General features: G+C 52.2%; 6 protein-coding genes and 1 non-coding gene across 8 annotated transcripts; 5 read left to right on the forward strand and 2 right to left on the reverse strand.

Annotated features, from left to right (window-relative positions):
• Positions 1-4,585: 4,585 nt before the first annotated feature.
• On the forward strand, positions 4,586-12,046 carry LOC122701716. 2 transcript variants are annotated; one of them, XR_006343114.1, is made up of 2 exons: positions 4,586-4,764; positions 11,926-12,046. XR_006343114.1 is itself a non-coding variant. In XM_043914966.1 (2 exons), the coding sequence occupies exons 1-2, from the start codon at positions 4,672-4,674 to the stop codon at positions 6,788-6,790; spliced, it is 843 nt and encodes a 280-aa protein (XP_043770901.1). In that variant the 5' UTR covers positions 4,586-4,671; the 3' UTR covers positions 6,791-6,897. The 2 variants fall into 2 exon arrangements, 1 of the variants encoding a protein (XP_043770901.1); XM_043914966.1 differs by lacking the exon at positions 11,926-12,046 and adding an exon at positions 6,041-6,897.
• Positions 12,047-35,252: 23,206 nt separating this feature from the next.
• TMEM270 (transmembrane protein 270) lies at positions 35,253-36,940 on the reverse strand. Its single transcript, XM_043914968.1, has 3 exons — positions 36,841-36,940; positions 35,766-36,185; positions 35,253-35,563 (listed from the first exon to the last, which is right to left on the reverse strand). The coding sequence occupies exons 1-3, from the start codon at positions 36,910-36,912 to the stop codon at positions 35,267-35,269; spliced, it is 789 nt and encodes a 262-aa protein (XP_043770903.1). The 5' UTR covers positions 36,913-36,940; the 3' UTR covers positions 35,253-35,266.
• Positions 36,941-50,204: 13,264 nt separating this feature from the next.
• Positions 50,205-51,235, forward strand: LOC122702022 (cytochrome c oxidase subunit NDUFA4-like). The gene is made up of 2 exons (XM_043915541.1): positions 50,205-50,362; positions 51,151-51,235. The coding sequence occupies exons 1-2, from the start codon at positions 50,205-50,207 to the stop codon at positions 51,233-51,235; spliced, it is 243 nt and encodes an 80-aa protein (XP_043771476.1).
• A 7,122-nt stretch (positions 51,236-58,357) lies between these two features.
• METTL27 (methyltransferase like 27) lies at positions 58,358-62,816 on the forward strand. The gene is given in 7 exon segments (XM_043914967.1): positions 58,358-58,414; positions 58,714-58,834; positions 59,357-59,485; positions 59,699-59,834; positions 60,188-60,280; positions 62,423-62,552; positions 62,554-62,816. Coding segments are annotated over 6 exon segments (846 nt in total). The 5' UTR covers positions 58,358-58,414; positions 58,714-58,717; the 3' UTR covers positions 62,795-62,816.
• An 888-nt stretch (positions 62,817-63,704) lies between these two features.
• CLDN4 (claudin 4) lies at positions 63,705-65,427 on the reverse strand. Its single transcript, XM_043914969.1, has one exon. It carries the CDS (start codon positions 65,159-65,161, stop codon positions 64,532-64,534), a length of 630 nt encoding a protein of 209 aa, XP_043770904.1. The 5' UTR covers positions 65,162-65,427; the 3' UTR covers positions 63,705-64,531.
• Positions 65,428-83,951: 18,524 nt separating this feature from the next.
• TRNAC-GCA lies at positions 83,952-84,023 on the forward strand. The gene has a single exon. It is a non-coding gene; the product is annotated as a tRNA-Cys (tRNA).
• Positions 84,024-95,966: 11,943 nt separating this feature from the next.
• On the forward strand, positions 95,967-97,307 carry CLDN3 (claudin 3). The gene has a single exon (XM_043914970.1). The coding sequence runs from the start codon at positions 96,276-96,278 to the stop codon at positions 96,933-96,935; it is 660 nt and encodes a 219-aa protein (XP_043770905.1). The 5' UTR covers positions 95,967-96,275; the 3' UTR covers positions 96,936-97,307.
• The last annotated feature ends 20,290 nt before the right edge of the window (positions 97,308-117,597 follow it).

Here is a 117,597-nt window from a genome sequence, read left to right on the forward strand (position 1 = left end):
ATACACTTAAGACTTATCATTTCACTGTAAGTTAATTATACCACAATGAAAATGAAATTTTTTAAAAGACTTGCTAATACCAAGTGTCAATGAGTATTTAGAGCTTTCTTTCATCTGTTACAGATGAGAATGTAAAATGGTGCCGTTGCTTTGGAAAACAGTTTGGCAGTTTGAACAGATTCATGTTGATGTATGGCAGAAACCAACACAACATTGTAAAGCAATTATCCTCCAATTAAAAATAAAATTTTTAAAAAACTGAACATACCCTTACCATATGGCCCAGCGATCCCACATCTAAGCAGATTTCCAAGAGAAATGGAAACATGTGTTCACAAAAAGGATTGTACACCTACGTTTATAACATATTCTTTATTCAAACTAGTCAAACTCTGGAAATTTCCCTGATGTTCATCAACAAGTGAGCAGATAAACAAATGGTGTACCCAGTGGTATTCTGCTCAGCAAGGAAAGGGAATTAATTATTGATACACTCAGCAATGGGCTTCCCTGATGGCTGAGTGGTAAAGAACCTGCCTGGTGATGCAGGAGGTTCGATCCCTGGATGGGGAAGATCCCGGAAGGAGGGCCCAGCAACCCACTCCAGTATTCCTGCCTGGAGAATCCCATGGACAGAGGAACCTGGCAGGCAGGAACCTGGCACAAAGAGTTGGACATGACTTGAAGTGATTTAGCATGCACACACGCCCATGCAACTTGAAATGGATGCAGTTTATTGTGTGTTGATTAAACCTTAATAAAGTTGAGGTTTTTAAAAAATAAAAAATATTTTTAATAAACTAATTTAAAAAGAGAGACAGTCGACCAACAAGCTGGCACGTAGGTCGGAGTTCAGGCTATATGGGAAATCCATGTGTAAAATCCACGTTGGAGTTTGGGCCACATGTGAAGACTTCCCTGGGCTCACCATGACACACAGCTCCCCAGATCCTCTACCATGGCGCCTAGAGATGCCTGGGACCCTGAACCCCCATCTGCCACTACCAAGTGCTCACTGGGTGTGACGGTCTTGGCAACAAGAAATGGCATTTCCCATACATTCATTCATGTGTTTATTCAACAAAGATTTGTTGTCTACTGGATGCTAAGTCCCTTCTGGCACTTGGATCCTCTATTAAGTAAACAGAAACAGATCCTTCTTCCCCAAAAAGGAATATTAATAAAATAATTTTAAAACATGATTTGAAGGCGTTGAAACAGAATAATAATGGGGCGGATCAATCGGTTTTCCAAAGGTCTGAGGGCTCCTCTGAAGAGGTGACATTTACACCAACACCCACAGAAGAGAAGCGCCATTAGGGGACCTCCTCACGTCCGGTTCTGCGGGGCCCATCGCTGGTCTAGCCCAGAGCAGGTGCTGGATACATATTTAGGAGTACAAGGATGCCTTGCTTTGGACTTCGCTGGTGGTCCAGTGGTTACGAATCCGCCTGCCAATGCGGGGGACACAGGTTCGATCCCTGCTCCAGGAAGATTCCTCATGCCTTGGAGCAACTAAGACTGTGCGCCCGCACCCTAGAGCCTGAGAGCCATGGCTGCTGAGCCCACGCAGCCTAGAGCCTGTGCTCGGCAACAAGAGAAGCCACCACAATGAGATGCTCACGCACCACACAACTAGAAAGTAGCCCCCACTCACCGCAACTAGAGGAAAGCCCGTGCACAGCAACGAAGACCCAGCACAGCCAAAAAAAATTTTTTTTAATTTTAATTTTAAAAAAGCACAGAGATGCTTGCTTAATAAATGAACTTAGGCAATGGATCGGTCAGGGTTCCCCAGAGAAAAAAGACCAATAGAACAGAGAGAGACTGATTTTAAGAACTGGCTCACAGGGCACATAGTCTATGGGTCACCCTGGGGAGAATACAGCCATGGGAGGGGCAGAAAGCTGCCTTACTTGACTCAGCCACGGCAGTGGACCCCGTCAGCCCTGATGAGGGCCCCTCAGATGGAGCAGATCCCAGAGGAAAAGGACCTGCCCTCCCCCCTGCCCAGCAGACGCCCCAAGGCTGAAAGGAAGGGGGTGGGTCAGAGGCTGTAGCATCCTGGGTTGTCAGCAATCTGCCCATGAGATGTGTCCGTGGACGCCCTACCTAGACCCCTCAGCCCACCTGAGTTTATATGCTGCTGGTGTGTTTCTGGTATGAAGATGGCTTCAAGCTACTGCCTCTGTCTTTTTCCTGCTTTGCCTGAGGGCTCTCTGACACCAGGAAACTGGCTGGGCTGGGTGTTGCCAAGGGCTGTAGGGGATTGATGCCCCCTAAGAGCGGGTAAGTACCCCAGCCACCCCAGGAATGCCCTACAGTTGTCGTTCAGTCACTCAGTCGTGTCCAACTCTTTGCGACCCCATGGACTGTAGCCCGCCAGTCTCCATGGGATTCTCCAGGCAAGAATACTGGAGTGGGTTGCCGTTCCCTTCTCCAGGGGATCTTCCCAACGCAGGGATCGAAACTGGGTCTCCTGTGTTGCAGGCAGATGCTTTACCATCTGAGCCGGTGGACATACATTTCTTGAGTTGCACTGGTCGCATTTTAGCACCCAGTAGCTCTTGTGCGGCCGGCGGCGGCCATCCCTGTCAGGATACAGTTAGAACACGCCCAGCACACCGAGTCGGGCAGCGCCCTCAGAGGGGGCCCCGGGGGAACGGAGCCCTGGGCTGCCTGCTCATGCTGGCCTTTCTCCCTTCCCTGCCTGTCCTCCCACCACCTTACCTGTGGTTCCTGGGACCTTCTCCCAAATAAAAGACCTGCAGCCAACACCTTGTCTCAAGGTCTGCTTTCTGGAGATCCTAAATCAATGCACCTGTGACATCGCTATCACGGCAACCAGGGGTGACTCAGCCCCCATCACCCGAGAGCCCCAGAAGAAGCTGAGGGGCTGTGTTCCTGACCCCGGTGCTGCCCCCACCCCCCCTCCTCCAAAGGTGGCACATGGAGAGACACACAGAAATCAGCGTGCAGGGAGATCAACAGCCCTGAGATCTGGGGGTGAGCATCCCGGACCCTCATGCTCTAAGTGCCGGAAAGGGGGGTCAGAGCCCCTGGTAGTCCCACCCAAAGGTCCCCTGCCCTGCCTTCAGCCAGACACTCAGGCACCAGCACATTCCTAGTGAGGACCCGGAGGCTCAGAGAAAGGAGGTGACTCTGAGAAGGTCACACGGCTGCTAAAGAGCTGAGCTGGCTCTCAGAGCCAGGTCTCCTGAGACCCTGGCCCTCACTGTACCCTCCCCGCGGGTCTCATCAGAGTTTGGGTGATGCAGGCTCAAGGCAGAAGAGGCTTGCCCTTCCCAGCTGGGTGTCTTTATTAGAGCCCCAGGCCCACCCCTGGAAAGCACAGGCAGTGAGCAGCTGGTCTCCCCTTCCCTGGTGAGCCGGCTTCATTCGGCTTGAAGGCACATGGCTCTCAGAACCCTGAGGAGCCTGTTTCATGGAGGGAGGGGTCCACACAGTGACCAGGAGCAGGGGGACAGTCTGGGACGGGGAGTCCCGACCGTCTCACCCTTCACTGCCCACGTTCCCTCCCTGGAGCCTCCAGAGCAAGGCTGGACAGGGTGGCAGTCAGTGAGCTCTGAGCCATGAGCGCTATCCCCAGGGCACTGTCAAAATTAAATTAACATTTTTTCCATTTCCCTGTTATTGCAAACATATTGAAGGCTGTTGCACAAACTCCAGTTCTCCACTGGCTCCTCCACCCACGGGTCTTTCAGCCTGGACTTCCAGGGCAGGTCTGGAAAAGGGTGGGCGACAGGTCTCCTGCCCCCTCTCCAGCCAACTCCTCCAAGGATAAGGTCCCCCAGAGTCAGAGCCAAGTGCCAGCCCATGCATAAGCCCACCTGCTCCTCCCTCTCACTGCCGCCAGCCCTTGGGGTTCCCAGGCACCCACCCCACTCTGCCCCTCTCCGGTGGGATTAGAAATCTCAGAGGAGAATAAATCTCCAAACACCAGCCATCAGCCCGTGGCAAAAATGCTCAGAACTCAGACCTGAGTGCTCAGAACTCACAGCCGCAAGGGCAACTGGGGCCTCGGATTGCAACAGATCAGCAGGGTCCCCAAGGAGAGGACTGAGGCCTTGCTGGGCTCATTCATTCGTTCGTTTAGTACGTGTGCAGTGAGCACACCCGCTAGCTAGTCCAGGCCGTGGAGGGACCAGAAGGATGGGACGCAGCCCTGCCCCCGAGTTCACACGGGAGCGGGGGACACAGCCAGGCGGGGATGGCGTGCAGTGTGGTGAGTGGAGTGGATGCCGGACCATCGGAAACCTCCCAGAGGGGACTTTCAACTTGGCCAGTCTGTTGAGAAAGGGAAGAAATGGGAGGTAAGAGATTGGAAAGGAGAATCGGTACGGCCTCTTTGGAGGTGATGGGTCTTTGGAGGTAGATGGAACACAAGGTGGGGGTGTTGGGTCAGGCCGGAGGGGTGGCCAAAGACCGAGACGCGGAGGGCCCTGCGGGGCGGGGGGGCCGTGGGGAGCCAGGGAGGGGCGTTGCCCTGGGGGGCAGGGGCAGGTTTCCGTGGGAAGACGCGCCCTCTGGCTCCCCGTGGAAGGCCAGCTGGAGGGCCAGAGATGTGGATGTTGCAATAGTCCGAGCCAGATAAGATGAGCTCAGAACGAAGGCGACTACAGCAGGGGGAGAACCAAGTCATGGGATCGCATGGCTTGGCCTTGGTCGATCCCTGGCACCAGGGGTGGAGATGAGGGAGAGGGAGGAGTCTCAGGTGATGCCCGCATCTCCACCCGGAATCAGGTAAGTGGGGGTGGGGGGAGCTTCATGGAAAGGGGAGGGAGCCCTGGGGAAGAGCAGGGCAGGTGGGACCCCGGACAGCTGAGTGTGAGGGCCCGTGGGTCACCCAGGTGGGTATGTCAATTTGGTTCTGGATGTACTGGTCTGGAGCCTTGGGGAGATGGAGCTGGCCATCTGACCCAGGGACAGTGGGGACAGTCATCAACCCCAGTGTTTGATAATCAGACTGCCGGCCCGGGGAAGAGGATGGTGAGCAGAGGAGGGGATCTGGGCTGATCACCAGCACAAGGAGGCGCCCCAAGGGAGGGACTGGGGGAGACAGGAAGGACCAGCGTGGGCAGGGGGTTGTGACAGGTGAAGTTGAGGGCAGTCAGCAGGGCTGGGAGCAGTAGCACTAAGCCATGAGAGCTTCGGCATCCCCCTCTCCATCTGTAGAAGACTGGAGAGGGATCTGGAGAGGGATCCGGAGACGGTGGGCAGTGAGGATGGAGGGGATGGGAAGTGTAGACAACCCTCTAAAGAAACTTGACTATGGACAGATTGACGGAGAAAGCTCGAAGTGGGGGGGGGGGGGGGGCGAAAGGGTGGGGGTGAAGGTGAGGGTGGGCGGCACCCAGAGGGACTTTCCTTTAAGATGAGGGAGAAACTAAGTGTGGTGATGTGCCAAGAGCTAGGGAGCATTTGCAGACTCGGGAGAGCAGGGTGATTGCTCGGTGTCTCTGGCCAGAGGACGCCCAGCACTCGGTGGGCAGTTTTGGGACAAGGGAGTGAGCAAGTACAGACGGTGGGAGCAAGGTTGGGCCTCAGGCAGACTCCTTTCGTGATGGGGACAGAAGGGATGGGAAGGCCAGCTGGGCAGGGGAGTTGTTGCGGATAAGGCAGGGATGACTTGTGTGCTTGGAGTGAGCTGGAGGAGAAGGAGGTCCCCAATGTTCTCTCCTCTCTATCAGTCGGGAGCAGAGGGTTGTGTTGGGAGAGGAGCTAGAACAGACACTGCTTGCCATGGGACTAGAAAGGGCCTCAGATTGAAGGCAGGGGGCCGGGGTGCAGCCCAGCCCAACACTTGACTCCACACGTGACCTGGAGCAGAGCCTTCTGCCCTCTTGGAGCCTCTGCGCCCCACCTGCAGGACGGGGCCTTGGCATCCGCGCGCTGTCAGAGGGGTGCAATGTGACATTCCACGGGTCTCGCATTTCAGACCCGTGGAATTCCGAGAAGTCACTCCTGTAGGATTCCAGGCTCCTAAAATCCTATAACATAATTTCTGTGTTGCCACCAGGGATGGGTCCAGCAGACGTCTCTCCCCTCAAAACTGCTCTGTCTGCCCTCAGCTGCCAGCTCTCCTTCCCTCCCTTTTCCCCATCAGCTGTGGGCACGGCCAGCCTCGAACACGTCCCAAGTGAGCACTTGGCAGGCGGGGGCCGTGATTCATGCCCCTCCAGGAGGCTTCGTGGCTAGCCTGCCCGCCAGAGTATGCAAGACATTCTTGGCTCGGCCTGTGTGCTCGGGATTAGCAGGGCGGGGGCGGCTGGGGCTGGGGGAGGCAGACTGTGTTCTCTGTCCTCGCCGAGGCGGGGGGCATCCAGGCACGAGCGTGTCTGAAGTGGCCGCCAAGCTGGCCAGGGAGGGAACGTGGCCCCATAAGCCGAGGCCACGTCTGGAACCCAGACGGCGGGGCTGGGGCGGGGACATTCAAGGAAGGCCGCCACCTGCTCCATGTCCAGGGAATGAAGAAGAGCCAGGAGTCCGGGGCAAGCGAGGCTGCTCACCCCAACCCCCAGCCCCTGTATCTGTCCATGAGTCCCTACCCACCCCCACACCTACTCCTCCAGCCCAGAGCCTGGTCCACTCCATCCCACTGCCCGGATCCCACGCCTGGCTGAGAACCCAAAGCTTGCTCCTGGATGGTCAAGGAGCAGACACACTCAGCTGCCTCCTGTCTCTCTCCGAGTCGACTTCAGGTCTTCCTCCCCCGTGCCCCCTTCTAGGACCGTACCTCCACCCTCAGACTATCATTTCAGAAGACTAATTGTCCCTAAAAATAAACCTCCCAAGTCAAGGCTGTGTACACACACACACACACACACACACACACACACGGTGAGACCCACATCCTAGGAGAGGGCTTTGCTCTCATCAGGCCATCATCCCAGATCAGGGTTGTACTTCCCCCTTCTCCATCAGACCAGTATTCCCCGGTCTCATCTCTCTCTCAGCGGTGACAGGAGAGAGTGGGATTGGGGTCAATAGCTGCCCAGAGAAGAGAGATGAAGGAGGTTGCTAAGTCTCCAACCACCCTCAGGGTTTCCTGGTTCCTCGAGGAGTCTCTGTGCCAAGGACAGATATAGACAGTTCCCGACTCGGGGCAGGAAGGCTGGGCTGGACCGCTCAGGGAGGTGAGGGCTCCTGGCGAGGTGACTTTGAAGAAAGGTCTGAAAGGTGGAGTCGTGTAAGGGTGGCTCTAAGAGATAGATTCAAGTGGGTCTGACCCAAAGCTTGAGCTCTAGTCTCTGCCCCCCAGGGTCTCTGAGCCCCAGGTCAGGGATGAAGACTGCTCGGGGACAGCCCCAGTGAGCCCCGGAGAAGGATGAGGCAGAGTTTTCACTGCCCCGCCCCCCCACCCCACAGCTTGCAAGGGAGAGGGGCAGAGGGTTGCTGTGTTTTCCAGAGGCCATAACCCCTACCCTGGGGGTCCCGGTAGTCAGCAGGCAACATTTGCAAAGACTCCTGGCAAGCACACAGTTGGCCTGAAAACCACCGGACTTCTTTCCCCTCGTTGGCCTCAGGTAACCCCAGGTGACAACGTGGCCAAGACACAGGAAACAACGGATGTGAGTCCAGGCGCGGGTCCTCCAGGAAGCGGCTGAGACAAAGCAGAGTGGCGAGGCGGGGAGAGAGCTGGCTGGCCTTGGGAGGGACGGCTCAGGTCACCGAGGTGGGGGAAGGGCCCCCTCCAGCAGGAGCTGGAATCCCCAGCACCTTGGGGCTTCCTCAGGCATCCGTTCCCTCCCCAGTCTCCAGCTGAGCTCCTGGTCAAGGATTCCCTACACCAGGTAGCACCAGGGACCCAGGGGGACCAGACATGGTCCTCCCTCCTGGAGCCCTGGGACGAGGCTGGAGGCTGGATGTCAAACTCCAGAGTGCAATGGGGCAGGCCTGGGCAGTGGAAGGCCTGAAGGTCACATCTGGGAACCAGGGACCCAATCCTAGCCCAGGAAGGAAGAGGGCAGGGGAGGCCATTCCCAGCCTCTGGGGAAAGACTGGGCCTGTCGGGGATCGGGTGCAAGGCCCCAAGGATCACATCATGTTGGCCGCAGCCTCTGGGCCTAGGGGCCACAGCGTGGGGGCTCAGGATCTATGGGCCAAGCCCAAGGGTGGGAGGAATCACCCAAAACTGCACTGAAAAAGGAAAGATCACAGGGGACATAGAAACGGGTGTGGGGATATTGCTCTTCCTCTGCTTCATCTTCTGTCCCCCTAGACTGAAAGAGCAAAGACTGGGTCTAAATCCCGGCTGCACCATAGATCAGCCAGAAGGCATTGGACACTTGATGTGTCTGAGCCTCAATTCTCTCATCTAAGAAATGGGAGTGATGATAAAAACAGAGGGCCCGGCACTGGGAAATGGCAACTGGGGCTACAGGCACTGTCCTATTCCCCATCTCCAGGCCTCCTAAGAAGCACTCAGAGGCCCCAGCTCAGGTGGAAGCTCCAAACCAGGCCCGGAGCCCCTGCTAGTCAGGGGCAGCGGTTCCCGGCCCTCAGCACCGCCCAAGCGAGGATGAAGGAGGCACACAGGCCCAGCTAGAGCCGGCAGGCTTCCAAGCCCGGTCCATTCCTGATCTGAGCGCCGAGACCTCTCCCCACCAGGGCACCCGGCCAAGCCCCTCCAAGACGGGGCCAGATCCGAGGACAGCTCGGCCAGGCCAGGGACGCAGCTTGCTCCCCGTTCAGTCCTTAAAAGTCCACCGGCCGGAGCGCCTCTCCCCCGGCGGAGGGGGCGGTCAGTGCGGGGCGGCATTCCCAGCATGCCACCGGCGCGGGCGGCCCGAGGTCTCCCAAGGAAGCGCCTCGCTCCGGGCCAGACCCTGGGAAGAGGCCGCATCACCAGGACCCGGGGTGCCCGGAGACTTGCCCCCTGCCAGCTGGGGTTCCACCTGCCTGGCAAAGCTGGCTCGGCCCGGGGGTGGGAAGTGTGCAGTTAGGACCAGATCTAATAAGAGGGAGGGGGCAGGGCGGGGAGGGGGCTCAGACAGAGGAGAGGGGCTTCGAGATGGGAGAGGGGCCCCGGCCCTCCCAACCTCCCCCACAGCTATCACCGGGCCACGCGCCCTAGGTTGTACCTCTGTCCTCCGGCCTGCCTGGCTCTGACCACCCTGACACGTCCCTGCCCATCCGGGACCTCAGTGAATCCAGGACAGAACAGCCCGAGGTCTGGGGCCCCTCTGAGGACATCTCCGCAAAGGGGGCGGGGGGGCAGTCCAGGTGGGGAAGGATTCGCCCTCCAGGCCCTGCTCGGGCTCTGAGGCCATCGTGCCGAGGCAAAGGGACCCCTCCTTGGCTTGGCTTTGCAGTCGGAGGGCTGAGAACCAGCTCACCATACCCACGGAGACCCGAGCTACTGTGGGTCATGGCCAGGTGTGAGCTAGCCTGTGAGGCAGTGGTCAGCTCTCTCTGGCAGCCCAAGGAAGCCTGCCTGGAGGAGGAGGCATGACCCTCAAGCTGGGCTTGAAGGAGTAGGAAGCCAGATAAAGAGGCCTGGCTGCGAGGAGTAGAGGGGCCATCCAAGAGCATGGCAGGGGGAAGGGCAAGGTCAGGGCTTCAGAAGGGGACAGGCACTGCCACGCACAGCCTGCTAAGGGCTGCCACATGGGCAGGATTTCATCTTAGAAGTCGGGGGGCATACACAGGTGTGTAATCAGGGACTGCCGGGGAGAGGATCCCCTGAGGAGCAGGAGAAGGAAGAGGGGGCCCCAGGACTAGTCACTGCAGGGTTATTCCTCTGCCTCCCTAGGCTTAAGGAACTTCTGGACTCTGCCCATCCTTGCAGGATGCCCTATAGCGAAGGAATGAGTGTTTCACTCGGTCATCCTGGGGCTCCATCCAAGATCAACGGTGAAATGGTCTCCCAGGGTCCAAGTCTCCTAAACCCAGAGGGGCTGTGGGTAATGGGGGGTGGGGGCCGTCAGCACTGAACCGGTTCTTCCCCCACCCTCCTCACCCCCCCATCCCCTGGAAGGCAAGTTACCCTGGAAATACTGTTTAGGTACAAACACTTCTTCAGGAGCTCTCCTGGGGGGAAGGGAGGAGAAGCAAGCCAGCTGGGAAGAGGCCCTTCCTGGTCACCAAGTAACCCTGGTCCCTGGGGAAGGTGGGGCCAGGGCTGAAGTTCCTTTCCCAAGGCCCGGAGGGAAAGCTAGGGGGAAAGGAAAAATGACAGCAGAGGGAGGAGAACCCTGGAGCAGGGAGGGTCCCAAGGCCTGGATTTACACCCAGCTCTGCTACTGGCTCTGGACCTCAGTTTACCTTATCTGTGAAATGGACAGTTTGTCCTGATGCCTCCTTTGACCCTGGTTTCCCAACTTCCATATTCTTTGCTGCTGTCAGGACCTTCCCCGGGTAAAGGGGGGAGAGGTCCAGAGATGCTTCCTGCTCAGCCCCTCATAGAGCCCCTCTCTGCCACCCGCTGCCCTGCTGGGTGTGGCAAGAGTGAGCAGCTGGGTGGGTATTCGGGGATGCCACCAGGGGGTCAGAGCTGGGGAAGCAGCCTGGAAGGACAGGGTGGGGAGGAATTTGGAAATTTTTAGAACCTTGACAGCTGGAGCCCCGTGAGTCAGAGGGGCAGATGGAAGTGATTAGGCACTGGCGGGAGGTGCAGGGGGCGGAGATGGGAACCGAGCGTGAGGGCTCAGGGCTCAGAGCTCAGACCCCAGCGGGTGGCTTCTCCCAGCTGCACCATTGCCAGGGGCCTGGGGCTGCTGTGCCGGTTTGCAGGCAAGACTGTGCAGCCAGGCTCATGTGCTGCAGGACCAGAAGGCTGGAGGCAGGACAGCCCCCCAGGGAAGAGAGGACCCCAGGGCAGAAGAGAAGCATAGGACACAGGGTGGGGGGCCGCCTTGTGATCCGCTCCATAACACTTGCTGTCCAAAGGAAAGACGATTCCAGGTGCGGGTCCCGCATAGCCACTCCCCACCCCCAGAAGATCCTAGGACCTCCCCTAGTGGTAATGTAAACACCTTCACCCCAAATCCAATCATATACCCCCCCTTCCCCTCAGGAGGCTGCTCTTGTGCCCCTCAAATCGTATCTCATCTCTGGGCAAGGGGAAAGCAGAGAAGAAGGCATTTTTCAAAGAACTCCACGCTAAACCATTTATCAAGCCTTTCCTGAGCCAGACCTGTCGCTAGGTTCTGAGAAAACTCACTGAGTCCCTGCCTTTGAGAGCTGTCCGGTTAAGCAGGGGAGGCATATGGCTGTGGAGAAGCAGAGTGCCTGAGGACAGTCCATCAGGGCCTGCTGTGAGGTGGGGGTGGCGCGGGGCCAGGCCTGCTCCTGGAGAGATGCTGAGGATGAAGGAAACCAGGAGTTGGCGGGGGGCGGGGGGGGGGGGGGGCGCGGAGATTATATCCCGCTGTTCAGACCCTGAGATTAATGAGTGAAGAGGCCCCTGGTCTCCACGCTGCAGTAGAGTGGAGCCAAATTGGAGTAGATGGAGGGCTGAGGACAAGGAGAGGAAGTGGAAGTGATCAAAACCCAGCCTCGGGAGCAGGGGAGGTGCCTGACTGGCAGGGGGAGTCCTGAGGGGGAGGTGTTGGGAGGGTGGGGAGCACCCAGGCAAAGCCGCCCTGGGGACCCAGCGCCCAGAGCACCCCTGCAGAAGGGACCTCAGGACTGCCCCTTCCTCCTCGCCAGGCCTCAGTGGTCTCGTGAATCCAAAGGGGCAAAGAAAGCTGGCTCCAGCCCCACCCCACCCCACCGCCCACCCCCAGCCTGCAGACCCGCCAGCGACTCCACAGGTCATCATAGCGCTCAAACACGAGCTGTGGGCCGCCAGACCCAGCTTTTTTCCAAAGCATCTCGTGGCTCCATGTCTCCCCAAGCGCCCCCCAACTCCCGACCCTCTCAGTGTTCAGCGAACATGGGCTGATGGCTGCCATGTTCCAGGTCTGTGCCAGGCTCTGGGGTATGGACGAAAACCAAGCGTGGTCCTGGCCGGGGGAGGGAGACAGAAGGAGTGTCCTGGATGCCGTGACTGACTCCACCTGGGACGTGCGGATGCTGTGTTAAAGAGGCGAGTCTGGTGCAAGGGGCAGGAATTTGTCAGGCAGGCCTGGGTGAAGAGCTCTCAAGGGCATGGAGGTGGGGGGACGGCGGGGGGTCTGCATTGGAGCTTCACGGAGGGTGACAGCCAGGCCTGAGGAGAGGGTGGAGGTGAGCAAGGTCAGTACATCAACATCAGGCTCTGTCCCTAGAGGCCATGGGCCTCACTGTTGCCATGTGCCACAACTACTGAAGCTCGCATGCTCATGGGGGATTTATCAAAGGTTTGAAGGAGGGAGGACCAGTGTTTAGAAAGATCACTCTTATGGCTGAGACTTCCCTGGTGGGCCAGTGGCTAAGACTCTTCGCTCCCAATGCAGGGGGCCTGGGTTCAGTCCCTGGTCAGGGAGTTAAAAGATTCTGCACGATGCAACTAAGACCCCATGCAGCTAAATAAATGAATAAATTTAAAAGAAAGAAAGAAAGATCATTCTGATGCCTGTGAACAGGCCAGTGCATGCGTGCTAAGTTGCTTCAGTTATGTCCGACTCTTTGTGACTCCATGGACTGTAGCCCACCAGGCTCCTCTGTCCATGGAATTCTCCAGGCAAGAAGGCTGGAGTGGGTTGCCATGCCCTCCTCCAGGGGATCTTCCCAACCCAGGGATCAAACCCAAGTCTCTTATGTCTCCTGCATTGGCAGAGGGATTCTTTACCACTAGTGCCACCTGAGAAGACCCGAACAGGCCAGAATAAAGCCCAACTTTGATGGCCACGAAGAAGAGGGATGCAGAGCCTAGTAGGTAAAATCTATAGGATTTGGTAGCAGCAAGGAGGGAATTGAGGTGGGGGAGGAGGATGTGTCTGGGAAGTTGGGAGGATGGACAGGGTGCAGGTAGAGATGGAGACGGTGGAGGAACAGCTCTCCGGTAACATCCCCAAGCCTCCCTCGAACCTGATGGCTTCCGGCACCTGGGACATCTCAGTAGGGAAGACCCACAAGGGCTGTCAGCATCAGATTTAGGAGAATCATTCGGGCAGTTGGGAGAAGGCTGGCCTGGGCAGTGAGAAACCGAGGCAGGGAGACATAGGATGAGGATGAAATGTCCCCTGAGAGGCCAGGGCCCCATTGGTGGCTCCTAGAGCAGGCACTAGGGAGCCACTGACCTAGGCTTAAAAATCACAGGTAGATCTCACATTTTACATAAGTAAGTTCTTGACAAGTTGGGCGGTAAATGATGCTAAGGCTGATGCTTAATGTCAAATTCTATTTTAAATGACCTGATTCAAAAATGAAATTAAAAGGTCAGTGGGGAGGGAGAAAAAAAAATGAGATTGGAAAAAAACAATTTCAGGACCTCTCTGATGGTCCAGTGGTTAAGAGTCCACCTGCCCAGTGCAGTGGACACAGGTTTGATCCCTGGTCCGGGAAGACTCCACATCTGCGGGGCAACTAAGCCCATGAGCCACAACTGCTGAAACCCACATGCTCTAGAAATGGAGTGCTGCAAGAACTGAAGCTCACACACCCTGGAACCCGTGCGCTGCAGCAACAGAAGTTGCCGCAGTGAGACCATGCATCGCAGCTAGAGAGTAGCCCCCACGAGCCACAACTAGAGAAATCCCACGCACAGTGATGAAGACCCAGGGCAACCAAAAATAAATAAACAATTTTTTAAGTTAAAAAAAATCCATTTATAATAGCATGAAAAAGAATAAGATGTTTAAATATATTTAACAAAAGAAGAACAAGGCTTGTACACCCAAAACTACACAACATCATGGAAAGAAATTAAATATCTAAATAAATGAGAAGACATCTCATGCTTATGGATTGGAAGACTTGATATTGTTAAGATGACAAAGTTACCAAAAATAGATTCAATGCAAGCCCTCTTAAAAATCCCGATGGTGTTTTTTTGCACAAATGGAAAAACTCTTCCTAAATCCAAATGGAAATGCAATGAATCTCAAATAGTCAAAACAATCTTAAAAAAGAAGAGAAAGTCAGAAGACTCACACTTCCTGATTTCAGTAATCAAGACCTTGTAGTACTGCCATGAGGACAGACATAGAGACTGGTGCAAAAGAATTAAGAAATAAACCATTACGTTGATGGTTAATTGATTTTTGACAAGGATACCAAGACTTCATTCAGTGGGGGAAGGAACAGTCTTTTCAACAAATAGTACTAGAACAACTGGAGAGCCACAGCAAAAGAATGAAGTTGGACCCCCCTACCTCACACCATATATAAAAATTAACTCAAAATAGATTGAAGACCTAAATGTAAGAGCTAAAACTATCAGACTCACAGAAGAAAACATAGAGATAAATCTTCATGACCTTGATTTTGGCAATGGTTTCTTGGATATGACACCAAAAGCACAAGGGAAAAAAATAGGTAAATTGGACTTCACCGTGACGAATAACTTCTGTGGTTCAAAAATTACTATCAAGAAAGTGAAAAGACGACTCATAGAATGGGAGAAAATATTTGCAAATCATATTTCAAATGACTTAAGAGAGTATGTTGGATGAAGGACTTCTCTCTGGTGGGGGTGTTGAGGGGACATAACCCTGCTCCGAGGTACAGACCACAGGCAACCTACCCCGCCCTCCAGGGAGTGAGCTTGCTCCCACGGGGATTTGCCCATATAGGCAATCAGAGAAAGGAGAATTAGGGGAGGGTGGGAAGAAGCAGGGACCCTTGCCCCCAGGGCAACCACAGTTCTCTGGGAACTCGCTTGCAAATTCCCCGAATTCCCCCATATTAATTTTAGAACAGTCCTCGAAACCCGAGGAGGCTGGGGGACGGCCCGGCGCCAGGGCGGGCAGCTTTCAGAAAAGGGACAGCGTGAGGGAGAGGCTGTCTGGCCTGGACTCCCTCTCCCAGCCAGGCCTGGTCCATGGGAAGGTCACGAGAGGCACTGGCCGGGGCCAAGCCCCGTGCAGGGCGCGGGCCCAGGCAACAGGCCAGAAGGTCGCGGGGCCTGAGGTCTCAGTTCCCACTGACATCAGTGCAAGGTGTCAGGGGGCCTGAATCATCGGGGCCCTGGGCCAGCATCCCCCCCCCAAGGGGGAGGGAGAGAGCATAGCAGAGGTATGAGGCAGTCCTGGCCAGGCAGGCGGCCCCGGGCTGGGCTGAGCATGGTGACTGTTTTATAGAATTAGTGAGTGGGACCCGCCACAGGAGGGGGTGGAGATGTCATGGTCCTGGATTCCAACAGGCTGCCCCCCTACCCCCGCCCCCTTCTGATTCACAAAATTCATTCCAACGGCTAAGAGAGAGGAGCCGGTCGGCGGGGCCAGCGGGGTCATAAACACGGGGAATATTAATAGCTTCAGCCAGGCTGCCTGGGGGGCTCGGGGGCCTGCCAGAGGCACTGACTTATTTAGTCTCCTCATTAATGATGTGGAAAGAAGAGCGTTTACCCGAGCCTGGGGCGGGTGCTGACCTACATCAGGCCAGGGATTGCCCAAGCTGAGGACAGACTGCAGGGGTCCCTCTGGGGCTCTTTTCCTCCAGTGGGGATTCCTCTTGCACTACCGGGATGCTCCAACCCCACAACCCAGCCAGTGTGAGCTCCGCACACCAGGAGTATCCCGTGGCTAGGCAATGATGAATCTCCTTCCTGACCTGTGTATGCATGTGCATGTGTGTGAACACACACACACATATTTGCACATTTCTGACAACAGGATCAGCTGCACTTGTTCCTCTTTCCAGCCAGGTGGACCCAACCTGAGCATGTGGGCCCAAGTCGGGGTGCAGAGTGTCCAGCCACCCAGAGGCATCTGCTGTCCAGGAAAGGATGGACTCCTTCCTGAACTAGACCCCTGACCTCCCTAGCCCTTTACCCCACCCTCTTCCTGCAATGAATCAAGTCTAGGGATACATAAAACTAGGAATTCAAAAAGACTCCATGCACGTGCAAATTCACACACGCACGCACACACACACACATCTTTTCACTCTGTGCACAGCCTGTCCCCTGGGAACCAGAAATCAAAGCAGTTGGGCCCACTCTGCCCCTTCCTTAGGTCCTGAGAACATCATTTCAAACAGACCCCCAGGATCAGGGGCTCATGGGCAAAGAAGTCTGTGAAGAAAAGCAGCTGGAAAGGGTTTGCAGAGAGCCGTTCAAGGCATGCCCAGGGCCCACGGCAGACGGCCTGGGAGAACCGCTCCCCGATCCTTCCGGGAAGCCCCCCAGCTCCCAGCCGCACGGCTCCTGGCTGCCAGCGCTGGGACAGACACAGACAGAGCAGGACTGGCAGCAGCTGGGGCTGGGAGCCTGCCGAGTCCCAGGCTGGAATGAGCGAGAAACCTGTCCAGCGATGAGATCAAGGAGATGGCACCCATGTCTCCCCAGGGAGCCCAGCTCCTCGTCCCAGGACATTCCAAACTCTGCGAACAAAACATGGGGTGGGAGGCCGGCCAACCTGGGCTGGTGCCAGGTGGCTCCCCCCCATCTCCTCCCATCCGTGGGCGGGGGTGGTGGTGGGGAGGGGGGAGCTGCCCAGCAGTGGGACCAGCTGGGAACAGAGCATGAGCTGCCGGGAAGGCTGCCCGCACAAGTCGCCCGGGGACGCAGCATCCAGACACCTGCCACGTTCCCTCGGCAGGCTGCCACGTGGGGCTCATCTGCCCCGTCTCTCTAAGCCGGGCCCCCCGGGAGGAGTGCTGCAGACCGGGGGAGCCTGCTCGAGCCCCTGAGCACAGCTCTTTGATTCAGCAAACACCTTCAAAGCCCTGGTCGCACTTAATCACCCCTGCAGGAAGCCAAGCCTGGCAGGTTTCCCCGTTTCTTCGGAAACGAGGGCCCAGAGTGGAATTTGCTTGAGACCACACAGTGTCTGAGAGGTGAATGCACGTTCTCACCCAGGACTGCTGCCTCCCACTCCAAATTCTTCCCTGCCACACTTCGTCCCAACAGCAAGAGGCCACCAAGACCCTGGGCCCAGCCTGCCGGATCAACCCCTAGTTCCAACAGCAGAGCCTCAAAGATCAACAAGTTCAATGTCTTGGTTCTATAATGAGGTCAACTGGGGTTTCAGAAGAAAAAAAAAAGACAAAGGTTTGCCCACGGTCAGAGAGCAACAGAGGTGAAGGTGAGATTCCGATGAGGATGGTCCTGGGTACCACGCCAGGCAGCAGGCAGGGTCCAAGGCTTGGAAGGCTGGGGAGTTGTGGGAAGGCCTCCTGGGAGAGGTGCTTTCCCCAATAGTTGGGTTCTCTGTGAAGCCCAGTCAAGTGATCCCAGGTGGAGACAGCAATAGATCAACCAAAGGAAAATCACAAAGAAGAATCAGAGGGTGAGCTGTACCGCCCCTGTGACCTTGGGATGGTCACTTCCCCTCTCCAGGCCTCAGTGGTCTCACGAATGAATACAAGGGGGCAAAGGGTGCTGGCTCCAATGGGATCACACAGTGACTCCGCTTTGCTCTGAAGACCAGCCTGGGGCTCCCAGATCCTGACCACACTCAGGAGCCCTCCAGTTCTAGTGGGGTGCCTGGGGAGGGCAGGGGTATCGGTGATCCCTGTCTTAGCTGGGACATGAGGCCTGAGGAGGGGCCAGGTAAAGCCTCAGAGACATGAAGAGTCCTGGCAGGAGCCAAGGAGCAATGAATGGACAGGGAATAGAAAGTATGGGTGTGGGTGGCTGGCGTCAGCTGCTTGGATGATGTTCCATAAATGATAGGAGACCAAGGGGATTAAGTAAGGCAGGGTCATGGTCAGGTTGACCACGGAGCTGGGGCCATTGGCCCACGGAAGGAGTCATCATACAGCTGTCCGTGGCCTTGAGGCTGCAGCAGAAGTCAAGAAGGCTCTGAGCAAGAATTAGAGATTGAGTTTTTCTTCTCTCCCCGTACGTACATCCTGGACTGTGGGCCCCTCGATGTCAAGAGGGGGGCTCTGGTGCCCAGGGCTGGCATCAGGAGGCAGGCCTGGCCTGCTGACTATGTGCAGGCCGTGAGGGAGCCTGGCCATCAGAGCCCTCTGCACGGAGGGGCCACCCCTGGGCTGATCTGGGTCAGGTTGACCGAGGGCACAACAGCCATCTGGTTCCCCCAGCTCCTCCCAGCAGCCCTTGATTGGGGCACAGAATGGCTTCCAGAAATCAGTGGTTCAAATAGCCACATCAAATTGGGGTAAAGTATGAGAGAAGACGGAGGTTTCAGGAGGAATTCATCCAACCTGAGCCAGCAAAGTCTCACTGAACACCTACAATGTCCGGGCTTGAGGCTGGTGTAGGGGGTGTCAGGTACCCAGAGATCCATGAGCCAGGTAGCCCCCAGGAACACTGAGCAGTGGCCCCTTGGCATGGGAAGGGTCAGTGCCTTGGCAGGAAGAGGAGCTGGGGGCAAGGAGAAGGGGCAGTGAGGCCAGGGGGCAGGAGTTGCTGGGGACCACAGGGGAGCATGGGATGTCCAGGTCTGCAAGTGAGTGGGAGACAGGGGAGAGGGCTGGGGGGCTGGGGAGGGGACCTCAGAGAGGGGAAGGGGCTCACCAGTCCAACCCAACCCTGGTGTAGGACCAGGACCCCGGAGCCCCCCTTCCCCCAGACCGCCCATCCCCTGCCAGGCTTCGGTGGGGATGCAGAAGCAGGGCTAGGGGCCATTTTCACCTTTTAAAAACCACAGACATCCACACCGGTCACCGGAGCCAAATTTCTGGGAGAGACAGAGGCCCTGTGAACGCTTCGCCTGACGTCAATCGGGGCTTCTCTTTTGTGTCTGCGGCTTCGACAGAAGGAGGCCAGATTAGGGGCCCGAGCTGAAAAGGCAAGAGAAGGACCAGAGGCCGGGGGCAGCCCCGGTCTTCTGACCTGTCCTCCTGGGCCCAGAAAGCTTGTGGGGGCGGTGGGGGGCCCTGCTGATGAGCAGTGCAGGGGTCACCTACTGGGCAAGTGTCAGGGCATCAGGCGTCAGCAGCAGCATTGGGACCCCTTACTGACCCCACCACTGAGCCCTAACATTCAAGCCTAATTTGTTGTCTGGGAGGCTCCGTGTCCCCAGAGGAGGTGGCACCATTGGCCACTAAGGGACCCTAGATGCCTCCTGTGCTACAGACCCTCACTCAGTGGGGTCCCAGGAAGAACTGTCCTTGCCCACCCCCCTTTCCTCCCCTGCCCAGGCCAGCCCCCCTCCCTGCCCTGCTCCAGGACAGAGCTTTTGAAGTGGTCCCCCCACAACTGCCCCACCCTCCTTCCTCTAATCCCCTTGACATAGCTGCCCAAGGTGTCCAATTTCTGGAGCTCACCTCCCCAACACTGAGCCTCCGAGACAGTGAAACTGAGGCCCAGAGAGGCCCGAGGGGCTGTGTGATACCCTCTGTGTCCTCGGGTCCAGCCCAGGCATTGGGGGTACATTTTGCTAAAAGAAAACAAAAGAGCCAGACTGGACACTCTCCCCAGCCACCCAAACTGGGTTCCAGCCTTCATTCTGCCTCTGGACCCTTTAAGAGGCTTCAGAAGTCAGGAAACAGCTCTGCAGGGGTGGGCACTGGGGGGAGGGAGATGGTGGGGAGGGGCCAGGGGTCACCCTTAACAGGTACCTGCCTCAGTCAACTCCACACCCAGGTCCAGCCCTCACACTGAGGGCCCAGTCTGATGCCAGTCCAAGCCTTGACCCCAAACCCAGAGTGACCCCAATACCCACCCTAGACTAATCCCAGCCATGACCCCAGACTGAGCCTGGCATCCAATCAAACCCCAACTCCACTCTCAGACTGGACTCCAACCTGAAATACAGGCTGACACCTGAGCCCAGCTCAGACTGAGCTTTGGGGGATTTAATCTCAATTCCAAATTAAACCTTGATCTTGACCCTGACCCCAAAAGTGAACCTTGTACCTGGTCCCAAGGCAGAGGACTGGCGTGGCATAAACAGCCCAGGAAAGACTCCAGGGAGACCAGGACGTGAGCCCCCACCTCCTCTGCTGCTGGGCTGGACAGCGGGTCCCTCTGAATGGTTGGGATCACTTATGGAGAAGGCATGGAGAAGGGAGAGGCAATACAGGACTTGCAGGAATGGTGGCCTGCCCTGGGGAGGGCCTGTTCCAGAAGGGACGATTCCCCCACGCATTGAGCCTTCCTCCACGGGGAACAGACCATACCCGGGGCCAGCTGGATCAGGGCCACTCTCGACAGAGGGTGCCTATGCATGGGGCTCCCAGTGTCTGGTCCTCATCTAATAACAGGATACACAGGGTTGGGGAGGAAGGAGTCCAAGTTCCCCGGGCTGGCTGGGTCCTGGGGGACCCCTTTCTCCTCACCAGGTGCCTCCTGGTCTCTGAATGTGGGAACCAGGGCCCCAGGGAGGCCCGCCTGAGCCCCCTTCTGCCTCACCCCAGTCCCTGGCCACTCTCCTCGCCTCGCTGTGAGAACGTGCGCTTGCAGCCGCCGGGAAAAGATCAGCACGAAGGAATGTGTTGTCCAGGCTCCAGCGGACAGGATGGGCCCGCCGGAGAGAGAGCAGGCGAGGAGAGGATGGGGAGATGGGAGCTGGGAAGGAAAACAGAGATGTGCCAGGCAGCAGGCCAGGCAGCGCCGGGCCAGCCATTGTTCCCAGAGCCACAGGTCAGGTGCATTGGGCCGGGGCCGAATCCCAGCCTCTGCTCAGCAGGGCCCCAGGCTTCCTAGGCCTGCCTGCCTCCCTCTGTCCCCAGACCCTGAGCTCCGAGGCCCAGCCCGGCCAAGGAAAGAGAAAGACTCGTCCTCTGTGCCCCCAACCAGCTTTATGGGCCTCTGTCTGTCTTTTGCCTCATCTCCCCTCTCAGGTCCACAGCCTCGCTCCACCCAGCCCTCTCTTGGGGGAGCTTCTGGTTTCAATGGCTCGATAAGCTAGTCCACAGGTAGGCTTTGAGAGCTGACAACGACTCGGCCTGTCCTCACTGTGGTCCCCAGGCTCAGAGCATCAACATCACCTGGAAACTTGTTAGAAATACAAATGACTGGGCCGCACCCCAGATCTATGAAATCCACAGCCTGTTTTTTTTAATAAGTCCCATAGGCCTATACTGCCCACTCAAGCTTGAGCACCACTGACTTCAGAGTGTGACCTTGCTTAAGTCCACAAATGTTGACAGAAATGATACGTAACCAGATGAATGAACAAGAGAGTGGAGTGAGTCTCAAGAGGCCTGGTCTTATCCCCAGGCTTGAGTCAAATGATTCCTTTTTGCCCAGCTGGTGTCTGAGAGAACTGCAGACTGGAAGAAGAGAGGATGGGGACTCCCTCTGAGACGGAGTGGGCTCTGAAGCAACATTACCTGCAGAAAGCCCATCCAGAGGCCCTGGGGCCTGGGACTTGGGAGATGCAAAGGGGAGCCAGAGTTGATGGGAAGAAGGGGTCCAGCAGGTCCATGGGACTCAGCATCAGGAACCTGGGACCTGGGAACCAAGCAAGAGGGCAGAGCTGGGAACATCCAACAGCAGGCAAGAGAGTCCTCGGCATACAGCTGGGGTCCAAGTCTCTCATGCAAGGAAGAATTGATAAGAGGGGCCCTGGGAGCAAAGTTGAGCCTCTGTTTTTAGAACTAAGACACAAGGTTGGACATTGAACTTGGCTCCTTCTGAAATGCCCTAACCGAGGGCACATCCGGCCCCAGAGTTTGTGGCAGAGTTGAGCCTGCCCGTGGAGTCTAGGGACTCTAGCTGTCAGGAGGGGACAGGGAGATAAGATCCCTGTAACTTGGTAAGATCCCTGCTAACTTGTCCCCAAATCTGGTCTTGGAGTTGGATATATGCTGAAGTTGGGATTGCCCTTTCCAGAACTTCACACAAACTGGATGAGCGAAATCCTCCCGGCTTCCCAACTGCCTGGGTCTTGCCCAAACTTGGTCACAGTTGACCGAATCATGACTCATATTTTCAGAAGAAATTAGTGAGACAAACAAGGTCTGTCCCTACCTCCTTCTTCTGTCCACCTGCCAGCTCTTCTCCATTCAGCACCAAGGAAGAGCAGGCGATTCATGTGACCAGATCTCCACTTGCTTGACACCAGAGAACCTCCACGGCCAGCTTCCTCCAACGTTGACCATTTCCCACTCAACATGAAAAAAGAAGCATCCTTAGCCACAGCCACCATCTCTGCTGGGTCCCTTCTCCAGGGGATCTTCCTGATCCGAGGATTGAACCTGGGTCTCCAGCATGGCAGGCAGATTCCTTACTGTCTGAAACATCAGAGAAGACCAAGAAGCCCAGAGATGCCCTCAAAATCTGCATGGCCCAGAGCATGTCCCGCTTGTCCTAGGAAAGATTTCATGGAGAAAAAAGGCACTAATATCAAATAAGCGTGGGAAACACTGCATACCGGTGTATGCGTGTACTCGCTCAGTCATGTCCGACTCTGTGACTTCATGGACTGCAGCCCGCCAGGCTCCTCTGTTCATGGAACTTTCCAGGCAAGAATACTGGAATGGATTGCCATTTCCTCCTCCAGGGGATCTTCCCAACCCAGGGATCGAACCGCATCTCTTGCATCTCCTGAATTGACAGGTGAATTCTTTACCACTGAGCCACCTGGGAAGCCCCTTCTTAGTAGATCAAAATAGACTAAGGTTCTGAGAAGTCCCACGAGAGAGAAGTCTGTCTGACTTATCAAATCCAGTGTCTCTCCAGTTTATCGGGTCCAGAACCTTTTTTTCTCTCCCAAAAGAACATTCTGTGGAGCATTACTTGGGAACCACCCAAAATGCAAAGCGACGCTTCCCACTGCCATCTTGACACAGAGGAACTTCTTTCTGGAATTCCTGGGGGGCGAAAGCAGAAGCTGGGGGTGGGGGGAGAGGGGGCTTCTGATTAAAAGACCCCAAGACAGAGAGAGCAGGGATCCTGGAGGTCTGCAGGGGCAGATGGTGGGGCACTGGGACCTTGCAGTGGCAGGAGGCTCTAGGGTCTCCCCCTCCCAGCTACTAGCTGAACCCCAGCTTGCCCATCTGTAACTGGGGCATTTTTGAGACCTAAATAACATACTGCGTGGGCATCCCTGTCTCCGCCTCCAGAAGGCCCCACCTCCAGAGCCACTGACCCCAGAAAAGAGGTCAAAGAACAGAAGCCGCAGGAAGAGGGGGCAAGCTTAGCCGAGAGGGGAGGTTGGCCATCTGCTGCATCAGAAAAGAAAACCATGGCTAATCTGGAAAAGCCAGCCTGCAAGGGAGTGACCGCATCTCCCAGCATCCTCTGGGGCAGGTACAGTCTCATCGTTTGGTTGGACACAAATCAAAGACCAACCCACCTGCCTCCCTGTCCTGCCCAGCAGAGCCCCCTGTTCTGTCTCCTTGTTCCTCTGCATCCTCCAGGGCCTGAGACGACCTCCCAACCCCCACCTGTGAGCTTTTGAGGCTCCTGTCTTCTTAGGGGCAGAGGGGAGGAAAATTCTGCTATAGCTCCCTCCCTCCCGCCTAGACTTTTGGCTGCCTTCTGAAGCCGGACAATACAGGGAAATGTTTGCACCCAAACAACTCTGCTGCTTCAGGAACTGCCTGACCCTGCCCAGGAAAGCAAAATTCTCCAGCTCCACCCTGCGGCCCCCTCGGTCTGGGGATCAGAAACCAGCAGAGAGGTTATTACCAGAGCAGAGGGGGTCACGGGCATCCCCAAGGTGGCGAGAGGAGAGTTCAGGGGTCACCTCCCTCTAAAGACGGGAGCTTTTTCCTTCCTGCCCAAATCAGAAAGGGAGCTCTGGGGCGGGATGGGAGTGGGAGGGGGGTGGGTGGCGGGTGGGATAGAGGCTGGAAGGGGCGGGGTATATGTATACGGGAGTGGGGGTGTATGTATACATATAGCTGATTCACGTGGTTGTCCAGAAGAAACTAACACAACTATGTAAAGCAAGTATATTCCAATAAAAAGAAAATATAAAAAAAATAGTCAAATTTTAAAAAAAAAGAAAAAAAGAAAGGGACCTCTGTCCCCGACTGCAGGATACACAAAAGCCAGATTGTCAATATTTATCTGGAGAGTCCAGGCTCTGGATTAATCTGGCCTAAAAGATAATACAAATAGCACTTTGATGTGACTTCAGAAATGTATTAATTCATTCAACAAGCATGTGCTTGTTGGGTTCTGGGCCAAGCCCCAGGCTGGGCACTGGGGATCTGGGGTAGATCACCCCCGACTCTGCCCTGGAGAGGCCCACCGTCTAGGAAGAGAGAGAGGGAGGCCCCCCAGAATGCAATAAGATGGCAGGTGGGGGCCTGCTCCGTCCCAGCTGAAATTCCTCCTGAGAAAAGCCAGAATGGTGTCCGCTCAAATGAGGGCTCGAGGGACTGGCGAACGCGGGGGGTGGGACGGGCTAGGGAGGGCCACACGCACCCGTGGCCGTGGCCACCAGCTCAGGAAGCCAAGGGGTCAGGGCAGGGTGCGAAAGCAGAGGTCTCTGTCCGCAGTGTCTGATAAAACCCTGGAGGCACCTCCCCTCCAGAAAGCCCTTCCCATCCGGTCTGATTCTCCCCTCGCCCTGAGGAGCAGAACACCAGGTACAAGTCAACAAACATGCAAAGCAACAAGTAGATAAAGCAGATTGCAATCTCCTGTGTGGCTGGCCCAGATGCGTCTGCACGGGACACCGCCACGGGGTGACCCCCGCCCCAGTGGGGAAGTAGCAATTCCTGCCCACAGACCTGCAGGGCTCATCAGTTTCCTGTTTCCAGTACCGGGTGCATGGGGCAAAAAGAAGATGTCAGTGACCCCGGGCTCCCACCTGCCCCCCCCGACCCCCACCCCTCGTGTGCAGCCTGCCTTTGAGGAAGCCCAGGCCGAGATGGAAGGAGGCAGGAAGACGGAGGGGCCGGCCGCCTGCCTGGGGCAGCTCAGGTCAAGACAGCCAGTCTGCCTGTCGCAGCCCCTCGCGCCCACCTCCCCCCTCGGGCCAGAGACTGTGTGTTTTTGTCTTTCTTGGGAGGGGGGAGGGGTGCGGCTCAGAGCCCTGAGTGATGAGTTAAGTGACAATGAATTTGCGCCACATGGAGCCCTGGGCTTAAGGGGAAAGTGTTTTGGTGAAACGCAGCTGGGATTTCATCAGCCCCAACCCCCCAGACAGTACAAAAATAGTCCGGGCCAGGCCGGCTCTGACCCACAGGCCTGGCCCAATTTCACCGCCCCCTGTCCTGGAGAGAGGCTCCGAGTGGCCTCTTTCCCTGAATCTGGGTTTCGTAATCTCGCCTTGTTGTTTTGGTCGCCTGTTTGTGGACTGGCCTGGTTTGTCTTGTCTGGAGGATTCGGCTCCCTCACAAATTCCCTGCTGCTTGGCCCTGCAGAGAGAGGGAGGGGGTGAGGCAGGAAGATCCTCCCTCTCTCTGTCGGGGACCAGGCCCACACTGGGGACTAATCACAGGGCGCTCTGTGACCTGGGGAGTGTGGGTGGATGGGGGACCCTGGACACAAGGACGAGAGGCAGGTTTCACTCCAGCAAGAACTGGAGGGGCCTTGTCAACCTCTCAAGCCCAACCCCATTCCTCGGAGGGGAAAACTGAGGCCAGAAGCAGGAAGCGAGTGAGCTGAAGTGCCAGAAGCCGTTAACAGCATCACCAGGGTTCTCTCCACGTACCTGGCACCAAGGGCCTGCCGGGCACCCGGGAGTCCCCCAGAGGGTGCGTGGATTGCGAGTGGTCAAAGCCCTTCATCCCAAACCTCAGCTCAGAGGAAGGAAACAGAGAGGGAGCTGGGGGCAGAACAAGGAGGCGGGCAGGTCCCCCAGCGCCCTGAGCATCTGTATCTCCTTTCCCCCAGGTGTGAATGGTGAGAGCTGCTCCTCCCACCAGGGCTGGGAGCAGCTCCCAGGGGAGAGAGACACACCTGCAGTGAGGCCAGGGGATATTGGGATGGGGGGGCAAGACAGGGACACCCCCAAGTGAGACGGTAGAGACAGAGCCTCAGCATCCCTCAGACCAGCCGCTGGGGGCTGCTGACCAGACGGAGCAGAGTCGCAGGTGGGAACCTGGGCTCCACCTGGATGCCTGGACCAGGGCTGAACCCTGCCATCCTGGGGGTCAAGCCGAGGGTCCTGAGTGATTGAGGCTGCAGGGTCACAGCGGTCCGAGGCCACTTTGAGAACCAATCTCCTATCCCGAGCGCCGAGGCTAAGACAGACCCAGTCCTGGGCACCAGGACGGACACAGAGCCGGTGGTCAGGGCATTGGAAACTTGACAAGTGGCGGCAGAAGGAACCTGGTTTCTGGGATTCCCCTCATGGTCCAGTGGCTAAGACATTGCTCTCCCAACACAGGAGGCCAGGGTTTGATCCCTGGTCAGGGAACAGGATCCCGCATGCTGCAACCAAGTGTTTACATGCCTCAACTAAAAAAGCCTGCATGGCTCAACAAAGATCTGGCACAGTCTAATAAATTAAATTTAAAAAAAAAAGGGACCTGGGTTCAGGCTGACCTGGGCTCTCCCCCAAGTTAACATAAGGGATGCCAAAGTGCAGCACCCCAGGGTTTGGCGATGAGGGGCCAGGAGGGGCCACTGGAAGTCCACCTTGCGAGCGGGGGAAAGCTGGATCGGTTAGGGGTCCAGCAGCCTGAGCCCACCTCCCTTTCTTGCCATGCGCTCAGCCTGTTCAGAGGCAGAGGAGCTGCTGTCCAGGCTCAAGCAGCAGCTTGCTCCTCAGACCACAGGGTGGGACTCGCATGGGTCCTTCCTTCCTTCCTTCCTCGGTCTCCCCACGCAGGGTCTGGCCAGAACACCTCAAACGCACACAGGAAGCAGGGTCTGGGCACGCTGACCCCCACCACTGCCCCCTGCCCCAAGGACTCGGGAACCCAGCGTGTCCAAAATCCCTGCCGGCCTGGTTCTCTCCCCTCCCGCACCTCCAGAGCGTTTCCGCTCCTTTCTCTCCCATTGTTTTCCTTCTTGGCCCTCGGCCAGTCCCCAAAGGCCAGGCTAAGGCCTGTTGAAGCCAGCCCAGCTAGGGAATGGGGGGGGGGGGTGTGTCGGGCTGGAGCTCTGGGATGCCTGGCCCAACCCCAGGAGTCTGGGGGCTTGAGGGAGGTGTCTCCCCAGCCCTCTTGGTAGGGGTGGGAATTGGGAGCTTAGTGAGGGGTAGGGGGTCAGACAGGCCTTGATTTGAATCGCTTGTCAGTTATGTGGAGAAGGGATTTGCCTTCTCTGAGCCTCAGTTTCTCCGTCTGTAAAATGGGAGTGAGGATAACAGCCTGCTGCCAAAGTTGTGGCGATTAAGTGAAGTATTACATTATGGTCCGTGTCCTCACCGCAGTACCTGGAACAAAGGAGGTACCCAGTGAGGACGGCTGCCGTGTCCACGCCCAAACAGGGCAAAGGGCTCCAGGTGGGAGAGGTTGTTAGAAAGTATCAATGGAACAAGGCAGGTCAGTCTGGGCTGTCCAGCAATGACACCCCTGGCCCCAGAAAGTCCTCTCCTTCTCTCTGCTTTTTCCTCTGGCAGGTCAGATGGTGGCAGAGGCGGACTGAGGGAAGCCTCCCCACATGCACACACAGATGCACATCCATGGAGACCCCTAACCCGCAGCCCTGGAAGCTCCGGGTGACCCTCCAGACAGTGGCCCCCCATCGGGAGCAGGGGTACCCCGAGGACGCTGGCCACAGAGCAGGTCGGCTCAGGGCTGACCCTCACAGCCCCAGCAGCCTGATATTCCCGCCTTCTAGAAGAATCAGGGGAACCAGCTCCCACCCTCGAAAAGACTTGTCTCTGAGTCTGGAAGGCTTGACAAGGCCGGGGACCACCCTTGCATGCCTGACACCTCATCTGAAGGCCTGGGGCAGTTCTGGGGAACAGGCCGCTGTAAATCAGCTGGTCTGCTTCTCCTTCTGGGCTGGGCATGGCCGCAGCCCTTCTCCAGGCCTCAGAGACCCTAAGGCCCCACCCTCCCCCCAAGTTCCTTTCTACACCCGCTCTCTGTCTCCCCCACCCATCCCACTTGCAGAGCAGCAGTGAGAGTGGGGAAGGACACAGACTTGGACGGCAAACCACCAGGCTTGGATCCCACCTCTGCCATCCAATGGCTGAGTGGACCTTAAGCCTCGGGCTCCCCATCTGTAAAATGGATTAGTAATAACAACAATACCTCATCCCAGGGAGGCTGGAATGAGTTAATACCAGGAAAGGCCTCAGGGCGGTATCTGGCCCAGGGTGAACACTCAATAAATGCTAACCCTCATTATTTTTTATTTGTGTCTCTGTCTTGCATGTTTGTTGACTCAAATTTTCCGTGGGTAAGGAGGTGCGGAAGAAGGCTTGAAGTTCTGTGGTCTAAACTGCCCGCTGCTCCCAGGGCCTCCGGGCTGGAGGCTACGTACGGCTATAAAGGATTCCTTTCAATTGGGGCCAGTGATGCTCTGATAAAGCTTGACCACAGGATGCCGAATCGGCAGGCTGTGGGCTCACACCCCAGGCCTCAAAGGCTAGGCCAGCACCAGAGCTGAGGCCATTCAGGGCGGGGAGGCGGCAAAGCCCTCAGTCCTAGGGCACAGGCTGCCAACACTTCTCTGCGTTCCCAGCGCGTCTCTCCCCTGCTTCCCCCTGCCACCTTCCATGCCAAATATCTGGCCTCCACCCATGACTGTGCCTCATGTCATAGGTGGCTGAGTCTCAGAATCCTAGATGCCTGGAGTCACAGGGTTGGAGTATAGTGATGGAAAAGTATCTAACACAGCTTTGAACTCTTGGTGAGAACAGCCTCCGCCATCTTCCTGATGGTAAGCAGCCCTGCCAGCTTGGATCCCCTCCTGTGATGGGGAGCTCACTACCACAATCCCATGAGAATCCCATCTGCTTTCATTCCTTAGGGTACCACATCCCCAGTGAGGTCAGAAGCGTCATGCCCCACACTGAGGAGGAACAGTCCAGGCCACCGCTGGGCAGTTCCCACGGCTGGAAGGTTTCCTCCAACCCAGACCTGCCTTCCTCCCCTCACAGCCCCATGCCAGGTCTCTGCCCCACAAGCCCCTCACGCCAAGGTGGTCTTTCCTGCAGACTGGCGCCAATGCCCTCCGGCCACCTGCCTCTCCAGGCTCTCTTCTCTGAGTCGGGGGCCTCTGGGAGACGTCTAAGCGCATCCTGCCACGACAGGTACCGGCAGAGACGGGGTTAGAAAGGAAGTGACAGGTGGGCACATCGTGTGAGGTGTACTCCGTGACAGGGACCCAGTGAAGTTCCACCATCAGCTCGTGGGTGGCTCACCCTGCAGCACCCTAGGCTCCCCGGGAGGGGCTGGGCAGGCAGGCGAGCCGGGGGCCCCGGAGCCTCTTTCAAGCGATGCCAAGAGCCTGCAGGCCGAGTTGGTGCAGAGTGGCGGCTGTCACCACTCCTAGCGGGGGACGTGTGTCCACATTATGTCACAACTCGGCTATTCCCCAGGCAGCCCCCAGGAGAAGCTCTGGGAGCTGTGACATCCAGAAAGGAAGAGGTGGGGGTGGGGCGCCTCTGCACATAGGAAACCCCCCTCAGGGCAGGGCACCCCAGAGAGTGCTGACTCCAGACCCCGCCAGGCGTGGGGCGAGGGGATGGCCATGGGGCTCGGAACCTCCAGACTTGCAGCCTGCAGATGGGCCAGAGCGGCCGCCAGGGGCCAGATGGGCTGCATTAACCTGGGAGCAGGCTCCTCAGGGCCCAGATGCTCCATGTTGAGCTGGCGAGCCGGCTTTGGGTTCCAGATGTGGGCCTGGGGGGGGAGGGGGGATGGGACACAGCTCCAGATGTGTGCAGTCTGAGCAAAGGATGACTGTGGGACTCCGCGGCAGCACCCCGGGGGCCCAGGGGCCTAGAGCTTCGAGGGTTAGGCCAAGGGGCCTCTCTGCTCGCATCCGCTCCAGCCCACCCACCACTCCAGCCCTCGGGCCTCGGGGGATTCAGGGTTCACAGAACTCTGACCCAGCAACTACCAAGCCCAGAGGCTCCGGCCTCATTTCGGGAGCAAGGACAGAGCCCAGGGTCATGCAAGCCAGGGACAGGCGGGACCCCCGGTGGGAACAAAGGGTCTCAAGTCCCTCCGACCACAGGCAGCTGGGGGAGGGGGGTGGGTGACGTGGTTTCCAGGGCTGGAGGTCAGCCTCTCCCCAGACGCTGTCAGCCACACACTGGGCTGACCTGGGCATCCCTGGGGGAGCTGTAGGAGGAGACGTGGCCCTGACCTTCGAGGTGGGGTCCGCGGGGTGGGCAGGAACACAGTCCAGGCCTAGGAGACTCAGAGGACGCAGCCCTCCAGCCTCCTCCTGCCACAGATGGTGCTGCTCCCCAGGGGGTGACAGGGTTAGGGCTCAGTTCAGCAAAGGACCCTGGCCAACCCCAGGCACTCAGCCACCAAGCTGAAAGAGGCGCTCCTCTCCCTGGGCACCACCATATGCAAGTTGGGCACAGGCCCCTTACCAGCCAGGGCGGTTCCCCACAGCTCCGGTGCAGGGTGTGGGCTCCCCATCTCAGAGAAGGTCAGTCCCAGAGACCCCTGCGGCAGCCCCTCCTCGATGTCCAGAGCCGCCCCCTCCCCACCCCTTCCCATAGACCCTGCAGGTGGGCTGAGAGGGCAAGGACGGAGGCCAATGGTGGGCCCTGGGAAAGGCCCTCTAAGCTTCAGTCCTCGCGTCTGCACAGGGGCCCCGGCTCTGGCCTCTGAGCCAGGAAGGCATGGCGGCCCCAGTGGGTAGAGGTTAGAGGTCAGACCCACCGCCCGCACTGGCTTCTGGGAAGCTCAGCCTAGAGGCGGCCTCTGGGCCCGAGCGGAGGAGAGCGGGGTGGGCATGCACAGCGGCCCTGGATGGCTGCTGGTCACCCCGCAGATGCCTTCTAACCCTGCCCTGGTGAAGCAGCCCAGAGACGGTCAGCGGGGAGGCTGGCGGAGCGGGGAGAGCTGGCCGTGGCGAGAGGCGCTAACGGGGTGTCAGGCGAGCGCTCTGGGCAGGGGGCCGCACCTCTCTGCTCCAGCAGCCCCACCTGGGGCCCACGCCCAAGAGCTGGGGCCTGGGGGAGAGACACTGGCCTGATTATGCGTGCAGATGGAGGGCCGGGGAGGGGGCTGCCCGCCCTGAGCAGGGAAGCCTCCTGTAGCCAGGGTAGCCCAGGAGGCAAGGCCCGGGTGAGCCCCCACCCCGTTGGGCCTCCTTTGGGTGGCAAGCACGGGGACACCCCCTTGGGCGGCACAGTCTGTCCAAGCCTACAGGTAGCTCTGCCCGCTGGGCCGCAGAGTCCTGGGACAACTCCCAAGCCTCAGGAAGGGCCCTCTCGAGTCCCATCACTTCTTCCTCCGGTCAGACCCCTGCCCCGGGGCTCCAGCATCCCATCCCCAACTCAGGGGACCCTGGTTTCTCATATTCTCATTGTTCTGCCTGGGGCCTGCCCAGCACCGACACACATCGCCCCCCATCCTCGAAGACGCACCTTGACAGCCTTCCAACATCACTCTCCCTCCTGGGGACAAGGAGAAGCCTGAAAAGGAGCCCGACTCCCAGGGCAGTGGGCTCAGGGAGTCACTAGGAGCCCAAGGACCTAGATGGGCGCTCCGTGCAAGGGTCGGGGGTGGGGGTGGACGCAGGGTCAACGAAAGGCCAGGGACGGAGGCCTGGGACTGAGGAGGGGGCCCCTCACAATCATGGCTGGGCGGCCAGGGCCCTGTGTGTCTTGGCCGAGTGGGACCCCTGGGCCGCCAGGTATGTAACAATTCCAGCCATTTCCTGCCCTATTAATGAGAAAGGGGCTGATATAAATACACGCTCAGCATAAATAAATACAGGCCAGGCCCGGGACTGCATAGCAGACAGATTGCGTGGAGCTGCTGGCCAGCCCTGCAGCCAGCTCCCCCCACCCTGTTCGCACCCCACCGCCACCGCCCCCCAACTTGTTTTTCCTCCAGCAGGCCAGGGCCCCTCCACACTCTCAGGCCTGAGATAGACAGACCCGCCCACCGGCCCTCCGGACCTCAGAACAAGGCCCCCCGTGGCGCTGGGAAGGCCGCAGGCCCAAGAGAGAGAGAGAGAGATTGGGGTTTCCCAGCACCGTCCCTCCAGGCCTGGTGGGGTACAGTGTGTGTGCAGACTCAGCGCAGCCCTGTGAGGCCCGAGGCTACGGCTGTACCTGTTCACAGGTGGGGAGACTGAGGCTCATGGGGTTAACGAACTTGCCCGAGGTCATGCAGAGGGGAGGGGGTGAGTCCAGGGTTCAAACTGCAGCCTGTCTGACCCCAGGGCCTCTGATCTTCTCACCGCCTTCGAGGAAAAGCCACGGGCATCTTCACGCCTTCCTCCTCTTTCTCCTAAGCCCCAGCGCCGAGTTACCAGGGTCCCTGGGTGGCCCAGGAGCACTTACATTCATGGAGCCAGATCTCAGCTCATGTCCAGGGACCTATGGCTCGGCAGGTAAAGAATCTGCCCGCAGTGCAGGAGATGCGGGTTCGATCCCTGGGTTGGGAAAATCCTCTGGAGGAGGAAATGGCAACCCACTCCAATATTCCTGCCTGGGAAATCTCATAGACAGAGGAGCCTGGCGGACTACAGTCCATGGGGTCGCGAAGAGTCAGACATGACTGAGCAGCTAAGCAAGCAAGGACCTATCAGAGCTATACAGGTGACCTCCTCCCAGCTGGGGTGTCCAGGATATTGAGGACCCCCCCCCAACATTGGCTGTTTCATCAGGATCACCCAGTCACCCGACGCTGCATAGACCTGGAAACCGAGACCCAGAGGGGACACCCAGCAACACGTATAATGTGAATGGATTCCCATCAGTACGTCAGTATGGCACCCCATCAGTGGCTGTAGGTGGGCTGTGTGTGTGTGCACACAGGTTTGCATGTATATTGCGACTAGAAAGATATTCCACACACAGTTGACTCTCTTTCTCTGAAGTTTAGAACCAGAGACAAGGAAACATTTTTACCTTCACACCTCTGTCCCTTTTTTTTTTTTTTGGCCACACTATGGGGTTTGTGGGATGTTACTTTCTTGACCAGGGATTGAACCCGGGGCCCTGGCAGTGAAAGCATAGAGTCTTAACCACTGGACCACCAGGGAATTCTCAACATCTCTGTACTTGTGGTAATTAAAAAAAAAAAAATTTAGAAGAAAAAAAATAGCCCCTACCCTCATCTCCCCCCACTGCACAAAACTCTCCCCATCCACTGCCCACGGGCCCCACCACTGGCCCCAGCCTCCAGCCCGTTCCCAACTCCATCCTGGCTCCGGTCCTCTCTCCCCAGCTGGCGCAGGTACTGGCCACCTCCCCTCCCTTCTTGGCCTTTGAGGCCCCTCTCCACCTGCTCCCTCCCTGCCAGCACCCCAGGCCCATGGTCAGAGCCCTATCCAGTGCCATCTTGGTCCCTGGCCGCCCCCCAGGCGAGTTCTGGGGCCTCCTCCCCGACCCCCAGCCCCCACCTTCAGCAGGGGGCCGAGCTCACACACCTCTGCGCTCAGCTTTCCCTGCGCGCTGGGTGCGAGTTCCGGAATCCCAGCTGCGCTGACCCCCCTCACAGGTGTTCTGCCTGGTTGGCCAGATGGGAGCCCTTCAGAGTCATCGGGCCAGGGGCAGGCCGAGTCTGCTCCTCAGGCTCAGAAGAAGGGCCTGGAAGTTCACCCCACACCCACCCCCGGGCCATCTGCAGGTTTTTCTATGAGAGGCGGGGCAGGAATCTGGCCCTAACTTCTCTAGGAGCCAGAACGCAGGAGAGGAAAGGAGAGCAGAGCTCTCTGGAATGTCTTCCCACACTCATCGCCCCCGGGCTTGGGAATGAGCACAGAGCGATCGCTAACTCCCAAGAAACCATCGCTCTGCTCCTCTCACAGAAGCACTGCCCCAAGGGTGGCGAATGGGGGATCTGACCCGCTGCGGCCTGAGCATGCCTCCATGGCATCCGCAGCCCTTGAGCAGGACCTGGGCAGCTGGGGCCAAGGGCCGAGATACTGGGTGTTTCCCTCTCCCTGGAGGAGATGGATCTGTGGTTGTATTTGTGGGTGTGGGGTTGGGTGGACAGGCTTCCCAGGTGGCGCTGTGCTAAAGAACTCACCCTGCCCATGCAGGGGATGTAAGAGATGCAGGTTTGATCCCTGGGTCAGGAAGAGTCCCTGGAGGAAGGCATGGCAACCCACTCTAGTATTTTTGCCTGGAGAATCCCGTGGACAGAGGAGCCTGGGGAGCTACAGTCCATGGGGTTGCAAAGGGTCGGACACGACTGAAGCGGCTTAGCAGGCAGGCAGGCAGGCGGGGTTGATGGACAGGTAGACAGGCTGAGAGACAGACAGGTGGGTGAGTGGACAGATGGATGGATGAGTGGGGAAATGAGTGACCAAGTGTATAAACGGATGCACTGGCCAGCTGCAGACTGGCTCAGGAATAACTACTTTCTGAAAGGAATTTTCTAAATCTCTGAAATGTGAGGCCCTGGCACCCCCCAGAGGCCAGAGTCTCTAACTACCCATCGTCCCTAAAAACCTTGGGCATCAACAGTCTCAGGAAGCAGGCGCATGGACCCAGATGAAGTGAGGGGTTCTAGGAAACAAACAAACAAAAAAAACTAGGGTCCAGTGCTGGTTCTTGCTCTGACTTATTCTGGGACTGAGGGAATGAATGTTCAAGCTTCTAGGCTCAATCTCATCTGGATGTCTGCGCTGGTAAGTGATTTAAACAAAACTATGTGTATAAAGCCACTGAAGGGGCTTCCTTGGTAGCTTAGATGGTAAAGAATCTGCCTGCAATGCAGGAGTCCTGGGTTCGATCCTTGAGTCGGGAAGATCCCCTGAGTAGGCAATGGCAACCCACTCCAGTATGCTTGCCTAGAGAATTCCATATACAGAGGAGCCCGGTGGGCTATAGTTTTTTCATTTTGTTTTTCCTTATCAGATGTCTGAGAGGGTTACCTGGCACATACCAGGCGCTCACAGCAGGTGATTTCCTTTCTAGAGGAAGCCCTGGGGCACATATGGTTTAGTCACCAAGTCCTGTCCGACTTCTTGTGACCCCATGGACTGCACCCTGCCAGGCCCCTCTGTCCATGGGATTTCCCAGGCAAGAGCCCTGGATTGGTTTGCATTTCCTCCTCCAGGAGATCTTCCCAACCCAGGGATCAAACCCATGTCTCCTGCTTTGGCAGGTAGATTCTTTAACACTGAGTCACCTGGGAAAGACGAAACTTCACATGCACCCACACAAATGCACACGTGAGTGCATGCACACACACACACACACGTGCACATGCACACCCCTCCAGCCCAGTGCAGAAGAAGGGCTGAGAGTGAGGCCCCAGGCCAGACCAGACAGGGGAGGCACAGGGGACACATTTATTCTCCAGGAGTTCCAGGCTCTGGCAGGACTGGCCTGGCCTCGGGGGCTGGGGGCCCAGGGGGTGGGGGCTCAGATGAGAGTCCCAAGGCCTTCTGGGGCTCAGCCTCCTGGGCTTGGGCCAGCTGGGCTGTGTGCTCGAAGGCGGCCTGCAGCAGGTGGGAGGCGAGGCAGGTGGTCCAGGTGATGAGGTAGGCCAGGTGCCAGGAGGTGAGCGCTAGCGTGCTCTCCACCCACCAGTACAGACTCTTCAGCAGCGCCAGTGACCTCCGCACCACGCGGTTCTCCAGCAGAGCCTGGGGGCGGTGGGGCAAGTGGATGGGCAGGCGGCTGTCCGGAGCTCACTTGCCACGCTGCCTGGCCACCCCCACGACTCCCCAGCCCAGCCCAGGCCCGATGTCCCAGGTCTACCCTCCCCAGCCCAGCCCAGCCCAGCCCAGGCCAAGTGTCCCAGGTCTGCCCCCCTACCCCCGGCCCAGCCACACCGCCCTCACCCACCTTCCTGGGCAGCCGGCCCAGGCTGCAGCACTGGGCTTTCCGGTACAGTCTCCAGACCAGCAGCAGCAGCAGCAAGGCAGCCAGCATCAGGCCATGCAGACACGACAGGAACAGGTCCGTCCAGGTGGCCGCAGACAGGCCCAGCTGCTCCCAGGCCCCCAGCCACTTCGGGGCCAGGCCCAAGGCGCGGGCACAGCCCAGCAGGCCTGCCCACACCAGCCTGGGCACCCGCAGCGCCAGGCACACAGGGACCTCTAGCAGTGTCAGCCCGGCCCGGAGAACCCGGCCCATGGGGCAGCCGGTGATCTTGGGGGGTGGGTGGGACCCCTGGGCCTCCAGAGTCAGCCCCGACAGCCAGTGGTTGAAGAGGAAGATCTTGAGGAGCAGGAAATTGTAGAGATGGGCCCGGTTCTGGACCAGCTACAGGAAGAGTAGACCGTCATCACCCATTGCCACTCACTTGCCGTGGGGGCCCACCTGTCCCAGACTTTCTGGTGCATGTGGGGCTGCGAGGCCATCCCGGGCAGGGCCCTCCCCTTCTCAAGGCCTCAGTTTTCCCCACCCCCAGATTGATCTTTATCTGTCCACTTGGAAGGACTCCATCCTCAGGAGGGAGCTTTAGTAGGTGTTTCATATTATATTTGGTTTTCTTTCCACTGGGTTTTTTTTTTTCCTCTCTCTCTCTCTTTTTTTTTTTTTTTTTTGGTCACACCAGGTGACTTGCAGGATCTTAGTTCCCTGACTAAGGATCGAACCCATGTCCCCTGCAGGGGAAGCACAAAGTCTTAACCACTGGACAACCAGGGAATTCCCTTTCCTTTAGGTTTCAATGGTTATTTACCACTCTCCAGACTAAGGTCACGTTTGAAAAAGACTGGTGGGAAGGTCAACGCTTAACCCATGGGAGTGACCCTCTGGAGAAAATTCTGCGGCTCTGCAGCTTGAGGGTGGGGCTTCTGAAAGCTACGGGATTACTCCAGGAGGGGGGCAGCCACCTCGTTTCACCAGCAGCATCCAGCAGCAGCTTTGGTCCTCGCCCCCCCGGCCCCCAACCCCCAACCCCCCCACCCCTCACCAGTGCGGACAGCTTCACCACCACCAGCAGAGTCCCCGAGAGGCTGGATCTGACCGGAGGGATGGCCTCCATGTCTGGCCCTCCTTTCCCTTCTCCGGAGGAAGAAGCAGGGTGACCTCACAGACACCACAGGGTGGGGACCAAGTTACCGTGGGGACCCAGTTGCCACGAAAGTCTTCCCTTTCCCTGCCTCCTGCCCCATCGCTGCACAAGAACTGGGGTACTGTCTTCCACATCCTGTCGCCTTCCTGCTGGGAGACTGCTCCTGGGGACATCAACTCCACCAACTTCTGGTCCGCCCGGCACAGGCAGCCAAGGCAGAACAAAGATGCTGTACCTTCCCACATCCTTCCAAACCCTGAAGGACCAGAGACCTGGGAGATAGACATCTTCGCCCCAGGGCCGCGGGCGACAGGACGCTTGAAGGCAGATGGAAGCCTCAGCCGCCCGAATCTGAAAGCTCCTACCTAACCCCCATTCATCCTTCTTGCATTTTGCTAAAAGTTTGGTCCCGTCTCAAAGCAGAGAAGTCAGCTGTAACCTTTATTCTCCAATCGAGTGGTGTGTCAGTGGCTTCTGAGAGGAGGGCAGGGGAGAGAAAATGTGCCCACAAAAGGCTTCAGAGGGTCTTAGAGAGAGGTATTCAGAGAGGGAAAGCGGGCAATTTGCTCAGCAAGACCCCTCGGGGGCCACAGACTGCATGGAAGAGCGGTTTCTAGAAGCCGTGGATCAGAGTCAAAGTCTTAGAATTCTGGGAGAATCCAGAACCTTGATCACAGCCTTTCCTACGATGCTTTTCTGTCTGGGTCCCAGCAGGTGCCCCGAGATGCGGCAAGGATGAGGCTCTCACGCCGTTTAGACATTTTTTAAAAGCGCGCCCTCTGGTGGCCGGTGAGTGCAGGGCACAATTGCTGTCTCGCCCCCTTTCTCCGCGACGACCCTTGTGCAGGTTACAACTCGCCGTAAAGAGTCCCTGGAAGGTCAGAGGTGACCCCTGCCCAGGACGGGTCCCGTTCGCCCATTTGTCTCCTCTCCCGGGGCGACAGCTGGGGTCCACTTCGAGGAGGGTGCAAAGTCCCTCGGCTCCGTCCGCTGCTCTTACCCCTCCCCCACCACATTCTACAGTCCCCCAACATCATAGCCCTGAGGGGAAGCTGGGGTTCAAAAAGGCCTCCTTGAGCTAAGTTTTGAAGGATGGGTGGGAGTTTTCCGGAGGAGGAAGGATGAAGGGTGGTATGGGTAGAAGGAATAGCATGATTCCAACAATTCCGTCTGGGTGGAGCATAAAGTGCCCTTCTGGAGAAGGAAATGGCAACCCTCTCCAGTGTTCTTGCCTGAAAAACCCCACAGACAGAGGAGCCTGGCCGGCTGCAGTCCATGGGGTCGCAAAGAGCCAGGCACACCTGAGCGACTGAGCATGCAAGGAGGGTTTATTTCTTCTTTGGGTGACCATTAGTTTGCATTCAAAAGAATCACAGTGGGACTTCCCTGGTGGTTCAGGGGCTGAGACTCTGTGCCCACAATGCAGGGCGCCTGGGTTCAATCCCTAGTCAGGGAACTAGATTCCACATGTCAAAATGAAAGCTCTCACATGCTGCGACTAAGACTCAGCTCAAATTAATTAATTAATTTTAAAAAAAGAATCACAGTTTACAGTTATTTTAACTTGTATTTGTATTGTTATTTTAAAATACGATGGTTATCTTTATCAAATCAGTTGATTTTGTAATAATAAACATCCACACTTAAATGCCCACATTTGAATTGATGCTTTCAAACTATGGGGCTGGAGAAGACTCTTGAGAGTCCCTTGGACTGCAAGGGGATCAAAGGAAATCAGCCCTGAATATTCATTGGAAGGACTGATGCTGAAGCTGAAGCTCCAATATTTTGGCCACCTGATGGGAAGAGTCGACTCACTGGAAAAGATCCTGATGCTGGGAAAGATTGAAGGCAGGAGGAGAAGGGGACGACAGAGGACAAGATGGGTGGCATCACCAACTCAATGGAAATGAGTTTGAGCAAGCTCCAGGAGATGGTGAAAGACAGGGAAGCCTGGTGTGCTGCAGTCCGTGGAGTCTCAAAGAGTCGGACATGACTGAACAACTGAACAACAACAAATCACTAGCCACAGGCATTAATTTCTACAAAAATCCCCCAGTCAATAATGTGTTAAAAAGAAACAACAGGTCCAACATGGAGTCACTTGTGCTAAGCCCCACCAGGACTTAATGTGAGTGAGTGAGCAAGTGAAAGTCTCTCAGCGTCCAACTCTTTGCAATCCCATGGTCTATACAGTCCAGGGAATTCTCCAGGCCAGAATACTGGAGTGGGTAGCCTTTCCCTTCTCCAGGGGATCTTCCCAACCCAGGGATTGAACCCAGGTGTCCCTCATTACAGGCGGATTCTTTACCAGCTGAGCCACAAGAGAAGCCCAGTTCTTAATATTTATCTTAATTGCAATTTCAACCTCTCCCGGGAGTGGAATTTCAAGCCAATTCATCTGGAGTTTTTGCTTTCCTGAGAGAAGGTGACCTGACTTGAAATAATTCACCCTCTAACTTCCTTGTCCCACCCTCCTCCTGCCTATAAAAGCCTCCCTTTTGTACTGCTGTTCCGCTCCTTGGAGCGCCTCTCTACCTGCTGGGCGGGATGCAGACTGTTCAAGATTATTGAATAAAGCCAATTCGATCATCAAGTGTACTCAATTGAATTTTTTATTAATTTATTTTTATTGAAGGATAATTGCTTAACAGAATTTTGCTGTTTTCTGTCAAACCTCGACATGGATCAGCCATAAGTATACATATATCCCCTCCCTTTTGAAACTCCCTCCCATCTCCCTCCCCGCACTCAATTGAATTTTGACTTTTAACAGATTTGGTGGCAGTGGTGGGATCCAAGGTGACCTTCTTCTGATGGCGTTCAACGGACAATGAGAAAGACAGGCGTGGTGCCGGCAAACCCCTTTTTGACTGCACTGTCTTTTCTCACCACTTCTGAGGCCAGAGGAAGTTCATCACAGTTGTGAGCTCTGCTCTCTTTGCATCACGCGCCCGGTCTAATTGGTTTTCTAGTCAGTTCCCCTTTTGTTTGGAAACCCCAGTTTTTGATGCTGTCCTCAGATTTCATGTTGGGAATTGCTGGTGATTTAGTCTGCAGTTTCCCATTTCTCTGAACTCCTTCCCCAAATTCCACATCAGGAAATGCAGTAGCCACTGTAGTTCCCCATTTATTTGGAATCAAGCTGCCATCTTCACTTAGCTGAGGTCTTTGGTTCAAGGCTTTTCCCCCACTCCAGAGTTCCATGGGAATTCTTGGTGGTTACCAGCTGGAGTCGGACTGGGTCCAACTTGAGCTGGACAGGGTCCAGTAAAAACAACTGCTAATAGGAATCTCAGAAGCCAAAAAGCTGCAAAATCGGTGGGTCCTATGCAAAACACTGGGGACGTCCAAATCAAATTGATTAGGAAGAGAAGTGGTTAGACATCAAAGTAAACTGCTTCCACTCAAGACACCAGATCAAGACTTTATACTTTACATGAAACTCAGGACTTCACTGGCAGTTCCGTGGTTAAGACTGAGCTGCCAGGGTAGGGGGTTCAGGCGTGATCCCTGGTTGGGGAATTAAGATCCTGCATGCCACAGAGCTTGGTCAAAAAAAACCCCAAACATGAAACTCTCTCTTTCCCCTCGCCTTTACCCTGGCATTGTCCTGGAAAGATAACGGCATCACTCATATTTCTCAGGCCATTGCTTGGGGGGTTAAGCTCTGGAATTTAGAACAATTTTTTATTTCAGGCTAGAAGTTTCTTCCCCCATATGCACTAAAAATCTGGAATGACCCTTGTGTGTGGTGGCGGGGCAGTGTTTAGTTGCTCAGTTGTGTCCAACTCTTTGTAACCCTTTGAACTCTAGCCCACCAGGCTCCTCTGTCCATCAGATTTTTTTCATGCAAGAATACTGGAAAAGGTTGGCATTTCCTTCTCCAGGGGATCTTCCTGACCCAGGGATTGAACCCATGCCTCCTGTGTCTTGGCATTGCAGACAGATTCTTTACCTGCTAAGCCATCAGGGAAGCACCAAGGAACCCTGGCTTAGGAGTAAATACAGTGGAAGTGCAATCAGAAACCTCTCCTTAACTCTTAAAACATTGCAGATTCTGTTTCTAAGACACTGGCTACCCAGCAAAGATCCTTAGACTCTCTGGCCAAAGTTGTTCTCGATAACAGCATTATCTTTTAGCTGAGCTGTTCTATGACCAGCATCACCTAACAGACCTAGAGTTAATGCTTCTGGGGAAGCCAAAACTCAATTACATAAGATCCCTGAGCAAACCATTGGCTTTTAAAGGGCGAGTCCTTCAATGGGGTCTTCCTTTGATTAATTTGGTCTTGACTGGTTTGGGTCTTGGAGACCCACGGCTCCCAAGTGCACTCTTAACACTGGGAATTATCCCGCTTGTAGTTAAAATAATATCCCTGGTACATTGCACATTGTCTCCAAAGCTTTAAATGCATATTCACAGCCTCTAATCACCAAGCAAATCTCCTTAAGACTGGACCTCAGAAGAGAGACAAAGCAAATGATTGAAAAATGATGAGCCTGGAGCCATGAACTGTGACTAGCACACAGATTCAGCAACAAAACAGCATCAGCAGCAAAAGCGGTGAGAACTCCAGAGCAGTAGGTGAGTGGTGCTGATGCCTTGAATTTTGACCACATTTCTCAGTTATGCTGAGAGTTTGATCAAGATGGAGTTGTTGAAACAACAGGCCCAAAATGGAGTCACTTGTGCTAAGCGCCACCAAGACTTACTACCTAACCTGATGGCATCACTGACCCAATGGACATGAATTTAAGCAAACTCCAGGAGATAGTGGAAGACGGAGGAGCCTGGAGTGCTGCAGTCCATGGGATCACAAAGAGTCGGACATGACTTAGCAACTAAAACCCAACAATGATTATAATTTCAGCCTTTCTCAAGAGTGGTGTTTTACACCAATCCGTCTGGAATTACTTGGTGAGCACTAGTAAGGTAATCTGCCTACGACTCCCTGACTTCCCCTAAGGAAAGATGACCCTGTCCCACTAGTCCCTTGGACTGCAAGGAGATCAAACCAGTCCATCCTAAAGGAAATCAACCCTGAATATTCATTGGAAGGACTGATGTTGAAGCTGAAGTTCCAATACTTTGGCCACCTGATGCAAAGAGCTGCCTCATTGGAAAAGACCCTGATGCTGGGCAAGGTTGAAGGCAGGAGGAGAAGGGGACAAGAGAGGATGAGATGGTTGGATGGCATCACCGACTCAATAGACATGAGTTTGGGTAAGCTCTGGGAGTTGGTGATGGACAGGGAAGCCTGTCATGCTGCAGTCCATGGGGTCACAAGGAGTCGGATACGACTGAGCGACTGAAGTGAACTCGTCCACTGTGTGTACTACCATGTCCAGCCCCCTTCTGTCTACAAAAACCTTCCATTTGGTACAGCTCCTCAGAGCATCTTTCTGATTGCTTGATGGGATGCTACCCTACTCATGAGTTGTTGAATAAAGTCAATTAGATCTTCAAATGTGGGCTTCCCTGACGGTTCTGTGGTTAAGAACCCACCTACCAATGTGGGAACCATGGATTTGATCCCTGAGTCGGGAAGATCACCTGGAGAAGGAAATGGCAACCCACTCCAGTAATCTTGCCTGGAGGATCCCGTGGACAGAGGAGCCTGGTGAGCTACAGACCATGGGGTTGGGAAGGGTCGACTGATCACGCATGCACGCACACGCTACAGGAAAACCCAAACCAAGTTTTTGGCCAACCCAATATTTGTTGAATGAATAAATGAATGGCCTCAGAGATCCCCACTTGCCAGGCAGGAATGAGAGCAGAGAAGCTGCTGCAGAAGCCCGCCCCCGCCCCGCCTTGGATCCTCCAGCAGGGAGCCCTCCACTCCTTTCTCTTCCCCGCCTAACAGCCAGGTTCAAGGTCATGCATGCACTATTGTGCTAAGTGATGTTAGACACATCTCCCCTTCCTCACAGGAAGGACCGTGGGATAAGGCAACTATTAGTGACCGCTGCATTGTCAAACGCCAGGGGGCGCCATTCCCAGGGCCTGATCCCCCTCCATAGAGAGTCGCCTCCTCAGCCCAGGACTCAGGCCTAGAGAGGCAGGAAGCGTCACCTCCCAGTCCCAAGGGCTCCCAGGTGCTCTCCCTGAGGGTGCAGGACGGCAGCATGACCGCAAGGGGGCAGCAAACACCTGGGGCGCAGGGGCCCAACACACCTGAGCGCGCCGCGCAAATTGATGGCAAGTTTTCTGTGGCTGATTTTGTCCCTTCTCAGCCCGCGACAACAACCTTACGTCATCCCGAGGAGCTCGCCCTGTGCAGGTCCCATCCTGCCTGAGTTGCTGGAGGCGAAACCGTTGAGAAATGTTGGGGACGAATAGTCTTTCTTCCTCGTTCCAACATGAAAACCTCACTTTATTTCAAATCTTCATTTTTTTCCCCCTTAGAAGAACGCAAAATTGATAAATATGCCTTCAAACTTACTGTGACTTGCTTTTTTTTTTTAACTTTCTAAGGATGGCTTGACTGAAAATGCAAAAATGATCATTAAAAACTGATGAAAGCTGAAGAACCTATCCTGACTAAGGGAAAAGGTTTTTGGAATCAGAAGACAGACTTGCAACTGAACTGACCTCTACCACTTAATCATAAATCTAAGCTCCCGCCCCAGGTCTCTTTATCTGTAAAGCTGGTACATAGTTTATATATAGAATCTGCCAGGTGAGGCCCTGGGGAGGAGCTGATGAAATAATGTCTGTGAAATGCTTTGCCCAGTACCTGGCCACGCACCAATGCTTGGGAGCTCATGAGTGAGTGAAGTCAGCGTCCACTGGTGAGAAGGAATGCAAGGATATTTTAAAAAAACAAACTACATATTGCTTTCAAATATGTACAAATTTCTACAAAGAAATCCCCCCCTGAGGGCACACATTTTGTTAATTTGTAAACCAATATGTGGAAATATTCACTGCAATCAAACCACTTTCAAGCAATTCACTTGGAGCCCAAGACTAGATTGTAAAATTTTTAAAAAAGAAAACGACCATATTGAAAAGGGTCATTGCTACTTTAAAATTAATGCAAAAACCTTATCGCAGACAAGCATGAATGAAAATGCTTTAAAAAGAGTTCTTTAAAAGGATATGAAGTTGTAAAACCATCCCATTATTGAAAAACATTCATCACCACCCCCCAAAAAAAGTTTGGATAAATGGGGGAAAAAAGCACATCAACGCCTACAACAGATTGTAAAGTCACACTGCATGGTACAAAAAAACAACAATGGAAAATATAATTTTCACCCATTCATTTATTAATCAATTTATGCAGAACCAATGTGTTTCCCACTCTTGTTTTCTGCCAGCTCTCCTAGACTTCTCTCTGGCATCTTCCCCCACCCACCCACTCCCTAGCCTTCTTCAGCAACTCCCCTCCCGACTTGCTCCTTCTGTCCATCAAAAGGGGGCTTCCCAGGTGACTTAGTGGTAAAGAACCCCCCGGCCAATGCAGCGGACAGGGGAGACGTGGGTCTGTTTCCTGGGTCAGGAAGATTCCCTGGAGGAGGGCACGACAACGCACTCCAGTCTTCTTGCTGGGAAAATCCCATGGATAGAGGAGCCTGGCGGGCTCCAGTCCACAGGGTGGGAAAGGGTCAGACACGACTGGAGCGACTAAACACACTCATCAAAGGATGAGTGTTAGGGTGTTTCCATTTCTACTGTGAGTAACATTGCAGTGAACTTGGGAGTGTAGATGGGTCTCTTCACAACCCTGATTCCAATTCCTTTGCAGCCGTACCCAGAAGTGGGACTGCTGGACCCTGAGGGAGTTCTAAGTTTAATTTTCTGAGGAACCTCCATCCTGTGTTCCAGAATGGCTGTGCTAATTTACAATCCCACATGTGAGATGCGACCACATGGATGGGGCCGGAAGACACTTCTCTAAGAGAAATAAGCAAGACACAGGAAGAGAGGTACCACATGACCTCAGTTCATGTAGAATCTGACAAAGCTGAATTCTAACAAAGCTGAAACATAAAGTACAAAGATGGTGACCAGAGGCTGGGGTTGGAGGAAATGACAACCCACTCCAGTATCAAAGGGTACAAAGTCTCAGCAATACAAGATGAGTAAGGTTTAAAGATCTAACCCGCAGCATGGAGATGACAGCTGACAATGCTGCATTGCGTACTTGAAACTTGCTAAGGGGCTAGGTTTAATTACATCTTCTCAACACACGCTAACTGTAGAGGTGACAGAAATGTCGTTTAGCTGGATTGTGGCGATCGTTTCACAATATATATGTATACCAAAACATCAAACTGTAAACATTAAGTGCATACAATTTAGGGAGTTCCCTGGTTGCCTAGTGGTTAGGACTGGGTACTTTCACTGCCATGGCCCGGGGTTCAGTCCCTGCTGAACTGAGATCCTGCAAGCCATGCGATGCAGCAAAAAGAAAAAAAAAGAATAAAAATACAATTTTTATTAAAAGAAAGAAAAATGTTCCTCACTGCCCCTTCACTTGATCATTTAAGCCATATTTTGAAAGAAGTTATGCAGCCGCCAGGCTGGACATACAGCTTCTGCCCATGCCTCCCCCACTGCCCTGGCCACTGCCTTGGCCCAAGTCACTGATAAACTTGTTGTTGCTGGATCTGGTGTAGAGAGAGCTGGAGCAAAGCCAAAAGGTAGTGACAGCCTGGAAGAAATATGTGCAACCCATGAAACAGTCCAAGGACAAGTAGTCAGAATACACAGAATATCTAAGGAACGCCTACACATCAGTAAGATAAAATCAAGTGACTCAGTAGAACACCTAGGCAAAGGCAAGTCACAGGAGGAAAAAAAAATCAAAGAGCCAAGAATGTAGGAAAAGATGTTTGACTTCGTTAATGAGGGAAATGCAAAATTAAGACCACAATAAATACTATCTCATAACTCATTTGCAAAAACAAAGAAAGTCTAATGCTACACCAAGCATGGGTGAGTTCATGGGGCTACCAGAGCATCGGACCCTGCCCATCTCTGACCCCACAGTTCTCTGCTGGTTTTTCAGACACCAAGAGTGGTGAGAAGGGTCCTGTACAAAACCACCCATTACTCAGACATGGGAAACTGAAATGCGAAGTTACCAAAACAGTAATTACCCTTACTGCACCTTTGTTTTCTCTCCAGCCTATTTCACAACCGATTGGATTGTTTTTACCACCCCCTCAAGGGTTGCACACCCCAGCCTGAAAGGCACGCCTTCCAGAAGCATTCATCTGTGAATGAAAAAACATGTGTGAGACTGCGTGTGGCAGCATTTTTTCCATCACTAGGAAAATGAATAAATATACTGGGTATATCGGGCTCAGGGATGACTAAGCAGCGGTTAAAATGAATGATCTATATGCGTCAGCATGGACAGGTCTGAAAAACATAGTGTCACGTGAGAGGGGAAAGTTACAGAGTAACAGCTGTGAAATGATAGCGTGTGTATAATTTTTTTCAAACCCATTAAGCAGTATTATGTGCCATTCTGGACACAAGTATAGTGAAAATATTTTTAAAAAAAAACAAGACCTAGGGACTTCCCTGGTGGTCCAGGGGCTAAGCTCCATGCTTCTAAGGCCTTGGAAGCACAGAGCTCAGGTTCAATCCCTGGTCAGGGAACCAGGATCCCACATGCTGCATGTTCTGGCCAAAAAAAGACATAGAAGGTCCCTGCCCATTCATGATGGTAGCTGGTTCCTTAGAGCAGCAGATGGAGGAGGGTGAGACTCAGAGAGAACTTCAGCTTCACCTGCAATGCATCCTTCTTTTTCTATTTTCAAATATTCAGAAGTCATAATGACAAAGTGCTAAAATTTGTGCACTCCAAATGGTGGATACCTTGAGATTGAGAACAAGCCAGGCGAGCAAAGATCTGAAAGAAGAGTGATCCAGGCCAAAGAAAAAAAACAACACACACAGCAATGCAAAGGCCCTGAGGTCACTGTACCATGTTTCAGGATCAGCAGAGGCCAGGATGCCGGAGTGAGGAAGAAAAAGGTTAAAGATGAGGTTGGTAAGGAATCTGATTTGAGGTTAAGCAAGAGGGGAAATTCACCAAACTTATACTGTAAAGACATCATTCTGGTTGGGCATATTTTATTAACGATTGAAACTGAGTGGTAAACACAGAGGTTATTGTCTTAATCTCTCCTTTTGTCTGTGTTTGAAATTTCCCATAAGAAGTTAAAAATGATAATATGACCTCTGGCTGCTGTGAAGGAAGCGGACTGGGTATGGGGACAACGGGGCGGCAGGGAGGCCAGTTTAGAGGTCGCCAAAGGGGCCTGGGGAAGGTGGGAGGGGCCGGGGAGGCAGGGAACAGACACAGGATTTGCCCACAGACAGAATGTGGGATGAGAGAAAATTTGGGCTGAGTCTTTGCATGCCTAGTGGTTCCGGCGTCTGTGAAGATGGGAGGGGCTTGGGAGGAGGAGGCCCAGGAGAGGCCCGTGGCCTCCCAGGGGAGATGTCCGGCACACAAGGCCAGAGTTCAGGGAAGAATCAGAGCCAGTCACCCGTTTGAGAGTCACTGGGGCCTTTCCAGGTGGTGCTAGTGGTAAAGAACCCGCCCGCCAGTGCAGGAGACACAAGAGCTGCGGGTTCGATCCTGGGGTCAGGAAGATCCCCTGGAGGAGGGCACGGCAACCCCCTCCAATATTCCTGCTTGGAGAACTCTATGGACAGAGGCGCCTGGCAGGCTACAGTCCATGAGGTCCTAAATAGTTAGAAAACAACTGAGGAGACTTAGCACGCATGGTGTATAAATAGCATTTAAACCCACGAGACTGGATGAGAGAGACCACCTAGGATGTGGGTGTTGATGGAGGAGAAAGAGGGCCCAGGACAAGCCCGGGGAAGCCCTCCTATTACAGGTGGATGAGGGGAGAGGAGGAGGAGGCAGGAAAGGAGACCGGAAGAAGCAGCTTCTCGGGAAGGAGAACGCCCCAGAGAAGGAATGTTCCTCTCCCCTCATTCTCCAAGCTCCACAACCTATAATCCCCACGGCAGCCCCTGATGCTGCTCAGATTCCAGCTCTTGCGTAAATAATAGCAACAGCCTGGGACCTTGCAGTCACCAGGTCCACTCTCACTATCTTTATTTTTGACTGAACCAGGTCTTAGTTGAGGCATGCAAGATCTTTACTTGCTGCATGGGAACTCGTAGTTTCGGCTTGGGCATGTAGGATCTAGTTCCCTGACCAGGGATCAAACCCGGGGACTCCTGCCTTGGGAGCACAGAGTCTTCGCCACTGGACCACCAGCGAAGTCCCCACTCTCACCATCTTTGTCAAATGCAGATCTGATCTGAAGCTGTAACTCCCTGCAGCTCATTCAAGGTTAGAAACCAAGTCAGCAGCCTGGTAACTGCGCTCACCTGGGCCTGGGTTCTGCACGTGGCAACTGCTCCACCCACAAATGCTCCCACATCAAGGAGGGGGCCCTGCAGCTTGGACCAGCAGCCGTTCCCCCTTCCTCCCCCCTGGAGACTCTGCTTGCCTCCCACACCCCAACCTGGAAGTACCAGACCTTGCTTTCCCGGTCTCTGGGGTTTCTGGGAAAACATCTTCCCCCAAAGGACAAGAGAGAGACCAGGAGACGAGGCCATCTGCAGCCCACCTTGGGGTTTTGTCTGTGAGGCCACAGGACTGCCTGAGCTGCTGTCACCGTCTTGGGACCAGAAGGGGCTCCTCTGGGATAGGCGTAGGACAAACCAGCAAACCAGAGGATGGACTTTGAGTCCTGGGAGAAATCAGCTGTGCTTTGCTTTCGCTAACCACTGGACTTCCTGTCAGAGGAAAGAGCAAACTACTGCTTAGGCCACCTCCCGCGGGTTTGTGGTTTTGACAGTTGCATTCAGAAACATCCCAGCTGGAGTTGGGGATTGACTGCTGGCAGGGTTGGGGCTTCTGTTTGGATGGTGAGCTTGGTCTTAAGTTAACTGTGCTGATGCGTATGTAGATTTGAATAGACTAGAAACCATCCAACTGGCGGTGTGTGAATTTTACCAATAAAATTGATGAGAAAGCAAAAAAAAAGTACCGTCCCAGCTGACCTCCATATGTTCACGCATCACGCATGCGCACACCCAGCCTCACATGCCTGACCCCCCGAAAAGTAGTGCCTTTCCCCCTAGAGCTCATCTCCAGGTCTTGCTTCATCATGCCCTCACCCTGGTCCACTCCCTCTAGCTACAGATGACTCTTGCCTCTCTCCTGCTCCACCAGCAACCCCCGACCTGTGGCTTGTACATCTGAGATCCAAGGATAGCTTTGAAAGATGAGCAGCTGCTATTACTGAGGCAGAAGCTCTGTGGACCCCAGGCTGGTCAGCCATGCCCTGCGGACAGATGATCCAAGATAGCAGGAGCCAGAGAAGAGCCGAGCCTTGCCCAGATAAGACACAGAGACCACATATTTCTCATTCTCGAGGTCAAGGAGACCTTCCTAACTACACATGCTCAGAAAGGCTCCTTGAAGGTCAAAAAGGGAGGGGGCACCACTTCATAGTAAGCGATGTCAACCTACCCGTAAGGCTCTTTTTTGCTAGAATCCATCTTGACTAAGAGATGTGCATGCACAGATGGAAGGACCCTGAGATATACACCAAATACAGCCTCAGAACCTGGCAAAGCAAAATGATCTGCCAAGGGAAACCCAGAAGAAACGCCGCCCCCGCCCCCGCGCCCCCAGGAAGTGATTCAGGCGGAATTTGAGTCAGTCCTAATGAGGTGGATGAACCTAGAGCCTTTATACAGAGTGAAGTAAATCAGGAAGAGAAAGACAAATATCGTATACTAGCGCATATGTATGGAATCTAGAAAGATGGGACGGATGAACCAGTCGGCAGAGCAGTAATGGACACACGGACATAAAGAACAGGCTTAGGGACACAGCTGGGGGGCAGGGAGGAGAGGGTGGGATGTATGGAGACGGTGCCATGGAAACACACATTACCATACGTAAAATAGAGAGCCAGGGAGAATTTGCTGGATGACTCAGGGAACTCAAACCAGGGCCCAGGGCTCAGTCCCAGCCTAGAGGGGTGGGATGGGGAGAGAGATGGGAGGTTCATGCGGGAGGGGACATGGGTGAACCTATGGTTGATTCATGTTGATGTTGAAACCAACATAATACTGTAAGGCAATTATCTTCCAATTAAAAATATTTTTTTTAAAAAAATGATTCAGGTAGAAACTTTAATCCCTGGCCTTGCGGGTTAGATTTTTTTCTCCGTTTGGACTCGAGGCCTCTTTCGCAACCATGCTCTGCCAGATCGTTGGTCAGGCCAAGAAGCATCCTAGCTTGATCCCCTTCTTCATATTTATTGGAGCAGGAGGTACTGCAGCATCACTGTATGTCTTGCACCTGGCCTTGTTCAATCCTGATGTCAGTTGGGACAGGAAGAATAATCCAGAAACCTAAAACAAACTGGAACCCTGGTCCGTCTAGTCAAAGCTATGGTTTTTCCAGTAGTGATGTACACATGTTGGGAGTTGGACCATAAAGAAGGCTGAAGTGAAAGTTGCTCAGTCGTATCCGACTCTTTGCGAACCCATGAATTATAGAGTCCATAGAATTCTCCAGGCCAGAATACTGGAGTGGGTATCCGTTCTCTTCTCCAGGGAGTCTTCCCAACCCATGGATCAAACCCAGGTTTCCCGCATTGCAGGCAGATTCTTTACCAGCTGAGCCACAAGGGAAGCCCAAGAATACTGGAGTGAGTAGCCTATCCCTTCTCCAGTGGATCTTCCCAACCCAGGAATTGAACCTGCATTTCAGGCGGATTCTTTACCAACTAAGCTCTTAGGGAAGCCCAAAGAAGGCTGAGCGCTGAAGAATTAATGCTTTCAAACTGTGGTGTTGGAGAAGACTCTTGAGAGTCCCTTGGTCAGCAAGGAGATCAAATCAGTTCATCCTAAAGGAAATCAACCCTGAATATTCATTGGAAGGACTGATGCTGAAGCTGAAGCTTCAATACTTTGGCCGCCTGATGCGAAGAACCGACTCATTGGACCAACTCTGATGCTGGGAGAGATTGAGGGCAGGAGGAGAAGGGGACAACAGAGGATGAGATGGTTGGATGGCATCTCCGACTCAGTAGACATGAGTTTGTGCAAACTCCAGGAGTTGGTGAAGGACAGGGAAGCCTGGTGAGCTGCAGTTCATGGGGTCACAAAGAGTCGGACATGACTGAGCACCTGAACAACTGGAACAGACTGGGTTCTGATGGTCAGTACAAGTCCCACTCTGTGAATGCGGATTATAGCAAACTGAAGAAGACTTCTAAATGAAATGTTTCACTATAAAGCTGCTCAGAATGAAGGTCTTCCAGGAGCCATCCGCACAATTTTCCACTTAACCAGGAAATATTTCCCCTCTAAATGCATGAAATCATGTTGGTGTACTGTGATGTGGTTTACACTGATTAATAGATAGTCTGAAACTTTAAAAAAAAAAAAAAAAGAAAGTGAGTCAAACTACCATGAGGGCCCAACTCTCTGATTAACACCCGTGTGTCTATCCACACGCACCCTTTCTCCTCCTAATAAACACTTTAGTTGCTTCACTACTTTCCATTTCTATGTGGAAATTCGTTTCTACACATCTGATGGGCGTTGTCATGACCACCTGGCCACCAAGCCAGGATTCAGCGCTCTCACTGCCACCGCGGGATTTCAGTCTCTGGCTAGGAACCAGAAACCCTGCCTCAAGCCGCTACGGGCCGAGGCCACCAGAGATCATTACTACCCCCTCCTCACCCCCAAACTGTTTTTCTGTTACCTGACCCTTTTCTCCAGTGGTGTCCATGGCCCCGGGAAAGATCGTTTTGGGCAAAGGCTCTAGAAACTTGAGATGGAACGATCAAAGGAGACAAAAATGTGTTGTCAGAGAAAAGGCCTCCCCGCCCGAGGCTAAACAGGGGAAGGAATAGAGTGGGTTATGGGGAGAGAAGTCCGTAAGGCCTGGGGTCCATGCCTGGGTGGGGAGGGAGCAGAGTGGTGTCCAGAGACCACCAGCTCCGCCCCCTACAATGTCTCACATGGCAGGTCTCTTGTTCCAGCAGGAGTCTTAGATACAGGCACCCACAAACTGTGCAGGACAACACTGAGGGGCTACAAGGGCAGATGGGACAAACAGCCCCCACCAGGGACCCTCCCCCCCAACCAGGGCTTCTCCTAGAACAACCCAAAGCCACCCTCTGGTGGTCCAACCAAACTGCCTTTATTGGAGCCATCCACCTTACGTGAAGGGTCAATGACAATGACATTCCATCATAGTGCCCATCCACCCCCAGTCAAAAGTAGTCCTGGACATGCAGGGGGTGGGTGAGCAGATCCGGGACAGGAGAGGACACCCCACCCTCACCACCGACCACCAGAACAGGGCAGAGTGGGGGCTACGTCTGACTCATCTCTGTGACTGCCTCCAGTGCCCTGCCCAGGACCTGGCAAACAGAAGGTGCACAATAAATATTTATGGGCCTAAATGGCACGTGAGGCTGAAGAGATGGGGCCCAGGTGTCACCTGGTTGATCTAGCCGCTATCTCCGACCCACCTCCCCCCACACTCAGTGATGATTCAGGGGTGGTCATGTGACCCATTCTGGCCAATAGGATGATGCAGGAGTCATGGGGTGGGGCTTCTAAGAAAGCTTTTGTGACAGAATAAACTCAGCTGGCCTAGCTTTGTGCCCTTTCCCCTTTGTCCTATTGGGAGGTGTAGCTGCTGCAACAGAGATGAGGACAAAGGCCTCCCTACAAAAGGAGGCAGAGAGAGAAGGGGACAAAAACCAGGGTCCCTGACGGTGTAACTGAGCCCCAGACCAAGCTTTTCAGTCTCAGCTTCCTGTCTGAGACCTGTAAATCCCTCTCTCTTTAAGCCACAAGTACACAAGTGAAGTGAAGGGAAATGAAAGTCACTCAGTCGTGTCCGACGATTTGCGACCCCATGGACAGTAGTCCGTGGAATTCTCCAGGCCAGAATACTAGAGCAGGTAGCCGTACCCTTCTCCAGGGGATCTTCCCAACCCAGGGATCGAACCCAGGTCTCCCGCATTGCAGGCGGATTCTTTACCAGCTGAGCCACCCAGGGGTCTATTATTTGCAGCAGGTTCACATGTTCTCGGTACAGCTCTAGGCTAAGATAGGTCAGGGCTGGGATCTTGGCTAATGTCAGTGAAAGTAAAAGTGCTAGTCACTCAGCTGTGTCCGATTCTTTGTGACCCCATGGACTGTAGCCCACCAGGCTCCTTTGTCCATGGAATTCTCCAGGCAAGAATATTGGAGTGGGTTGCTATTTCCTTCTCCAGGGGATCTTCCCCACTCAGGGATTGAACCTGGGTCTTCTGCAATGGAGGCAGCCTCTTTACCGACTGAGCCCTGAGGGAAGCCTGGTGTCAGGGTGTTACCAAACCAAACTTGGATTTGCTGGCCCACATGAAGCAAAGCCAAGGTACCGACACAGGGCTGTGGTGAAGGAAAGTATAGCATTTATTGTAGAGCCCACCAAGAATGGGCGGCTTGTGCTCAGAAGACCCAGACTCCCTGGTAGCTTTCGGGGAAGGGTCCTCAAAGGCAACACTTGGGGAGAGGGCTGCGGAGTGCATGACTTTCTTCTGATTGGCTGGTGAGGTGGTGTTCCAGGAATGTCATCAAGCTCCATCCTGAACCTCCCCGTTTCCAACTGACCGATCTGCAATCTACCTTTTGGTCTCAACATGGAGTCACCATCCTCCACCTGGGTGGGGGCCTTAGTTCCTGCAAAACAGCTGCTCCAAGATACGTGCCAGATGGTTACATACGTCCCTTAAAGAGGAACTAGGACTCTGTTTTATAGCTGACTTATTGTCATTATTTTCTCGCTTAACTGCTTTTCCTTTGTTTCACGTTCCCTCATTTCCCTAGTTAGTAATGCTTGTGCCTGCTCTTTGGAACTCAGGGCAGCCCTAGGAGACTAAAGCCATTTTCTATAAACAGGAACCTGGCAACACAGAGAGGCTTTTGTACTCAGGAGGGTTTCATTCCCTGCTTTTCTTTGATACTCCTCAATCCTGAGGGGAATGGGTGTGAGACAAGAATGAGAACAACATTTTGGATAGAGGTTAATCATAAACTTGGCAGGGGAACTCTGTTTCAGGGGAGGAAGAAATTTTCCTCTACCCTCCTGGCTGACCTAAGATTTAAATTGACATGAGATTAACAAGAGAAAATCAAACAGAAGTTTAATAACATGTAATGGTGGCTCCAGTGGTAAAGACTCTGCCTCCCAAGGCAGGAGCCGTGAGTTTGATCCCTGGGTGGGGAGGGTCCCCTAGAGAAGGAAATGGCAACCCACTCCAGTTTTCTTGCCTGGGAAATCCCATGGACAGAGGAGCCTGGCGGGCTACAGTCCATGGGGTAGCAAAGAGTCAGACGTCACTGAGTGACTAAACAACAACATTCATGGAACAGACCCCAGGAAAACTGAGTAACTCAATGAATTGGCTGAAACACTCACTTTAAATACCATCATCAGCTAAAGATAAAGGAGGATGTTGGGATAGGGGTCTGAAATTTCACAAAGGAAGAAGGCAGGACTTTCTTGGTGGTCCAGTGATTAAGAATCTGCTTCTCAATGCAGAGGACTTGGGTTGGATCCCTGGTTGGGAAATGAAAATCCTGAATGCTGAGGGGCAATTAAGCCTATGAGCCACAACTGGACAGCCCATGCACCATAACAAAAAATCTACAAAAAGGGTGTGCTACATAAAGATCCCAACACAGCCAAATAAATAAACAAGCATTTTAAGAAAAAAGGAAGAAGGCCACAGATATCACAGAAAAGTACACGTTTGGTAAACAAATGTTTGCTGGGCCAGGCAGAGACAATGGGCAGAGAGAGGACTCTGATCTCTAGGCACTTCCTGGAATTTCCCCCCACCACACCTAGCTCACATTCTTTGCAGATATCTATGGCGATAGCTCTATCTAAATATTTTAGGCAGTTAGGGGGAAGGTCAAAGTTTCTTTTTTTTTTTTTTTTTGCTACATCAAGAGGCATGTGAGATCTTAGTTTCCCAACCAGAGATCAAATCTGTGTCCCTGCTGTGGAAACATGATGTCTTAACCACTGGATCACCAGCGCAGTCCCCAAGTTTCTTTCTGAGTCTTAATAAAACCTTGCTCCTCAGATTGGGGTTTAAATCCACATCCCAGGACTCAAACTCAGCCAGAAACCATTGTCTTTTAGTTGAGTTCACACTCCTGGTCTCAGGACCTAATAAAGCTCAGGTTCTTTATGTCTAATTGCAGAAAGAATTCAGGGAGAGACAAAGTGATAGGTAAGAAGTGAATTTATTGGGCTGACCAAAAAGTACCTTCTGTTTTTTAAATAAAAATAAATGACATATTTTTTGTTTTCACCAAGAGCTTTATTGAACAGTGTATTCACCATTTTGTTCCACTACCTTCTGTCATTTTTCAGGCAACTACATCATTTCATCTTCCCAAAACTTTTTTATCTTTTTGAGAAAAAAAAACTGTTCCAGGTTACTCTTACAGTCTTTCAGGGAATTGAAATTTTTTCCATTAACAGAATTTTGTAGGGACTTCCCTGGTGGTCCAGTGGTTAAGACTTTGCTTTCCAGTGTAGGGGCTGCGGGTTCAATCCTGGCTGAGGAGCTAAGATCCTACATGTCTCATGACCAAAAAAAAAAAACAATATTGTAACAAACTCAATAAAGACTTTTAAAAAATTTTAAGATAATTTTGTAAAGACTAAAATAAATGGACATCCAAAGGTGCAATGTTTGGCAAATACGGCAGATGAATCAGAACTTACCAGCCAAAATGTAATGGTTTTTGCCTGGTCATCAAAGAAACATGTGGTCTTGCCTTATCCTAATGGAAGATTATGTTTTCTATTGACTAATTCTGGATGTTTTTCACTGAGTGCTGCTTTCAATCGGTCTGAGAGCAGTACTTGTTGAAAGTAATCGCTTGATTTTTCCAGAAGGAGCTCCCTTCCACTCCCAACATATATACATCATCCCCTTCTTTGAATGAAGACTGGGCTTTGGTATGGTTGGTGGTGGTTCATTTCACTTGCCCCACAATCTCTTCCATCCACATTATTATACAGTATCCACTTTTCATTGCCCATCATAATTTGCTTTAAAAACAGAAGGTTTTCATTATGTTTCAGTAGAGAATCACATGTGGAAATATGGTCAAGAAAGTATTTTTCTTTCAAGCAACTTATGTGGAACCCAAACATCTAAGTGATTAACACAACCAAGCTGGTACAAATGATTTTCAAAGCTTAATTTGGATATTTTGAGTATGCTATCTCCCATATGGTATAATTTTGATTGTTCTCAATATCTCAACTGATTGCTATTAACTTAAACCAGTCTACCTGACTATGGAGCATCACCCAGCAAAAAAAAATCTCTAACACGAAACTTCACCATCACTTTTGACACGTTTGATTGGTCACAACATCTTCTCCATACACTGCATAAATCTTTTTTTTTTTTTGCATGTCAATTGTATTTTTATACTTCTTGAAATAATAAAGCATTATATGAAGAAAATGTGACTTTTTTCTTCCATCTTCAATATTAAAATGGCTACACAAAAATTCACCAATTTTGATGTTTTTTTAATACACACTGATACAGCAGCTGTCACAGTCTAACAAAACTGTTTCATATGACGTTAAAGACAACTAAGCACTATTCTGGAAAAAAATGAACAAACCTTCTGGCCAACCCAACATGTAGAGAGAAACACACTCCACAGAGTTTGCCATTTCAGAAGGCAAGAGGCCCTGACACATGGGGTGGTTAGTTTTTATGGGCTAGGTAACTTCATAGGCTAAACAGTGGGAAGATTATTCCAACTATTTGGATAAGGGGAGGAGATTTCCAGGAATCGGGCCACTGTCCATTTTTGGCCTTTTATGGTCAGCCTCAGACCTGTCATCTCATTGGTGGGTGTGTCACATAGTGTATGCTAATGGATTACACAGTTCATTGTGGGTTCATGTCCCATCTGAAGCACAGCTGGGTTCAAGTCCCCTGTGAGGCACACTGGGTTTGAGGATAAGGTGGTTGGATGGCATCACCAACTCAATGGACGTGAGTTGGAGCAAACTCCGGGAGATGGTGAAGGATAGGAAAGCCTGGTGTGCTGCAGTCTACGGGGTCACAAAGAGTTGGACACAACTGAGCAACTGAACAACAACAATGAATTACAATGAGCGTGGAATGAGCCTCAAGGTCTGCTGGAAGTTGAATCTTCTGCCGTCTTAGACCTAGTGGGTTCTAACCAGTTTGTCATACCCTCAACAGCTATGTCATTCTTTTAAAAGTTGTGCCCTGCCCCCTTTCCCTTCTGTTTCATTAGGGAAAGACAAATACCATATGACATCACTTGTATGTGGAATCTAAAATATGACATCAATGAACTTATCTACAAAACAGAAATAGACATGCAGAACAGACTTGTGGTTGCCAAGGCAGAGGTTGGGATTTGCAGATGCAATCTATTCTATATAGAATGGATGAACAACAAGGTCCTACTGTATAGTACAGGGAACTATATTCAATATCCTTTGGTGAACTATAATGAAAAAGAATATGAAAAAGAGCATATGTATATTATTATTGTTTAGTCACTAAGTCGTGTCCAACTCCTGTGACCCCTTGGACTGTAGCTTGCCAGGCTCCTCTGTCCATGGGATTTCCCAGGCAAGAATATTAGAGTGGGTTGCCATTTCTTTCATATATATTTATATATTTATTTATTTATTTTTCATGTTACAGTGCAATGCAGGTTGGTAGATAGGGCACTGCCCCTCACAATCTAGGGCCCAGATTCCTCCATCTACAGACTCAGTCTTCTCTGGTGCTTGGAGCCTGCTCCATAGCCAGAGATTGTGGGTTCATGTCCCATCTGAAGCACAACTGGGTTCGAGTCCCAATCTGAGTTGTTTGGCTTCAGCAGCGTTAGACACATTTTAAGTGCTCAACAGTCATTTGAACAGCGTGTATTATAAAACAATGCCATCATCAGTTCTACTGGGCAGCCTCTCATGAATCTTGGTGACTATTCTAAAAATGAAGGCTGATCCTACGTCCCTCTTTGTCCCGCTGGAATTCTAAGGCTCCTACAGCCTAAAAGCTGATGCTTTGGGGAAGCATAAAGGACGTCAGGAGCCGGGAGGAAAAAGAAATATTCCTCCACCGGGATACCTTTCAAAGCGTCTCTGAAGATTCTGGGATCTTTCCAGGCTGAAGGCGTTCCCAAGAACTTTGAATTCATTGGTTGGTGGTGGAGGGACGGGTTGCCAGTGCTTTGCTCTGATTGGGCATTTTCTCTTAGCGGAAAACCAATCATTGAGCGAGATGGGGGCGGGGCCAGGCTCTCAGTACAGGCCCCGCCCAGAGTTCCGGAGCCCACCCACCTCCCCGGCGGGTCAGATTGGCGGTGAGTTCTGACCACCTAGGTCTTAAGGGCCCTTCTACCCTGGAATCCCTCTCACCAAGGCCGACTGGGAGACGAGGGCAGGTCCTCCCCCTGCTCCTCACCGCGGGAAACACCCCTTCCGCAGCCCTGAGCCCCCAGGTGTCCAGCCTCGCACTCTCTGTGCTCAGGGTTCCCTCCTGTGAAATGGGATTGCATTGTTCCCCGGGCAGAGGCGCGCAGAGGCCGCCTCCTGACAGCCTCCTCTGCTCCGCACGAGGGTGGGAGGGGGTTAGAGCTTGAGGTGGGCCATGTCCCCACAGCAGGATGGCGGAGGGCAGGAGCCTGTCCGAGGTGCGTGCGCTGGTTGGGGCTTCGCATGGCATCACTGATCTGGCCCGCAAGCTTCACTTCTATGACCAATGGGCTCCGAACTATGACCAGGTAAACCGGCCAGGTCCTCACCTCTGCCCTCCTCCGCTCATCTGGCCTCAATTTTCCTGTCTGTAAGGCCGGAATAGTAAGCCTAGCATCATCCCAGGGAGATGAATGTGAGAGTGAAGTAAGACCTGGGTGCAACCTCCAGTCCTGTCTGCTCTCCATCCAACTCTTCTTCAGCCCAACCACAGTGGCCCTGCCCTCTGACCCTCTTCCAGATTGGCAGCCCCTAGAGATCGGGGGCCAAGACCTCCTCACCCAGGTACAGGAGTCCAGGCAGAGAAGCTGCCTGGAAGAGGTGCCGTGAGGGGTCACAATGAACTAAGCAGAGAGCGATGCCAAGGCCCACAGAAAAGGCCCGTTGGCAGAGGAAAGCACCTCACACCTGGGTCTCCCCTCACTGTAGTTCCACCAGATCCTGGGCCCCCAGCACACACATACAGCTTGGCTTGGCTGGCTCTACCCCACAAGAAGGGCCCCTAAATGCCGGAGCGTGGGGTGGCGGTTGGCTCAGCATTCTGTCCCCAGGATGTGGCTGCCCTGCAGTACTGCGCTCCGCGCCTCGCAGTCGACTGCCTCAGCCAAGCCCTTCCGGGTCCACCCCACGCTGCCCTGATCCTGGACGTGGCCTGTGGTACTGGCCTCGTGGCTGCAGAGGTGAGGCCACCCCAGACCCCCCTACCCTCCCGTCAGCCCCTACTTGCTCAAAATTCCTACTACCCCAGTCCCAGATCCCCGCTCGCCTGCTCAGACTCACTGTTTCCAGACACTGGGACCACATTCACCGTGGGGCCCCCTGTCCTCCCCGAGGTGCGGGGACCCACCTGGGAGGTGGCAGGTGGGAACTGTGAGTGGGTCCCCCCACCCCAGCTGCAGGCTCGGGGCTTCCGCCAGCTGCATGGGGTGGATGGAAGCCCAGGGATGTTGGATCAGGCCAGGGCCCGCGGCCTCTACCAGTGCCTCAGCCTCTGCACCCTGGGCCAGGAGCCACTACCCAGTGCTGAAGGTACTTCCCCTCCCACCTTGACAGCCCAAGGCCCACCCTCTGACAGAGCCCCTTCCTTTTGCCAAGACGCCATCCCCCTTGCCTAGCCCTCCCCAACCCCCCCCCCAACACACACACACACTCCGAGCCCCTCAATCTCTCACTGAGATGCTTTCCCTGAAACTTCCATCCCATGACCTGATCTCAGTCCAGGACTGGGCCACAGCTGCCATATGGCCCAGGGGATCATGGTCCTGCAGACCCCAGCAGCAGGCCTGGTCCCTCCCCAGTCCCCACCATGAACACCGTCCTCCAGGGTGGTCTGAGGCCACACTGAAGACAAACCACCACACCATGTCCGCATCCCCACACAGGGACCTTCGACGCGGTGCTGATGGTGGGTGCCCTCAGTGATGGCCAGGTGCCCTGCAGCGCGATACCTGAGCTCCTGCGAGTTACCAAGTCAGGTGAGAAGCAGCCCGTCCAACCACACCCACGCACACCTTCCCTTCTCCACATGCACAGACACAAGCCTCAGAACCCCTCAGGCCAAGCGAGGTGTGGGGTGTGCCTGGGGTCACACAGTCTAGCATCTCAGCCACCAGCTTCCAGCCCAGGCTCGGCCTCAGCTGCTACCATCAACAGACCCAGGTAGTCAGCTTGCCTCTCAGCCACTGGGAAACTGGAAATAGCTCCACTCCTTTTTGGCCTCTGTATCCTCACCAATAAGCAGAGTGGCACCGTCCCTTCCCCACAAGCGTTGCAGTGAGAATTGGGTGAAGTAGTGTCTATCAGTTGGAGAAGGAAATGGCAACCCACTCCAGTGTTCTTGCCTGGAGAATCCCAGGGACGGGGGAGCCTGGTGGGCTGCCGTCTATAGGGTCGCACAGAGTCGGACACGACTGAAGTGACTTAGCAGCAGCAGCAGCAGCCGCAGCGTCTATCAGGGCTTCCCTGGTGGCTCAAACTGAGACAAAAGAATCTGCCTGCAATGCGGGAGACCTGGGTTCGATCCCTGGATCGGGACAATCCTCTGGAGAAGGGAATAACTAACTACCTACTCCAGTATTCTTGCCTGGAGAATTCCATAGACAGAGGAGCTTGGCAGGCTATAGTCCATGGAATCGCAACGAGTTGGACACGACTGAATGACTTTCACTTGCTCACTCAGTGTCTATAAGGCCTGTATTTCAATCCTGGCACATAGTAGGGGCTCAGTTCAGTTCCCTCATCTTCCAGCTTCCCCACTAACTCAGGGCCAGCCATTAGAGGTGTCTCTTTCACTTTCGCAGCCCCAGTTTCCTTATCTGTGAAATGGAGCTGATAGATATAAGCACTTTTCTATAAACTCCACACACGGGGCTGGTGTGCAGGTGGGGATTGTGGTTACTGTGTTCCTACTGTGTGCCTTACCCCATGGGAGCCTCTGGACTGGGGAGAAGGTATACACGCACCCCACACACCCTGGGAAGGGGCCAGGGGAAAAAGACCAGGCCGGAGGTGGGCCCCAGGAATGTGGGTGTTCAGTCCTCCAAGAATTCAGGGAAGCGAGGCATCTCCCACTTCTGGCATGTGGGGGTGACACGCAGGCTCACAGTCCAAGTGAAGTCCCAGGCAGAAAGGAGAGTGGTGAAGTATGAGGACTGTGAGGTTCAGACCCGGTCGAAGCACAGGATCTGGAAGCCCTGAAGGTGCCCCATCCCAGCAAGACCTCATCTACTCCTGCCCCGCTTCACTGCCCTCAGGGCCCAGCAGGGGCTGTGGTTAAGTCAGGGCAGGTCCGGACAGGCTTCACCCTCAGGGAACCACAGAGGCTGACGGATGCAAGGACATTGTGTTGGGGTCAGAGAGAGAGGTAGTGATCAGGCTCAGAGGGACAGGAAACTTCCATCACCTGAATCAGTAAGGAAACCAGGCCACCTCGCCCAGCCTGGGCTTGCCAGACCCCTCAGCTGGCCAGTCTGCCTGCCCACAGGTCATAGGCTCTCCTGCTTCAGAGCCTTTCCTCTACAAAGCACCCCCCTCCCCCAGTAGCACCCTGCTTCTCCTTACCTCCTCCTCCAGGAAGCCTTCCAGACCCCTGTCTCTTCTGAGTATATTTGAGCCCGTGCTGAGCACACAGTAGGTGCCTAGAGAAGACCTGGAGGGACGAGGTCACTCATTCATTCAGCCAGCGCTTACTGAGTGTGCTGGGCTTCCTGTGAGACAGGGTAATCTTCCTCGCGTTGCAAGCTGGGAAACTGAGAGGTCAAGAGGTGAAGGGACTTGCTCTAGGTCCAAAGCCCGTTAGCGTTCAGACCCAGCCACACCCTCCAGCAGACAGACTGGGTGAGCAGGGAGAAGGTAGGCCCCTCTGTCAAGGGGATTCAGCCAAGAATTCCCAGCGGAAAGGATGCTTGAGCCTTGAAGAGTGCATAGGAGGCCATCAAGCTGGAGGAGCAGAGGCTATATGCCTGAGGGAGGGGTCAGCGAGCCCCAGAGGCTTGGAGATGGGAAACAGCTGGCCTGGGTTCAAAGCTGGGAGGACTTCCGCCTGTGAGGATGTGAGTGGGAAGGGGACCAACTTCCCTGTCCCCCCACTCACCTGCTCCTCTCCCACCCCTCCCCAGGTGGGCTGGTTTGTCTGACCACCAGGACCAACCCATCCAACCTTCGATACAAAGAGGCGCTGGAGGCCACCCTGGACAGGCTGGAGCAGGCTGGGGCATGGGAACGCCTGGTGGCCCGGCCTGTAGACCGGTGGGAACTGGCCACCTCCGAGCTCGAGGTGGGGCCTGGCACCTCCGACAGCGACGGCTTCATCTCAGGCATCATCTATCTGTACCGGAAGCAGGCGGCAGCCCAGGCTGCGGGAGGGAGGCCTGGTGCCTAGGCCCCAGCTGGCCTCCGACTCTCCTGTGGCCTCAGCCAGGCTCCTCTGCTTTGCCTGTAAAATGAAGCCAGTGAGTCACCCCTGCCCCCAGGAGAGTTGTGCCTATTAAATGAGACCCAAAGTGGACATCAGAACTCTGGTGCTGTGGTTTTCTCATCCGGAGACAGAGGGATGAAACAGGACAAAGAGGGCCGCCACCCCCGGCTGTCCCTGGGCCTTGGCACGCTAGGGCCACAGATGCGACTCCGAGACTCCTCCCAGGGTGGAGGGCCCTCTCCCTCTAACCCGCAGATCAGGAACCCGTGCTCACACATCCTGCCAAACACTTTCACGTGTCCTGGGTTCGGTTTCCTCATCTCTAAAGGGATCGGAATGCGGAGCAGAGAATCTCAGGGCGTCGCTTGGAGGCTGCCCCAGAGCCCAGCAGGTGAAAGGGCCTGGGTGACTAGTCAGCACCAGCACTGGTGGGGATGTGCCCAGGGCTGATGATAACTCCTCCACACAGGAGCCACGGGAAGGCTTCACGGAGCAGGAGGCGTGGAGCCGGGCCTTCAGGACTAACAGGGTTCAGAGGGTGGAGGAGGGAAAAAAGACATTCCAGGCTGAGGGCAGGGACTGCCTGAGTACAGGCTGGGAGAAACGATCTGGGGGGTGAGCCGATCTGTGGGGTGAGCCGACCAGCCTGGCTGCCCAGACAAACCTGGAACAAAAGTGGGAGGGGGCAGGTGGCCCATCCCCCAGGGCTGGCTGTTCTCTGTCCTCCCTTCTAGGGTCCCCAGCACTTCACGAGGATCCAGGGCTTTACACTGACAAACAGAGGGCTTGAGCAAGGTGGCTACAAAGGTCAGGGCCAGTTTCCATGTCTCACAGTTCCCCAATATCAGTTTTGTTAAGTCTTCCCATCCCAGCCACTCCTTGGGGGTCCTGCCCCTTACCAACCCCCTGCCCAGGCCTCCAACCCCGCGCGCCACCCCCGCCCCACCCCATGTCCACAACTGAAATCAGATCAATAGAGAGAATTCCTGTGCACAGGTCCCATTTATTGTAGAAAATAATAGCAATTACCGTGACAAATAGCTTAAATTACAAAACAGAAACCACGTAGGAGGCAGGGGAGAGCCCCAGGACTTCCTGGGATGAGGGCCGGAGAAAGAGTGATCCCCCTGCCCTCTCCAGGCTGCCAACGACCTTGGCAGGGGCGGAGGATCCAGAGGTGACCAGGGTCAAGGGGCCGGGGGCCCTGGTCGGGGGGCTGGAAGGGGTGCAGGCAGCCTGGGCCACCTCTATGGCCTCCTCCCTCACCACTACCCAAACCAGTTTGTAGCACCTCCGCCCCTCCCCCCTAAACCTGTCCGTCCACTCTGCAACTAAGCTCCAAGGGCAGGTAGGTGAGCAAGGCGGCCATACTCATGGCCCCGGGTTTCTATGGGCAAGACCCAGCCTAAGTGCTCACTGGCCCAGCCAGAGAATGCTGGCAGAGGGGAGCAGGGAGGACGGAAGAAGGGGGACAGTGGTCAACGCAGGCCCTGTGGTCCACTGAGCACCCACAAAGAGACAGAGCCCAAGCAGAGTCAGGGCTGAACTGTTCTGGCCAGCAGGAGCCAGCCCCCTGTATCCACAGCCATTCGGAGGAGGGTGGCCCAGGAGTCTCTTTCTATTCCTCCTTGCTGGTGTCGGAGATGGCCTTGAGAAAGTGTCCAAGAGGGCCAGGAGGCTCTGGGGGCTGCTGACCCGGTCCCCTGCCACCCATGGCCAGGCCATCCGCCCAGGGTCACAGATTGCAGTGAGCTCAGTCCATGGAGAAACAAAGAGGAAAGGAAAAAAAAAAAAGAGTCAACAGTAGGCCTTAGACGTAGTTGCTGGCTGGGGCGGAGCGGGCGGCGGAGTACTTAGCGGAGTAGGGCTTGTCGTTGCGGGGCGGGCAGTTGAAGCAGAGCAGGGCCCCCCCAAGCATCAGCAAGCCAGCGGCGGCCCAGCCCACGTAGAGCGAGGCCCCCATCTCCCGCTTCTGGCCCGAAGCCACCAGAGGGTTGTAGAAGTCGCGGATGATGTTGTTAGCCGTCCAGGATACGGGCACCATCACCAGCAGACCGGCCAGCAGGAACACCACGCCGGCCACAATCATGATCTTGGCCTTGGAGCTCTCATCATCCACGCAGTTGGTGCACTTGCCGCCCACCACCGACAACAGCACGCCAAACACGGCCAGGATGATACAGATGACGATGAGGGCGCGGGCCGCCTGCAGGTCCTGCGGCAGCGCCAGCAGCGAGTCGTACACCTTGCACTGCATCTGGCCGGTGCTCTGCACCACGCAGTTCATCCACAGGCCCTCCCAGATGGTCTGCGACGTGACGATGTTGCTGCCGATGAAGGCCGTCACGCGCCACATGGGCAGCGCGCAGCTCAGGATGGCGCCCAGCCAGCCCAGCACGGCCAGCGCGATGCCCATTACCTGCAGCCCCATGGAAGCCATGGCTCAGCGTCTGCGAGGAGGCGGGGCGCGTCTGGCACCTGGAAAGGCGCTGAGGATCCGGCCCTGGAGGCTGTAGGAGTCCAAGAGCCGCGGACGGCTACTGCGCAGCAAGGCCTTTCACCGGGAGGGAGTCCGGAGGCAAAGCCAGTTGGAGCCGCTTCAGGCGTCTCTCCCGAGAGAGTCCGAGGCACAAACCCAGCGAGTGTGACCCGACCAGCTTCCTTCCTGCCCAACTGCAGCCACAGGCTCGCGGGCTCAAGACTGGAGCGGTTATATGGTGCTCCGCGGGAGGGGCGGAGGCCGAGGGAGGGGTTTCAGTCCCTGGAGCCGCCCCCTGACCAGTTCCTCTAGATTCCTGAGCCTGCCAACAAAGGGACTTTCAGGTCCCAGCCCTGGGCCCCTGAGTCACGATCCAGTCTCGGAGGAAACTGCCCTTTCCCCCTGCCCCCAGGGCCCTGCTGAGGTCACCCAGGAGACAGACACTGAGTCACAGCCTCCAAAGCACCTGGACATCCCTGAGGGGCCGGAGGAGGAGTCAGGCCCAGCCGAGTCTGGGGGCCTGAAGAGAAGGGTCCCCGCGTCCCAGGGCTCCCTCATTCCAGGCTTGGATGGATGGACAGGGTGGGAGTGGGGGATTGTGTGACCACACTCAGGGAGAGGGTCTGAGGATAGAGTCCTAGAACTGCCGAAGAGCAGCCCCACCTTGATTACTGTTGGCAGAGTCTGTATCAGCTTCATCACTGGCCTGATAACTATTAATAGCTAAGAGTCTCACCAGCCACCATCCTCACCTGAGGTCTAGACATTGGCCTGGTGAGGGCCAGTTTTAAGGAGCAAGGGGCTGGGGTGGGGGGCTCGGACTCCTGGATCCCTCACCTGCCCTCCTCCTCTCTCACCACCATCACCTGGGTTCCCAACCCTGCGGAGGATGGGTGTTGGAGGTGACACCTTTTTGGCCAAAGAGAGAAGGAAGCCTGCTCCACCATACCCTCCCAGGCTCAGCAGTTTCAGCCAGTTGCTGCTGGAGCTCAGTTGGCTTGGCCAGAACTAGGTGGTGGGGGAAGTCAGCAAGAGAAAGCCATGGGTCAGACCGTGGGGACTTCAGCCCAACAAACAGGTGTTTACTTAGGGAAGATACACAGAGCGGTCCTCCGATAAAGCCAGAATGGGAGCAAAGTCCCACGAGACTTCGAAGGGGAGGGTTAAATCAGATGGAGTTGGAGGTGGGGTTGCCGGGGAGGGGGCCTGATTGGGAGGGGGAGCTGCCTGGCACAACTCCAGGGAGCACTGAATTCTTCGGTTGTGCAGCAGAGGACTCTGAGGACAGAAATCTCCACGGAGGGGACCCCTGGAGTTGGGCAAGGCAGCCGGACTAGGCGAAGGAGAACAGAGAGAGGGAACAGTGAGGACAAAGGTGCCCGAGGTGGGGAAATGCAGCTAGTTCTGGGAACCAGAACGGATTCAGAGGAATCCAGTCCGACCAGAGACAGGGGGAGTGGGGGAGGGGCCGGAGCGATGAGCCAGAAATCTCTGCCTCAGGCACCGCGGAGCCCTGGGCTGTGTACAGAGGCAGTGGATGGGGGCTGAGTGGCTCTCTGGGGGACTTCTCCGGTGGTCCAGTGGTTAAGACATCGCTTCCCAACACAGGGGGTGCCTGTTCAATCCCTGGTCAGGGAGCTAAGGCCCCACATGCCTCCTGGGCCAAAAAACCAAAACATGAAACAGAAGCAGTATTGTAACAAATTCAATAAAGACCATTTAAAATGGTCCACATTAAAAAAATCAATGAATAAATAAAAGAAGGGGGAGTCTCTGAAAACAGAATGAAGATGAGAGCAGGCAGAGGACCAGGAAGGGCCTGATTCAGGGCAGAGGACTTTGGGAACCTAAAGAAGCAGCCATTATGGGGGTGAGAGAGAGTGGCCGGGCTCATCCTGGCTGGATCAAGGGAACCCCACGTGATCCACGAGCTGCAGAGCTCCCCACATGCTGGGGAGCTCATCCCAGGGGCCAGGGCTCCCGTGAGTCCCCGAGCCCCCAGCATCGTCCAGCCCCATGCCTGACGCCCTGGGGCGGTGGCTGGGTGTCTAATCCGACCCAGACAGTGTTCCTTGAGCTTCCTGAAAGAGAACTTGCGTGACTTGGGTGGAAACCTTCTGTTAGCTATCTGAAGCATGCTCATGGCCCGTGGAACCACAGGCCTGGCGGGGATCATCTAGATGGAGAAGCTGAAGTCCTGTACTGTGGTGGACTGTAAACACTTTGGTCTCCCCTACAAGGCCGAGGGCTCCAGGGGCCATCAGCACGCTTCAGATAACTCACAGAAGGCTTCCACCCAAGTCACGCAAACTCTCTTTCAGGAAGCTCAAGGAACACTGTCTGGGTCGGATTAGATACCCAGCCACCGACCCAGGGCATCAGGCCTGGGGCTGGACGATGCTGGGGGCTCCTAAGGATATTCAACCTCAGAGCTCAGTGCCCGGTTTGACACGTACTGGGTGCTCAGTAAGGCAGGAGGCATTGTTCCGGTTCCCCTCCCCCACCCCACTCCCAAGCACACACAGCAACACAAACAGGGATGGTTTCTGCCAGGACCACGCCTTCCTGGCATTTTCCTTACAAGGCTTTGAGGAACAGCACGCAAATAGGCTGTGGACTGAGCAACAGAGATAACTACCTTTTGAGATGCACGATAAGTACTTCTCTGGGATGACCTCATCACAGCCTGCCCATCCATGAGCTGGGCAAGGACTCTTACTGCCTCTCCACAGACGGGTAAACTGAGGCCCAGAGAGGGCTGGGGAGGGGGAGGGCTTGCCCAACATGGGGCAGGCCGATTATCCCAGCCCTTCTGTAAGGTTTCTGCCTACAGTGAATTGGCCAGATGGCCAGACCTTCATTCACCCCACGATGGCCCCCGCCAACTTCCGGCCCTTGTTCTGGGACACTGTCAGCTGGCACTTGGAGAAGCAGGAGTTGGGGTGGGGAAGAACACAGGCCCTAGAATTTTCTACGTGCGGCCCAACAGAAGTGACAAAGAAGCTGTCCTTCCCTACCCAGCTCAGCCAAGCACATCAGAGGTGGGGGAGGGGCTGAGAGCTAGAGGGGTGGACAGCTGCAGGAGAACCCCAAGCAGAGGACAAGCCCACGGCAGGGGGTGTGGGGGGTGTGGGGGGATGGGTAGGGGGAGTCTGCGGGGCAGCTCAGGCAGAGCTGGAGGTGCCCAGGTATGAAAGAGAATCAGGAGCCGGTCCTGGGGGAGCCATGAACCCTCTGCACGTGAGTGGAGCTGGAGAGATATTTGTTGATGCTTCATTTATGCCAGGAGACACTGGCTGGGTCCCTCCCAGGAAAAAGAAAAACACCAGTGAAGCCAGAACACTTCTGCTACACCCACTCCGGCTCCCCAAGCCTGGTCCTCCCAACAGCTTAGACAACCTTTCACTGTGACACTTTAATAATGTGTCTGCCATTCATCACTTTTGCTTTTGAGGCTGGGAAGGCAGGGTTAGCACTTACTTCTTTTTCTTTCTCCCAACAGACACTAACTTTATGCCAATAGAATTGTGTCTTACACTTGTTGAGTCACTAAGTCGTGTCCGACTCTTTTGTGACCCCATGCACTGTAGCCCACCAGGCTCCTCTGTCCATGGGATTTTCCAGGCAAGAATACTGGAGTGAGTGGCCATATCTTTCTTAAGGGGATCTTACCCAGGGATCAAACCTGGGTCTCCTGCCTTGGCAGGCGGGTTCTTTACCACTGAGCCACCACATGCTGGGTTTTTTTAATCTATGATAACCCTCTTTCCCAACCAGATCATCTCACCCATCCCCGCCCATAACCTCTCACCAGCCCTGTGACCTCGGGGGAAGCCAGCCCCACATCTGAGCATCACCTCTCTTTGAAAACTGAAGGCATTAGCACCTCTCCCAGATATGAAATAAGATGAGGATATGAAAATGCTTTGTGAGCTGAAAAGCTTGAGGAGGAAAGAGCCAAGTTCGTGTCCCAAACCAACAGCCCCTCAGCTCTGGTTCCACTAGGACTTCTCAGACCAGGGTCTCCAGGGCCCCAGGGGCTCAGCCAAATGTTTGATCACAACACACACACACACAGTGCCCGTGCCCATGCCCAGCTCCCTGGGTGTCCCTGGGAAAGGGACAGATAAAGTGTCTCATCCAACCCTGAGGCGCCCTGCTGCCTTCTGAACCTTCTTTGTTCCTCCCTGGCCTGTGCGGGTCCACCAGACCCCTGACAGGCATCCTGAAGAATCTCTGAGGGTTGAGTAGACCCAGGTCCCGGCCCCTTCACTAATCTTCTGGGACCTGGAACTCCAAAGCCAGTAAATCGGTGTCAGCTTAAAATTATAGACTCCACGCTTCGAATGCAAGGGGTGCAGTTTCCATCCCTGGTCAGGGAACTAAGTTCCCACATGCTGTGCGGCGCAGCCAAGAAAATATAAAAAAAGAAAAAGTTTATTCTTCCCCTACCAGACATAACGTTTTGATCAGTATAAAACCAAATGGCTTTTTTGAAGGAAAAAAGAAGCAGTTTCACTCTCAGCTGGAAAGTTAGTCTAGCTGAAAGTTGGTTCTAAACGACTTGTTTTTGCAGGAGTTTATTAACTTCTCTGCCCACGGACACAAGTTAAGATCCTGTTGTTTTTTAACCACAGACAATGTCATTAAGTTAAAAATTCGTTTAAGTTTCAGTAAATAATCTGCAAAGGGGCGTCCTAATTTCCTGTGAGTGTAAAGATTGTGTCACTGAGTCACTTGTGAGCCATCTCCCTGGATTGTCCCGGTAGCAGTATCTCTTAGATGCCCTCAGCAAACGGGTGTTCACGTCCAGACCCGGGCCGGTGTGTGCTGGCCACCTCTTGATGGCTCTAGCAACGATGGGGATTTCAGCAGGAAGACCCAGCGGTGGCTGGGAGGGCTGGGTCCCCAGCTGGTACTTCCAGAATCTGGAGTAGAACGTGGTGTCTTCACTGCTCTCATCTAAGACGACCCCAGCCCTCCCTCGGTTGAGTCCCAGCTCTGTCACTACCGATTCTGTGATACTGGGCAATAGATTCAAACTCGCTCAACCAATTTTCTCATCCGGGCAAGGAAGATGATAGCATGTCCCTCTGAGACTCTAGGAGGCTCCGTGAAAACATGGAATCAAGGCCCGCTTAGTCCACTGAGATTCTGGCTGCCCTGACAAGGGTCTAGCGGGCCCAGCCCAGGCCCTAGAAAGCCATGGGCTCTGGGCTCAGAAGTGGAGGCCAGGCCATCGGTTGAACGGGTAGCCCTTCCGCGTGAGGCCTGGCAGCCCACACTGGTGGCCGTCCTCCCTAGCTGGCCCAGGAGGGGATAATGACAGGCCTGGTTGCACAAGAGGCCCAGCTGCCCAGCCTGGCCGGACTGGCTGAGCCAGTGCTGCCCCCAGGCTGGGCCCCACGTGTGTAGAGGGAGAAGGCGGGGGTGGGGTGGCATCTCCAAGGAGGAGAAGCAAGACCTCGCTGCTGGTTACAGTCCCACAGTCCAGGCAAGGCAGGCAGTTCCCAGGACAGGATGGAAGGATGAGGGGTGCGGTGGGGGTGGAGGTGGGTTTAGAGAGAGAGAGAGAGAGAGAGAGCACGCAGGCCAGGCGGGGCTGAGTAGGGGTTGCAGATGCTCTGAATGGACTTGGTTAGAGAGAGGGGCTCAGATGGGGGGAAGGGTTCTGTGAAGGGGAGGAGACTGAAAGAGTGAAAATGAGTTTTTAATTGTTTTTTGACCCCATGGACTGTAGCCCGCCAGGCTCCTCTGTCCATGGGATTCCCCAGGCAAGAATACTGCAGTGGATTGCCATTTTCTCCTCCCCACCCAGGGATGTAACCTGCCCCCCCTGCATCTCCTGCCTTGGCAGGTAGATTCTTTACCACTAAGCCACCAGTTTTTAATTACTTTCCATTAAATTAGTCCTCCCGAGTTGAGCTTCTGCCTGGCAGTTTTAAAGGGCCTATATTTATGCAAGACTGGAGCCATCCCCACCGTCCCACCCTGCTGTCTGCTCTTCACAAGCCGTCCCCTACTTCTCAGAGGGGTCCATCACAGGGACAGGAGAACTCCTTCCCTCCCACCCCACCCCATCCCTCCCTCCTGCTCCCCCACCTCACTTCAGAGCAACCCCTGTCTCCTGGTTGTAAGATTTCCACTTTCCAGAGGCAGAGGAAGAAGAGGACCTAAAGGCCAGGGGATCCCTGAGGACCCAATAACCCTTTGGAGGCATCAGTCCTGCCCAGTCCATACCTGCCCCGCCTCGACCCCCAGCCAGAGAATCCTCCTTCCAACCAGGTCTCTCTTCCCACTGGTCAGCAAGGTAGTAGGCTACGTGCCTTAGTATTATGACAAGTTATCATATCTCACTACAAAACCATGCAGGGCATTTCAGAGATGAGAAAACTAAGGCTCAGAGAACTCATGGGACATTCCAGGGCCACAAAAATATTGAGAACAGTGGGGAACTGAGCTGGTGCCTGACCCTGAGGTCAATGGATATGAATTTGAGCAAACTCTGGGAGATGGTGAAGGACAGGGAAGCCTGTCCTTCAGGGTGTGCTGAAGGTGTGAAGCAGGGTGTGCTGCAGTCCATGAGGTCACAGAGTCGGACACAACCAAGCATGTCAACAACAACTGACCTTGAGACCCCCTGATCTACACAGACAATTCCCTAGCCCAGAGAAGCCACTCTGTGTGGTCTCTGGAGGAGTCACAGTCAGCAGCATCTTGAGGCCCCAGGCAGACTTCCTGGAGGAGGGAGAAGGGGAGAGGAGAGCTGTGAAAGGCGAGTAAAAGCATGGAAGTCTATGGAAAGGAGAGAGTTCTCTAAAAAGAGGATCAGGGGAGATTGGGGGGGTGCCTTCTGGGGGGATTGTGGAGTCTGGAAGGCAAGTTGGGCTCATCAGGAAAAACCACTAGTACCCAGCTCAAAGCTTGGAGGCCCAGGGGAGTCATGGACAGGCAAGGGCAGGCCCAGCTAGCTGTGACTTCTTTTTTTTTTTTAGCTGTGACTTCTTAACTGGATGGGAAGAGATATGGATGGAGCCTTAGGCCATTAGGGGACATCTTGACCCCAAAGCAGCCCTGCTGGCCCCAGGTCAAGACAGACCAAGCTCTCTAGTGGACAGAGCAAGGAGCTGGGGTCACCTTGGCTCACTTCCTCTTCATCCCTCCAGTGGAGACCTCTGGAACATGAAATGAGAACTCCATGGAGACCCCAGAGGATCCTGGAACCTAGCACGTTTTCCCTCCCAGCAGCCTGGGCAGCTTACACCTGATGACTCCGCCTTACAGAAAAGCTATCTCTGCTTCCATAACACACCAAGAGGAAGAGAGAAACCAGTAGGCCAACCAGGGTACTCCCAGGTAGGTAGCCAGTGAGTCAGTGGTGACAAGCCAGGGACCAAACCAGAAGTCTAAGGATCACGAGTGGCACTCCAGCCCCAGGTGACTCAGAGATTGTATTAATTACGCTCCCCTCCTGGCGAGAAGGCTCCCAGGCCTGGCCTTCGGGCCCCTCCAGCCTTTCTCCTGTTCGAGTGCCTCCAGGCATGGATGGGGGAGACACCACCCACAGGGCCTGACCCCTGGCTCTCTTGGGGCCTAGCTCATCAGCCAGAGGGTTCCAGGTGCACCCTCTGACCTAGCCCTCATTCTCTGCTGGCTCCCAGTTCTGGATCAGTCTAGCCCTGGGGAAGGGTGCAACCGGCCCTGACCTGCCCCATCAGCTGGGAGCAGCCACGCTTGTGGTTAGTTTGAACTTTTTTTCCCTTTCAACGTGCTTTTTATAGCAGGGCTTAACCTGCATGGTTTGAGCTTCTGTCCTGGGCCTGAGAGCTCACGCAAGGCCCTCGGTCCCACCCTCCCTTCTCTGCCTGTCCACTCCCTGCCTCCCTTCAATGATGCTGAGGGACTGCAGGTGCCCGGGGGGGCTGGCCAGCTGCCATTGGCTTGGTGTCCCTGCCCCTCAGCATCACCCCACAGCTGTCCACCCCCAGGGCCCACTCAGACCACACACATTGGCATGAAGCTGCCCCCACACACGCAGGTGTACACCAAGGGTCTCATGTGTTTATTTTCTTTTAACCGAGCTTCATTCCAGTTCTTTGCCAGGCTGGCTGACATTTCTTCGGTATGAAGCAAATGTTGTCAACCTCAGATCTTCCTGCAGCTTCATCTCTGATCAGGGAAACTCAACATCCCAGGACATGGAGAAAAATGCTTCTTGAATCCTAAGTCAAGGCCAAGCCCTGGTTGCCCTGGAAATCTCCAAGCTCCAGTGTGGGTGGCCCCTTCAGGGCCTGGGGCTCAGTGACCTCCCGGCCACACCCAGGCATCAGAAATCACTGGCCAGGAACCCTACAGTCATCAACTAAAAGGTGAATCCTGTGAACAGTGCCGGATGCACAGTAGGTGCACACAGTAGGGACTTTCTCTGACCTGACAGGGCACACTCTCAAGTCACGCACACCCCATAGTCATTGCTTCCCAGTGGAGGAATCTCTCCCACATCCATTCTTCCTGTCCCCAGTCCAGAACACCAACTCCAGCTCTTCTTGACCTTGGCCTTTCCCTCAAGGTCAAGCCCAGGGGGACCTTGACTATTCTTCCACCCCACCCCAGTCCCAAGCCTGACCTATTGCTGCTGGCAATGGGGAAGGGGAGAGAGCAAAGGCAAACTGATGTGGCAATAATCACTCACACACACTCACACCAGCCATTGTTTCCTCATCCTCCTCGCTGGCCTCCCACAGGTTTCACCCTCCATACCCGCTTGCTCACAACCCCAACTCACCCACAGAAGTCTAACCCAGGCACCAACATCCTTCCCCTGTACTAAAGTCTGGCCCAGCCTCCTACTCCATATTCATATCCTAAATCATATCTGTATACACCAGGCTTCCCTGCTGATGGTGAGGTGGACCCCGCCATCCCATGTAACTCTGTGGCCCAGGATCTCCCTCTGGGATAAATCTGGTACAAAATGACCCGCCTGGCTCTTTCCCTTCTCTGTGCTCTGGACAGTCTGGGGAGCTCAGGCCTCATTATCTTATTATTCATTAATAATGTATTATTATTAATAATATATTATACAATAGTATCTATATTATTAATAATAATAGCTACCTGAATGTTCACAGCAGCATGATTCCAATAGCCAAACGGGAAACAACCCAAGTGACCATCAGAGGATGAACTGATCAACCAATGGGCAATATTCATTCATTGGAATTATTTTTCAGCCATAAAAAGGAATGAAGTGCTGATATATGCTACAACGTGGATGAACCTTGAAAACACGCTAAATGCAAGTGTCAGACAGAAAGGTCACATAGTGCATGATTCTGTTTACATGAAACATTTAGAATAGGCCTTAGGAAGCATCACTACAAACAAAGCTAGTGGAGGTGATGGAATTCCAGTTGAGCTATTTCAAATCCTGAAAGATGATGCTGTGAAAGTGCTGCACTCAGTATGCCAGCAAATTTGGAAAACTCAGCAGTGGCCACAGGACTGGAAAAGGTCAGTTTTCATTCCAATCCCAGAGAAAGGCAATGCCAAAGAATGCTCAAACTACCACACAATTGCACTCATCTCACACGCTAGTAAAGCGATGCTTAAAATTCTCCAAGCCAGGCTTCAGCAATACATGAACCATGAACTTCCAGATGTTCAAGCTGGTTTTAGAAAAGGCAGAGGAACCAGAAATCAAATTGCCAACGTTCGCTGGATCATCGAAAAAGCAAGAGAGTTCCAGAAAAACATCTATTTCTGCTTTATTGACTATGCCAAAACCTTTGACTGTGTGGATCACAATAAACTGTGGAAAATTCTGAAAGAGATGGGAATACCAAACCACCTGACCTGCCTCTTGAGAAATCTGTATGCAGGTTAGGAAACAACAGTTAGAACTGGACATGGAACAACGGACTGGTTCCAAATAGGAAAAGGAGTACGTCAGGGCTGTATATTGTCACCCTACTTATTTAACTTATATGCAGAATACATCATGAGAAACGCTGGGCTGGAAGAAGTACAAGCTGGAATCAAGATTGCCGGGAGAAATATCAATAACCTCAGATATGCAGATGACACCACCCTTATGGCAGAAAGTGAAGAGGAACTAAAGAGCCTCTTGATGAAAGTGAAAGAGGAGAGTGAAAAAGTTGGCTTAAAGCTCAACATTCAGAAAACTAAGATCATGGCTTCTGGTCCCATCACTTCATGGCAAATAGATGGGGAAACAATGGAAACAGTGGCTGACTTTATTTTTCTGGGCTCCAAAATCACTGTAGATGGTGATTGCAGCCATGAAATTAAAGACACTTACTCCTTGGAAGGGAAGTTATGACCAACCTAGACAGCATATTAAAAAGCAGAGACATTACTTTGCCAACAAAGGTCTGTCTAGTCAAGGCTATGGTTTTTTCTACTGGTCATGTATGGATGTGAAAGTTGGACTATAAAGAAAGCTGAAAAAAAAAAAAGAAAGCTGAGCACTGAAGAATTGATGCTTTTGAACTGTGGTGTTGGAAAAGACTCTTGAGAGTCCCTTGGACTGCAAGGAGATCCAAACAGTCCATCCTAAAGGAGATCAGTCCTTGGTGTTCATTGGAAGGACTGATGTTGAAGCTGAAACTCCAGTACTTTAGCCACCTGATTTGAAGAGCTAACTCATTGGAAAAGACCTTGATGCTGGGAAAGATTGAGGGCAGGAGGAGAAGGGGACAACAGAGGACCAGATGGTTGGATGGCATCACCAACTCAATGGACATGGGTTTGGGTGGACTCTGGGAGTTGGTGATGGCCAGGGAGGCCTGGTGTGCTGCGGTTCATGGGGTCGCAAAGAGTCAGACATGACTGAGCAACTGAACTGAACTGACAAAGACAGCAAATAGATGAGTGACTTAGGGCTGGAGAGGACGTGGGGTAGGGTCATAGAGGGTACAGGGTTGCTCTTCACTATGATGAAAATGTTCTAAAACTGACTGTGGTTATGGTTGCATAACTCTGAATAGACTAAAAGCCATTTTGTTCGTTATACACTTTAAGTGATTGGATTGTATAGTATGTGAATCATTGGGTTGGCCAAAATGTTCATTCAGTTAGTGAACTATTGTCGCTCTCTTGCTAAACTGTGTCCAACTCTTTTCCACCAAGTTTTCCTGTCCTTCAGTATCTCCTGGAGTTTGCTCAAACTTATGTCCACTGAGTCAGTGATGCCATCCAGCCATCTCATTCTCTCTCACCCCCTTCTCCTCTTGCCTTCAATCTTTCCCAGCATCAGGGTCTTTTCCAATGAGTTGGCTCTTCCCATCAGGTGGCCAAAGTATTGGACCTTCAACTTCAGCATCAGTCTTTCCAATGAATATTCAAGGTAGATTTCCTTTAGGACTGATTGGTCTGATCTCCTTGCTGTCCAAGGGACTCTCAAGAGTCTTCTCCAGCACCACAGTTTTACATTGCTCAATAAAGTTCTTGGTGAAAATGAAAATTATGTTTTTTTTTTAATATGTATTATTTATTTATTTGGCTGCACCAGGTCTCAGTTGAGGCACACGGGATATAGTTCCTCGACCAGGGATTTAACCCGGGCCCCCTGCATTGGGAGCTCAGAGTTTTAGTCACCACACCACCAGGGAAGTCCCCAAAAATATGTCTTTTATTTTTACTTAAAACCAAATTGAACTTTTTGGCCAACCCAACATATCAGTAGAGCTGCTCCAAAAATAATAATGTTAACTTGTCAAATGCCTATCAAGTGCCAGGAAGGCCCCACACAACCTCTGTTACCCTGCACAACCCTGTGATGGATAATAGGAATGGATTTCTGCCCCAACGAAGCCAAATTCATGTGAGTTTTCTTTTTTTAATTCACTTAACTGGCTGTTCCAAAAAGTTTTCCTTTGTCCATTTTTAAAAAATATTTTGCTTTTGTTTATTTGGTTATTCTGTGTCTTAGTTGCAGCACGTGGGATCTTTAGTTGCAGCATGTGAACTCTTAGTTTCAGCATGTAGGATCTAGTTCCTGATTAGATATGGAACCCAGGTCACCCTGCATTGGGGGCAGAGTCTTAGCCTCTGAACCACCAGGGAAGTCCCCTCTTTTCTATTTTTGATGATTGGTGTCCTTAACATGCGTGAGTGCACAATGGAATTGCATTTTGCATTTTTATTTTTCTTTATGTATTTGCTAAAAGTAGCAAAGCAAGGACCTGGAGATATATACTGAAACAATCTCCTTTGAAGAATTCAACACAAGTAGAAGATAAATATTTAAAGAGTAAAGAGGAGCGTTTAAAACTGTGGATCAGTAAGTCATTTCTAAATTAAACAAAATTGGAATTGAAGAATACATAGGTTTCCAATTGGCTGCTGCTGTTTTTCTTTGAAAAATAAACATTGAAAAAGGGGAGGGAGGGGGATGTCGTCCCAGTCTACTAAAGTGGAAATAAAAACTTAGAGCATTTAAAGTGACTTCCACCAGGTCACACAGCTCGTGGAGGCAGGATTTGAACCCAGAACTGTCTGAAACCACAGCAGTGTATGTAACCACTGCAATAAGCATTAAGACTGCTCAAGTTTGTTTATTTTCAAGATGTGACTGAACCCAGAGCTTGCTCGAGCTGGAGAGAAACTCAGAAACTGTCAGGCCCTGTCTTCAAGGGTTGCCAGCCCCACTGTGGACACGCAGGAGCGGTCAGATGGTGCAGGCCTGGGGTAAAGAGTAGGGGGAGGATAGTGGAAATTCAGGGTGCCTGTCCTAGGCAACGTCCCTTCCCCCACCCCCTGTCCAGAATGAGCTGGGACGCCCAGCCAGGAGACAGAGGCCCTGGACGTGGCGCCGCATGCCAGAAGAGGGTAGTGGGGTGGAGGGGGGCACAATGGCTTCGTGTCCGTCTCCGCGCCTGGCCCTCTCAAGTGTCGCCCCCATGTGTTTGCTTGTGGCCACTGCAGCCTCCGAGGCATACTCCGCCTGTGGGTGGAAATTTCAAAAATCCGTGCTGCCAAAGGAAGCGTCCCAGGCTGCACGAGTGGTAAAGAAGCCGCCTGCCAATGCAGGAGATGTGAAAGACCCGGGCTCGATCCCAGGGTCAGGAAGATCCCTGGAGGAGGGTATGGTAACCCACTCCAGTATTCTGGCCTGGAGAATCCCACGGACAGAGGAGCCTGGCAGGCGACCATCCATATGGTTCCAATGAGTCAGACACGCCTGAATCGACAGGCACACAAAAGAGAGTGGAGGAATGAAGAACTGTGACCATCGGAAAAGTGATGGGGCTGCGCGAGGTACCCCTAAATTGGGGCTCAGCGAAGGGAAGGGGTTCAATCGTGAGCCATCAGGGTTTACAGATTTTTTTCACTCTGATGAAAAACAAAAGCTGATCAGTGCTATATGCATGGCAGAGACCCGTCTTCCCCAGGGAGGGCCCAGCTGGACAGGCCTAAGGTGGACGCCCTTGGGTGTCTGCGGAGGGCACAGCCAGTGTGGCGGAGGCCCCGAGGCAGAGGCCGGGGAGGCGGCCATCCAGGGCAGGACTGTGAGGTCCACCGGCAGGGAGTAGCCCATACCTGACGGACGGCTGTGGCCCCAGCAGCAGAGGAGGGCCCCCCAGTGTAGTCGGGCGTTACTGCAGCCGGCCTTTAAGTCCCCAGGGAAAGCCCAGGTGCCCCGCGGGGGTCTGTCGGGTCGGATGGGGCGGCGGCGCCTAGACTAAGTGCTCCGACCGACCGGAGAACCAGGGGCCCAGGAGCGAGGAGGGAGACTTCTCCCGGGCCCTCCACGGAGGGTGGTGTGTGTGGGGAGGACGGGTAGGCAGGTGAACGTGTGCCTGTGCGAGGAGGGAGAAAGAAGGGGAGGGGAGGCAGGGGCTGTCCGGGAGCCCCCTTGGTGATGGCAGCCACAGCCCCCCGGTCTCCCCTCCTCCCCATCGAGCCCCTGGGCCTGGGAAGATGGCGGGAACACTGGCCTTCATGTTCGCGATGCATTGGAGAGCCAGCCAGACGGAAGACAAGCTGGCACAGGCGCAACCCATCGCTGCCCTGAGCCCCGCCCGCCCCCGATTACTCCCGTGGCCCCCCAGGGAGAGAGAGCTTGATGAAGAGACCAGGTGCAGAGAGTGGACTCGGAGAGGGGTCCTCGTGAGGGGAGGGGCGCCTCAATGAGGGGAGGGGGGGCTGAGTGAGGGGAGGACCTCAGTGAGAGGAGGAGGGGCTGAGTGAGGGGAGGGGCTGAGTGAGGGGAGGGGGCTCAGTGAGGGGAGGGGCTCAGTGAGAGGAGGGGGGCTCAGTGAGGGGAGGGGGGCTCAGTGAGGGGAGGGGCCTCAGTGAGGGGAGGGGCCTCAGGGAGGGGAGGGGGCTCAGGGAGGGGAGGGGCTGAGTGAAGGGAGGGGGGCTGAGTGAGGGGAGGGGCCTCAGTGAGGGGAGGGGGGCTCAGTGAGGGGAGGGGCTGAGTGAGGGGAGGGGCTGAGGGGAGCGGGGCTCCGTGAGAGGAGGGGGGATCAGTGAGGGGAGGGGCCTCAGTGAGGGGAGGGGCTGAGTGAGGGGAGGGGCTGAGTGAGGGGAGGGGGGCTGAGTGAGGGGAGGGGGCTCAGTGAGGGGAGGGGCTGAGTGAGGGGAGCGGGGCTCAGTGAGGGGAGGGGGGCTCAGTGAGGGGAGGGGCCTCAGGGAGGGGAGGGGGCTGAGTGAGGGGAGGGGCTGAGTGAGGGGAGGGGCTCAGTGAGGGGAGGGGCTCAGTGAGGGACAGGCCTCAGTGAGGGGAGGGGGGCGCGGGGGGCCTCAGTGAGGGGAGGGGGGCGCGGGGGGGGGAGCCTCAGTGAGGGGTGGGGCTCAGTGAGGGACGGGCCTACCGGAGAGGGACAAACTATTCAGGACACAGAAAAGACCCGGGAGAGCCTGAGGGGTGGGTCCAGGCCGCCGGTTCCCATCTGGGTGACGCCCTCGGCTCAGGTCCCAGGCAGCCCCGGGCTGGGTTTCAGCCACCTACCTGAAAACGGAAGAGGCTTGCGCAGGGCCTCTTTATGGCTCCTGGCGAAACCTGGCCCCGGGGACAGGGAAGAAGTTTCTCTAGGGCAGTGGGAGGGGGGGAGTGACTCATGCCTCCCTCCCAGGCTCATGACACCCCAGAGCCTGGGAATTACCCCAAAGCTGCCAACCGGGCCAGGCCGAGAGGACACGGCTCCACCCCACCCCGGCCACTCTCACCTCAGGCCTCCTGCCGTCACCCACAGGGAGGGACAGACCATGCCCGGAACTGTGGACACCCTGGGAGAAACGCACACCCTCTCACACAAACACACACAAACAAACCCACACAGACACACACCCGCGGGCTAAACCCAAACCCAAACCTCCCCACCCAGAAATAAACACCCGCCCCCCACCCGCGGCAACCCCCCGGGCCAGGGCCCAGCCCACCTCCACCACCTCCAAACACAGCCCCCAGAGCGCCTGAAGACCAGCTCACAGACTCAGCCAGGCCGGCGGTCGGGGAGTCTGACCCGCTGGCCCTGAACCAGTTTGGTTTCTCAGTTGGCCAGTTTAAGAGGCTCATGAGGGAGGCAGAGGTGGAGGGGGACCCCAACCTTGCTGCTGAGGAGAGAAAGGACAGATTGGATTTTAACCGGCCCAGGGCCAAGTATCACAAGATTCTAAGATGCCACCACCCCTGTCCTCACTGCCTCCTTAGGTGCCTGCTGCACCTAATCGTTTTCCTGGCCTTAGGCTCCATCTCAGAAAACACACGTAATTGTGGTATCTCAGCACAGGTGTCCATGTAACAAGAGCCAGATGCAAAATTACCTCTCCAATTGCCCCTGCAATCCCCGGCACCTGAGTACAGGGACCGTTTTTGTTCCTTGGTGTGACATCTGCTCCCAGTATATGCAATTATCTGCCTCAGACAGACGTACCAGGGCAGGGCCTGTCTCTTCTCAGATATATGGGCTTCTTTCTTGGCTCGGTGGTAAAGAATCCGCCTACCACTGCAGGAGATGCAGGTTCCATCCCTGGGTCAGGAAGATCTCCGAGAGAAGGCAATAGCAACCCACTCCAGGATTCTTGTCTGTAAAATCCCATGGACAGAGGAGCCTGGCAGGCTACAGTCCATGGGGTTGCAAAAGAGTCAGACATGACTTAGGGACTCAACAACAACAACAATGTAGATATTAGAAATAAACTAAACATCTACATGGGAAGAAAACTATAAAAATTTTAGATGAAAATAGGAACTATCTCTATTTCTTGGGGCTGGAAAGTGTTTCTAAACAAGATACAAAAGTATGTAAAAAAAAAATTTATAAATTTGAGTACATTTTAAAAATTGGCATGATAAAAGACAATAATTTTTTTTTTACAGATAAGCTAGGCACCACTTCCCTGGTGGACCAGTGGCTAAGACTCCGTACTCCCAATGCCTGGATTTGACAGCTGGTCAGGAATTAGATCCCCCGTGCCATAGCTCAAGAGCCCGGCATGCCACAACAAAAGATTTTGCATGCAAAAACTAATATGAAATAAATATCTATTTAAAAAAATAAGTCATATCAAATTTGTATAGCCAACAAATGGTTAGTAATCAGAATACGTAAGGAATTTCTATTAATCTATAAAGAAAAAGACTACCTATTAGAAAGATAGACCAAGGCTATGAATTGGCAATATACGGAATAAACTGGAATGACCAATGACTACCTAAAAGTGTTCAACTTCACTAACAATCAGAGAAAGGCAAATTACAATGGCAAATTACCTAGCTTATTTTTTTTTTAATTTTTATTGTCTTTTATCACACCAGTTTTTAAAATGTACTCGAACTTATCAATTTATTCTTTTTTATATACTTGTGTATCATATTTAGAAACGCTTTCCAGCCCCAAGAAATAGAGATAGTCCCTATGTTCTTTTTAAAAATTTTACAGTTTTCTTCTCATGTAGATGTGTAGTTTATTTCTAAAGGCAAATTACAATTACTGTTTCTCATCCACAGGAGAACAAAAGTACAAAGTAACACTACCAAGTGAGGGTAGAGATGTGTACATCAGAAACTTTCCAACATGCTTAAGGGAGAGTTGGCTGGGACAATTTTAGAGAATCATTTCGCAATATCTGGTAGCGTGGTTGATGTATACACCTTACGACCCAGCATCTTTACTTCTAGAGAAACTCTCAGGTATGTGTACCTGGAGGACAAGGACGTGTGCCACATCTTGTTTGTAACAGAAAAACAATTAGAAACCATCCAAATGCTCACAAGAATGGATAGGAACTGTAAGAGTCACACAATGGAATGGTATACAACAACGAAAAAGAATAAACTACAGACACACACAACAACATGAGTGGACCTCACGCACATTGTACTGAGTGAAACCAGATACAGGAGAGATTCCACTTCTACAAAGGTCAGGAAGAAGCAGAAGTAACCCATGGTGATAGGAGTTTGAAAGTGGCTACCTCTGGTCATGGGACTTCCCGGGTGGTCCAGTGGTTAAGACTCTGCTTCTACTGCAGGGGGTGCAGAGTTGATCCCTGGTTGCAGAACCAAGATCCCACATGCCGTGGGGCACAGCAAAAATAAATAAACTAATTTAATTTAAAAATAATAATAAATGTCTTTTCAAAAAATTAAAGGAAAGGAAAAAGGAAAACGGCCACCTCTGGGGAGAAGGGGGATGGGACTTAAGGAAAACCTCTGGGGTTATAGAAATGCTCTATATCTTGATTTGGGTGGTGGGCACATGATATGTGCAAATGTAAAAATTTCAAGTTGTAGTTTTAAGATTTGTGCATTTTAAGGACCTCACTAAATGTATTTTATGCCTCAAAAAAAGAGAAACAATAGAAAACCTAAACATGGTAAGAGATAAGCTGCAGTCCAGGAGAAGATATTTTCCACCATATAGCCAACAATCAGGGCTTCCCCAGTGGCTCAGATGGTAAAGAATCTGCCTGCAATGCAGGAGACCTGGGTTCGATCCCTAGTTAGGGAAGATCCCCTGGAGAAGGAAACGGTTGCCCACTCCAGTATTCTTGCCTGGAGAATCCCATGGACAGAGAAGCCTGGCAGACTACAGTCCATGGGGTCGCAGAGTCAGACATGACTGAGCGACTAACACACAGAGTCAACCATCAATTGGTGCTGAGAACATATAAAAAGATTCTACACATCAATAAGAAAAGGGGAAAACATTCCAACAGAAAACTAGGCCAATTCCATCAATGAGTAGCTCATAGATGAGAACACTGAAATAAACAATGAACAAACGAAAGATGCTCAGTGTCACGAATAAAGAAATGCAAGTTAAAACAATAAGGAGATGCCACTTGACACCCACAGAGTGAGAGAAAACAAAAATCTGAATGCTGCGAAGTTTGGGCAGAGATGTGTAGCCATAGAAACTCTGCGCTGAAGGGAGTGTCCAAGACCAACAGGCAATATTCTCTAGAATCATTTCGCAACACCTGGTGAGGTGGAAGGTGCCTATACCCTACAATCCAGCAATTCCACTTACAGAGAAACTCATGCATAGGCACCTGGAGGCATTTACAAGGATGTGTGTCACATGTCTGTAATAGCAAAACAGTCAGAAATAATCCAGGTGCTCACCAAGAGGAGAATGAATGGAAACCGTGACATTCTCACACCATGAAATACCACACAGCAGTTCCATTGAATGAACTGGAGCCTCTTGTGTACATTTCAAAGCCATAATGCCATTGAATAAAGCAAATTGCCAAATGCTGTGTACAATATAGGGCTTCCCTGATGGCTCAGATGGTAAAGAATCTGCCTGCAATGCAGGAGACCTGGGTTCGATCCCTAGTTAGGGAAGATCCCCTGGAGAAGGAAACGGTTGCCCACTCCAGTATTCTTGCCTGGAGAATTCCATGGACAGAGGGTGTACAATGTAAGATTACCCATGTAAAAATGCTTAATACACAAGATAGTTCTATATATTGTGAATGAATATATACCCAAGTAGAAAACTATACAAAACTGAACAGGAAGGTGCCATGTCAATTTCAAGATATTGTTACCCAGAAGGAGAGAAGTGAGTGGCATAGGGAAGGGGTGCAAAGGGTTTCTGGCAGAATGTAATGACTTGTGGGAATTCCTATGTGGGCCAGTGGTTAAGACGCCGTGCTTCCAATGCCAGAGCACAGGTTTAATTCCTGGTCAGGGAACTAAGATCTCACATGCCATGTGGTGGAGCCAAAAAAAAACCCCTAAGAATAAGAATGTAACTACTTGCTAAATCTGAGTGGTGGGCCCCCATGGGTATCTCTTATGTTATTCTTTGTACTTTCCAGTGTGTTTGGTGGGATGTCTTCTTTTTTTTTTTTTTTTTGGCTGCTCTTTGCAACTTGCAGGATCTCAGTTCCCCAACCAGGGACTGAACCTGAGCCATGGCAGTGAAAGTACCAAACCCTCACGAGACCACCAAGGAAGTCCCCTTATAATTTTAAAAAATATATTCCAAGGGAAGAGGGCGATTTTGCAGTCTAGCAGCAAGACGGTGGGATGCCATCTTGGTTTCTGTAGCCGATCCCAGGCTGTACCTTCTCTCCTTCACTCCACAGGTTGACTTTGGCAGTTCCTCGGCTGGGCCGGCGTTCTTCACCCACGGAGATGACCTGTACTTGGTGGTCCTGCCTGGCATGACAGTGGTCTTCTTTGAACAACTTATCACTGGTGATGGCAACACGCAGACACCAGGATGGTCCCTGAGCGCTACACAATTGCCCGTGCTCCCATCTGTTAACTGCAACTCCACTTACCCTCTGTGGTCAGAGTCAATCGTCTCAGCCATTGTAGCAATCCTCCTTTGCCTGTTCTTGTAGGGGCCCAAGGAGCCCCAAATGATCAGAAGGCCCCCTCCCTTCCACTGTAGTGGGCCTGTTATCATGCACCACCACCCCCCCCCCCCCGCCCCGCCCAGGAGAGCATCCTGCCTTCAACAGAGTTCAGGAAACAAAACTCTTGATACTGGGTCACTGTTGTACCTCAGGGCGATGCCTCCCCCATTTTTGCCCCTCAGCTCCAAGATCCTCAAATAGCACTGAGATTCTAGATCCCAAAGCAGCCCAGGCTCAGTGTCCCCTTTATACAGCTTGAACTAGAAGTACATAGGAACCCCCTACTCCCTCCCCTCCCGGGGCTTCCCTGGTGGCTCAGAATCCGCCTGCAATGCAGGAGATGCAGGTTCCATCCCTGGGTCTGGAAGATCCTCTGGAGAAAGGAATGGCTACCCACTCCAGTATCCTTGCCTGGAGAATTCCATGGACAGAGGAGCCTGGCGGGCTACAGTCCACAGGGTCACAAAGAGTTGGACATGACTGAGTGACTAACACTTTCACTCCCTATTCCCTACCCCACCCTTGCCTTTTGAAAGATATCAAAGCTATTGAAATATGTGGTCGACCACAACACAGGTGAAAACTACTTTCCTTTCCTCTCACACCCCACAGTCGGTCCTCAACAGATACTCCAAATGCTGCCCTCCCAAACCTTTCTTTCATTCCTAGTCTAAAAAGTTCTGTTCTTCCTCTGTCCATCTCAACACTTTATTGTATGTATCTATAATGCCTATCTCCCAGCAAGCAACTCTTCCTCCTTAGGATCAGTAAGATGGGAGGAGCAAGGGGAAGTGAAGTTGCTCAGTCGTGTCCGACTCTTTTCGACCCCATGGATTAATGTAGCCCACCAGGCTCCTCCGTCCATGGGATTCTCCAGGCAAGAATACTGGAGTGGGTTGCCATTTCCTTCTCCAAGGGGAAACTTGGTGCAATTACTGAATCCTCTTTAGCAGACCAGGGGCGGAGGAAGTCTGAATGCACATGTGTTCTGTCTACAGGAGAAACCGCACCACATATAAGGGCATTTTTGAGGTGGCAGTCCAACCTCCCACGCTGTTGTCTCCCAGGTGGACTGCGGCTGTCTTCAAAGGGCCATTTCATCCTTGCATCCCCTGCAAGGCCAGATGCTTCTAGATGGTTGGGTTCATGATGAAAGCAGGTCCCCTGGGACATCTCCCTGTACTTCTTTTGCTGTATGGCAGCTTCTAGATCAGAAGCAATATTGGGAGATTCACGAGAATAGCATATGAGGCGTGAGTAAGTTCAAGAATGGTGGTACTGGCAGAAGCATGATGCTCAAGTAAGACAAATCCAGATCCCTACTAAGCATCAATAAGTGTAGGGACAAATGGCCAATGTCCTCAATACAGAAGGGGTCTGCAGTGACGGGGGTCACCTTGGGTTGGCTGGCCCCTAAAGAAGGATGGCGCCATATTGGATTCAGGATTGGTGTTGCTTTGCGGCCAATGGGCACTGGGATCAGCCTTGGTGAGAGAAAACCCTGCATGTCCTCCCTCTCTACCACAGTGGCTGCTGTCATTATAAGCGCGTTGAGCAGGGACTGGGCAGGTTGATAAAGAGGCTGCCTGGCACCCACAGGGCTGCTCATCAACTGACAAAGTTATTTGAGCTCCTTCCCCAGAAAGACTCCCCTTGGGGCTGGAGCTTAGCTGGAGCACAGGATGCCAGGGCACTGCCCTGGCCGGGATCGTGGCCCCTGTGAGCGATAAGGCAGGAGGCACTAAGGGTTGAATAACCTCTGATAGAGCCCTATCTTAAATCAACTACTCTTTCCTTGGGCCTCAGAAGCTGCTTTGTTTAACTTTGTGCTGTTAGGATGCAGATATGATAAGGTCCCCAAGGTTTAAATAAACTTAAAAGTCAATGGAGTTCTTTACCATCTGTTCCCGGGAAGGGAGGCTTAGTGAGGGGTGGACAGAGCACCGTGCAGGGGCTGGGGGCCAGGGTCTCCCAGCCCTCTCTCCTGCAGTGCCCCCAGCCCCAGCCTATCCCAAATGAGCTTCCCTGCGGTTTCTTTTTCTTTTCCTTTTTCTCGTTCTGGTTGCCAGTAGGATACCCAAGGCCAAAACACTGACTACAAAGGCCAACTCAGGGATCTCAAGCTCAAGGGGTTACAAGAGCCGAGCAGGTAGTGAATATGTGTACAGAGAGCCAAGTGAAAGGAAACAGGTCGGGGGGAAGTTCCCTGGCAGTCCAGCGATTAGGACTCTGCGCTTCCACTGCAGGGGGCATGGGTTTGATCCCTGGTCGGGGAACTAAGATCCTGTATGCTGAGGCAAAAAAAAAAAAGACAACAGTTGGGGAACTTTCACTCCTTTTTAAAAATATTTATTTATTTATTTGGCTGCATCAGGTCTTCATTGCATCATGTGGAATCTTTACTTGTGGCGCACGGACTCTCTAATTGTGGCTTAGGAGTTGCGGCATATGGGTTTAGTTGCTCCAAGGCATGTGGGATCTTAGTCCCCTGACCAGGGATTGAACTCATATCCCCTGTATTGCAAAGCAGATTCCTAACCACTGGACTACCACCAGGGAAGTCCTGGGAACTTTCACTCTTGAGAAGATGAAATAGACATACGTGGCCCTGTTCCTTCTGCCAAGTACAGCCAAAACCCCTGGACTTTATAGATAAAACAGGCATGAGAAGATTGAAAGGTAGAGGGTAGGCAAAGCAGCTCAGGACCTCTGGACCCAAGGACACATGGTGGCCTCATTGTGGTCACCATCCTGCTGGCCGCCCTAAAACTCCTTGTGGTGCATGGTGAAGGCCCCGGCTTTTTTTTTTAAATCTTTTTTTCTCCCAGTTTTATTGAGACATGGTTGATATTGGCACTGTATAAATTTAAGGCGTACAGCATAATGGTCTGACTTATATGTGTATATGTATGTTCAGTCACACAGTCTAGTCTGACTCTTTGTGACCCCATGGACTGTAGTCTGCCAGGCTCCTCTGTCCATAGAACTATCCAGATGAGAATACTGGAGTGGGTTGTCATTTTCTTCTCCAAGGGATCTTCCTTGCCCAGGGATTGAACCCTGGTCTCCTACACTGCAGGCAGATTCTTTACCATCTGAGCCACCAGGGAAACTTTGACTTACATACATTGTGAAATGATTATCACAGTAAGTTTAGTGAATGTCCATCATCTCATAGAGACACAAAATTAAAGACATAGAGAATAATTTTTTCCTTGTATTGAGAACTCCTAGGATTTACTCTCTTAACAACTTTCATATATAACACAGCAGTATTCATTATATTTATCATGTAATTTACATCCCTAGTATTCATTTATCTTAAAACTGGAAATTTGTGCTTTTGACTGTGATGGTTTGGTGGTTTAGTCGCTAAGTCGTGTCCGACTCTTGTGACGCCATGGACTGAAGCCTGCCAGGCCCCTCTGTCCATGGGATTCTCCAGGCAAGAATACTGGACTGGGTTGCCATTTCCTTCTCCAGGGGATCTTCCCGACACAGGAATCGAAACCGTGTCTCCTGCATTGCAGCCGGATTCTTTACCGACTGAGCTACGACTGCGTTCCTTCAATTCCCTCTGCCCGTTCCTGCTCTGATAACCACAAATCTGATCTCTTTTTCTATGAGTTTGTTTTTGAAATATAATTGACCTATAATACTGTATTAGTTTCTGTTACACAATATCCTGATTCGATACATTGCGAAATGACTACTATAATAAGTCTAGTTAGGATATATCACCATATAAAGATATTACAAAGTTATTGACTGTTATTCCCCACACTGTACATTTCAAAGGCATGAGTCATCCCTTTTGCAACCGAAAGTTTGTACCTTATAATCTTCCTCACCTGTTTCTTTCCCTCCCCCAACCTCCTCCCCTCTGCCACCACCTGTTTAGTTCTCAGTATTTATAACTGTTTCTGTTCTGTTATGTGAATTCACTTGTTTCATTTTTTAGATTCCAGACATACATGAAATCATACAGTATTTGTCTTTCTCTGACTTATTTAACTTAGCATAATACCCTCTAGATCTATCCGTGTTGTCTCAAATGGCAAGATTTTGTTCTTTTGAATGGCTAACATTCCATTGTATATATACACCATAGGTTGCTTCTGTATCTTGGCTAATGCAAATAAAGCTGCAGTGAACATATTACACCAAGCTTTAACATGGCAATGTTTACCTTAAATGTAAAGAGTCTAAATACAGGCATCCCTCAGAGAAATTGTCGTTTTGGTTCCAGACTCCCCAATAAAGCGAAGACAGCAATAAAGTGAGTCACTCACATTTTTCGGTTTCCTGGTGCCTATAAAAGTTATGTTTACACTAGATAGTGCTCAGATGATCAATCAGGCCTGACTCTTTTCGACCCCATGGACCTCTGTCCATGAGATTTTCCCGGCAAGAATACTGGAATGGCATGCCATGTCCTCCTCCAGGGGATATTTCAGACCCAGGGCTCGAACCTGAGTCTCTTACATCCCCTGCACCGGCACATGGATTCTTTACTGACACCTCCTGGGAAGCCCCTGTGCTTACACTACACTGTATTCATTAAATGTGTAATAACATTATGTCTAAGAAAACAATGTGCATGCTTGCTAAGTTGCTTCAGTTGTGCCCAACTCTTTGGGAGTCCATGGACTGTAACCAAGCTCCTCTGGCCATGGATTCTCCAGGCGAATACTGGAGTGGGTTGCCATACCCTCCTCCAGGGCATCTTCCTGACCCAGGGATCAAATCCACATCTCTTATGTCTCCTGCATTGGCAGCCAAGTTCTTTACGATTAGTGCCACCTGGGAAGCCCAAGAAACAGTGTATATAGCTTAATTTAAAATAAATAAAATAAATAAATAAAATAAAAACACCTCATTACTGGGAATTCCCTGGTGGCCCAGTGCTTAAGACTCTGCTTCAACTGCAGGGAGTATAGGTTTAATCCCTGGTTGGGCAACTAAGATGCCACATGTCTTGAGGTGTGGCAAAAAAATTTTAAAAATAAAAGTACTTCATTGCTTAAAAAGGCTAACCTTCATGAGCCTCACAAGTCATAATCTTTTTGCAATAGTAACTTCAAAGATCACTGATCACAGATCATCATAACATAATAATAATGAAAAAGATTGGAATATTTCACCGAAATATGACACAGAAATGCCAAGTGAGCAAATACTGTTGGAAAAACAGCACTGATAGACTTGTTCAGCGCAGGTTGCCACAAACTTTCAACTTAAAAAAACACACAGTAGTGTGAAGTGCAGTAAAAGAAGGTGTGTCTCTGCGCCAATTAAAGAATTCTACCACAAAAGTCAAGTTTCACTAATAGAATATATTTGTTGTTGTTGTTTAGTTGCTAAGTCATGTCTGACTCTTTTGGGACTCCATGGACTGTAGTTTGCCAGGCTCCTCTGTCCATGGGATTTCCCAGGCAAGAATACTGGAGTGGGTGGCTATTTTCCTCTCCAGGGGATCTTCCCGACTCAGGGATTGAACCCATGTATCCTGCACTGCAGGCATATTCTTTACCATCTGAGTCACAATATGTAAAAGAGGATTTATTAGAGGAATTGGCTTATGCAGTTATAGAAGCCAAGAATTCCCACAATCTGCCATCTGCAAGCTGGAGAACCAAGAAAGCCAATGGCATAATTCAGTACAGTCTGCCCACTGGGGAGAGGAGGAGGCCAGACTGAGTGTGTTGGGGGGATGGGGAAAGGGGCAGGATGTCACGGCCACAGTATGGGAGGGACAAGCCCTGGGGCCCTAACGGCTACTTCTTGGGGGTTGGACACTGGGTGGAGGAACAGGTTAATCTCCTAGCTGTGGAAACTCTCATTTCAGTTCCTCTTTTTCTAGCATTTGCTTCTTGGAGTCACACACACACATACACACACACACACACATTTCACTCCAACACACCTGGTCACCTCCACCAGGCAAAGCCTTCTCCACCAACTCCTGCCCAACCTCCTCCTACAAGAAGCTCTCCTAGATCAAGACAGCCTCCGTACTACCCTTCCAATGGTCACTGGGCATTAACTGGAGGGCTTTTGGAGCATCAGTCCCATCTTGGGTCAAGGTGCTGTTTCTGGACAGGAGGCTCAGGAACGGGAGGGAGAGACTAGCATTGTGTTGGAGCACCCAAGTCTCACCCTCCTCTCAACAGCACTCCCCCACTACCCAGAGTCAGCACTCTCCATACAAAGACAGCTTCATCCCATCCTCATTCCCACCCTCTGGGGACACACACAACACACCAACACATATTGCGGGCCCCAAGCACCATCAGTTCAGTTCAGTTCAGTTGTTCAGTTGCGTCCGACTCTTTGCAGCCCCATGGATTGCAGCATGCCAGGCTCCCCTGTCCGTCACCAACCCCCGGAGCTTGCTCAAACTCATGTCCATTGAGTTGGTGATGCCCTCCAACCATCTCATCCTCTGTCATCCCTTCCTCCTCCTGCCTTCAACCTTTCCCAGCATCAGGGTCTTTTCCAATGAGTCAGTTCTTCACCAAAAGTGGCCCAAGTATTGGAGTTTCAGCTTCCAATGAATATTCAGGACTGATTTCCTCTAGGATGGACTGATTTGATCTCCTTGCAGTCGAAGGGACTCAAGAGTCTTTTCCAACACCACAGTTCAAAAGCATCAATTTTTCGGCACTCAGTTTTCTTTATAGTCCAACTCTCACATTCATACATGACTACTGAAAAAAACCATAGCTTTGACTAGACAGACTTTTGTCAGCAAAGTAATGTATCTGCTTTTTAATATGTTGCCTAGGTTGGTCATAGCTTTCCTTCCAAAGTGTCTTTTAATTTCAAGGTTGCAGTCACCATCTGCAGTGATTTTGGAGCCCAAGCACCATAGTGGTTTATATTTTAACAGGTTTATTGATACGATTTATAGACCATTTCACAATTTCTTCACTGTTTTTTTAGTATCTTCCTAGAGCAATGCAACCATCAGCACAATCAACTGTAGAACATTTTCATCACCCTAAAAAGAATACTGGAGTGGATATTCTCACTGTACCCATTAGCGGTCAATCTCCATTTCCCCCAATGCCCCACCCCAGCACCATCAGATCTACTTTCTATCTCAAATAGATTTGCCTACTCTGGATCATTTTTATGAATGAAATAACATAATACACACCATTCCTTGCAACTCACTTACCATAATGTTTTGAAGGTTCATCCACATTGTACCACAGATCAGAACTTTATCCCTTTCTATGACTGAATAATATCCCATTGTATAGATATATTCCTTTTTGTTTATTCATTCACCAACTGACATTTAGACCATTTCTACTTTGAGGCTGTTAGGAATGTTGCTCCGAACATTTGTGCACAAGTCCTTTTGGTTTTGTTTTTTATAATTTATTTATTTTATTTTATTTTTGGCTACACTGGGTCTTCGTTGCTGTGTGTGGGCTTTCTCTAGTTGTGGTGAGTGGGGGGGCTACTCTTTGTTAGGGTGCACAGGCCTCTTGTTGCAGGTGCTTCTCTTGTTGGGAAGCTCTAATTACCCAAGTTTCAGTAGTTGTAATGCAAAGGCTTCCATTTCTCTTTATTTCTTCTTTATATCTCTATATCTTCTTTATTTCTCTTTACATCTTCCATTTCTCATTATTAGAGTAAATACCTAATAATGGAATTGCTGGGTCATATGGTATAACTCTGCCAGGGGGCTTCCCTGGTGGCTCAGTGGTAAAGAATCTACCTGCCAATGCAAGAGATGCAGGTTCGATCCTTGGTTGGGAAGATCCCCTGGAGAAGGAAATAGCAACCCACTCCAGTATTCTTGCCTGGGAAATCCCATGGACAGAGGAGCCTGACGGGTTACAGTCCATGGCATAATTCAGTACAGTCTGCCCACCGGGGAGAGGAGGGGGCCAGACTGAGTGTGCTGGGGTCGAACATCTTAAGTCGGACACAACTTAGTGACTAAACCACAAAAGGTAACCCTGCCTTTTGAGGAATTGCCAGACTTTTCAAAAGCAGCTGCAGCATTGCACAATGCCATCAGCTTTGTCGGAGAGTTCTAGTTTCTCTACAGTCTCTGCGACACTTGTTATCATCTTTTCAATTCTAGCCATCCTTGTAGGTGTGAAGTGGCATCTCTTCGTGGTTTTGATTTGTGTTTCCCTGATGACTAATGGTGTCAGACAAATTTTCATGTGCACCTTGACCATTTGGATATCTTCCTTGTCTATTCTGAATGTCTATGCAGATCCTTTGACTGTATTTTTTTTAAATTGGGCTATTTGTTTTTTATTACTGAGTTGTAAGGACCATGGACGATATTAAGCAAAAAGCTGATTGAAGCTATTTGCCCAGAGCCAAAGTCTTATTTTCAGAGTCCCTGAAGTTTGGCCTCTGGGCACGAAACTCTGTCCTTCTGGCCTCATCTCTTTCCAGCCCAGCCCAGTAGGTCCACCTCACTCAGGCTTAGGAACAAGGCACCTCTTCCTGCCTGTACCCCAAGCAACTCAGAATAAACCAGTCTTCACAGATGAAGAAACTGAGGCTCCAGGGGGGAGAGGACTTGCTCAAGGTCACAGGACTGCTGCGAGTGGAGCTGGACTCCAGTTCAGGTCCATCCATCTAAACCCCACACCTTCTCCGCGCAATTTCTCTGCACGCTGGCTTGTCCGGCCCTGGTTGTTTTTTAATTTGCAATATGCTCACATTGCCTCTGTACTCATCACAACGCTATGAGGTAGATCATGTAGACATCAGTTTACTCATTTTGCAGAAGAAGAAACTGAGGTGAGGAGTGGGGATGTGACTTTCCTTGGCCTCGCAGGTAGCAAGAGATAGAGCTCACAGCACAACGAGTAGGAAGCCCACTCTCGAGACAAAAGCACCTAGTCTCAGGCCCCCACTGCCACTCTTCTGCCCCAAAGTCACCCCAATAACCAGCACTTCACTGGACTTCAAGAACTTCCTCCAGGGCAACATCCACCCAGCACCAGCTGGGCCCTCTGGCCGGGCACTCCCAGCCCTGCCCAGCCCAGCCCCAACTGGCCCAGCCCAAGACCTTTGCTCCTGCAAGAAGTGGGACCCTGGTTTCCATGGGCCTCGGCTCTGTTTACCTCACCCCAGGGCTAGGACACTCACAGAAGAGGACACAGGCTGCAGGGCTGTAATTTGAGAGATGGGACAAGACAGAAAAACCCCTAGGCCTGGTTCCATGAGGTCCCTCCTCTCACATCAAAGTGCCCCAGGTTCTGAGTAGATTCCAAAGGCAGGTAACAGGGTAATATCCCATTATCAGTCATTCATGCCAGGAGGAGGGAGCCCCCCCCAGGGCAGACAAGGCTGCAAGAAGGCAAGAAAACGATGCTTTTCCTCCATTCAAGTCACTAGATCAGGGACTTCCCTGATGGCTCAATGACTAAGACTCTGCACTCCCAATGTGGGGGCCTGGGGTTCAATCCCTGGTTGTGGAACTATATTCCGCATGCCCCAGCTAAGAGTTCCCCTGCCAAAAAGAAGATTCTGTGCGCACAGTCAAATAAGTAAAAAAAAATTTTTTAAAGTCACTACATCAACTTTGTCTTCGGGACCCAACGTGGTTCCAGACACTGGAGACACGGCAGTGAATAAAGCCAGCAGAAACCCTTGGCTGGTTGGGGGCATTCTGGATGTCCCAATGGAGCTGACATACCAGAGCAGAAAGTGAATAACAGGCACTGTGAAATGCTAAAAGGAATGTAAAATATAAAAAGGGGACAGGACATTGTGGGGTGAATAGCTGCGATTTTACATTTTTATCTATTTATTTTTTTGGCCACGTGGCCCTTGGGGGAATCTTGCGGGCTAGCTTGGGGGATCCTTACCTTGTGCTGACCAGGGATTGAACCCTGGCCATGGCAGTGAAAGCCTGGAGCCCTAACCACTGGTCAGCCAGGGAATTCCCAGCTGTGATTTTAAATAGTGTGGTCAGGGGAAGACCTGGCTGGGAGCAAAAAGCTGAAAGGTGGAAAGAGTGGGCCATGTGGTCTCTACATTGTCCCTGTAGAGGACGCGGCAAGGATGGGGCCTGAGGAGAGGGGAAGAGAGGGACAGAATCTCCAAGGTCACCTCTGTAGGGCAGAAAGCAAGGTGAGCGATAGCTCAGATGCGGGAGCAAGGCCACTAAGAGATAATGTCTCTGACTTGCCACCTTTGCCGGGATCAAAGGTCTTTCACCATCGTTTCAACAAGGTGGATCTGGGTCCTGAGTCCCCGGGGTTAGGACCGGGGCTCTGTGAGAGGAGGGTGCGGGTGCGAGGTTTCTAGGAGGCGAGGCCAGGTCAGCGAAAGGGATCCAGGGACACTGTGAGGGTGAAGACCTGGGAACTGCGGAGGGGCTAGAGAATCTGAGTTCAGCACTGGCTCAGGGGTGTCTTCAGGGCGCCTTTGCGGGCTGTCCCGGCTTCTGAGTCCAGACGCCCAGGACTGGCAGTCCCTTGGGCCTGGATCAGGCCGAGAGCGCGCGCAGGGGGGAGAGCTGCCTCGGAGGCCAGGGGGACCAGGAGCAGGTGCGCAGCTCCGGGGACAGCCGCCCACTCGGGTAAACAGCTGGGCCACGCCCACAGCGGATGGCCACGCCCACACTGCCCGCCCCTTCCCCGCGGATCCCGCGCGGCTGGCAGTGCCCCCCTCCCCACGCCTCCTTGCTGGGGGTAGAGTGGTGGAGTGTCAAGCAGGTTGTGCTTTTAACCCCATCCCCCGGAGAATTCCCTTCCGAGCACTGGGGCGGGGGATGGCCAGGAACGAGGGGCTGGGGCGCAGGTCTCGGCCCCGCCCTCTCGGCAGCCCGCACCCTGGCGCCTTGAGCCACTCCTGGTCAAGTGCTTCCTCCCGGGGCGCTTTAGTGAAGGTAGAAGAGGAGCCACGTCACTGTCCCCAGACCTGGGAGAGCGCGGCTCCGCCCCTCCCGCCCCCGCCGGAGCGCTGGGCCGGAATCGAAGACTAACCGGCCCCCTCCTAGGGGCCAGCCCAGTCGCAGCCGCCCGCCTACAAAGCCACAGACAGGTGCAGGCGCAGCCGCTGCGCCAGCCGGCAGATCGGAGCCGTTAGCGCGCGCCGTCCTTGTGTCCGTCCGTCCGTCAAGCGGGGCGTCAGTCCGTCGGCTGCACCGCGGCTCCAGCCCAGGCCCCAGCGGCCCCGGCCCCTAGTCGTCCCGCACGTGGAGCCGCCCGGCAGAGCCGGCTTTGGCGCGGCAGCCATGTCCATGGGCCTGGAGATCGCGGGCACCTCGCTGGCCGTCCTGGGCTGGCTGTGCACCATCGTGTGCTGCGCGCTGCCCATGTGGCGCGTGACGGCCTTCATCGGCAGCAGCATCATCACGGCGCAGATCACCTGGGAGGGCCTGTGGATGAACTGCGTGGTGCAGAGCACCGGCCAGATGCAGTGCAAGGTGTACGACTCGCTGCTGGCGCTGCCGCAGGACCTGCAGGCGGCCCGCGCCCTCATCGTCATCGCCATCCTACTGGCCGTCTTCGGGCTCCTCGTGGCGCTCGTGGGCGCCCAGTGCACCAACTGCGTGCAGGACGACACGGCCAAGGCCAAGATCACCATCGTGGCGGGCGTGCTCTTCCTGCTGGCCGCCCTGCTGACCCTCATCCCGGTGTCCTGGTCGGCCAACACCATCATCCGGGACTTCTACAACCCCTTGGTGCCCGAGGCTCAGAAGCGCGAGATGGGCTCCGCCCTGTACGTGGGTTGGGCGGCGTCCGCGCTGCAGCTGCTGGGGGGCGCGCTGCTCTGCTGCTCCTGCCCGCCGCGCGACAAGTTCGCGCCGACCAAGATCGTCTACTCGGCGCCGCGCTCCACCGCGCCCGGCACGGGCACCGGCACGGCCTACGACCGCAAGGACTACGTCTGATGGGGCGGCCGCGGGAAGCCCCGACCACTCCCACAAGCTGGCGCGCCCACCAGTCGGTCTGCAGCCTTGCTACGGAGACCAGCCCCAGCCCCGCAGACACCAGGCTGCTCCCTCACTGGACTGGGAGGGGCCCGCCCGGCGCCCCCTTCCCCAGCAGCTAGCCCTCCTCGGCCCGGGGAACGGGATTGTGGAGCCCAAGGGCCTGCCAGCACGGACCTTTGAAATCTTGCCCCTCTGGTGCGCGGAACTGGGGTGACCACCGCAACTTGCCCGCCCAGTCGGACTGTGGCCACGAAGTTCTCTTTGCGCAGGGACCCGCAGCTTTGAAAAGGGGCCACTTGATATTTTTCAATAAAAACCTTTCGTTTTGCAGTTGCTGGCGCCTCCTTATCCTGAGCGCAGACAGGCCTCCACCTACTTGCAGAACTTCCCCATCCCAACCCCCTGCCCCGCTCGCGCCCCCCAAGGATTGGCCCTGGCTGAATTCTGCGCTGCTCCGGCTGCTGCGGAATGAAGCTTAGAGACTTTCAATAAGTTGTAAACTGAGCTGGGTACTCACTAGCTAGCTGGTCCTTAGGCCTATTCAATGGGGATTCAGACAAGGAAGGCCCATTCCAGAGGGGCGGGCAGGTGCACTCCCGGGCATGGAGGAGGTGGGGGGATGTCAGGGACCCCCTTCTCCAGGTTTGGGCCTGGGACACCGGCCCTCCAAAGCGCTCCCCAACGCCTGAATCGCCCTGCGGCGTGTGAAAGAGCACATTCAATGCTATGATTTCATATTTGGGAAAGGAGAACAAAAAGATCTATTGTTTTGGTAAAATACACCACCAAAGGAAAGTGGGTAGAGTTGTGTCCCCAGGAGGAGAGATGAGAGCGGGGCCTCATTTTTTCCGCTGAAACCCTTGAGGGAAGGAAAGGGTAGGTAGTGGGGAGGGGGTACTCAGAACTCTCCGGTGACACTCTAATGCTTAAGGTAAACAAGGCTGGAAGCACTTGTGTCTCGGAGAAGGTGTAGGAGGTTCAGGCGGTGGGAAAGGGGCCCAGGGTCCAGAGCCAGGAAAGTGGGATTTCACCTAGCTGGGTGGATAGCAAGTGAGGGAGGAAGCAGCGATGGGACCCTGGGCCCTGGAGAGGCCAAGTCACCGGGAGTCTCGTATGCAGAATTACAGACCCTGGATTGTACTCGACTGTTACTGGAATCATGGAAGGGAGGTACCTGATCAGATTTACGCTCTAGAATAACCTCTCCAGCTGGCCCTGCGGAACTGAGACTCAGGTAGAGGGATGAAGGCAGGAGACCATCTTAGAGGCTTTGCAGCTGTCATCACGTGAGATGATGCCACCCAGAAATAAAGCAGGGACAGAGGGGGGGCGGCACCAGGACTGATTTCGGGGGTGGGGGGGGTGAGGGGGAGGGATGTGAAAGAAGCAGGATAAGCCGGAGCCGGGCTGGAGTACCATTTGGTCTGTGGGGAGAGAGCGCGGAAAAAATTGGGTTAACCCAAATTTTTTGCCTTAGGTCAGTGATTGAATGGTGGTGCCATTTACCAAAATAGGACCAGGTTGCTGGGCGCAGTTGCTGGGCTTAGCTGTGAGTGAACAGAGTTTGGCCAGCCTGTGGGACCTCCAGGCAGAGAGGTCCAGGAAGAGACAGGGCGTATATAGTGATCTGGAACTCAGGAGTGGTAAACCTGCTGTTATTAGAATACATATGGCAACCAAAACCAGGGAAGTAGATGAGGTCAGTCTAGAAACCAAAGAGGAAAAAAAAGAGTTTCAAGAAGGCGGGCATTGGCAATGGTGTCAGAGGCTACGGAAGTCGTCAGGCAAGAAGCCTGAGAATTCAGAGCACCAAGCTGGTCACTGGTGGCCTTAGCAAGGGGCCTGACAGCAGACACAGTGGACAGACAAATGGGTGGGAGATGAGAAGCAGAAACAGAACATGTAGGCCATGCGTCCTAGAGGTTTGGGGCATCCAGGCCAGGAGAGCAACTTGCAAAAGAGCAAGGACAGATATTTATCCCAGGACAGGTATTTGGGGTTGTGGAGGCTCGCAATAATTTCAAAGTTACTGTATCTTTAACTTCTTGACCTGCAGCAAAGCAGAAAGCAAAAGGCCCCAGGGGCAGGCAGATTTTTCCGTAGAAGTCTTTCAGTTCAGTTCAGTTCAGTCACTCAGTCCTGTCCGACTCTTTGGGACCCCACAGATCACAGCACTCCAGGCCTCCCTGTTGGAATGCTTTACATTGGTCCAAAATATTCTCCTCTCGTTAAGGAACAACTGACAAGTCACTACGCTTTATTACCAGAAGAAGAGGAAATAGGTTACTGTAAACAGTAAGAGCACCCTGGCTTTAGAGTGTTCCTTCTTAGGAGATTCCTGGAAAGGGCTTGGTGTTAGCATTACAACCAACCCAGGCCTCTTTGGGAATCAGTCCTCTGGCCTGGGGAAAGGAAAGAGGGAGAGGGATGTGAATATGAAGGTGGGGAGGGGGTGATGGAGACGGATCCCAGGAAGAGCTGGAGGAAGTGGACCTGGGTGCAGAGAGGGGGGAGACTTACCCAGAGGGGAGGGGCTTCAGGGGGAGGCCTCTGGGGAAGGGGGTTGAGTTGGGAGAAGGAAGGGGAGGGAGCTCAATGAGAGGGAAGGGACTCAGAGAAGAGGGTCAGTGAAGGGGAGGGGGATTTGTGGGGGAAAGGGTCAGAGAGGAAGGAGGCTTAGCAGTAGAGGGGAAGGAGAAACTTCTGGGATGGGATTTTGGGGTGTAGGCAGAAGGGGCCAAGGAATTTACATCTGAACCCCCACAGTCTCTGGCCGGGGGCAGCAGGTGGCTTCTCTGTCCCAGAGGGCCCCAGAGGCAGGAGCGGGTCATTCATTTGCCACTGGCTTCGAGCGGGAAGCCTGGACCCAAGGCCTCCCAGCTGCACTGCAGCCTCAGGTTCAGAGCCAACCAGCCCCCCGTGGTCCGTCCTGGCACCCCCGAACTGGGCACAGAAGGCAGACGGACCCCGATCAGATCTTCCCCTGGCTCCCTAGTCTCTTCCCAAGGCTGGGCTCCCCTGGTGGGTAGTGAGGTACCCTTCCCACCCCAACACGCACACACGTCCTTGCCTCGCTTCTGGATCTGTCCTAACTCAACCTCTTCTTATTCTTTCTGGAACTTCCAGTCTAAACAGAGAGGTTCGAGTGTGCAGCTGGGAAGGGTCCCACATGAGGGGGTCCCAGGAAATCTTGAGACCACTAGAGAAGAGAAAGGTATCTGGTGTGACTGGACTGGGAGTCAGGTGGGATCTTTTCCTGTGTGACTGCAATTCCCTTTCCTCCTGGGCCTCAGTTTCCCCATCATTTCAACCTAGGGGTTAAGGACTGCCTCTAACTTGTCTTTTCCATCCCTGTTTTTATCCATATCATCTCCTGAAGAAAGAAAATTAGTCATGACCTAGAGGGGTGGGATGGGAGGAATGGGAGGGAGGCTTGAGAGGGAGGGGACATATGTATGCATATAGCTGATCCACTTTGTCATACAGCAGAAACTAACAGTACATTATAAAGCAATTATATTCCAATGGCAAAATTAAAAAAAATTTTTTTTTTAAAAAGAAGAAAATAAGTCCGAACCAAACTGACCAGGTAAAATAGGGCAGTTCACTCTCTGAGCCTCAGCTTCCTCATCTGCAAAATGAGTATGCTGTGTAGAGAATTAGCTCAGCCATCCTCTGGGTTCCCATGCAGTCTAATTTCACCCCATCATAGCACATACTACACTATGTTGTTGTTCTGTTTCTTGTGAAATGTCCTCTACAGAAGGTCATCTCCCAAGCTCAGGGGCACTGTCCCAAGCGTCCCTCTGTCTGCAGGACCCAGCGCAGTCAGCACCCATTTATGGAGTGACGGCATGTCTTTTCATGTGTGCATGAAAAGCACCCGGCACAGAGCGAAACACACAGTAAGACCTCAATTAGTGTGAGCTGGTATCCTTACGATTTTGGTGAGAAAAAAAAGAAAAGATTTTTTAGGAGTCTGGGAACATGAGAGAGATGGTTGGGTCGTGAGAAAGTCCTTGGATTTCTTCAAAATCCACAGGCGCTGGAGCCCCCCACCAGGCCTGGGGCTCTGTCCCACCCCACCCTCCACCTGTGCTGCAGGCTGCCCTGGGCTCGCCACACCTGTTCTAGCTCTTCCTCCTACTGAGACCAAAAGCCAAGTGCTTTATCAAACAAACACAGCATTTATTGTGGCTCCCTCAAGGTCTGCGGCAGGCCTGGAGGAACAGACAGTACCTTCCTTCTCCCTGCCCCGCCAGGGCTTCATGAAAGGTCATCCTTGCCAAGTATGCACCGCAGAGCAGGTAAAGAGAGCGAGGGCGTTGGCCCTGATGCCCGCTGAGGGACCTTGGGCTAGTCACTGGCCAGCTCTCGCCCTCCTCTGTAAAAGAGGGGGATGCTGTCCCTCCTCTATTTGATCCCCTTGAGAACTCTGCAAGGCAGGCCTTACGCAAGGAGACCCCCAAGGCTCGGCTGCAGGCCCTGCCGCCTCCTGTCAATTACCAGTCTGTCATTACTTCTCGTCTTCCCGACTTACACGGCCGTGATTCCAACAAGGCTGTCACCATCTTTCTGGAACAGCCTCGAGAGGATCTCCCATCTCCAGACTCCCTCTTGATACCCTCAACCCTCCCCTGTTCTTTTTTTTTTTTTTTTTAACATTAACTGAGCTTTTGTTAGATCTAGACAATGTTCTAATCAAAACTACTTACCTGCATTGATGGAGGAGACTTCCCTGTAGCTTAAACGGTAAAGAATCTGCCTGAGAGGCAGGACACCAGGGTTCGATCCCTGGGTTGGGAAGTTCCTCTGGAGAAGGGAATGGCAATCCACTCCAGGATTCTTGCCTGGAGAATTCCATGGACAGAGAAGCCTGGCAGGCTACAGTCCATGGGGTCGCAAAGAGTCGGACACGACTGAGTGACTAACACAGTCCAGTAGTTTTATTAATTCTTATTAATTTTTATTAATTCATATTGGAGTGTATTTATTGACATCTTATTGGATGCTATATTGGTTTCTGTTGTTCAGCAAAGTGAACAGCTATATGTTTGTATATATCCCCTCTTTTTCAAATTTTTATTTATTCATTTTTGGCTGTGCTGGGTCATAGTTGCAGCACGCGGCTTCTCACTGGGGGGGCTTCTCTTGTTTCAGAGTATGGGCCCCGGAGCACACAGGCCCAGTAGTTGTGGCGCATGGGCTTCGTTGCCTGGCAGCATGTAGGTTCTTCCCAGACCAGGGATCAAACCCATGTCAGGCATTGGCAGGCAGATTCTTAACCACTGGACCACCAGGAAAGTCCCTTTATTAATTCTTCTAACTGAACTCGGCATAATCTCTCTCTTCTTGGACTCCTTTTTCAAGACTTCTTTCATCTCTTGTCTATTAGGGTCCATCTGTGTACTGTCCTATCTCTTTTCTAGATTGTAAAATTTGTTGATCATGGAAATGGTCTTGTTTATCCTTGCATTCTTCATAAAGTATAAAGGAGAGTTCCTTTATGAAGTAGGAACTTGACAAATACAAATTGGATTACAAAGCAGACCTAAATTGACTGCCCAATACATAGACTGACTATTTCTTTTTATGACTTGCCTTGGTATAGCCTTTGCCTACTTTTCATTTGATATGTTTATTATATTTATATGGAACTGCGTGACTTTCACTTTTACATGTTAAAGATACTAACTCTTTTTTTTTTTAACAAGGTAACTTTTTTTTCATTTATTTTTATTAGTTGGAGGCTAATTACTTCACAACATTGCAGTGGGAAGATACTAACTCTTATTAATTTAATTGAACATTAAATTTTTTTTTTTTTGAACATTAAATTAAACTCTACCTTAGATGGGCAGAACTAAGAGGAAAAGGTTTTCCAGGCAGGAATCACAGATTGGACAAAGGCATGGAGTCAGGCCAGAAGTCAGGAGTTGGCCAAATGGCCAACTTGGCTGAAGTAGAAAATGTGTATACAGGTCAGCAAGAGAAAAGATTGAAAAAATTGAATAGGGACACGGAGTTACGATTCAAGCCAAATTTCTCTGGCTGGTATTGCATTCCAGGCCCTTCACTGCCTCCTTCCCAGACCCAACAATGGAGCCCCTGGAGTCGTTCCAGCCCCCACATTTTTTCTTTTATTGAAGTACAGCTGATGCACAGTAATGTTACATAAGTTACAGGTGTATAATAGTGATTCACAATCTTTAAAGGTTATATTCCATTTATAATTACTATAAAATATTGACTATATTCCCCACGTTGTACAACATAGTCTTGGAGCTTATTTCACACTTAGTAGTTTGTACCTTTAATCCTTTGCCCCTATATTGCTCCTTCTCCTTTCCCTCTCCCCATCCAGCCTCCACAGTAGCTTTTCGGTGCTCAGGGTGCAGGGATCGAACCCATGCCCCTTGCAACAGAAGTGCAAAGTCTTAACCACTGGACCTCCAGGGAGATCCCAACACGTTTTGCAGTCCCTATCCTTCCACCTTGCCTTCTGTCCACGTTCTAATCATCACTAGAGAGTTGGCAATTCACTGAAAATCTGGATGGATTAAGGGTTTAACACAGCAAAACAAACTACGAATGAACTAGAAGACAACTCAGAAAGTGTTTTTACAACATCAAACTGAGGAAAGCCTCCCTAAGCAAGACACAAACTGCAGAAGAAGTGAAAGAAAAGATGATCAGATTCGAGTGCATAAAAAATATAAAATACACAGTCTGAAAAGGAAATTAAGAAAACAATGCCACTTACAATAGCATCAAAATGAATAAAAGTCTTAGAAATAAAGCCTAAGCCAGGAGGTGAAAGACTTGTACACTGAAAATTACAAAAAAAGCTACTGAAAGAAATTAAACACAAATAGATGGAAAGACATCCCATGTTTATGAATTGAAAGACATAATTGCTCAGAGATCCATGTCATCCAGTGTCTAAAATTTCAATACAATGAAAAATCCCAATGTTATGGTTTTTTTTTTACAGAAATAGAAAAGTTCATCCTGAACTTCATATGGAATCTCAAGGGAACTGAATAGCCAAAAAGAAGAACAAAGTTGGAGGATCTGCACTTCTGAATTTCACAATATTACAAAGTTAGAGTAATCAGATCAGTGTGGTACCAGCATAAAGACAGACATAGAGACAAATGAAATAGAAGTGAGAACTCAGAAATAAACTCTCTCACATACACACAAAAATCTCAAATGAGTTTCAATAAGGATGCCAAGAACACTCAACAAGGAAAGAACAATTTTTTCACCTGGATCGCCGCAAGCGAAAGAATGAAGTTGGACCCTTGCCTAACGCCATATACAAAAACTAACTCAGGCTGGATCAAAGACCTAAACATAAAAGGTAAAACAATAAAACTTTTTGAGGAACGTGGGACAAAACTTTGCATCATTGGATTTGGTGACAGTTTCTTGAATGTGACATCAAAGGCACAGGCAGCAAAAGAAAAGACAAATTTGATGATGAAAATTTAAATTTCATGCATCAAAAGGCACTATGGACAGAATGAAAATGCAATCCACAGGATGAATTTGGAATATATTTGCAAATCATATATCTGATATATGATTAATATCCAGAATATATAGAGAATTCCTAAAACTCAAAAAAAAAAAAAAAAGAAAACCAACCCACAAAATAGCAACTGTTAGCAAGCATATACAGAAAATGGAACTTCTGTGAACTGTTGGTGGGAATGTAAAATGGTACAGCTACTGGGGAAAACAGTGTGGGGGTAAGAAATTTTAAATAAAGCTACCATAAGATCCAATAATGCCACTTCTGGGTATAAACCCCAAAGAGTTGAAAGCAGGGTTTCGAAGAACCATTTGCACACCTGTATTCACAGTACTATTCACAACAGTCAAGAGATGGAATGCAACTGTCCATCTATGGATGAATGGATAAGCAAAATAAAATGAAGTGTTATTCAGCCTTAACAAAGAAGAAAATATGCTATAATACGGATGGGCCTTGAGGACATATGCTAAATTGAAATAATCCGGCCATGAAAAGACAAATATTGTATGATTCCACTTATATGAAATACATAGAATAGTTAAATTCACAGAGACAGAAAGTAGAATGATCGCTCCCAAGGGCAGGGAGAGGAGAAGGGGTGTTGACCTTTAATGATCATAGTTTCAGATTTTCAGGCGAAAAAGTTCTGAATCTATGTTTCATATCAATATAAATTTATTTTAAATGACTGAACTATACCCCATGATTAAGGTGGTATATTGATGCTTTTGAACTGCGGTGTTGGAGAAGACTCTTGAGAGTCTTGGACTGCAAGGAGATCAAACCAGTCAACCCTAAAGGAAATCAGTCCTGAATGTTTATTGGAAGGACTGATGCTGAAGCTGAAACTCCAATACTTTGGCCACCTGATGTGAAGAACTGACTCATTGGAAAAGGCCCTGATGTTGGGAAAGATTGAAGGCAGGAGGAGAAGGGGACACCAGAGGGTGAGACGGTTGGATGGCATCACAGACTCAATGGACATGAGTTTGAACAAGTTCCAGGAGTTGATGATGGACAGGGAAGCTTGGTGTGTTGCAGTCCATGGGGTCGCAATGAGTCAGACACGACTGAGCAACTGAACTGAACTGAAGGTGGTATATTTTACATTGTGTGGTATTTTTCCCACAATAAAAAATTATGTAGCAGAGAAAAATAAACAAATGTCAAAGATAAGCAAGAAACAGGGAAAAAATGTTTACATCATATGTAACAGAAAAAATGTTTAAAATATCTTATACCAAAAGAGTTCCTCCCAAAGTCAGTGCTCTGTGACAGCCTAGAGGAGTGGGATGGGAAGGGAGTTGGGGGGGTTCAAGAGGGAGGGGACATACGTATACCTAATGTCGATTCATGTTGCTATATGGCAAAAACCATCACGATATTGTAAAGAAATTATCCTCTAATTTAAAAAAAACTTTTCTTTAGAGAAAAAAAGCATTCCTGCAAAACAATAAGAGGAAGTATAGCAATCCAAAAGAATAATCTGCAAAGGAGAAGACGCAACTATAAAAATAACTATTTATCCTAATAAATGTATGAAAGGATGCACAACTTCCCTAGTAAGTGGTATTTCTCTAAATTCTCTAAGTGAAATCAATTTTTCCCTGTTATTTTTAATTTTTATTTATTTTATCTTTATTTTTGGCTGCTCTGGGTCTTCCTTGCTGTGCCCGGGCTTTCTCTAGTTGCAGCGAGGGAGGGCTACTCTCTAGTTGTGGTGCATGGGCTTCTTACTGTAGCCGCTTCTCATTGCAGAGCAAGGTCTCGGCCTGTGGGCTTCAGTAGTTGCCGCACAAAAGCTCAGTAGTTGCCGTGAGCTGGCTGAATTGCTCTGTGGCATGTGTAACCTTAGTTCCTTGACCAGGAATCAAAGTCGAGTCCTCTGCATTGCAAGGTGGATTCTTAACCACTGGACCACCAGGAAAGTCTCAGATGCTGTGTCTTAAAGAGACTTTACTGAGGGACTATGTATAGAGAGGTATGGGTAGAGCTAGGGAATTCAGTAGAGAATATTGAGGTATCAAGAAACTAACAAAATAAAAGAAAGAAACTAACTGTAGTGGGGACCCTTTATCACCCCTAAGCCTAAAGAAGCAATGGGAGGAAATCAAGTTACAGGAGCCGGGGAGCTGTGGGCAACGGGTTCCGGACAGTAGCCACAGTGGTAGGAGGACACACCCTCCGCTGGAACCACCGCAAAGCAGGGAGCAGCAGGGGAAAGAAACAGGCCAGCAGCTCTCTCTCTTCTCACCTTCAGAAGCCAGAAGGCACGGCTAATACACCCTGCAAAGGTGAACCTCCCAGAAACACGGACAAGAGTAGAAAATGGATTGGGGGACAGTAACCTGCACTTTGATGATATCCCATATCATAGAATAATAACTAACAATTTCTAAGTGCAAGTGTTGACTGAAGAGTGGCATTATTACCATCATCCCCATTTTACAGATAGGAAAACTGAGGCACAGAGCAGTTATACTAGTTGTCCAGATTTCACACAGACATCACACAGAGGTGCTGGGCTTTGAACCCAGGCATCTGATCTGCTAGAACCCAACTTGTTAACCACTGCCCTCCTCTGACTCTTGTTTTCCTTTTCCTTAGTTGGTGAAGTATTGATACAATAACTGATTTTTTTGGAGGGCAATTTGACTACTTCTATAAAAAATAAAGACCTTGGAGAAGGAAATGGCAACCCACTCCAGTATTCCTGCCTGGGAAATCCCATGGACAGAGGAGCCTGGGGCTACAGTCCAAAAGTTAGCCAAGAGTCTGACACAACTGAGTGACTAAACAACAACAAAAAATGAAAAGTAAGTGAAATTTTATATTCTTTAGTGTGCATATTTTAAGTCATTTATTAGTTCCTCTTCTATTGGTAAAATTACAGAAGTAATGCGTTTGCACTGAAACCAATGAAACAATGCCAAAAAAAAAAAAAAAACTTAGTATCTCTGCTTCTCTCCATTCCTCACTCCCTCTTTCTGTGTCCATTTCCTTTTAAGTAATGTCTGCACCTCGTGTATCTCCCCTGTATATTTCTTCATGCTTAAGCATTAACACAAATTATTTTAGTATATTTTTTGCCCAAAAAGTGGATGATACTTTATACATTTCTCTGTAATTTTCTTTTTTACATACAACTATACATTTTGGATTTTCTTTTGAGTCAGTAAATGATGACTGAACTTAGTTGTTTTAGTGGTTGGAGTATATTCCACACTCTGCTTGTACTGATATCTATTCATCTGCAGTATTTCCCCAGTTGTGATATTTCATATTGTCTCTTTTCCATTTAAAAGTAGTGCTGCAATAAACAGTCACATATTTTAAAAATAAATAAATAAATAAAGACCTTATAAAAAGTCTGAGATCTAGCAATTCCACTTCTAACTAACATTGTTCAGAAATACTCAGTGTCCAAGGATATGGGATATTCATCTTAAACATTGTTAGATAACTGGAACAGACCCCCACCTCCAGCTTCAATGCTAACTCCTGATTAGCCTAAGCCAATGGTGGCCGTTGGTCTCTTCCTTCAATGGTGATTGGCTCAGAGTGGGCATGTGACAGTTGCAGCCAATGAGACAGAAGGGAAAGTCTGTTGCCAGGCAGCAGGGCTAAGCCTCCGCTTGCCTAATGAGGAGGACCTCTGTCTGGAGAGGAGGAACCTGGAGCCCTGGAAACATTTTCTATCCAGTAACTGCCTCCTCTTTCGAGCTCTCAAGTTCCTCAAGATCTCTGGTTGTGGGAGATGTGGGTTTTCTTATTGATTAAGCTGGTTTGACCTGGGGTTTCCAGCCAAAGGTGTCCTAACCAGTATGTGTTGGCTGCCATAAAGGAAGAATCAAGTTCAACGTCTCTTGTGAAATAGTCTTGCAGAAAAACAAAAATAAAAATAATAAGAAAATGAACTCTAAATCTTGTCAATTTCTTGATCAGAAGATAAATTTATAGCACATGCAAAAGAAAAGAGGAACACATACACAGAATACAGTCAGGAAAATCCAGATGCGGAGAACTCTATCGGACAAATGGATTCTTCAACAATAAAAAAACTTAAAAAAAACACATGAGGTGTAGGGACCAACAGATCAAAAGAGAACAAAAGACTTATCAATCAACCACGGCTGTGGGTCTCACTTGATTCCAGATTCAACCTGTTAAAGTCTATGGCATTTGTGAGACAATTAGAAAAGTGAACATTGAGTGGATAATTGATAACGTTAAGGAATTATTACTTTTTAAAGTGTGTAAGTTACGATTCCTGATGGCTCAGACAGTAAAGAATCTACCTCCAATGCAGGAGACCTGAGTTTGATCCCTGGAAGATCTCCTGGAGCGGGAATGGCAACCCACTCCAGTATTTTTCCCTCAAAATTCCACGGATAGGGGAGCCTGCCAGGCTCAAAGAGTTGGACATGACTGAAGAACTAACACAAAGTATGTAAATCAGTCATCACCAACCTTTTGGGCACCAGGGATGAGTTTCGTGGAAGACAATTTTTCCATGTACAGGTGGGGGGGTGGTTTCAGGATGATTCAAGCGCCTTAAGGAGGGAGAGTTCAGCTGTAAATACAGATGAAGCTTCACTTTCTGGCCAGCCGTTCACCTCCTGCTTTATGGCCAGGTGACTAACAGGCCACACGTTGATACTGGTCCATGGCCTAGCAGTTGGGGATCCCTGATGTAAATGATACAGTGGTTTGTCTTTAAAAAACAGAAAAGTCCTTAGCTTTTAGAGAAACATTAGAACTATTTACAGATGAAATAGTATGATGCGTGATATTTACTTCAAAATAATGCGGAGATGGGACAGGAGATACATGGGGACAGATGAAACAAGATAGGCCTTGAGTTGACAATTGTTGAAACTGGGTGATGGGTGATGGTGATCCTATCTCCCTTCAGGTATGCTTTAAAATTTTCCATTATAAAAAGGTGGGTTTTATTAAAGGTAGAGCCAGGGAATTCCCTGGTGGTCCAGTGGTTTTCACTCTCATGGGCCTGGGTTCTATCCCTGGTCAGGGAACTAAGATCTCGAAAGCCATGCAACACAGCCAAAATAAAATAAAACTTATAAGAAATTTAAAAGGTAGACTGAATAAAGTAAATTAAATAAATAATAAAAATAATTTTTTTAATTTTAAAAATAAAAAATTTTAATGGTAGACAGAAGAAAAGAAATCTCCCTCTGAAATACCTTCTTTCTCTTGCATTGTCAAACTCCACCCACTCTCTACTATATCCTTCACATCAACATATAAACATGTTTGAATATCTCCCATCTTAAAAAATAAAAGTCTCCTTGCCTTCACATCTCCAAAGAGATGCCGCCCATTTCTCTGTTAATGTCAAGAGGTATCTCACCCCTGCTTTTGCTTCCTCTCCACTTGCCAATCGGCCACTCCTGTCTGCTCCTGCCCCCACCCTTTCTTTCTCCACTCCAAGCTGCTCCTGGCAAGGTCCCAGAGGCCTCCAGGTTGCCATGGTCAACGGTCACTTAACTTTTCTGTCCAGAGTGTACTCTAAATGCTCTCAGCAACTTTTGACACAGCTCTCTCTCCTCCTCTGAACTCTCACTTGTCCTGGCCTTTGTGGCACCAGCCTCACCTGGCCTTCCTCCTGCCTCTACACATCTCCTCCTTATCCCTTCCTGTCGTCTTCCCAAGAGCCTCTGTCTTCGGTCCTCTTTTCGTCCTCCAGGGCACCATTATCCCCTTTGAGTGTCGCTCCCATTCCCATGCCTTTAACATCCTCCAGCCCCTACACCTCTCCTCCAAGCCCCCCACTAGCTGCATCACCTGTGTCCCGAGATGCCACAAAGACAGTGGAGGGCACTGGTTAACAGTGAGGCCCTTGGGGCCCGATCATTTGGGATTGGATCCTGGCCCTGCAGTTTCCAAGCTGTGTGACCATGGGTGATTAATTAACCCCTCTGTGGCTCAATTCTCTCAGCTATTAAAGGAGGGGTTGCATAATACACGTACCCTCTCACTGTCATTATGAGGGGTAAATGAGTCAATGAATATGTAGCACTTAGAACAGTGCTTGGCATGTTAAACTCAGTAAATATTAACTATCATGGTATCTCACAGGCTTCGGAAACTTAACATACCTCAAGTGGACCTCTGGATTCTCCCTTACTATTGGTATGCTTTACAGGGAAAAAAAGAAAAAATTCCTCTCCAGCCTTCTTCATCTCTATAAATGACACAACTACTCTCAGAAACAGGGTTGTCCTTGATCTCTCCCTTTTCCTTCATACCATCTTCCTCTCTACCCATCTAATTCTTTTTTTTCCCCCCATCTACTTCTTCATCCAGGGAAGTCTCTGGCAGCCCAGTAGTTAAGACTCTGTGCTCCTAATGCAGGGGGCACAGGTTCCATCCTTGGCTGGAGAACTAAGATCCTGCATACTGCAGGGCACAGTCTTTAAAAATAAGTAAAATAAAAGAAAATGGAAAATATGTCTCTCCCTGCTTAAACCCTTGTTGTTGTTTAGTGGCTGAGTTGTGTCCAGCTCTTTTGTTCCCCCCATGGACTGCAGACTGCCAGACTTCTCTGTCCATGGCAATAATACCAGAGTGGGTTGTCATTTCCTTCTCCAGGGAATCGTCTCAACCCAGGGATCGAACCCACATCTCTTACGTTGCAGGTGGATTCTTTACTACTGAGCCACCAGGGACGCTTACTTAAACCCTTACTGGCTCTCATTTCTCTTTAATAACAGACCCTTACATGGACCCACCCTAGCCTACCTCCTATATGCTTTTCTCCCCTTGTTTTCTCTGCCTGAGCTTCCTCTGCCTTCTTCTCTGTTCTTTTAACAATATACAGTCTTGTGCACCTCAGGGCCTTTGCACATACTACTCCCACTGCCTAAAACACTTTCCCCTGATGTTTATATGACTGCCTCCTTCTTATCCTCCAAACTTCATCTTACCTGAGAACTTTCCTCATTACCCTACTTAATATCCTCTGCCCCTAGTACTACTGAACACAGCACCCTGCCCACTGAACTTAACACAATTTGTACTTACATATTTATTTGCTTGTTTCTTTGTTGATGGCCTCTCTTCCCCACTTGAGAGTAGATAGGTTGGCAGCAGGGGTTGCCTTTTTGTGTTCCTTGAGGAAGAGGGCCACATAATTGCCACATCCCTGGCTCTAAAATTCATATTTGGTAACTGCAGGTTCTTGGTAAATATTTGTGGAATGAATTATTGGATTGTTGATTCATAAAGGAAGTCTGTGTATATGGCGTTGTGGCAATTATGAAAATCAGTCCATAAACTGAGCCATGCAATAACGTTATTTCCTTGATGCGCCATTCTGCTGAGGCAGTTAGAAAGAGGTTGAACTTCAATCTTTCTGAGGCTGGGCTACAACTCCAGGATATTCAGCAGGGTCAGATTTGCTGGGGGTATGGTGGACAGGGGGGTGGGGGGCTTCCCAGGGGGCACTAGTGGTAAAGAACCTGCCTGCCAATGCAGCAGACGTAAGAGATGCAGTTTCAGTCCCTGGGTTGGGAAGATCCCCTAGCGTAGGGCATGGCAACCCACTCCAGTATTCTTGCCTGGAAAATCCCATGGATGGAGGAGCCTGGCGGGCTATGGTTCATGGGTCACAGACAGTTGGCCATGACTGAAGCTACTTAGCACGCACACGCATGTGAAGAAGCGGGTAGGTGAGGGAGGAGGCTGGGAGGGGGGCCAGGCTGGACAGTCTCCAGCCCTCAGGCAACAGTGATCCCTGCTGAGACATCACCATTTCGTCCCCCTGGCCCTCTTGGTCCTGTGGTTTGCACCATGTCTGCTTTGGGTTCAGAGCTCAGAATGATTTTGAAAGCTGCCTATGGTCTTGCCTGCCTAGTAAACCCCTGAGCCACTTCTTTCTGGGGACCCTGCCAAGAGGTAAGTGGCAGACCCCCCTTGGCATTCTTGGCCAAGATACTTAACACTACTGAGGCATCTTCTTCCCCTCTGGATTTCAGCTTTTGAAACACAGAGACCAGCTTTACTATTCTTTCGAGACCCTGATGCTGAGGAAGATTGAAAGCAGGAGGAGAAGGGGGCAACAGAGGATGAGATGGCTGGAAGGCATCACCGACTCAAGGGACATAAGGTTGAGCAAATTCCGGGAGATGTGAAGTCTGGTGTGCTGCGGTCCATGGGGTCACAAAGAGTCAGACACCAGTGGGCAACTGAACAACAACGTTTGCCACGTGTATCCCCAGGAGCATTGAACACAGAACCCAGAGCACAGAAAAATGGGGGGGCGAGGGGGTGAAAACTGGATTAGCATAGAAATACGTGTTTGGAAAGATCAAGCTTCCTACTGTGGAGGGAAACGACTATGGAGACTGGAATGGACAAGTCCAGTGATAAGGTGACAATGATGGAAGGGAGTGATGGGGCCCTGGAGATGGACAGAAGCCAACGGATCTCAGAGATATCTGGGAGATAAAAATCAACAGAAGTAGGTGAGGGACTGCTTCAGGGTAGAGAAGGTAAGGAAGGAGGCATCAGGAATGAGTCCTGATTCAATCTTGAGAAACAAGATGGCTTTGCCATTGCACATGGAGTCCCCACTTCTGGAATATCCTCCTCCGCTGTAACTTCTTCACTGAGGTTACTGAGTCCTTTGAGCAGTCCTGACTGAGTCCCACTCCTTCTTCTTATCTCCATCCAAGCGTTACTTCTGCAGGGCCAGTCACGTTCTTCGGTTTGATGCGCTCCCTTTCCTTTGCATATTTACTGGGCGTGTGATCACACATCCGTTCATGTCTTCCCCACCAGACTGTCAGGTGTGTGAGTGGATCGGAGCTCTCCGCTGCATCTCCAGTGCCTGGCACAAAAGGCTCCAAAATGAAATGAAAGCTCCAAAATGCAGGCAGAGGAGGCTCGTGTGCCTTCTGCTGGCTGCTGTTTCTCAAGGGGAGTGTAGGGGAGTGTAGGCTGCTGGATTTCAAAACACACAGACTCCTCCACCCTCAAAAGAGGAGGTGTCCTCACTCTACCTACTTTAAGAATCTGTGTGTGTGATGAGGCTGTTATTGGGAGTACAGTGACTATGCACGTGAGGTAGGAAAAATGTTGACAAGAGTTAGCAGGGCCTGTCCGGGGTTCTGGAGCAAGGAGCCAGTGGGTGAAAGCAGGAGACGGAGGAGCTGGGGGGCCAGCAGGAAGCTTAGAGGGGAGGAATTACAGGTCAGGCCTGGAGGTGGCAGAAAGTGTCCCCAGAGGTGTTCTGGACAGCAGGACTGATGATCGAATGCAGTCTCTGTCCTCTACATGGGTCCCCAGGAGCCTCCCCACCATCTGCTCCAAAGAAAAATATTCAACAAACCAGGCATGTCAGTTGCTCAGTCCTGTCCGACTCTGCAATCCCATAGACTATAGTCCGCCAGGCTTCTCTGTCCTCGGGATTTCCCAGGCAAGAATACTGGAGTTGCCATTTATGGCAATAATGGGTTGCCATTTCCTTCTCCAGGGGATCTTCCCGACCCTGGAATCGAATCCGGGTGTCCTCCACTGCAGGTGGGTTCTTTATCACTGAGCCGCCAGGGAAGCTCTCACTAACACACATCCACTGTGGTGTGGTTCATTAATCTGTTGTTCAGTTCACTGGCTGTCTTCAGAAAGGTGTTAGATGCTCAGTCGTGTCCAGCTCTTTGTGACCCCACCGACTGTAACCCACCAGGCTCCTCTGTCCATGGAGTTCTCCAGGCCAGAAAACTGGAGTGGGTTGCCATGCCCTTCTTCAGGGGATGTTCCCAACCCAAGGATCGAACCCGGTTCTCCTGCACTGCAGGCAGGTCTTTCTTGACTGTCTGAGCCACTGGGGAAACACCCTCCCCTGTCTCTAGAATGGTGCCTGTGTCTATAAAGGTGTGAGGCTCCAGGAATATCTGTTGATTGTCGAATGAAGGCACGCAGGAGCAAACGTTCTCAAAGTGTTCCCTGAGTGTGTGTGGTGGGGCGGAGGCACAGGGGATTACTACTGCTCCTGTGCGGATTAAACAAGACAAAGTCTTGGCAGTTTAATACCCTCGGGCTCAAAATCTAGGAAGAGAGAAGCTGGGTTGAGGATGAGGAGTGTTGTGGGAAGAGGCTGGACGGGTGTCACAGGGTGAGCGGGGGCACCCACGGGGACAGACCCAAGGGAAACCTTATGGGGTCTTCCAGGAGCCTCAACGACCCCAGCCTGACAGACTGACACCCCTACCCTACCGGGCAGTTGGGGGCGGGCAGGAATTTGCCCTGGTGACCTCCCCAGGCGCACTTCTGTCACCATGGTGATCAATTGCAAAACAAGCAGCCTGATTGTCCCTGCTCAGCGGGGCAGGTGAAACCCAGCCACGTGACCGATACTGGGCCAGGTGCGGTTGAGGGACACCCGCCGCCTCCCTGTCTTAACCCCTTCAACACCACAGTGTCCCGGCTGCTGCAGGCCCCACCCCCTCGGCTCTCCCTCCCCAGCCAGATGGGTGGTGACGAAATACCCGGAGCACTGCTCTGGGAGTCACACAGCCCAGGAAGGACTTCGGGCTGGGCCGTGCGGGGGGTGCGTGACTGCAGCTGGGTCACTTCACCTCCCGCGTCTCCATTCTCTCAGCAGTAAAATGAGGATGCTAACACCCTCCCCCTTCCCAGGGAGGTTGGACCACCGGGAACAGAGATGTGGAAGTGGAGACCCATTACAGACATAGAGCATCCTCGTTCTGTACCCAGCTTCTTCGCTTACATCAACCTCAGTGTAGCAGGGGCTTGCCACTTCCACAAGAGGGAGACCCTCACCACCCACCAGCGAGTCCACTGGCCCATTCCTGACATGCTGGGAGGGTGGGGTGGGCAGCCCTCAGGTGGACCCCTCCCCAACACCCCATCAGCAGAGTCCTTCCGAGGTAGCAAGAACCCTTCTCCTGGCCCCACAGCTTTTTCTGGAGTGTTCAAGTGAAAACCGCAAGCCAACTGGTTTTTCTGCTTGCCAGCCAGCCAGGCCCTAACCAGCCACATGACAGAGCTGGGGCCCAGGACTCAGAAACATCTCAAGACTGCTTCTGCCCCTAGACCCAGGGCTCCGGCCGGAGGCAGACGGTCAAGGGCTGTGGGCCAGGCTCAGGTTACCCAGTTAGACAGCAGGCTGGAGTGGGGTGGGGACCCACTTGAAACCACCTTTGAAATGTTAGGCTTCTGAATCACCAACATGACGTCAACCCCATTCCCATTTACCCACCAATTCTAGAAAAACATCCTGCCTATTCTTTTCCAAGGACCCCTCCCAGATCTTAGGCCAACCCCCTCTCCAGGGCTCAGGTGTTCTCCTGACTCCCCTAATGACTATGCCGGCAACAAATGATTACACCACCTGGTGTGTTTAGAGTCCCCAGGGACCTCAGAGCCCTCCCCAGATTAGAACAAAACACCTGCCTGTCACCAGCTGGCTCAAGATGGGGGCCACTTTATTAGGCAAGGCATTGATGAGGCCATGGAATTAGGATGCTCGTAACTGTACTGACTCCATCAGGCTTGTCCTAAGGAGGTAGGGGAGAAGCCACAGTAACCCTGGATGGCCCAGGTACCATGTCCTGGAAGGGGCGCTGACCCAGTTACCAGCTGAACTGACACCTAAGCTTCAGCTAGTGCCTGACTCTCTCCATGATCATTCAGTAAAATTACTATTTCTCTTTGCACCAGATGAACAAAACATGACCCAGGGCTTCCAGGAACCCCCCAGCCTATGGTGGACATATAGAAGGCCGGACTCTTGATAAATGCTTTGAGAACATGGGGTGGAAGAGATTAGCTTCAACTGGGGAAATCTGGAGAGGTTTGAGGAAGTGGCAGTTATCCTGGACCTTAAAAGATGTGGAGGATGGCCAACTGGCTATTTGGACAGTGGCACAGTACAGAAAGCTGGAGAAGAAGGGGATGACAGAGGACGAGATGGTTGGATGGCATCACTGGCCCAATCGACATGAGTTTGAGCAAGTTCTGGGAGACAGTGAAGGATAGGGAAGCCTGGTGTGCTGCAGTCCACAGGGTCGCAGAGAGTCAGACATAACTGAGTGACTGAAAAACAACACAGCATCCCAGTGGGAAGTAGTAGGGGTAATGACCTGAAGGGAGGTGTGTAGTGCAGTCTTTGCGGGTGCCTGGTTGGTCCGAACCACATGCCTTATAAGATCTTAGTTCCCCAACAGAAATTGACTCAAGACCCTCAGCAGTGAGAATGCAGAGTCCTAACAACTGGACCACCAGGGAATTCCTCTTGATGTTTCTTTGTTTTTAAACAGATAAGCTATTTTATTTATTTGGGTGTCTTTGGTCTTAGTTGTGGCATGCGGGGTCTTTTATATATAATTAATATATAATTTCATTTGCTTGTTTTTGGCTGTGCTGGGTCTTCATTGCTGCACAAGCTATTCTTTAATTGCAGCGAGTGGGGGCTACACTCTGTTGCAGTGCAAGGGCTTCTCATTGTGGTGGCTTCTCTTGTTGCAGCTCCTGGGCTCTAGGACACAGGCTCAATAGTTATGGCGCAGGGGCCCAGTTACTCCGTAAAATGTGGGATCTTCCCAGACCAGGGATAAGACCGGCATCTCTCGAATTGCAGGCAGAGATTCTCCACCACTGAGCCACCAGGCAAGCCCATGCAGGATCTTTGTTGCAGCATGTGGGATCTAGTTCCCTGACCAGGTGTCAAACCCAGGCCCCTGCATTGGGAGCGGGGAGTCTTAGCCATTGGACCACCAGGGAAGTCCCTCTCCTGATGGTTTCTGATCAAAAGAATGCCTTAGAAAGAGCAGCTACTCTTGTAACTGCTGAAGGCTTGACTGCTGTGGAAGCCAGCTGAGACCTGAGACAATGTCGCCACTGCCACCATTAGTCCAGACAAGGAAGGGAACATGGCAGTCCGTCAGGGTTCCAAAAAGGGGGTGACATCCCTGCACGACGTGCTGAGCGGGTGGGAGGATTATTAATATTTAATATTTCTCTGCTGATAAATGGGGGGTGTGGTGAGCACAGCTGAACCCAATACAGCTCAGTGCAGTAAGCAAATGCCCT

The sequence above is a fragment of the Cervus elaphus genome, chromosome 10 (genome assembly GCF_910594005.1).
Source record: "Cervus elaphus chromosome 10, mCerEla1.1, whole genome shotgun sequence".
Classification (NCBI taxonomy): Eukaryota; Metazoa; Chordata; class Mammalia; order Artiodactyla; family Cervidae; genus Cervus; species Cervus elaphus.

Bases quoted from the DNA above. Each gene is read 5' to 3' on its own strand.
- LOC122701716 (XM_043914966.1), top strand. From the start codon at position 4,672: ATGGCTTGGCCTTGGTCGATCCCTGGCACCAGGGGTGGAGATGAGGGA. The intron at 4,765-6,040 runs GTAAGTGGGGGT...TGTTGCCACCAG, and splicing joins GCATCTCCACCCGGAATCAG to GGATGGGTCCAGCAGACGTC.
- TMEM270 (XM_043914968.1), bottom strand. From the start codon at position 36,912: ATGGAGGCCATCCCTCCGGTCAGATCCAGCCTCTCGGGGACTCTGCTG. The intron at 36,186-36,840 runs GTGAGGGGTGGG...CTCTTCCTGTAG, and splicing joins TGGTGAAGCTGTCCGCACTG to CTGGTCCAGAACCGGGCCCA. The intron at 35,564-35,765 runs GTGGGTGAGGGC...CACCGCCCCCAG, and splicing joins TGGGCCGGCTGCCCAGGAAG to GCTCTGCTGGAGAACCGCGT.
- LOC122702022 (XM_043915541.1), top strand. From the start codon at position 50,205: ATGCTCTGCCAGATCGTTGGTCAGGCCAAGAAGCATCCTAGCTTGATC. The intron at 50,363-51,150 runs CTAAAACAAACT...GCACCTGAACAA, and splicing joins AGGAAGAATAATCCAGAAAC to CTGGAACAGACTGGGTTCTG.
- CLDN4 (XM_043914969.1), bottom strand. From the start codon at position 65,161: ATGGCTTCCATGGGGCTGCAGGTAATGGGCATCGCGCTGGCCGTGCTG.
- CLDN3 (XM_043914970.1), top strand. From the start codon at position 96,276: ATGTCCATGGGCCTGGAGATCGCGGGCACCTCGCTGGCCGTCCTGGGC.